The 144,179-nt window shown below is 40.6% G+C and overlaps 2 protein-coding genes across 4 annotated transcripts; one reads left to right on the top strand and one right to left on the bottom strand.

Annotated features, from left to right (window-relative positions):
- Nucleotides 1–5,404: 5,404 nt before the first annotated feature.
- Nucleotides 5,405–16,458, bottom strand: LOC134536723 (zinc finger matrin-type protein 2). Its single transcript, XM_063376603.1, has 5 exons — nt 16,364–16,458; nt 13,674–13,894; nt 10,958–11,031; nt 8,716–8,861; nt 5,405–6,495 (listed from the first exon to the last, which is right to left on the bottom strand). The coding sequence occupies exons 1-5, from the start codon at nt 16,439–16,441 to the stop codon at nt 6,349–6,351; spliced, it is 666 nt and encodes a 221-aa protein (XP_063232673.1). The 5' UTR covers nt 16,442–16,458; the 3' UTR covers nt 5,405–6,348.
- A 5,330-nt stretch (nt 16,459–21,788) lies between these two features.
- LOC134536724 (putative polypeptide N-acetylgalactosaminyltransferase 10) lies at nt 21,789–115,115 on the top strand. 3 transcript variants are annotated; one of them, XR_010075854.1, is made up of 12 exons: nt 21,789–22,631; nt 27,572–27,777; nt 28,552–28,718; nt 29,921–30,109; nt 33,397–33,574; nt 39,695–39,812; nt 61,823–61,933; nt 63,731–63,952; nt 68,878–68,991; nt 77,175–77,318; nt 97,304–104,516; nt 106,731–115,115. XR_010075854.1 is itself a non-coding variant. In XM_063376605.1 (12 exons), the coding sequence occupies exons 2-12, from the start codon at nt 22,518–22,520 to the stop codon at nt 97,472–97,474; spliced, it is 1,734 nt and encodes a 577-aa protein (XP_063232675.1). In that variant the 5' UTR covers nt 21,789–22,078; nt 22,465–22,517; the 3' UTR covers nt 97,475–115,115. The 3 variants fall into 3 exon arrangements, 2 of the variants coding, with proteins under 2 accessions (XP_063232675.1, XP_063232674.1); XM_063376605.1 differs by having other exon boundaries at nt 21,789–22,078; nt 22,465–22,631; nt 97,304–115,115; XM_063376604.1 differs by having other exon boundaries at nt 97,304–115,115.
- The last annotated feature ends 29,064 nt before the right edge of the window (nt 115,116–144,179 follow it).

Here is a 144,179-nt window from a genome sequence, read left to right on the forward strand (position 1 = left end):
CGGGCACAACGGTGAGTTGCTCTTCCGGACGGGAAGAGCAAGGGTGTGCACAGCCTTTGAATATATATACTGTATAGAAGTCGCCAGCCCAGGTTCAAATTTCTAATACGGTTTTGAGGTAGTTGGTTAATTCACCGCCGCAATCGCCACCATCTCTAGGGCATCGACTTGTGGTGGTCCCTAGCGGACAAGTGTCGAACTCTTCAAACACCCCTTCCCCCTCCCGTGGAACGAACTAGAGCTGCAGTGAATGATGGATGAGGGGTGCGGGGAATGACAGCGGGCGACAGCGCTGCGCTCTAACGTGTAAATAACAACTAAGACGATACAGGGCGTTACGGCAGCGCACTGCAGCGGTGAAGTTCCCAAGCTGCTCATCATACGCTTCTGAAAGACGTAGAGTAAATCCTATCCACTCGCGACTTCTATACAGTATATATATTTAAAGGCACAGCGAGGAAAACAAACACTCGACAATAGGATGTTCTACATCAGGCGGATGAAAGACTCCCTGGTTGACGTCGTCCCCCCAACAGCACACCGGAGGACAGCTTCTCGGGGTGTTCCCTGGGTCGTCGTCGGCGGCTGAGAAACGTTAAGCAACTATATTGTGGTAATACTGCACATAAACTGAGTAATTAATCATGCGGGCCAACAACGGCTCTCCCAGGCAACCCGCTTGCCAGGACGAGTCCAGCTCGTGGCTACGTGTCTCTTCTGACGCCTGTCGACTGAATGACGCTTGGGTGGACATCACGTGTGCCGCCCCGACCCAGGAAGGCGCGAGGCGGTCCCCCCCCCCCCTCCCCCCCCTCTCACCCAGGCGTGGCTACTATCATTCTTAGGTACACATGCCTTTAACTATCACACCGCAAGTGCGAGTGCCCCAGTTTATTATATATATATTTTTTTTATTGTTTGTGTGGTTAACGCCTTTCAACCAGAACTATATTATTCGAATCTTTATCATACCGTAGCAATCAAATCTCTAAATGTAAATCAACACCCATGCCTTACCCGGGACTCGAACCCAGAACCCTTCGCACCGTAAGCCGGTGTGCATCCGACTACGCTACGGAGGTCGGCTGCCCCAGTTTAATCTCACTATCCCTTTCTACGTGTCAGTCATGTGCCTATTACGCACTTGTACACGTAAGCATACACCTACCCATGTCTTCTGTTCTTGCTGCATATAACTAGTCATACAATTTATACTCCTAATTAATACTGAGAAAGAACTATTATACATTACTAAAAAATTTTAATTCTTAAAAGTGATAACATTTCTTTTTAAAGTAACATACTTTGCAATTAACTTAAAAAATTAATTAAATTAACTAGGCAATTTTTTTTTACATAAAAAATTTTTTTTTGTTACTTGTGAGGAAAAAAAAATGTTGTTTTAACATATTATGCTATCTCATGTATAATTTCATATTGTCTGTTCATTTAAGATGTTCATTTGAATCACAATTATTTTGATCCTTTACAGTCTGGTACGTTATTGACTATACATCATCACTCCAACATCATATAATATTCATAGCATACGATAAAATAATTTATACATGGTAACACAACAAAAATATTTACAACATTGCTTTTAAGTTCACAAATATACGTAACATTATTCATAAACAAACAGGTTTGTCCTTTTCCTTTTCTTTTCTTAGTTCTTTGCTATAGAAATAGTTTGTTTACATGAGAGAAGATTTTTTTTAATTTCTTGCTTTCTTTTCAGTATGTTTTTTACAGACTACACTTGGCCTTCACCAGTATTTATTTCTCTCTTCTGTTTTGTTCGCCTATTCGTCGACCTCCTGATGACAGCTGAGCTTGCGGCAAGGCGCGAGGTGTTGCCACCTGCCACTTTGATTACATTTCCCTCACATTTTCAGTGTGATTTATTTCGTCAGCGCCCAACTGCAAGGAAAAAAAGAACAAACAGACAGTCGCTACTCTAGCGTGCTGTATCGTTCACATACTATGCTTGTCATGTTTTTGGTCCTTATGGTTGCTGGCCATGAATTCTATGACCAATAGTGTCTTAAAGTAGGGATGTCAAAAAATCTCGTGACACCGGGTTAGACACAGTCTGTTTCAGTTGAAGAGACCCATATCCGATCTTCTGCTTCTTCACATCAACTTCATGACATCAAACAAACAAGTGCGCGTAATAACACAAGTCTCCTAATAAAAAATTACACCTTTACAGGGTATTTCATTATAAAACTGAGAAATGAAATTTCATATAAATATTTCATTTCTCAGTAGTGAGTAGATACAATAAAATATATGAAAAAGGGAAATAATTTAAATTAAATTTAAAAGTTCATTTACATAGTGATGTGTTTACACAAGCAACTAAATGCAGGTAACTTAGCAAATAATTTCTGCACGTTGCTTAGTAGTGGTTTTCAGTGTTCTTGTTGCTTGTAGAGTGCATCTTGCATGCTAAAGCATATGGCGACACACAACTGGGCGGCAGTAAGTACTCGTAGTAAGGTCGACGACATTCATGACAGCTAGTCCAGAAATCATTAGTGTTTCAGCTAAATTATGTCAGCTGTTCTTGTAGCAATATAAGCATACCAAAATAAACAATGATTTTCGGTGTGTTGGTTCTGTCTTGTTGCAATCAATAAGATTCGTTTCCTAACATCCTGATCAGTACATCCAACTCTTGGTTAGACACTGCACATCCCAGCGCGAGTGACATATCACATCAGCTCGTCACAGGACAATGACCGCATTTACACTTCAGTCGTTAACAGCATACAGTCAGTTGTGTTCGTACGCGTCTCCTTGTCGTGACATATTAACTACCTACTTATAATTTTATTTTAAAAGTTATTTTTTTTTTTTTAAACTCTTGAAATAAGTAAATAATAAGTTACAAAAACAGTAACTGTTAACCTAACATTTTACTTGTTACCAAGTACGTACCCATGTTTGGTCTGCATGCACAGGTTCATGTATGTATAGAGCATGTATTTTTCACGAAAATATTTTGAGACTAGCATTTTCAATCTTTCTTGATTGGTGGAGTGTATTTCAGGCACATGAATAATAACTTGTCTTGTAACTGTTTTAACTCAGAAGCCACAAAGATCGGCATGATCTCAATGTAACCAAGCTTCACATACACATAGCTAAAGAGGGAAACAACGGATGTACTTATGTTATAACAATGAACCCCATTATCTTGTTTGTGTTAACTATGCACTAATCCACATGCATTACGTGCATCCTTTTTTAAACACTTTTTTTTTTGCTTATAGCTTTTTTTAATGTATCATCAATGCAAAATATTTTTTGCTGCATCACAATGACTACAAGGGTTGTAAATTTTCAATACCTATAGTATTATAAATAGGCTTGTGGAAATATTTGATTTTTCAAATACAACTATTTGTATTTGAAAATTATAATTCATAATAAAAAAATTATCAAACCACAAAAACCAAATTATTATTCAACCTCGAATACTAATACTTCTCAATAATGAATACATTCATTTTCTAACAAATACTTGACATAGCACACCTCGTGAGTTTGTCATATGCCAACGTTCACTGCTGAGATTCAGTCATTTGTAAGACGTAAATACCCTATTTCGATGTTTATTGAGACTTCATAATCAAACACATGAAAAATAAGCAACATTTTAAACATGCAACAAGTATTCAAATTTTTTTTCGCTACTATCTCGCTAAACATTACAGGAAAACATCGCAAAAACAATTCAAAACACTGTATATTTGTCATTTCAAACATGAAGATAAAATATTTTTTGTATTCTTTACGTGACACACTCCAGAAGTGGGAAATAATATACAAACGTCAACAACCAAGGACTACAACACCACAAAATAAGGACACTCAAATCTATATGGGCGTTAAAAGAAGTAATTGTCATTGTTTCAACAGCGTATAAATTTATAGCCACAATTGCTGTAACACCGTGTGATACAGTTGCAGCTTACTTGCTGTATGTTCTATGATTATACATATGTTGAGACTTAAATATATGTATAAAAAAACACAAATAATGGTTTAAGATTCCACAAGAAATTATCAAAAATTTTGTTTATAACATTTCTAAAGTAAAATACAATTTACCTGGATGTCGTTAAAAACAAAAACTCATTAATAACTAGGATTTAAATATATAAATATTAGCTCATTTAATAACTAATTTGGGAATACAGCATTTTAAAAAGAAATTCACATTTTTCGTCAAATAGATAGCAATGGATTTCACAGTATTTTGCAGTTCGCAAAAAGTTTCTGGATCAATATGTAGATTATCAGGTTGTCGAAAATAAGGTGATTAGAAAAAAATAAACGGTTGTTTGGTTGGTTGGTTGGTTAGGTTAAATCAAGTTGACTGCAAAATTATAAAATAATTGTTTGGTAATTTAAATATTTGAACCAACATTTTCCATATAATTATTGTAGCTGACTTAAGTTAACCATCACTTCACTCTTAATTTTACAGAAGTTATTACATGACGTGAAAAATAATTTTTAGTGGGATTCTAATTCTCGTTCTTACTAGGTATTCAATATTTGTATTCATAAATAATTTGATATTCGTATTCTTATTCGATTCAAAGTGCTCATATGATGCATGAAAATTAAACCACTGTCACTTGCATTTGTAATTGTTTCAGGTTACTACTGTTGTAAACTGTTTTGTTTAGAAACAACAAAAATTTGGCATGATTTGGGCAGAATCCAATAATGTATTAAAATTGTTGATATATTCATAGAAAAATACTTAAATTTCTAATTTACAAAGTAACACAGAAATAGTATTACAGTGGTATTAGGCATATTTCACAAAAATTCATTGCTAATTTTCTGCAATATCATGTAACAACTATTTAGTTTCATCTATTTTAGAAATTATGTAACACTTCCAAGAATTATTAAAAATTTGTCTAAGACTAATTTCATTATTAGCCAAAGGTCTTTATTTTAACCAAGACAAACCATTTGTCTAAACTAACAATGCAGTTCTGTATATTACTTTATGCTTTAACAGCCAAGAATACATTTTTAAAAAAATTTATATATTTTAGTTTAAAGGAAACTTTAAAAACCTTGTAGTAAATAAATTAAGCATGATTTTAATATGTAGTGCATTTCAAACTATCACTTTGAATTAAAAATACTTTAATGATTCAGTGATTAAGGTTAGCACAAAATGATTACCTACCAAACAAACAAGTCTGTCAGCATCAATCATTAGCCAACAAAAATGAGTTAGAGCATTCAATTGTTTTGCTTGTGTAATTAACTACACCATTCTCATGTAGGGTGTGTTGTGCACTGTAATCACAAACAGAATAGTAGTTAGAGGCCCACATTCTGTGTAAACAAATTCATAGCATAAAACTAAATATACACAAACTTTTTATTTTTTTTAAGACGTTCACATTGGCTACAAATTTGGCACAGTCCCATGTTTTAATGTACAGTTACTGCATTAAAATAGCCCCAGTTCAGGAATATGAAAAAAGAAAGCCACTAAAACTTACACAATTCTTAACATTCACATTTGTTCCAGGAACACAATTGTAAGTTTCACAGCTTGAAGTACGTATTTCAGTATCTAAATGAAAAATAAAAATACTGTCCACCAATTTTATGTTATTGCATTAGATATGTAAAGTTTTATCATCTTCGTGATGAGGGGAAGCCTAAAATTCACCGATCCCCAATCAGTCCCGAACATAAGCAAAGTTCACAGCTCATTCATTCGTTCAACTTCGCGGTTGGAATAACAAACATCATTTTGTAAAAATTCATACATTTACAACATTAGAGTATTTTAAAAGTCACTGGCATAATCTAAACAACCTTTAATTTTAATTATGAAAACATACATTCCCAGAAATAAAATAAAGAACAGATTTTTTTATAGGAATTTTAATACCTTACTTAATTATTTAAAACTTACTAATATAACTGACCTAAACAACCTTTTGATTTACAACAGAAAAAAAACCCTGAAAATGCACAAACACTAAATATTTAAGCATCTGTCTTGGGTTCAATGAATAGAAGGTTTCTTCAAAATCATAATACTTTCTTGCTTCATTGCCTTTACAAAGCCAAACAATTTCATGCAAGCATGTTCGTTACAGTAGACTGACCATTATACAATTCAACTCAAAAACACACTATGTATGTCAGGTTTATTTACACACAACAGTTTCTAAACGCAAGGTGTTTCACTAGCTTCAAGTATCTTATAAAAAAACAAACAATTTACCGGGCACACTTTCCTTCTCCTGAAATAAAGTTTTCACTGTCCAATGTTAAAAATGAAAACCAACGCTATTTCTTGGATGATCCGAAACCAGAGAAGCCCATAATGGACGCCAGTTCGGATTCTGCTTTGCCCGTGGTAATGTCACTTTCTTCTTCGAGCTTGCGTTTCCTTTCTTTCCTCTTCTCTTTGCGATACTCCTTCAGCTTCTCCTCCTGAAATGGAGGAAAACAGAGCTGTAACATTTTTTTTTATTTGCTACGTATTACGGAATAAAGACACACGGTGGTAGAGAACTGGACTTGCATTTCGGAGGACCTGTGTTTGAATCCCAGTTCCACCATCCTGATTTTGGTTTTATATGGTTTTCTGAAAAACCTTTAGGCAAATGATGGGATTGTTCCTTACTACACACCCGCCCCTTGAAGTAACGCTGTTCGATTTGTGCAGTTTCGCAAGTGACGATGCCAATAAATTACAGCATGATTTGAAGTAGCGCGCGCAGTCACAGATTAGAAGTAGGGTATTTTTTACATGAAATTTTATTTCTGTGCGTGCATGATGGCAACGGTACTTGTGCAGCATTAAATACAATGCAACAAATAAATAATTAACAATATTTTGCTTCACTCATTGCGTACTTATTCCAGACGATGCCCGAGCGTTCAGCCAACATTTATATTCCGCCATGCCGCATATCAGCAGCAGCTCTGGAGAGAAAAGCCAGAATGAGCTAGTAGCATATCATGGCAGGAACGCATTTAGTAAACAACAGAGTTAGTAATTACATTAACAGGTTAAATAATCTTTCTAATACTATAAAATGTATGTATATGCTTTTTTTAAATATTAAGACTGAAATACATATCTTATATTAAAAAAGTTATATTTTTTAAAGTCAGAAATATTGTTAATGCCTACTTAGGAATGTTACACCCAAATCCTATATGTAAACAAGGCAGTCCATTAAATTTTGAAATTTAATTTTAGGTTTTTTGAACTCACAATGTTATTCAACATTTATGTTTAAAAAAAAATCCTACTTTACACAATCAAACTGGCATATGTATACAAAATCTGACATGAAATTTTAGAGTTACATAAGAAAAAAAATTAAAGTAATTATAACAACTTGGAATTTCATCATTGTACCTGCATATCTTCTAGTTATGAAGAATGTTATAACTAACCCAATATTTTATAGAAAACAACCCTAAAATTTTAAGGTTTTCTATGAGTAACATATTATATAAACAACACTGGTTCGCTCCCAAACATTTTTAAATTTTCATTTGAACTTAAGGTTTCATAAGACATTGAGGTCATTCGAGACAGTAACACGGAACAACACAATCCAGGGATACATGTTGGGAAAGCATGAAAACAGAAATCATGATGGCCGGTCCAGCATTTGTACGCTTGTCAATTAGAATGCAAGCGCATGCCTTACCAACACATCGCCTTGCTCAAGTTTACTCTCAGATTAACATGAGTGCAGTTTGTGTGTATACAGCACTTGTCCTTTCCCTGACTGTCTGTTTTAATTTTTACGTTTACAGTCTTTGAACATTTAAAAAAAAAAAAAACTTACAACTCTTCTGCGGTACGCCTACTGCGGGTTTCATCCTTAGTTTGCGGTGTGCAGTGTAATGGACCTTCACTATCTCCTGTCATTGTTTCAGCACACACTGTTGCCAAATATCAGCCATACAGCACAAAAGTTTTATACACAGCTTTGTAGTGTTTCAGAAAAATTACATTTCTGCATGATCTGAAAAATTTTTGATAAAAAAAAAATTTGAATTATTGTATGCTGCAAAGGAAAACGTTAAACAAGTATTTGGGTAATAATGCATCTTCATAGATAACTTGGTTTTATATGCCTTTTTCAACATTTTTTTTTTTCTATTTATTTAATATTAACATGTTGGCACTGTTCTAGCTTAACTTATGACTTAATGGAATGCCTGAAATAAATATTGACAGACTGCTAGAAAAAGTTTCTCATTTGAAATAATTGGCAATTAGTGTTTTCAGAATGATTACAACTAGGCCTGTGCAAATATCAGTTTTTTTTTTTTTTTTTGTTTTTTGACGTTACAACGTCTAATAAATCGATGAACGCCGGCTGCAAGCACGAAAAAGTGTCCCGTTACACACAAAGTCCCATTACGCTGTGTCCCGTTACGCTCATTGTACGCCGGCGCCGCATCTAACTCTCTTCCACTCGGTTGGAACAACAATCGATTTGACTTTTTCGAGGCACATTAAACTTGAAACACTCCCATTCGTTTCCTACTTTTCCTATCATCGTCCTATCCTTAACAGAATAACACAGATTGGAAGAAGTTAAATAGCAAACATGTATAAAAGTTAAAGTTAAAATAATCTCTTCGTTAAAGTAATAAACATAAAAAGAACGATACCATACATACCTCTTCCCTCAGCTCCTTCATCCTCTGCTCTATGTCGTAATCCTTCTTCTTCTCCTCCAGTTTCTTCTTGTTCATGTCAAACCTCTTCTTCACCTGGTCCAGCGACGACCTCTCCACTCGCATCGACATTCCCAAATTCCGCTGATCTGCGGCACAAACACAAGCCCAAACTGTGACTAAACATGGACCAACAGCGTATCCCTTCACAAACAAATAATTCCAAATACAATCAGGACTGCAATCACTCCAAGTATCACTGAGCAATATTTACACATTACGTGAACATTAAACAAAGAAATTTAGGATTCTATATTTGGATACTTCACGTGACATGCTTCAGGTTCTATAGTAAAAACATTACATACTTCTAAAAAAAATCTTACTTTAAAATTAGCAGTATTTAAGGTATGCCAGTAAATATTTTCTTAGGTTTTATTTTCTTTAAGACGATTAAACTGTAGTTTGCTTCTTTAATATGGTTATACTGTAGTTTGCTATGTGTAAAACAGGCAATGTTTCATTAACCTAAGTTATCTGCCATTGATTTTAGGTAGATTTTAAATAAATACTATTAAGCAGATTTTGAAGAAACACTACATTTTGTAGCCGTTTCCATAATGCGGCTTCGGGAAAATTTTTATACAGTTTATCCTTTCATGATCCATTGACCCCAAAACCGTCAACTTAAAAGTTTTCATATATTGCTATACAATTCCTATAATATGATGAATATCACATCTCTTTGTAAGTATTATAACTTGCAAGAGTATTACCAAAACATTTTTCTAAATAAATATTTTATATGACTAATCATAACTGCAAGGGGTGGTAAAAACAAGGGTTGGAGGGGGGGAAAATGTGTATCTCTCTTTGTAGGCAAACCATCAAATCCGTTCGAATTGTTTGTAAATCTTATAACTTTTTATCCAAAACTTTAGTCTGAAACAATTTTTGATAATACCTGGGGTTGGAGTAAGAAAATAAATAAAACTTTCCTACCATGTACGCTATAGAATCCATTATAATTTTTAAATTACTAAATATTATCTAAAACTTTTGTGAAAATTAATTCTTATGTAACCAACCATTACTGCAAGGGGTGAAATAACAAAAGTTGAAAGTAAAATTCATTACCCTTTTTAATACATAAACTATTAAATTTGTTATAATGTATTGAATGAATCCTAAACTTTATTTAGAACGATGGCTGAAACAATTTTTTATGAAACAAATTATTATCATAAAAACACAGGTTGAAATTAAACAAAATTTAAAACTTCCTTAGTATCAATATGGTTCGAATATATTTCAAACTATCTTAATATTATCTTATACTTTGGTCCAAAGAAATTTTTATATGACCACATTATTAGTGCACAGGATAAAAATAGTGTTTGAAGGTAAAAAAACATTGAATTTAAGAAAGGTGGTCAACAGAAAAATGGTTTTCTTAGGGTACTGAAGCTCCCCCATCACATTTGCATTTCATCTGATGTGCATACAACTGCATATTACATCAATCCAATCCATTAGAGGCTAACAACCATCTCCTAGTTCTTCATTCCATGGCTGCCAACCCGTACTGGAGAAGTAGTGTGACACAGTTGCTCCACAGCCGGTGCGATTATTTTCACTCACATCGTTGCAATGATCACACAGGTTAGTTAAGATCAAAAAAATATACTACTTCATGTCGATCAAACCAATGCCAATAATTACATTTTAAAGTGAAAAATTTTCATGAGGCTTCTAAACAAAATATTGTGGTTCTTCATTTTTTTTTTCCACACCACTAAGAGGCCTAACAACCACACCTGGCCTTGACTGTGACAAAGGCTAAGAATGTTAACTCGTGCAAAAATTACAGAGGAAAGCTGTTGTTGATACCGCTCACATTTTTTTTTCTATGGACACATTCGCCCATTATCAATGCAATTCAAATGGATTTAAAGTCAATAGCACAAGAGCGCAGCGCTCACTTCAGCGAACAGTTGAACACTGGGTAATATCGAGTGGAATCTCCTCAGAAATCGGGCAACTATCTTCGAAAAGTTTCCGCGTTGCAACTGCAGTTGCCAGGTCTTGGCAACTCGTGAGCGACCGATCGCCGGCAACTCAGTTGCCCATGTGAAAGGGCTCTTACATAAAGCACTAATAAGTTCTATAGCTGTTAAATTATTTATAGACATAATGAAACATGTACTTGACTGACACACATGAAGAACAAAGACAGCATACTCACGTTTCTTGCCGTTGATGTGGTCGAGGAAGTTGATGGAGTCCTTGACAACACAGTCGCACACATTGCAGTAATATCTGAAAATTTAAAACAAATCCTTGCCACAGAAATATTTTTAAGGGTAGGACTCTGAAGAACTTGTTCTAAAAAAAAAGTTACTTTATCGTAACTTCCAGTTTTTTGAAGGACCAAGCAAAACTGTGTAAATGCACAGGTATAAAACTAGAAAATTTATAGCACACAAGTATTTTGTTAGCCAGAAGAAAATAAAGACAGCAGATCTACTGATTAAAACTCTGTAACTCGAGATAAACTTCTAAAGCAAATTTCCAGTGCTTTGATTTAAGAGTACGTAAAGCAAATTTTTTTCTATCCATTTAGTCTATTCATTTCGTCATAAACTTAACGCTAGGTTACGAACATTCGTCAAATTAAATACATTAAAATACTACATTTTTTGATTTAAGTTTTGTTAAAATTTTGATCAATTTCTCACTTTTGCGCTATAAATCATTTGTTAATTCGCATTCAGTGTTACATGTTTTATTGATATGCTTTTCAGAGTTATTTTGGTTTTATCGCAATTCACCGTAAAATCTTTTCCCTACGTCTGCATTACTGTCAAGAAAATTTTGAAAAATTGTAAATTATCTGAGTAAATAAACGTTTTTACTATTACCAGTCACCTGTAAAATTGTAATATTTATAAAATAGGCCTCAGGATGTAATTACAATCATTCCATATTTTCCAGCTTGCACGTTAAAAGAATTTCCTTCGGTTTGAATTTTGAAGCCCCCCCCCCAATAAATGTAACATTGCTGAAATTAATGTGCAAAACCTGCAACGAAGCATCAAGGGGTTAGGAAACTAAAATTAAAAGATATAGATCACCAATATTAAAGAGTATAATTGCAGCCATCTTACATTTTGAAAAAAAAAATTTTAATTTAATTTTAATCTTAATATATATGTATATACTAGCTGCAATACCCGGCGTTGCCCGGGCTGAACACAGGGTGTAGTTAGTAATTGTCTTCTTAATTTGAATGTCAAGTGTGAAAATTAATTTATATCACTTTCAGATCCCGACAGACGTTGTTCTGCCAGTTTATAGTTATTTACCTGGTCTGTATGTAATTTAGACTTTATAAAGCAATATAGAAAAAAGCTGAATAATAAGAGATTGCTAATATTGAAAAGATTCCATTATATAGCTAATGCTCGGCCTGCATTACAATGCATCATTCAGTTTTGTTTTGTAAAATGTTTGAAGTAGTTCCACATATACAAATCATCTATCCATCTCTCTATATATATTTATCTCTTTATATCTACATAAATACTTCCCACTATCTCTATATCTTCTATATATAAGTCTCTATATAGTTCTATACATCTATAGGTATATCTCTTTATCTAACCCATTTCATTCTCTATACCTCGCTCTATCTCAACTTATCTCTCCGTCGCTATCTCACTCTCTCTCTCTCTCTCTCTCTCTCTCTCTCTCTCTCTCTCTCTCTCTCTCTCTCTCTCTCTCTCTCTCTCTCTCTCTCTCTCTATATATATATATATATATATATATATCACTCTATCTCTGTCTCTCTTTTATATTTAAATAAATTGTGTCATGCGTGCGCACTTATACAACAAAAACAGACGAAGTGCCGCTATATAAAATGAAATAAACACATTTTTTGACACGATTCGTGCTCCAACTATTGAAAAGTAGTTATACCGTCACAGTAACCTTCATGGGCATGCGCATAACAAATCACCGAAATTTCATCGCAATCGGATGCATCGTATAGGAACGCATACGGCACAAACGAAAATTAAAGATATGACAAACGCATCAAACGATGGTGCGTTTAAAATTCAAGGCAGCTCTATCTATTGGCGAAGATAAGAACAAAACTGTTATTAGCGCCTCTAAGCGGATTGGTCTCACCAAGGAGAAAAATATTAATTTTCCAGACCTTACTATGTGTATGATCGTGTGTCAGACATAGAGAAATGACACTAACTCACTATTTGTATGTCTATGACCTATGATTTTTTTGCTTTTAAAGCGTGTTTTTTTAGTTTTTTCTTAACTCAGAATCGAGATAAAATATCCAATTGTGAATCTAAACCATCCTCGAATCCCCGTGAACTCACACAAAAAATTTCATCAAAATCCAGCCGTCTAGGAGGAGTTCAGTGACATACACATGCACACAAGAAATATATATATAAAGATAAGTTATTGGCATCACAGGGGCCTAGCCAGGGGGGGGGGAGGGGGGGGTTTGGGGTTCAACCCCCCCCCCCCCCCTTAGCACCAAATCTTTATTTAAATTTCTTATTCATCACTCAAACAAATTTCATATTAAAAATTGATAAAATTTTTACCATTACAATATTTAAATTTAAGTACTGAAAACTGCTAAAATAGCACTATTTTACACCTTAAAATCCAAATTTTCCCAGGGGAGGACCCCCAGACCCCCCGCTTTAATACGGGGTGGCCATGCTTCTTAACACCCCCCATACACAAATCCTGGCTACGCCATTGTCTTCTCTGTATATAAACCTTGTTGAAATATGAAGTTTGTAAAGATACTCTAATCTGTTAATTTGTGACCACCAGGAGTATGCAGCTGTATGATTAGTTCCAATAGGTAACACGCTCCGAAAGCTAGGCTGCCACAGCAGGCAAGAGGACGGGGCACGCACCCGCCGGTCTGCGACGACGGGGTGTTCTTGGTGATGACGACGCTCTTGCCCAGCTTGGACTCGAGGTCGACGCGGTAGTCGCGCTGCCGCAGCAGCTCGCGCTTGACGGGCGGGGGCTTCTGCTTGGCCTTCTCCTGGGCCTCCAGCTCCTCCTGGATGCGCTCGGCCGCCAGCCGCTCGTACTCATCGCGGTCCCACTTGCGGCGGTGGTCCTCGGGTTTCTGCCGCCGCGACACCCTTCCTCACTCCCTCGCACCACGACACTCAACTTTCCAGCCCCAATCTTAATGTAACACTTCTGATGCGAAAAGGTACTTGGCCGACAAGATACAAAGAGAGGGTAAATATGTAGTTGAGCGGTATTTGCGAGAAAAAAAATGTTAAAAATCCGAAAAATACCTTTATTGTATGCTCTCCGACTTCCTCTTTTCATTAAAAGCGGCGGAGATGAGACATTCCAAATACTTTAGGAGATATCGAAATTTTTAAATTTCATCACAATACCAGTGCATTCATGTGGCTTGAACCATTGTTTCTTGTTTACGAGTATCTATTTTTTTTATTGGATGATGATGTCACGTATTGTTTGTGATAGGCCAGAATTCAAATGAACCAATACGTGATTATTTAGTTCATTTATTGTTTAAAACTGTGTTTAATTACCGCCTCCAACTTAGGTGAGTTTTTAACGTTTCTAATTTAAAAGTCCTATTTGTTATTTGGATATTGTTGCGCAAGTAATAAGTAACAAAAAAATTTTACGTGAGTTGTTACTGTTCATCCTTTGTCCCGGTTTGTTTGGTCAGGTCAGTTACATTATAAATACTTTAAAACTAAAGAGCCATTGAAATTAATTCATATTATTTTTAAAGTATTTTTAGATTTTTAACATTTTTTTTTTTCGCAAATACCGCTCAACTACATATTTACCAAAGAGAGCACTACGCTATATACATTGCTGGGCTCGTTTTCGTCCTCATCTCATATATATATAGAACAGAGAGAGATAGATGAACGATAGAATAAGTCAGTAAGTCTGTGCACGTGCTCGTTTCAGGAAATCGGATGTAGGTATCCCATACAGTCGGCTGTAAATGCCTAGAATTTTATGTTTTTGCTACCGGCTCGCTCGCGTTCCCTCCTTGTTCAACCTGCAGCGTAGAGAGCGCTGCTCAGACAGTCCGTGCATATTCCACATCAGATAGTGCTACTTGTTATGAATTTCATATTTCGTTCAGAGATTTGGCAAGTTCCTAATGGCGGACTTTGTTTGAATTGCCAAAGAAGTTTCACTTCTATCGAGTGTACCAAGTTACATGCACTCTTTTATTTTATTTATTCGAAGACCCACCTTGTATTAAAACTTTTTTTGGACTCACAAAATAGGGTGCATTCTACATCGAAGGTCTCTTACATTTTTTTAATGATTACTTTCAACAATTCAATTAGCAGTACTGCATAATAGACTATACCGTGTGGGACTGTATTTTACTTAAAGATACCCATGGAATATTGCCTCGAAACAACTTATTTCTAATAATGAAATACTGGTATCGCAAATTACACTCCAGTCTACTTCATGATAGAGTGAAGTTTTTTCTTATAGGAATACTACTTTCCATAATACCGATAATATATTCCTGTGCTTGTACCGTAAGAATGTAAGGGTGGTAATGATGTAAGCGACGCCATGACTGTGACTTGAGCAGACTGGAACAATAGACGGAGCAGAATGGAATGTCGCTGAATGTTGAAAAGATGAAGGAGGTTAGGTTCATGAGGAAGAGGAAGGTAATGAGTTAAGTGTGTATGTGGAAGGGGCAGGAGATAAAGGAGGCCGAAGAGTACAAATAGATGGGGGTGACCATACAAAATAACCTGGGATGGGCAAAACAGGTTCAGCAGGTGGTAGAGGTAGGAGGGCGCTGGGGCTGCTTGGCATGACCCTGCAGGGGGCAGGGAGGAGGGTAAGGAAGAAGGCATACTCCAATTGGTCAGGCCAGTGAAGGAGTATGGGGCTGTGATCTGCGACCCCTACCTAGTGATTGATGTAAGGGAGCTGGAGAAGATGCAGCGTAGAGCAGCGAGGTGGGTGATGGGTATGTGGAGGAGAACGGAAGGGCAAGTGGGGAAATGCATAGTCCGACCGAGATGATTAAGAAGCAAGGGTGGGAGGCATTACAAGGTAGGAGAAGGGTGGAAAGGTTTAGTCAGACTGCATGTATAAGGTGATAAAGGGAGAGGGGGGCTGGGAGCAGCTGGGGACTAGGATATACAAAGGTGGGTACAAAGGGCAGAGATATCATGGGTGGAAGCTCCAGAGGGACTGAAGACAACCGCTTTTCATGGAAGGACAGGAAAGGGGTAACATGGGTTGAATGAAGAAATGATAGGGGTGAAAGATGCAAAGGATCTAAGAATGCTAAAAAGGGTGGCGGGGAGAATGGGTGAAAAGGGAAGACTCCTTGCAAACCGGGTGAACGCCCAATTGCGAGCGTAATAGTCAAGTCAATTCAGTAAATTTGAGGCCCAATTAGATCGGATTTCTTTATAAAGAAACATTTCTCGGGTACGTTGTACACTAGGGTAAATCAGTATTGTCTTGGACAGTATCTGAAAATTTATAACATATAATTACACATTACGATTTTATTTATCAAAATATACTGATATCACGAAATTAAACTTACGTCACGCAACGCCATGATGTAAACAAACTGACACCAAAATGTTTGACAAAGAGCCACCTGCCTAAGCAGGTACTTCATGCAGCCACAAAACTTAATCGTTTAAAAAAAGTTATGGAAAATGGTTGTGAACTCGCCAACACATTATGGTCTAAACGTTATTAATATTACTAGAGCAACATTAAAATAAGAGTATTACACAAAAATAAGCCTCATAACTAGCAAACTGTAACCAATCATATAACATGAAGTTTTAAAATTACTTTCTATAATTTAAAATAACTTTATAGTCTGTAGTTTTGTCCATATCACTGTGACGCCAGCCGATAGTGCGCCTCTTAGTCGCACAGGCCGCGATGCCTCTCCGACGCCTCTCAAAGCCGTGTGCCACGAACATGCCCGCGCGTGCAACATGGTGCAACTAGTGTGAGTGCACCGAACGACCCTCAGCTAGCATCACTACCGGCCACCTCGGTGGAAGCACTCCGCCGGGTGTGGCAATGTGCTTCTGCCGGACTATAGCATTCAAGGGTACATGTTTTCTCTCACAGACATAAACTATGTAATGTTTATTTCATCAAATGTTTTTATTTATTAATGCAATTGTTCAATGTGCGAATAGGTCCTAAACTTGGCCACGTCTGTTTCCCGCGCGCTGCGCTTCTGGCGCGCAATTGGCAGGCCTGCTGTAGCGCCGTACTACACGAGCGAGTCAGTATCCACCAGGAACTCGGAGAGGCTGGTCGTCTTCGCGCAACGTTAAGACACCACCTTCGCGCCAATTCCGCAACCTCATCTAGATCGTGAGTTACAAAACCACTGGCCGTGCATCACTGCGCAGGTCTTAGCAGCAACGTCCGCCATGTACTGTTCTCTCAAAACTCCCCCTCTTTTCATTATAAGCGGGGTCATCGCCGAACAGCCGTACACGCGCGGAGCTCTCTAACCCCAAACAGTCGCGGCCAGGGGATGGGTAGCACCATGTAGAGGTTGATGTGTAATAAAAACCACACTTCACATAGCGGAGTGTATCTTTTGTAGTGTAAGGCATCTTAGGTGGCCTAAACAGCCCAAGGATCACCTCTACGGACACGTCCCTGCCTCCCGCCACTTGGCTGAACCCAAACCCCGAGACCCATTCCGCAAAAACCTGATAGCTTTGATGGGGAGGCAGCCGGACCGGTGTCAACTGTTTAAATTAACCCACAACGAAACCAAAAAAAGTAAACAAGTTAACGCCGTCCCCGTTGCCTGATCTGAATTTTACGTGAATTAGAAATGTTTTGATTAATTTTGGTCTCAAGGGTGGGGTTCCTGGCCTCGTGGCTGCAGGCAGGGACGCGTCGACAAAGGACTCCCCGGGTTGTTATGGCCTCCCAGGACGCCTTATTAATAAAAACACACACGTACTTTAAGCTGGTTTATTCCGTCGCACACTTTACACGTTACACGCTCACGTAACTGGCCGCTTCATCGTCGACCTAAGCTCCATGCACGCCACCCTCTATTGGCGGACTTGTTACGGCCACACGGTAACCCGGTGGCAAGTACGTTGATAGGGGTTGTTCCCGGCGAATTGCGAGTGGGATGCTCTGGCGAATGATAAGTCTGTTCCTACCTACATGAAAGTCTGTGGAACGCAACGTGAAATGCGTGGGCGATTGGTCATACAAAATTACTTAATACAAAACACTACACTACAGTCACTGTGGTTAGTCCCAGGTTCGGACCAGGCCCGGGTGTCCCACACAAGTGGTTATACAAAGGTGGCTACTCCGCGTGGTGGCTGGGGCCACGTTACGCTGGGTACGGGCGCGGTGGAATCCGGCAGGATATCGCACTCGCGACCGTGGCACGTCCCAGTTAATGACTCGTCTTAACACTTAGGTTCGCGTTTGGCGCAGTGCCGCCCCGTGTGGGCGAAGAACTATTTCCCGAGATGGGATTTCACTAGCGTGAGGCGCAGGTGCCACGAGGGGTCACCTAATTGATAACGTATCACACGAAAAGCCCGGTATCGGGCTACACATTATATTAAAGGACCGTGCGAAATCTCGAACGGCCGATTCGGGCCGACCAGGGAGCTGAATTAAACGGTTTGACCATATTTACCTATTGTAGTGACTGGTGAAGTTGGCGCGAAAGTTGAGAGCTCCCCGTGCGTGGGCTGCCGGCCCTGGCGAGTGCTGGATGGCGACTGACTAACCTCCCTGGCCGCTGGGGCCAGGGAGGGGGAAAATTCCGCGGGAAACTGCGGAGCGCGGGAAGATGATTTCGGCCAGTTTTGTGAATGATCCCAGTTTACAAAATGATTATTACATTAACATTAATTATTAGTTATTTTACAAGTATTAGTTTTTGTTTATCTTATCAAATGCATGAACAAATTATTTAGTTACGCAGTGCCACACCCGGCCGGGCGCTTTGCACACGTAGGGGGCCGTGACTGACATCACGCCGTTCGGGGCACTGCACTATGTTGCACGCACGGGCGCGTTCGAGGCGCGGCACTGATCAGGTGTTGAGGACACATAACGGCCTGTGCTCTCAGAGGGAGCACTGACGGCGGCGTCAAAGTGAATAAATAAACAAGGTTCCTGCATCAATATTCCAGTCCTCTTCTTCTTGAATTACATGGCCTACAGCGATACGTTAAACAGCCAATGGGTCAATTTGGGTCAGTGCAATCATCAATTTCATTCCGAGGTAATCAAATATCAGCATGTAAATATCACACCCATGCCTTACCCGGGATTCTAACCCAGGACCCCTCGCACTGTAAGCCAGTGTGCATCCCAATCCACCAATGTATGCCTAAGACCTGAAATGCAACAATAGGTCACACACTAAGGAACTGTCAATGTCAGCCTGAACCACTGCGCAGAAGAATCTCATGAAATTGGCCCCTTACATTTAATCCTGTACTTAGGAGATTCCAATACTTTCTGTAGTTAGCCACGAATTATCTTTACTATAAATATAAAATGCATATATTTATTTTATTAGTTAATTACAAATGTTTGAAAATGTTATTTTTGGTGTAAAGCCACAATAGATGTGTTGCACAAAACATTTTACAATTAGATTGAAAACAGAGAATGAAGTTTGGGCAAAACATGTGCCCTGGCAGAAGTGAAGGATGATTTTCAAAGTTGGGAAAACAATATTTTAATTATCAAAATTTGCCTACTGGTTAATACATTTTGAATTCCAAAAGACATAAATTTCATGTTTGTCAAACCATTATAGCACTTAATAGTTTGACGCCGACCGCCAATGCTCCTCTATGTCGCATAGACCGCTATGCCTCATCACCGTCTCGCAAAAGCGTGTGCACCGAACGCGCCCGGGCGCGCAGCAAAGTGTAGTGCGTGCGACGAGGCGAACGCCATGCAACGAGTGCTGCGCCGGCGGAAGGATCCGGCCGGGTGTGGCATATCCCTCTGCCGCACTACAACAAATTATTTTAATTATATTTTTTCACAGGTTTTTATTTTAATAATTCAGTCCTGTGTCAAAATTATGTCTGACTGTGCGATTTGTCCCGAACCTGGCAGGTTCAGTTTCCCGCGAAATTCACACGTTTCCGCGGGAGGTCTGGCGGGGGAGGGGGGTCGCGCGCGGCGACACCGGCAGTGTCCTTCGAGAGCCCAAACAGGCCGGCAGCCTAAGCGCAACGTGGAACCATCAACCTTTGCTTTCACCGACATGTAGTTTTCAATAGTGTAAGATCTTATCAAACTTTTACGTACAGTTCCGCGGTCGGCCTTAATCTACCATGAGGTATTTAACTTAATTAAATCAGTGCTCCAAGATGAGTGTTCTACGTCATACGTAAGTACTGTGGGAAGTTTACGATAATTTACATCGGCGCTTCACGCCCCAACTTAGCCTACAGGCTACTTAGTTTTGGCCCGCACGGGGCAGCCAGCAGGCGACACGTGCTGTCGAACGTAATAACGACTCAGTCCCTGGGACACATCTAGGTATCACGTAGAGTCGCCGGAGACACGGGCCTACGTGCCACTAGCCCAGTTCATTAAGTGTTATGTAGTAGTGAAACAGTTGTTCGTCAAAGTGTTATCTGTCACGTCAGGGTTTATGTATCACCGTTGTACGGCATTGTGCCGACAAAAGTATTAACGATTCAGTCCCTGGGACACATCTAGGTATCACGTAGAGTCGCCGGAGACACGGGCCTACGTGTCACTAGCCCAGTTTATTAAGTGTTAGGTAATAGTGAAGTGTATGATATCGTTCGTCATATCAGAGTGTATTTTTGTAACTATCGCATCACGTGTACAAGTCCACCCCTCACGCGCATTAAAATCGTGAGCCGCCACTGAGAAAGTGAGCTGTGCGTGTGACTAGTCGCGTCGGGCAAACCGTTACGGCCAGAACGGGCAGCACCATGTATTGGGATGTGCTGTATTAAATTCACCAAATATCTTCCAGAAACTTTGTGTTTCTTCAGGCATCCCGAATGGCCATAACAGCTCGGGGGGCCCTACTGCGTTAACTCCTACCTCTAGCCACAAGGCCGGACCTTCCCTGAGATAACGAACCCGAGCAAAAATCATGTCTAAATATTCAGAGGTAGCGGGGACGGCGTCAAGTCGAAAATGACAATGAACAGATAAGTGCAAAAATGTTATTTTACAATCATATTTATAGTTTTTTTTACACCCCTCGGTGCTCCTTCGGCTCACACAGGCCACTAAATTTCATCTCCTACTCACCAGGACATGTGCAACAGTGCGCATGAATATAATGTACCCCAGTGCAACATAGTGCAGCATAGTGTCATGCCAAGAACTGGTGACAGCAATAGAAAAACGATTGCTGCCCGAGCGACAGTTGACCAAGGTTTTTTATTTTTCCACTTTACATATTGTTTTATGACATTAAATACAATACATTCTGTTATCTTCAACGGGGAGGGGAGACTTCTTGTCATCGTGCGGAAACCCAATTGCAAGTGTATCAATCAGCTGTCTATTGGAATGAAACTTGCGTATCATTCCGCTAGCAGAATTATTCTGACACCATCAAGAGTAGGGCCCCTGGGGCATGTTAATTGAATATATTGCATGAATATATTGAATAATTTCTCTGGAGAAATTTTTCTGACAGACAATAATCGGGTCCCCTAGATTACTCAATCACTTGATGGATTTACAACATTTATGCTAAACAATCTCTGAAGATAAACCTTATTACCAAAATCCAACAATTTTTTTGCAATTATTCTGAATAGATTTTTTTTACTATTTTATATGAAAGCAAGTTGATTTTAATTGTTTATACATGAAATATAATAAAATGCATTTAATAAATAAAATATTAAAAAAAAAATAATGTTAATCTTTGCTGGTAGTCTACCATCTCGCTTGTTATCATGTTATTTTACATCTACAGTTATCAAAGAGTTTTTTTTTGTTGAAAAAATGCTGAATTGAATTACAGCAATCCCCTGAATGTATTTTTTAAGGGTTATTTTACACTTTTATCAGGAGACTGAGAATACCAACTTTTTTATACTTTATTGTGATTGAACTAAGTTATGACGGTCTTTAACGATAGCCAACCGTAAATGTGAATAGACTGACGTTAGTCTAGTGGAAAATGCAATTAGTGCACACACCTGCAAGAAACACGCTCAGGATCGAAGCGGTTATCAAGCATTTTAACCGTGCAATTTGGCTTGGCTTGGAATTGGTAGGTGACGTGTACAAAACGGAACGTGGCTTTTCAGGTTTATGACCTCCCTTTGGTCACCCTTTTGCACACTTGGTTATCTGTAATTTTATCTTCCCCTCTTGCTGTTTATCTTATATTATACATATCGAGAACGTCGCGAGGCGCTTTTGTTAGCGTGTCTTCTAGCGTGACAGTGTAAATATTGGGAATGGCATTGCGGTGTTTGTAGTAGCGGCAGTAGTGAGGAGCAGTTCGTGAGGTTTGCGCAGGTGCGGTGGATTATAGTTGGCCGTGAAGTTTGTTTAGCTGGCGGCTTGCAAGTGATCAGTGTAGCTTTGCAAGTCGACACGTTACAATGCGGCGGAGTATCAAGAGCGTGTTGAAATTCCTGTTGCTCGCTGCAGTGACTGTTCTCACCACGGTCGTGGTTTTCCGGTATGTTCGCCGCGTCGAGACGATGAGCGCGGGGGGAGATCTCGTGGTAGAGGCGCACGGGGCAATGCCTCTCCCTCCGCAACCACCAGGGGGCGCCAGGGAGAAGACTGAGTTCGTCGTAAGGGACGTCGGTAAAGTGAGTAACCTATTACTTCCTCTGTGGCTGTGCTTCCACGCTCATTTGGCGTGGTCGTTGGTTCGAACCCAACATGTAAGAATGAGTCAAATTTATGACCACCACGTCAGCATCCAAGTGGTGTGTAGCCTGTAGTAATATTGATGTCAACATAGCTTTAAGCCTCTATGTAAAACTGGTAAAATGTCAAATAAGCTGTTAGTTTTCTACATTTTCCACTGCAACTAATTTAAACACAACCTTCATCGCAATTTTAGTCTGTTTGCACCAGCTGCACGCTCTTGTTTACATTTAAATCCACTTCTAAAAGTTCCAATGATAGGTATGGTTAATAATTTAAGAGAATGTTGAATTGAACTAAACAGCCAATAAAAGTCTAAAAATGTTTTTCTTTTACTTCCTTACATTTTTATCCTTATGTAAAATAATATTTTGATATTTCAAGTATCGTAGGTAATTTACATTTTCAATGGTTAGGTTAGGTTAGGTTAGCTGCATTTAAAATACTGTAAAAATGCTTGAGTGGTGGGGATCTAATCCAACAAACTTTTTTTTTGCTATAATCAGCAATATGTGTGAAAACCTAACCTCAGAAACATATTTGAATGGAAGGTAAATATTTACTTGGGCGGTATTTCCGAAAAAAAATGTTAAAAATCCGAAAATACCTTTAATTTATGCTCTTCAACTTCCTCTTTTCATTAAAATCGGCGGAGATTAGAAATTCCAAATACTTTAGGAGATATCGAATTTTTAAATTTCTTCATATGTAGTTGAGCAGTATTTGTGAAAAAAAATGTTAAAAATCCGAAAATACCTTTATTATATGCTCTTCAAATTCCTCTTTTCATTAAAAGCGGCGGAGATTAGAAATTCCAAATACTTTAGGAGATATCGAATTTTTAAATTTCAGCACAAAACCAGCGCATTCCTGTGGCGTGCGTGCACCATTGTTTCTTGTTTACGTACGAGTATCTATATTTTTATTGGAAAATGATGTCACGTGATTGTTCGTGATAGGCCAGAATTCAAATGAACTAATACGTGATTATTTAGTTCAATTATTGTTTATAAGGGTGTTTAATTACCGCCTCCAACTTAGGTGAGTTTTTAACGTTTCTAATTTTAAAGTCTTATTTGTTATTTTGATATTGTTGCGCAAATAATAAGTAACAAAAAAATTTACGTGAGTTGTTACTGTACATCCTTTGTTACGGGTTTGTTATGTAAGGTCAGTTACATTATAAATAATTTAAAACTAAAGAATAATTAAAATTAATTCACATTATTTTTAATATCACCTTAGTTTGAAAGTATTCATAATGTAACTGACCTGACCTAATCGACCATTAACTGTTCACCCTCTGTCCGGGTTTGTTTGGTCAGGTCAGTTACATTATAAATACTTTAAAACTAAACAGCCATTAAAATTAATTCACAAAATAATTTTTAATGTCGGCTTAGTTTGAAAGTATTAATAATGTAACTGACCTGACCTATTCAACCATTTTATTAATTATGCATTCACGATTCACGTATTCACGAACACACGGCAAAATAAAAATGGCGCCGCTCGAATGGTTCCACAGGTCTTGTATTGCAAAATTAAAAAATTCGATATCTCCTAAAGTATTTGGAATTTCTTATCTCCGCCGCTTTTAATGAAAAGAGGAAGTTGAAGAGCATTAAATAAAGGTATTTTCGGATTTTTAACATTTATTTCCGCAAATACCGCTCAACTACATATGATGAAATTTAAAAATTCGATATCTCCTAAAGTATTTGGAATTTCTTACCTCCGCCACTATTAATGAAAAGAGGAAGTTGAAGAGCATAAAATAAAGGTATTTTCGGATTTTTAACATTTTTTTTTCGGAAATACCGCCCAAGTAAATATTTACCGAATGGAATAGCCGTGTGAAGCCGGGTCGGGCAGCTAATCTGCATATAAAATGGTAACAATTGTTTTGTGTTTAGTTCTTTTTAAGTTAAAAATTGATATATGTTTTTCAGGAAGCCAGTTTCCCCATTAAATGTTTCGGGGGTAGTTAATTATCGCTCCACGTAGCCTAAGGATCACACAGTGAGCCTGCGGTGTGAGGAAATTCTTTAATCTGATACATTCAGGACCATGGACATGCCGGATTATAAAACATTGATGTAGCTCAACTGGAATGCCAGTGAGGAAACGTAAACTGTGAATGCTAAACAGCTAGAAAACTGGGAACACTGTACTGAAATTAAAACCTACAATAAGGATAGACTCTGTGCGTACTCATCATTTTGTCAGCGCAGTGATGCCACCGGCAGTGGCGGTGCTATACTTTGCGGGGTCCTGGGATATTTACATGTACGGAGGCCCTCCCCAGGAAAATCTGAAAAATTAACTCTTTCAAACAAAATTTTAACCCTGCTTGGTACTTAAATTTCAACTATGACTTGCTAATTTATGTCGATGTAGATATGCTTTCCTGAAAAATTATCTTCGGGGTCAGTTTTATAAATGCTAGCGATTAAATTATGGTGGAATCGCGTAATTATTTGTGGCAAAAAAATAATATTTTTAAGTTTTTCTAATATGAAATCATTAAATTTGCATTGACAAGCACTTATTTACATGCTAATAAAAATCTAATTTTCCTTTTCCCATTAATGTCTGTTGTTTACTGAACACTAGACGAACAAGTAAAATGGAAAATGTTGGGGCAGAGCCCTGGGGCCATCCACGGCCATCGGGCAGCCACTGTCAACAGCCAGCACCCACCCAAAAAAATCTGAACGCCAGCGGCTTGACTAATGCTGGAGCTCAGAATTTCACGAACCATAGAATGCCAGATTGAAGACCTTTTATTGTAACTCTGTGTTTCTGCATTTGTCCTGGGCAGAGACGAACCGTTGTGTTGGAGAGGGTAGGAAATTCTTTGGTTTTTCCACGAGGGAGAGGTTTTGTCCAAACTTCCAACAAATATTCAAATAGGGACAATATGAGAAACTGGTAAGAAATACGCCAGACAAGTGATGTCAGAGAACCTGGCGATGTGGAGTGTACCTACGTCTTTAAGTGCGTGAGACTAATTACAGTAGTGGCATGTAGTGGCGTGGAGTGTAAAATATCTAGAAAACTATGCAGTAAAGTGTCTCGTGCTTCGCCAGTGCTAATTGGCCAAAGTTTCTCATGTTGTCTTGTTACGATATTTGCGTACGGTACTTCAAGAGGGACCAACTAGAATCTAGAAATTATTTTTACAGAATCGGGACTCTGGAGTTTATATACAAATGGCAGTTTTATAGATTTAATATAATATCAAGGTGCCTATAGGTCGTGAAAGTCATAAAAATCAACAAAACTGAATGATTAGTCTCATGAAATAGACAATAGCTGTGCTGAAATTCAAGAAACATAAATTTCCAGCAGCAGTCTTTGCTAAGTGGCATTTTTTGACGCCTCACTTCAGTTTTATAGTTGATCATTGTGTCTAAATAAATCATGTGGAAATTATCTCTGGAAATGTTTTAGTTGTCTAACATGAAAATCTCCATATTCCTGTGAATAAAATAATTTTTTGAGTTTTATGTTTATTTCTGCTTATTATGTTTAAAAATGCCTTGTGTTGTAAAAAAGTTGTAAGTAAATAGTATTAAAAGTTTCTGAAAAAGTCCTTAAATTGGTTCACCAGGTATCCAAAGACATCCTTTATATCTGTGTGTGTGTGTGTGTGTGTGTGTGTGTGTGTGTGTGTGTGTGTGTGTGTGTGTGTGTGTGTGTGTGTGTGTGTGTGTGTGTGTGTGTGTGTGTGTGTGTGTGTGTGTGTGTGTGTGTGTGTGTGTGTGTGTGTGTGTGTGTGTGTGTGTGTGTGTGTGTGTGTGTGTGTGTGTGTGTGTGTGTGTGTGTGTGTGTGTGTGTGTGTGTGTGTGTGTGTGTGTGTGTGTGTGTGTGTGTGTGTGTGTGTGTGTGTGTGTGTGTGTGTGTGTGTGTGTGTGTGTGTGTGTGTGTGTGTGTGTGTGTGTGTGTGTGTGTGTGTGTGTGTGTGTGTGTGTGTGTGTGTGTGTGTGTGTGTGTGTGTGTGTGTGTGTGTGTGTGTGTGTGTGTGTGTGTGTGTGTGTGTGTGTGTATATATATAAAAGCCTTTGTTCCTGAATTACCAATTAATTTTAGAAATTTTTGGTCTCTCCTGAATCTGAAATTTTCTATGTAAAGCATTAAATGCTATTAGTTGGAATGGTGAAAATTTCTATGGCTGTTACTTACTGTACAAGCATTTCATTTTTTTTGTGTTAATTTTGTAGCTAGATGTATGTCATATGCTACACACCTGCTATTTTTAATTAATTCAGTCAGCAAAGTCTTCATAAATAATTACTCTTTTTGTTTGACTATTTCGCCATGGCCACTCTCTAGAAGCTCATGTGGCTGTTGATTTTCACAGGTAGGTAATGTTAAAATTTAACTTCTATAGTCACAATGTGTGTGTAATAAGCCAGACAGAGATAGTGAGGGAAATGGGGTGGGAGGGTTTAACAGATCGAAGGCAGGCTAAGAGGTTGGTGAGGATGTATCAGATTATGTGTGGGGTGGGAGGGCAAAGGGAAGTCGAGGAACATAATAGAGAGAGATGTAAACCTAGAAGAAGAAGGGAGAAATCCAGAACGGTATTTAGAATGAGAAAGGGAAGAACTTGCCAATTACGAGAACAACCGGGGAATGGAATAGCTTGGACGAGGAGTGTGTATTGGCAAGGAATGTGGTGAACTTCAGGAGGGAAGTTAGAGAAAAGTAGGGACGTGTACTTGCCATCGTGATTGTGTCAAACTGCATCATTTAAAAATATTATAAGAAACCTTGAAATCAGCGTTAAAGAAATAAACCCATCCTGGTGAGCGAAGCAGAACCCTCTCCAGGATAGTGGCATGGTGTCAGGTGCGGTGTGTGTGACCGGCAGGCTCCTGCGAAGATCGACTGGCACGACTACGCCGCGATCGAGCGGGACGCGCGCCGCAAGGGCAAGGGCGAGCAGGGCAAGCCGGCGTACCTCACGCCCGACGACACGCCCGAAAAAGAGGCGCTCTACAAGGTCAACGGGTTCAACGCGCTCCTCAGCGACCAGATCTCGCTCAACCGATCCCTGCCGGACATCCGACACAAGGGGCAAGTTGACGGTGATGCTTGTGGCGCCTCCCTGCTTCCCCGACATCCTTCCAGGCATTCCTTGCTGTGAGTCATCACCGATTCCTGTCCTAGTATCCACATCTGTGTCCCGCGTTACCGTCCCTAATGACCTCACGTTCGACGAGACGTTAAGTCTCCAAATACAATGGTGGCTAGCAAAAAGTAAAAATAGTATAGAATAGTGAACAAATAGTACAGAAATTTTGAATTTGGGAAAAATTTCAGGGAAATGTTTGATATACCTAGCTACTTGTGCAGTTTTCCTTGTTAGCGTCTGTCATTTCCTTCTTCCCCTTTCCTCTTGTTATATACGGCCTGTCTAAACAATTTTTCAAAAAAGAAGTATAATTTATACTGTCGTATGTTTCCTTTTTTTTTTTTTAAATTTTACGTATTTAGAATAAGTTGTCAGCAGATATTTTTAGGAAGCCATAGAAAAATATTAATTACATTATATTTTTGTAATGTATTCTTTTTTTTTATTACTATATACCATTTTAAGAGGATTATTTTTATTTTCTTTACCACATATTGTGTTCATTGGATATTGTACATAATAAAATAACATTAAAATGTGTCAAACCCTTGGATCAGTTTCAAAACAATATCTGGCCCTCAAAAAGGTGTGTAGTTGGCCATCTCTGCTGTATAAAAACAAGAAAGTCATTTATATAATAATACATAGTTTACCAGGGGAATGTTATCACGTGGTAAATTCAGTCTGCGATGTGTGTGTGCGTGTGTGTACGGCAGGTGCAAGGCCAAGAAGTACGCGCCGAAGATGCCCTCGGTGAGCGTGATCGTCCCGTTCCACAACGAGCACTGGAGCACTCTGCTGAGGACGGCCGTGAGCGTCATCAACCGCTCGCACAGCTCCTTGCTGCTGGAGGTCATCCTGGTGGACGATGCCAGCACCAAAGGTACCTTCGGCCGGGCCTCTTCATGCCAAGCCAGCGTCTAATCAAACGTTTAAAAAATGTGCAAAGCCATAAAATTGTGAATACTTTTCTCAGCATGACAGTATTACACTTAATAAAAAACACTGGAATGAATTAAAAATAATATTTTAATTCATAATGTTTTTTTCTCATAATAAAACCATTTGAAGCCTGCATTTAACATCAGTCAATAGAAATGATAAAATAAGCACACACAAAATTAATTTGAAGTATTCGCTAAAGCAGACCTGAGCTTCACCACAAACGCGTCGAAGCGAATAGCAAATTTTCTGGCAAGCCAAATTGAATATTAAGAGGAGCTCTGATTTGATTCGCTTAGTAGTCGAATCTTTGCATAGGCCTACCTTCAGCAGACATAAATATTACGTTCAATGTGGCAAGACTTTTTTTACACTGTGTTTCAGTGAACTTTCAGACTTGACAGCTGAATGTTTATTTATTAATTTTTTAGGAATAGCCAACAGACACTGTCCAAAACAGGCTGGCACTTTACAAGTAGAAAGACAAAAACAGAAACAAACACAAACATTAACATTGAGTGGAAATACATACTTTACATACATATAAATACACACATACAATTTATACACACATACAAAGACACAATTTAAAAAATAACAATAATAGAATAAAATAAATGTTTAGTATCCCAGAAACAGCAAGCAACTAACTATGTACATATTATTGTTTAGTAATGGTAGTAAAAATAATGCATAGCAAATGTAAAGCTAATGTATTATATATATTTTTTGGACATAGTTACAGAGATACGTACACTATTGTTATAAATCTTGAAGACAAAGTTTATGAGGCATCAAAAGATGTACAAACAGAATTATTATTATTATTATGATTATAAAACTAACGAAATTCTGATACGTCATTAGTGAGTCTGGTGCTATGTGACTGTGATAGTAATGTTTTTTAGTTATATGGACCAGTATTCAATATCAATCACTAAATTCCTGAACGTGACTCGCAAATAATTCCACACCCGCCGCTAGAATTCACTACCAGGGCAACTACGTTGAATATCGAATCATTTGATTTGCTATATATTGAAACATCTGCAATAAATAAATAAATAAATAAATATCATAACATTTAGGGATCGCAGGTTGCTTGTTGGGCAGTGTGACAGTTTTACGTGTGTTTGTTCACAGAACACTGCAAGAAGCCGCTCGATGAGTACGTGTCGAAGAACCTGCCCAAAGTGAAGGTGATCCACCTGCCGGAGAGATCCGGGTTGATCCGTGCGCGCCTGGCCGGAGCCAAGCAGGCGGTGGGAGAGGTGCTGATATTCCTGGACTCTCACACGGAGGCGAACGTCAATTGGCTTCCTCCCCTCCTGGGTATGGGTTCATGCTGTACTCGCTGCGTATGAGTGACTGAGACATACAAGTCTTAAAGTCTACGTGTAGAACTTTACAATAACAGAAATATTATGTTAAACTTTATTAAAAAATTCTTATTAGTAAAACTCTATAGTCCTGCCCCCCCCCCTCCCCCTCCTTATTCAGTCCCCATTTTCTCCGTAAAATGTTAGTCATTATTTTCCATGTAATAAGTGGCCCAAAAACTTTGTTTTCCGTTCAAAACAATGTTTTTTTTTAAAGTTGTAATTTTTTGTTTGCTAGGTAATTACTGTTTACTTATTTTGTTAACAGAAATACAAAGTTGTCTAATGTGTAACTTCTCTTTCAGACACGTTTGAAACATTTCAACCTTTACCTGTAGCGTCCCCGTGTATCATGTATGGAAATGTAGCCAGTGCTGGTTGGCAATATGATGGTTAGTTGATGCCTGTATATAGTGCACACACATAGTCAAATAACTAAATCAATAGCTTGCTGATTGCATACAGCACACACACACACAGTCTTGTACAGAGTAAACTATATTTGATAGCCCACATGTTTTTGTGGTCAGTGTGTACTACGATGACGATAGTTATCTGCGTAGGTTACTTATCACGTTCGGATCACAGTTTTTTGTTGCCAGTTTATTTAAAAGAGATACCAAATTTATTTTTGTTTCATAATATTTATTTACTAGTAATATGGTGTCCACTAAAAGTGGGATTAAAGGAAAATTTAGAATGTGTGTTTGATGTATAAATTCTCTTTCGGAAGGAAATGTTTTTAAACAACCTTAATTTTTAATTTTATTTTTATGTTTTTATTCAGCCATTTATGCAAGTGAGAATTAATTTTTGGAATAAAAATTTATTAATCTATTGTTATCTAAACAGAGTTTCACTGTAAGTCTAATCTGTATACTCCATATTTACCTGAGTATAATGCAATGATTTTTATCAAAAATGCTGAAACGTAAAGTGAGGGTTGCAGTATAATCACAAACCTCATCTTTGCTGCTGGAAAAATGTTTTGAAACTGCGAGGTGAGTCAACTGTGTCAAGGTCACAGCCGGCCCCAGCGATTCAGACAAAACATGAAGTAACAGCGCTAATAGTCAGCGCTTGGGTCAGTATTAGAAGTGATTGTTGTTTGTTTGGTCGCTTTGTTTTGCATTGTAGGAAAATGAAAATGTTTTTATAAAATGGATACTGTAGAGAGGCGTGGGAGTTCACAATTTAAAATGTCAAAAGGACTGAGACAAAGTTACGATGCTAACTTTAAGATTATAGTAGCAAATCACAAAATTCAAACCAACAACTCTCAAGCTGCTCATAAATATGATTTTACCGAAAACAATGTGCATAATTGGAGGGCAGATTTGCTTCGTCTCAAGAATGCCAATGATTCAAGTAAAACCTGCGTAGTAAATTTCATCAAAGAGAAGAGAGGAGACGGAATTCCAATTTCACGAGACGTAACAAAATTAAAAACCCAAGATGTTGCTCATGAATTTAACATTCCGCAGACTAGCTTCAAGGCAAAAACTGGTTGGTGCGTAAGAATGATGCGCCGTGGCGGTTTTTGTTCACGGTGCAGAACAAAAGTAGCACAAAAACTGCTGAAAGATTTCCAAGGGAAATTGTTTAGATTTCAGCGCTATATGATTGGTTTGCGTAAACAACACGATTATTTGTACAGGCAAATCGGAAACGCTGATGAAATGGCAGTGTATTTCGACATGCTCAGCAACAGTACCATTGAAACGAAAGGTGTTAAGACTGTCACCCTGCGCACGACTGGAAATGAGAAGCTGCTAGCCACTGTGATGTTACCTGTTTTGGCAGACGGCAGGGAACTGCCACCATTCATCATCTTAAAAAGGAAAATGCTTCCCAAAGAAGCATTTCCGCAAGACATAATCATTCGTTGTCAAGAAAAAGTCTAGATGACAAGAAATTTAATGCAGTCATAACTGCATGACTGGTTACAACTGGTGTGGAATCGGTGCCCGGGTACACTTCTGAAGAAGAGGAGGGATATATTGGTCCTTGATGTGTTTCTGGGACATCTGACACCTGAGGTTAAACCTATGATAAATAATTTTAACACATTCTTGGTTGTTTTACCAGCTGAAATGACATGCCAGCTATAAGTTATCGATGAGTCCATAAACAAGCCATTTAAGGACCACCTTTGGCAACAGTATAGCGATTGGCTGGCTATTCTCTGACACCGACTGGGAAAATTATGAAACCATCAGTTCTTCAACTTGCAACATGGATTTCTACAGCCTGGCGAAGGATAATTTCAGAAATCATCGTCCGTAGCTTTAAGAAGTATTGCATTTCAATTGCCATGAATCTTTCTGTATGGAAGACGTCTGCTATTAAAATAAGTTTATATTTTAGTTTTGAACACTTGTCAATTTCGTGCCAGAGACGACTGAATACGGACCTAATGTGAAAAATTGCATTTTGTGATGTATAGGGGTCGGAGGTGTGTCATATGGTCCAAAATGTTTATTACAAATCTGCTCCCCTATTACGACCCTATTCGTGGGGTACCGTGAGGGGTCAGAACAACGGGGTTTTATTGTTGTGTGAAACTAGGGTTACAAGCCGAGGACTGGCAAAGGTCGGTCAGTCAGATAACATCTGTGTCTCATGTTATGTTCCTACCCTCGAGTACCAGTTTTATTTAGTTAAAAATAAATGTGTACTTTATATAATCATAAATGACTTAGAATCTATAAGTATTAACATTATAAACATTTGTCAAAATTATTTTATGTTAAAACAGTTATTTCTTGTGCATGATTATCAATTAATCAACCAATGATGTTGATCTGAGAGTATTACTCAGACTATAGGGTTATGCTGTTCAGTAGTAAAGTGGTTTAAAATTCATGTATCTACTCTTGCATAATAAGCCTTAACCACTTACTTTATGCATAATTGAAAAGTCATGAGTATTTAAGTCATAAGCTTATTCAGTTTAGCTTGTTAGCTTTATAATTTTAATTTAACTAAGATAATATACTATCATTATTCTACATACTCATAGGTCGTAGATATTGAATAAAATTTTCACAAAATTATTCTTTGTATATTGTGAGTTATTCACTCATATCAAATTTCATCTTTCCCTTTACTGAGGCCAGAAATACATATTTACTTCCAAATTTGTTATAAAAAAATATTTACCTGTTTCCTGTTGTAGGGAATGTCAGTTTGCAGTTCTCTCACTTATCAACTGTCACTATTTTGTTTGTCACTATGTAGATCCAATCGCCGAGGATTATCGAACATGCGTGTGCCCGTTCATCGACGTAGTCGCTTACGAAACGTTTGAGTACCGAGCGCAGGACGAAGGAGCCAGGGGAGCATTCGACTGGGAGTTCTTCTACAAGAGACTGCCGCTGCTGCCTTCGGACCTGGAGAATCCCACGGAGCCATTCAAGTAACTTCACTCATTTGTTTCTGCGTTAGTGCATCCTGATCTCGCCGGGGGGGGTTGTGTGTAGAATGCCAGGGCCAATTCTTTTTCCCAACATCCCGGGCCTGTGTTGAGTGTCAAAGTCTTTTATGTCCTCGCGGTCAATGAGATATTAAGTAATTTCATTTAGTGTTTCCTAAATTCTTTTGGGGGGGGGGGGGAGATTTAAATGAGCAACATCTTTTGGAAAGATGTACTGGAGGATGGGAAAGGATTTTGCATCTTGTCTCCTTGTATTAATGTATCATCCCCTCGCATGTACATTATATTAGTGCATGGTTCATACCTTTTTGTGTTATTAAAAATCAAGGAGTTTTCAAGGAGCCCGTTTAGGAAATAAATGCCTTCATATATACATGCATATCAATAGATTTTTTTTTTTCTCATAGTTTACCATACATGAAACAATTATTATTTAAAAAATCTGTTGCTTCACCAATGACAGAAGAAACACAGGCACAAAGAGCACGTGAATATTTAAATACCACTGAAACATACACAAATTGCATATGCGAAACATTGCTTCGCTGCAGTATATTAAACAAAATAATAAAAAATACAAAAAAAAAGAGTTTGTAATTTTTATGCAACTTGAATTATAACATGTTTAGTAAGGATTTTATTTAATAGAATCCACTGAAATTTAAGGATATTAAGGAGGCATACGAAACATTTGGTTTCAGGTCAGTTGCAGAAGTGTGGAGATTGATATTTCAGTTTCCTTCCTCACATTTGAGATTCGATTCTACAGTTTATATTCCGTTTCCCTCTTGATTACGTCCAATTGTAAAGCAGGTGGGAGTGAATGAAAAAAAATGGAAATTTTATTGTAACTTTTAAATGTGACTAAGTAGGAGTAAATCATGGTGTTTGATTGAGGACCCACAATGACTGAAAGCAAAAAAAAATGTATTTTCCCCATCATACACAATATGGTATTTATTGAATGCAGTAAATACTGAATATTAAAGATAAAATGCCGGAGATATAAATCTTCCATGTGATGTTATTATGTTTTAACTCTAATGATATGTAAGTTTGTCAGAAAATATTTATAGTAACCGTAAAAGCTCTGTGGTGACTGAAATTTTGTGTGATTTTTATAAAGGCGTGGAACAAAACATGGTAGAAAGTTTAGGGTATCAAATTTTCCACTATTACTGGACAAAATACGTGAAATTATGGGTGTGACTAAGAAAAATTGCAGTGCATTTGTTACATCAAATGACTTCTGAAATAAAAGAATTTATAGAAGTAATCAGTCCATAGTAAATGTTTGCCAAACTCTCAACTGCCATTAAATTGTTTCTGCATTCTGCACATAATATGCTGTGGAAAATAATTTTCTTAAAGAAATGAGTCAAATCAATGATCATGATCATGTATTTTTCTTGTTCACCTTCCCATTACTTTATCAGCAATCTTCTGTATTTGTGGCATAGGTTTGCAGTGATCTATTTATGTTATGAAATTGTTTGTGAATTGTAATGTGAATTCTTAAGTTTTACTGTTTGACATAATTTATTAGGTATTATCGTATTATTAGATTTTGGCTATGTTAAAAAAAAAAATATTATTATTTGATATTTATGTCACTTTGTTTCAAAGGAGTTTACATCTGAAAGAGAAGAAATACCTATTTTTACAATGTAGAGGTAAAAATGCCTTGTGTTAGGCACAGTTTTGACTGGGACTTACCAAACAGCTTTTTGTTTCGAGGTTAATGCTATAAAGAGATCCACTATGTAGGACAGAACAAAATTTAGAGTCTATTGCATGTGCTTATATGCAAAAGGAGGCTTTGCTATCTTGCAATTTTAAGTTTTAGGACACAGCTTGTAGTACAGCTTCCATATTGCATTTTCTTGCTCAACAGGGCTTAGGGCATAGTTGTTGACTCTTGTTTCTGTCAACTAGTGTAACCAGTGTTGCCAGATTGCAACATTCCAAAAGTCGTACCGAAGACTAGAAATAGTCGTACATTGGAGCAAATAGTCGTACATACTATAATTTTTAAAATAAAACGTTAATGAGTACCAACTTTTATTTTATCCGGCGATTTTTTTGCTATTCATTTTGGTAGTATTTTATTGGCATGACACAATCGTGAAGGAAAAAAATTACATGGAAACAATTACACTAAGGAAAAAAACTACACCAAAATTAACACATGTTAAGTTAAAAAAAAAAAAAAAAAATTTCTTAACAACTCAGTCATCCTTTTCGAAGAGAATATCCACAATATCGTTTTCTGGTGCACTGGATGCATACAAGTTTGCTGATGTCATGCGCGATAACATTTCAGCTGTAGGGCGAAACAATGCACAGGTACCACTTTCCTTCACACACTCGGAAGCAAGCAAAGCTCCGTTCACTGTTTTTGGAAGGAGGCGATTTCGTACTTTGGTTTTCACTAGATTTACCTGTAAAGTAAATACACATGCTATATTTTTCTAACAATATTGCAGTTAACAAAAACTCAAATTTTAAAATAAGAACAGTAGGTAACAAAATAGTTATTTATGATGCATATATTTTCATACCTGACTGAAGACTCTTTCACAGTCTGCATTAGAGTGCGGGAGACTAAGCACATGAAGTGCAAATGTAGCCAATTCTTTGAAATGAGCTTCTTGTGTGTCACAGCTTGGTTTCAGAAGCATATTCCAGAAAATGTCAGGACTGTTTACATCATCAATATCTTCTGGAAGCCTTGCCCTTGAAAATGGAAGCTCCCTCCACTGATCATCAAGACGCTGTAAACTTGCATCATCATCACAAGAAACAATTCTTGGGACTACTTTTACTAGCGGAAGAAGGGAAGGGCAGTTAACCCTGAATACTGGTGAAAGAGCTGCTTTAGGTTGCAGGTAGCTAAGTTTCGACAGAACCGGATCATTCATATTATATCTTTTTCTTATTTCTTGCGCAGCAACCTGAAAAATTATGACAAACATTTATCATTATTTCAGTTACAAAAATTAAAATTAAATAACAATGAGGCTTGCAAGTGATTCAACTCACCGTGAGGAAAGTTCTACACCTGTGAAAGAAATGACAGCGAATATCGGGCTTGGAAGTGATTTCTGGTTTATCAATGTGCTGCAGGACTTTAACTCCTAAATACATCTCAGTGTCTGGAAGATGATACTTCTCCAGGGCAGGATTGACTTCCTCGAGTGGTGTTTTCATGACATAGTCCCTTTTCATGAAACTAAGGAGAATGTCAGTATAGAGATCTCTTAATTGGGTATGTAGTTCTGTAATAACAACATTCTTCGTCTGGAAAAATTCGTTGAATTTTGTGAATTTCGGAAGAACCCATGAAAGGAACATGAAATACAGTTTCAAAAAAGGATCGTGAAGTGCATTGAAGATGTTTTCTGCACTTAAGAGTCTCTGTGACAACCAACAGTCTGTAAAATACAATTTCAAAGCATCCCACTGCTCCAAAATGCGTTGAACAACTGCCACCAAAGACAACCACCTGGTCTGCGAGGGATGAAGCATTTTCAAAGGTTCCATGTCAAGAAATGTTTGAAACTCTTTCAGCTCACTCTGTCGTTTAGCACTGCTCTTCAAGAAATTGTATATTTCACGAGCCATATCTTCACAAGACCGAGGAAGCACTTTACATGCTTCACTAGCACACAGATGTGCCGAATGACAAATGCACTTAACCACCACGATCCCAGGACAAGCTTCTTTGAGACGAGATGATACTGAATTATGTTCACCCATCATCACATTACATCCATCTGCTCCAAATCCGATCACATTTTCCAACGGAATTCCAAACTCTGTGATTGAAGCAACCAAGCCACGAAACAGGTTTTCTGCACTGGCGCACACAACTTTATTTGAAGAGTCAAAAATTTCTCTTAGTTCCCAGAATTTGCTCTCTATCCTTCCAGACTGGAAATCATGGTACCTTACCACTATGCACGACATTTTTATTGTCCCTATGTCTGTTGATTCATCTGTAAGGATGCTGAATTTGGTGTTCTTTAATTTATTCGCCAACTTCTCCTTATGATCGGCAGCTATTACATTATTTACAATACTGCATGTTTTTGTTCGTTTAAGAGTCAATTTCTGTGCAATTTTATGGTCAGAAAAGATATCTTTTATGACAGCTGTGAGATGGTCTGCAACAGAAAAAGCAACATTGTGCTCCGCAATGAATGCCGAAAGTTTTATTTCAGCAGATGCAACTTCTTTGTCTAAATCAACTTTAGGTGCTGCAATAAATCTAGAAATCGATGTTTGTCTAACAGTAGCAGACATTCTAAGTGCTGTATGTTTCCCACCGGTTGCATGCCGCTTTAAGTTACTTATTTCGGTAACAAGTGTTATCCCACAAAATTTACACTTAGCCTTGTATTCGTCTCCATGTACAGGTAACAGCCACTCTTTAAATTCTGTTTCAGACAACCACTCTTTTCTAAATTTTTGAGCCCTGTGTTTACCTGCACTTTGCTGAATACACACCTTTTTTGGTGGCGAACTTAGCCCATCTTCTGCGTCACTCATATTTACCAAACAATGTAAACAACTGTTAAATTCTTAAATTGTTCGTACTGTTCCAAAGATGATAGGTACTTACAGAATATCACACATATTTTAATAATGTATCCAATATGATATTGATTTATGTGCATTCTGTTGTCATTCCTCTCAACTATTATAATGAAGCTATCGATTGTTTCTTGAATTGGATTAACATTCAGATCGATTTCATTACAATTTTCGATTTTGGCTTCTTTAGAACTGCATATATTGTGTTTATGAGACCAAAATATTTAACCATAACATCTTAACCACCAAAATTTCAAAATAGTCGTTCAAATAGGTGTACGACCCTATGTTCAGACGTACATCGTACCGAACTACGAAATAGTCGTACATGTACGACTATAGTCGTACGTCTGGCAACCCTGAGTGTAACAGTGTCACAGTTGCCTATGTAAAGTAAGTTACAGGCTGGAGCCTTTTTGCAAATATCAGGTTGTAATACTGCATAAAAACTTGGGAAAATGTTATTTCGTGATCCCGTAGGCAAAAATTAGGACACCATTGCTCTAAATAGTGACACCTCATCAATAAAAACTTGATTAATACGAAACTCTCATTATTACAAAGTATATTCACACTCCCGAAAAATTACGTAGGTGTTATAGTGCTAAGTAATTTGTTTAATACAAAAGTATGGTTATTATGTAATACAAAGTTGTTTTTGTTCCAAGTGTAAACAATTTTTATGGAGTAAAGTAAAGGATAGTTCATACAAATATTCCCGAATAATTTAAAGAAAAAATGTTAAGTTTCAACTAAAATATGTAATACTCATATCATTGGTTTTATTTAGTATAGGTTAGAAAAAAATATTTATAAATTATATTACCAAAATGATGAGTCATTTGATAGGTAGGCTTTAAAAAGTAATACTGTACAAAATATGTTTTCTGAGCCACAGGTGTAGCCATCCTAAAATTGTATTTTACAATTCCCATTAAAAAAAAGTATATTTGGTGCTGTATAAAATTGTGTACAAGTTATCTTGGAGCATAATTTTTTTGTGAGAAAAATATTTCTAACTTTATATGAGTTTGATTTAGAAAATGATGTAAAAAATTTTGATTTAATTTTGCAATAGTTTGGTAAATATGAACATCGTTGATTGCAAAGTGACAAAATTATAGTCCCTTCAGATTTGTGTCATTGAGGTTCCGCTGTAGGTAGGCTTTCTGCATATTTAATTGTGTTAACTATGTAGGTAACTAATTTGTGTCCAGGAGCATAAACAGAATTTGATTTGCTGGAGGGAGGGGGGGGGGGGGGGTTTAGGGAATGCAAAATTTTACCTGCTGTTTGCTTTCAAATTCTTTCCATTTGTTGGTAAAATTGATAGATTTTTAGGATTTCGTATGATTAGTGGGGAGGACCCTTGTATCCCAATTGCATATGTCCCTGAATGTATGTACTGAATTTACCTCTGTTTTCATGGTAGTGTCGCTTTTAAACTTTCCTTTTTTTTTAGTTGCACAAGTTACCAATTCAGCATTTTGTGCTTTCTAATTGAAGGAGCCCTGTCATGGCAGGTGGACTGTTCGCCATCAGCGCGAAGTTCTTTTGGGAGCTGGGAGGTTACGATGTAGGCCTGGAGATTTGGGGCGGAGAGCAGTACGAACTTTCATTTAAGGTAATTGCTGACTACTTTCGTAATAATTTTTTTTTAAAATACATTTTTGTGTTTAGAGATATTCTTCATAGTGTAAACTGTAGTTGGTTTACTGCATGTACAGTTATCAAGAGAGTTACACAAATAAAAAGATCATTGAATTCAAAAAATACTGATTGTGTAGTTTTACCGGTTGAAAACAGATGCCTATACTGATCATCAAACAGCATACCTGAAGTGATGTACTCATATAAAAATCTTAATTTCAGTTTTTTTTTTTTTATACTAAATCAAAGTATTTGCTGAGAATTTAATATTACAAAAACAATGTAAAAAATAAATAATTACCCCTCACTTCAGTACTTCATATCTTACCTTTATTAGCATTGAATAAAGACTCAAAATGGTGGTTTTTTTTTCTAACTTCTGGGTGATTTATTGTAAGTTTTAGTTCACAATATTGTAGACTCAAGCTTATGTTACATTTGTGATGGATATAGCATGTAAATAGCACAGTTACATAAGCACAGCCCAGAATTACAAGTTCAAAATATTTCAACTGATTTTTTCCCGCAATAACTTCTCTCAAACTTTAAGTTTCAAACATTTGAATTTTGTCACGTATTACCATATTTACCCACATATGAGTAGCACATGTATCAATTTTTATTTGTTTAACAACACGTACTGAGACCCTTATGCAGATTTTTTTTTTTTTTCATTTTAGGTATAAAAAAGATTAACATTTCATTGTGCAGTTGAATATGTGCTTAAATAACTCAGTGTTGGTTTTTAATAAGTGTATTTATCCGCATATGGGTCGCATATGTTATGCTGATTTTTAATTAAAAAAAGTGTAGTGCGATTCTTATGCTAATTTATAATTGCAGTGTGTCCTGAGTATGTGTGTAAATAATGCTCCTGTGTTGGTTTTTATTTTTTAATAAGTATGTTACAAGTAAGAATAAATTGTTTAGTTGAAATATTACAGCAGTGCATGTAAAGCACCATGAACTGCGTTGTCAGGCTACGTCTGCAGCCTGTTGGGCGGCTACCTGGCAGGCATCAGTGAGTGACGTGACTGTCTGCCACCGGGCTGGCGCCTGTCAAGAGGGGAAAATCTAAAAATAAAACAGCCAGAGACTATAAAGAGAAAGGGGGGTGTGAGAGTGTGCGTGTGGCCATGCTGCAAGCAGTTATTCCTCCCTCTCTCATTGTAAATTTCCTTGAACTGGCACCGTACACAATCATCGTGCCAATTGTGACAGGTTTTTCTGACCCAACTGTATTCAAACATTTATTTTTTTTTTAGCCTAAGATTTCCCATGCTTTCTGCTGCAACATTCCATGACAAAACTACTGTAAATGGCGTGCTTATTTTTATTTAAGGGACTGACAAAAAAATTGAGCAGGTGCCATATTTTATGTCTTGGGGCAAGACAGATTAAAAAAAAAATACAGTACAAAAAAACACAAGTAAAAAAAATAGTATTCTTGGGCCATAAAAGATGAAAAGGAAAAATATGAAGAACCATTGCTGTGTTTCTTATGCGGCAATAAGCTGATACACGGGCCATAAAGTCTTAACTTGTATCTACTTGAGACACATATGGTGTGACTCATATTCGAGGGCAATCCTTATGGCGAAAAGGTTAGATTTTTGTGCCCAAAATATAATTGTGACCCATACACAGGGGTGACCCTTTGCAGGTAAATACGGTATTTATTAAAACAGTAGTTCATCTATATCCAAGTATTTAATTTCACTATTTTGTTTTTAATGATGGTAATTTACTACAAAGCATTGCCTTGCAAATAAGTACTTATTAAAATTAATTCCACTCATTTTTGAATTGTACATGCCAAAACAAACGTTAGTTACTCTTTAGCACTAATATTTTGCTGTGCCTGTGCTGTTTTCCTATGTGGGAGCCGCTATGTATTTGTGTACATTCAACTCCCATAACTGTGATGTATGCGCATGATGTTGTGAATGTAGCCCAGCCTTTATCAGTGGCCGATATTTTGCCGATACTGTTTATTCATCAATAAGGCTGTTTTGGCGCATTTAAATGAATGCTAGGCCTGTGTGAAGCTTTGGCTAAGCGAATCAATCAAAGCTCTTTTTAATATTCAATATAACTTCACCAGAATATTTGCTATTTGTTTTGTTTGAAGCTTCATTTGTGATGCAAAGCTTCACGTCTTATGTGAAGCTTTGCATTTGTTGCAAAGCTTTAAAACATTGGAATCCTAAATTTGGCTTATAATTTTTTTTATTTTTATTTTGTGGACTATATGTTTTATTGGATAAAGTTTGTTACTTAAAAAACAAAAACAAAAGAAGGCACTCTTTGCTTTTATGAATGCTCAGTATTAATATTATGTATGGTTATTTTATAATTTTTATTGAATGATTTTGTACATAAGGCCCACTTGGCTAATCACTTAATCAAGTCAAACATTACAAATTTTAACTGATTGTTTTATCTTTACTTGAATCCTGTGTTTTGTAAAATAAGTGTAATCATGGTTGCTACAGGACTAGAAAACCGGTAAAACCGGGAAATGTCAGGGAAATTAAAATGGTCAGGGAATTCCGGGAAATGTCAGGGAAAATTCTACGAATTCTGGAAACTTTAAAGTTGCATATAATTCGAACAAAGCTTTGTTTTGATGCGCTCGTACCGCTACCGAACGACTCCGCTAAAAGGCTGTTTTTTTTTTTACTTGGTCTACGATTGTCCGTTGCAATAGGCTGTTACAACCACCCACTATAACTTCTGGCCAATCCAGGCACTCGTTTGTTCACTAGCGAACCCAGGCCATTTGTTCGTGTTTTGCTCCTTTTTAATTTGCCCACGAGACTTTGTATTACGTTCCGTTCCATGCAGTGAACTACAGAACGGGCATGGCGTTGTTTATCTTTTGAAGGCTATTTTCATGTGGAATAAGGTGAGTACAAAGCCTATTACGTGAATTTAAAGGCATTGTTTCAGGTGAAGTTAGTTTTTGATGCGATCATAAGAAAATAAAGAGCATTTTGATAAAGAGGCAATACCAATTCTCATTTTTAAAACTATAACACGAGACAAGAGTGGTACTACTAGATAGCAAATTCCTAAGTTAGGCGCTACTATAACAGTACACTCTCAAATCGGTTAAACTGTTCAAAACGTTGTGTGACACTATAAGGTGACAACCTAACTTGCTGGCTCAAACTTTATATGACACATTGTAACACCCCTCGTGCCTCAAAATTGAATTATTTTGAATTAATTAAAACGAGCCTTGGAAACTTGCTGGATAAAAAAAATAAGTTAAATAAATTGATTTACCAGAGGCGACACGAGGTGGGGAACAAACAAAATTTAGGAGCTTCCTGTAACAAGCAAGGAGGAAGTTGCTGGATCGTTAAAATTAATAAATAAAAAACTACACGATTAACTTGATCTATAGTTTCCCTGTTTTATTTGCCCTTATGAATTATCTTGTTTCCATTATTTTACATACAAAAGGTTTTAACAAGTTTCAAAGATTAAAAAAAGAACGACGAAAAGGGGGCCGGCCCGCGACTATTTAAAACAATTTACATTCTTAGTTTGAAATATACACATTTGCATTATGAGTTTCACACCCAAAATTGGATGGATCCGATGATTACATTGATAATTAGTTCTATTCGTTCTACATGTTCTTGAGGAAAACACTGGTCGCTGGTGGGTTGGTCATCCGCTTAAGATAGTTCGTAGCTAGGTAAGGGGGAAATGTTGAATTTACATTACCACCCGAGGTCTTCAAACGATCACGTCGGGTAGTGGAAACGTTTCTTCTAATGTGACCCACGGAACAGGAAGGGGAGGGGCCACGAGATGGGAGCAATCAGTCTCTCCCTGTCATCGACCCTGTCTGCAAAAGTCCAAATCAAAACTGATTAGAACTTGTATACAGGCAGTTTATGGGGCAGAAAATGCCCAAAAAAATTTAAGGGAAAAAAAGGGGGGGTCGCGAATTATCACTCACCAAAACAGGGGAGTTGCCCAGCACGCTGCAGTCGTGGAGTCAGCCAGGGTCTGGAGCTCGCGAATTGCGCGGCAGGACGCGGATGATTTCGTCATGATAAAATTTAAAAGAAAAAAAATTTCGAAGGCAAATAATTAAACTATGCAGACAGACTAATCTACTAGGATTGACTTGAGGGATAGCATCCCTTATACAAAGCGACTACATAGTCGTTAGCGGTCGGATGAAGTCTTGCAGAGTCTGCCGATTCGCCGATACTCGATGGAGATCTGTCTGCAGACGCGACGCGAGTTGATCTGTGTCGCGGCAAACCGCGTCTCATAATTAAAAGTAGCCGCCGGCGCTTACAGGTGGAGGGGAGGTCTGGGCCGCCGAAAGATTCCGAACTTGCCCGAATGTGGGCGGAAAAAAAACTCTGGCAGGAGTTTTGAAGTTGGCATCACTGGGCGACAGTAGAGAACTCTGTCGGAGGGGTCTGAGTTGAAAACAATCGACTCGCCCACGGCGTTAATATAACTCAAGGGAAAGCAGGTGCTGCTCTCTGGCGCCCTAGAGGGTAGACTAGTGGAGAAGTTCGCGACTTGGTCGCTAGGTAGCTCTTGCGATCAGTTTTGGCGCACTCGTTTTTTGCGAGGAGACCTTGAGGATGCTCACGGTTGACCAGGGGGTTACGACCGGTCATTGGTCTTACTTGGAACTGAGAAGGGGGGGGGTGAGGTTAAAATGCAACGCTGCTGGGAATCTACGTCCCGTCGTGGCTGCAGAGGAGCGAACATAACACTAACACGTGATGAAAAAGGCCAATCTCAGCTCGTCTCTGAGAACTGGTCGCCTGCAAGCTACAGGCTTGTCTATGCAGTTAGGGTCACGAAGAGAAATGATATTACAGGCTTGAGGCGTGACTGAAGGCGGGGGAAATGGTAAGCTGTCTGCCAGTCAGGGATTAGGCCAGCAAAATATCCGATATGCCGATGGGAAAGGGGCTTCAGAGCACTGAGACAAAGTTTAACTCAGAGGAGTACACCAGACTAACAAAGTAAAATCACACTATAGTAGAGCAAATCAAATTTCCACACAAAAAAATTTAAAATCATAATAAAAATTTAAAATATATTGTGTCGAAATTACTAATTAACGGCACATACTCCCCCGCTTGAATGCGGAGCATATAGGGAAAATAAAAAAAAAACACTTACACTGCTCAGTAAAACTAGTACCAGGTTCGCCTGTATCCTACTACTTACAAAAAAATTATGTTGATCAAATCGAAGGTGTATTATAATTGTCTAAATCACCCTTACGGTGAATTATGTCATGAGGAAAGTTGATCTCAGATGTTGGGAATGGTGTCACGTGACAAATATTCTAAACATGGGCGCTGTGAGGCGGGCCTAAAACACTGGGCCGGAACCGGAACTTGGTCCGTCGGGTGCCAGTTATGAAAGATGGGGATTTGTGTACCCCTGAAAATAATGAAAGTGGGAATGTAAACCCCTGTACAATAGTCTTTCCATAAGAAGCCGAAGGCATTGGGACTCAGCCCTGCACAGTCAGGCGATGGAGAAGACAGTCAAATTTCCTGCTTGCCCGAAGGCGAAACAGAGCCTCAGACCCAGAGTGACACAGGACCTATGGGTGGATTTCCCTTGGTGGAATTTTAAATATTTGGGGATGAAAACCCCAAAAGATCAACGATCCGTAGGAAAGCATGAATTTAAAAAAATATTAAATATTCGATAAATTAAGAAATTTCAGCGAATACCACTCTGATGTTTAATATAATTAACTAATATTTATTATTTAAAAGATTTCTGCAAACAAAACGATAAATTAACGATTCTTCGCACTCTAATTTAAATTATTTAAAGAAATGAAAAATGCAATAAACCAACAAATATAAATCAAAAAGGGATAAATTATAATGGAGCGGTCAGATCTTCCATGACTGCTGATAGGTTTCGCACTGCCTGAGAGGGGGTTTGAACATAGGCCGTCCAAAAATGAGTGGTAGGAATGTAACCCAAAGAACACTCGAAAATGGTCATGAGATTTTTCACTCAGAGGACCTGGTCATGGCTCGTTGGCTCAGAGGACAATAACTTTTGCGCCGCTCGTTGGCTAGCTTGACCTAGCTCCTATTTTAGAAAAACACATAAAAGAAACCAGTTTGCCGTCTGGAAGTCACGTAGCTCTTACTTAAATAAACAATCTCATCGATGACAATGTAAAAGAAATACAACCTTGGGGTAGAATGCAAAAGAAAAAAAAAATTGGCTAGATGTGACAGCTTCAGTGCTCAGACTCTATGTACGTCACTGTACATCACATTTACATACAAGGAAAATAAAGAAATAAACATGTAAAAGTATTAACGCAAAATCAGTACAAAAAACACTACAAACATTGCACCCGCGTGGAAGTGAATAATTTCTATAACACTTTAGGCCCCTTCTGGGAGGGGTTTTCTCAGAGTGGTAAACTGATTGCCTTGCACTAACAACAAGGAAATAATAATCAATAGTGAAATTACCATCAAACGAGACGTTTCCCGAACGACTGTTATGAAAACAAAATTTATTCACATAGTAAATTCAAGGCGATCGACAATTGCAGAAGATAATTACACATGTTCAATTTATAACACACTAATTATCGATACATGATTTATACACGGTCCCATTAGACACACGGGGGGTAAGACCCTTATTACACGACACGATGTCGACTTGAACAAAAGTTTACATGCAGTATATCATATATAAAATTCAACTCTGCCCTATAAATACTTATGACGAACAGGGAACGTAACAAATTAAACCTGATCACCTTGGCTGCCAACGCTGGGATACACCACCAAATGAACAAAGATAAATGACGAAAACATCTTACGAGGCACGGTTGACAACGGGAGAAAAAACCACAGAAAGTACTAATACTAATTGGAATTTACAAGGTGGCGGCCAAAACAATAATTTCGAAACGACAAGAAAGGAGAATTAGAACATTTACGTTACATTTCGGGAGCGGCCACCGCGTCCCTTCCGCAATCACTCAATATGAAGTCAACCGTACCTTAAGGGGGGTGTAGATCGGTCGGTGTCCCAGCGTCGAAACAGGAAGAGTCAGGGGGCGCAAGGCCTTAAATAAACTAAGCTCAGAGGGCGCTAGTGTTGTCAGCTACCACCGAAGAAACGACAGGAGGGGAAAGCGAGGGGAGGGAAGGGGTTAGGGGATGGAGGGAGTGAGAGGGAGGGAAGGCAGTGTGCACGGGCGCCCATGTAGCCCGTTGCAACTCCCCACCCCTAAACTGCTGCTACCCAGAGTCGAAAAAAACTAAACCAAAAGTGGTAGGCCTCTTCTTCGGGATTCCGACGTCTTCAGAGGTCAGGACGAGCGCAGAGACGTTCGGCGACGGCGGCATGCGGCCACTTCAGGGAGATGCGACGCGCGGCCGCAAGCTATTCAGCGGCGGAGATCAGCCGCCCGGGCAGCCGAGCGCAGATAGCTCCAACCATGGAGCGAAAACCAGGATCGCCTCCCGTAGGATGCCACACTGCGAATCGGATGGAGTCTCCAGCACGACGAGCCAGGGTAGCCCTTCAGCATCAGAAGAGCGAGGTGGCGGAGTCAGGATGACGACATTCACGCTCAGATCGACGAGAGCGGCCTCAACCTAGGCTGGTCAGGTCTCGGGAAGCCACCTCAGATGCGAAGGCGACGTCTCCCAGCAACGTGCGTGGCAGGCAGGCAGCAGGGGGGGGGGGGGGGGGGGGGGAGCAAGACGAAGAGGAAGCGACGACCTCGATGACGAACGAGGCAGCGAGCAGATGATCACCGCCGACGAGGCGCCTCCATGCACAGCCCAGGAGAATGGAAAGGGAAGGCACGGCGCGCTCACAGCTGAATGAAAAAAACAAAGCCTCGCCGGCAGCAAACGACACCCACGGCCAATCACGAAAGCACCTATCACTTAACAAACACTAATCACAGAGGAGCAAGGCGACCTGCCAGGCAAAGGGCGTCATGCTCTACTTTACAAATTTTTTTAATTGTGACACATGTGCCTTTTTAAATTTTTGTTTACACTTATTGTCTTGAAGCAAAACAGTATTTGAAGATAGAAAACGCTTAATGACAAAGGGACCGCTGAAAGGTGGCAAAAGCTTGACATTAATCTTATCACTTAAGGAAGGCAAAACAAAAGATCTACACAAAACAGTGTCTCCTGTCTCAAAGTTATGCGGACTTCTGTTTGCGTTGTATCTAGCAATAACAGTTTTACGTGTCTTCGCAAGGTTACAAGTTACGTCATCAAGAACACGTTCCAACTCAGAAACATTCAAAGAACTATCCAGCGGCGGCAGTCCCCACTGGTTGAGTAAGGGGTGGGAAAGTTCCCTCCCCAGGAAGGGGACCGAGGGGGGATGTCCGGAGGCAGAATGGAAGGCGGAGTTCAAACCCACGTTAATAAAGTCCAAATCCTCATCCCACACGGTCTGATCGACACGATAAAAAGACGTCAAAATCCCCTTTAACACCTTATTGACCCTTTCTGACTGGTTGCCCTGCGGGAAATAAGGCGTACTAAATACAGGCTTGATCGCCCACTCAAAGCACATGTCTTTGTACATGGTGGACCTAAAATAAGCCGCATTATCGGAAACTAAAATACAAGGGGGTCCAAAAAGTTTCCAGACCTGTTCCTTCAAAGTTTTGACTATCGTAACTGCTCTCATATTTTTAAGTGGAAGCAGAATCACGTATTTCGAGAAAATATCCAGAACTACTGTCGCGTGACACTCTCTAATCGGGGTGTCCCCTGCTCCAATTGTGGCTGCCTATGGGGGTTGCTAGTGGTGCTATCTATGCCGGGTCAATGGAGATTCCTTGGTGGGGTAGGGGGGAATGGCCGTATGAGTTCAGGGGGGTAGCCCCACCTAGGCAGGCCTTGTAGATGGGCGTCAGAGCCGCCGAGCGATATGGTGGAGGGGCGGTTCTTCTCCAACGTTATCCCTTTAGGGGGAGGGGATGGACTCGGGTTGACCCGGGTGGGGGCCGGGAAGAAGACCTCCGTCTGGCGGGGACCAACGGTCTTCTGTCGGCGGGCTGCTGCTGCTCGGTCCCGAGCCTTCGTGTATACCCACGGGGCGGGGACTGATGAATCTCCCTCCACGGGTATTGGCCGTGGGTTGGAGGGGGGTAAGGCACTGCCGTTCGGTAAAGGCCTCGGAGTCTGCTTAGCCCCCTGCCCTCGATAGAAATACGACATGGGTTGCTGGTTGCTTACCCACAGAGAGTCTGGCGGCTCCGGTGATCGCTGAAGTGGCCGCTCTTCCCTGGGTCGAGGGCAGTCTGGCGAGCTGGTCGGCTGGCAGGCGGTGGGTGTCTTGGTGGGCTCTCCCTCTCCCGAATGAAAAGCTCGGTATGCTCGTAGCACAAACTTTATTCGCTAGCTCTGGGAGTCGCAGCCTCTCCCCTACAGGCTACATATACTGACACTGTATTACTAGCTACGGCCTGTAACTAGGCAGGTCCTGGCTCGAACGATAACACTCACACCTCGGCGAATTCCTCTCCCTATCTGCTCTCGGTCCTCACGTAGACGGGTTCGAGTCCCGGAGTCCTCTTGTAGTGGTGGCACGGTGAGAGAGAGACCTCGGCGGCCGTGGTGCCACTGGGACACCAACTGCCTTCCTGGGCCAAGGGCTGGCCCTTTTATACCCATCCTGAGGGCCTGGGTGTGACGTCGGAGGGCGAGGGATTCCGGGAATTGCCGGCCGCTTCCCGGAATTCCAGGCAGCAGTAGTGCCGTGCGCAAAATGCTGGCCTGGGGGGAGAGGGGTAGGCGGGGTGGCGGTCGGTCGGGGTGGAGGAGGGTGTGGAGGGAAGAGGCTGCGCGCGCACTCGGCCGGCCTGGTGGGAGAGGGGGTAGGCGGGAGGTAGCGGCTGGTCGGGGGGTGTCGGCCAGCTCCGCCGGCGCTCGGCCTGGTTGCTCCGGGCAACCAGAGACGCGGGAGTCGTCGCCCTGGCAACGGGCGACGCGAGCGTGGCCGGGCGGTGACAGCCGTGATGGCCATCTGGCGCGGCCCGCACACGTGTTTAGGAAGGAAGGGGCTGACGGCTTCGAGATTACAGACGTGCGCGGCACGTCGCACGTCAAACCCCCCCCCACCTTGAAAAGGCGGCAGCCACTTTCCACGTGTGCAGGCCGGATCCTCCTGGTGGTCCCTCCTTCCTTCTTGCTGTCGGGTTGATGCCATCCTTCCTGCTTCGTCTTCTTGGAGTTGGGGATAGGGTGAGGCAGAGAGTGGCCCTCAGGTTGGGTTGGTGCTAGTGGATGAGGTGTGACACAATTCCTCCTTCTGGAATGATGATCGGGTGGAGACTTTTTATGTTTAAGTGCTCCAAAAGACAAGGGGGCTCAAGGCTTGGAGCTTGACGTACAATATCCAATACTTATGACTAGATGAGATGCGACCCTACTTAAGCTATGGAACCAGAGCCCTGGCAGCACCATTAATTGTACTTTGAATGTCTTTTTGGTGCTGCAAAAATGTCGTGCCCTACCAAAGTTTGCAATCTTTAATGCTGGGTTGGTTCCGCCCTATTTGTATATACATTTACTTGGTCTACTTGTTCCTTCGTCGTGGTTAGGTTATCCCTAATGCACTTTTGGGTCATTCTCATACTATATACATGTTCCTAGGGGAGGCTGCTAAGTATTGACAAATGAACAGACATGGTACCCTTATTTACATTCACATTTTAGGGGAGCCTCTTGCTTGGCTCTTACGTTATATACATGAAAATATCAATACAATGTCCATAGGTGAGAGTCTTTCAACCGCTTGTTTGCTTGAGGCCTACTCTAGTCAGTTTTCCTGTTCCCGCACACAGGGCTGGCGTGACTCGCTTAACCTAAGTAGGTAGCTTGTCGAAGCTCCTAAGGTGGTGAGGGTCACGGCCTCACCCCTCTTGCAAAATGGCCATTCGCGCACTCTCACTTTGGCATCTGGTCTCGCTTGGGGTGATCTACCCGGTAGCGACCGGGTCGGTCCTCCACGCTGGCTCGGCAGGACCTCCAGGGCTGCCCTCGTCTTGGAGGCGGCGGCTGGGCGCTGGTGGGCCGGCGCCATGCTGGCACGATGGCATGTACTCCAGGGGCTGGATCTGCCTCCTGGTTAGGCAGGCTGCTACTGCGGCTCGCCCTTGGGAGCTGGTCCTGGGGTTGTACTGGCCCCTCTGGGAAGGGTGCTGTGATGTCCTGGCTGCCAGCCGTCCTGGCGGATGGAGTCGACTGCCCCACCGCCTTCCCCTCGGCTGCTGTGCTGGACGGGGTTGGGAGATCCTTAGCCGCCTGGTCGGCCTGGGAAGGGATCTCCGCGGGTTCCAGTGTTTTCGACTGCCCTTGCTGGACCTTGGGTGACGGGCAGGTCGAGTCTGCTGGGTTGCATGGTATTAGGGGGGCCGTATTTGGCCTGTGGGTGGTGACCTCGGGGTGGGGGTCTGGAATGGGGTCATCCAGGAGATCCACCTGGAACTCCTGATATTTGACCTGGCTTTGGTGCTGAACTTGGTTTTTCTGCTCTGCCGGGTATCTGGCCTCGAAACCTCTGAAGACGTCTTGTTCATCGTTGTCGATGTGGGCTACCGGACTTTGGTGTCCGTCCAAAATGATTGCCTTTTTTATTTGTTTTAGGGGTATCTTCCTGAGTTTCCCCTTGCCATCTACCACCCACCCTGTATTGTTATGTAGGCGGTGGAGGGTTGTGGGACCTTCCCACTTGGGTGCGAAGGATGCGCATACCTGTCTGCTTTTGTTGCTTATGGGGTGACTCCGTATCCATACTAGGTCCCCCTCTCTTATTCGAGGTTTTCCTTCTTCCGGCTTCTGGTATTTTTGTCGGATGTATCTTTCTTGGTTCCTATGCGCTTGCTCCTGTCTCTCCTGGGAAGTGCCTTCTGGAGGTTCCCCTGCTGGTGGTTGCTCCGTCCACCTCCATTCCCCGGGGCGCTTGAGATTTTTTCCGAGAAGCAGCTTGCTTGGGGACATTCCAGTGGCTTCGTTTTGCCGCCTTCTTAGTGTAAAGAGGATGGTTGGGAGGTGCTTGTCCCATGTGGAGTGATCATTGTTGATCCGGAGTCGAATTCCCTTCTTTATCTCCTGGTTTCTGCGCTCTGTGGGGTTTGCTTGTGGGTGATAGGTAGGGGTGGTCCATTTCTCCACATCCCATTTCCTGCAGGCCTTTTCCCACATTCTCCCAGTGAATTGGGCCCCGTTATCTGTGAGAACCCTCCTCGGGTATCCCCATCTTGAGAAGACCTCATCTTCCATTACCGCGATAATGTGTTTTGCCTCAGCCTTGGCTAGGGGGAAACCTTCGACCCATCTTGAGAACAGGTCAGTTATCACGAGTATATATTGCTTGCCCCGTTTGGTCCGTGGGTAGGGACCCATTAGGTCCAGGGCTATGGTGTCCCAGGCCACCCTAGGATGCCTAGGGTACATTGGTGCTTTCTGGGGTGGGTGTGCCTTTGCTTGAGTGCAGATAGTGCACTGGTTCACGTGCTCCCTGACCTGCCTCGTGATCCCATGCCACCAATACCGTTCGGCTATAGCGTCTACTGTTCCTTGGATCCCTGGATGCCCTGCCTGGTCGTGATCGTGCATCTGGTATATTAGGGATTCCCGGTATGATGGGGGGACCCATAGTTTCCAGTTTTTGCGTTGTGGGGAGGTGCGAGTCCAGATTGCCCCATCTTTTTCCTGGTAATGTTCCGGGTACTGGGCAAGCAGGTTCCTCACACCCGGGTCATTCTGTTGGCTTCTGAGAAACTGGTCCCTTTCATTTCCGCCCGTGATTGTCTGGAGACGTAGTTCGGTCCCTCCTTTCTGCAGTGGCTTCTGACTTGGGGGAAATATTCTCTCCGACTCCTCTTCTGCTTGGTCTTCCCGGTGAGAGGTGATAGGGAATCTTGACAGTGCGTCCGGGAGCTCATTGTGCTTGCCTGGGCAGTGTTCGACTTCGAAGTCGAATTCCCCTAGTAGTATGGCCCATCTAGCGAGCTTTGCCTTGCTGTCTTTCAGTCGGTGAAGCCATGTGAGGGCCTGATTATCTGTTCGAAGGGGGAAGGGTGCATCTTCCAGGTAATATCTGTATCGCTTGATAGCCCAAACGATAGCCAGGCACTCTAGTTCATTGCTATGATACCTGGTCTCGGCATCATTGAGGGTTGTGGAGGCATACCCTATTATTAGCCTCTGCCCTGCACCTCCCTGCTGATACAGTACAGCCCCGAGTCCCTTGAGGCTGGCATCAGTTTGTAGTATCATTCGTTGGCCTGCTGTGGGTCGGTGCAGAGTGGGTAAATTTACAAACAAACTCTTGGTTGCTTGGAAGGCTTGTTCCCTTTCAGTGGTCCACTCCCACTTTTGTCCCTTTCGGAGGAGCGTGAGTAGGGGGCTTGTGACTTCTGCCATGTTTGGCACGTAGTCCCTCAGCCATCCACAGGTGCCCAGGAAGCTTTTCAATTGCTTCGGGTTCCTTGGGGCCTCTGCTTCTTGGATTGCTCTGATTTTTTCCGGTTGGGGCTGGTTCCCCTCCGAGGTGACGACATGTCCCAGGTAGTTGATCTGTGACATCCCGAATTCACACTTCTCCATTCGACATGTTAAGTTGTGCATCTCTAACCGTTCTAAAACTTGTTTGAGATGTCCCAGGTGTTCTTCCCAGGTCCGGGAAAACACAATGATGTCATCCATGTATGCTACACAAAATGTTGCTACTTCTCCAGCCAGCACTTCAGTTGCCATTAGGCGTTGGAACGTGCAGGGGGCGTTCTTCAGCCCGAATGGCATTACTCGGAACTGCAGACTCTCCCCGTTCGGGGTTGTGAAAGCCGTGTATTTCCGATGTTCAGCTGCGACGGGTATTTGCCAGTACCCTGATCTGAGATCGAGCCTAGAGAAGATGCAGGCATCTCCCAACTCTCTGAGGGTGTGGCCGATATCCACCACTGGGGGCGCGGCGCTGTACGTCAATTTGTTCAGAGGGCGGTAGTCCACGCAGAACCTCAGTTCTCCGTTGTGTTTAGGTGCCAACACAATGCGTGCGTTGTAAGGAGAATTTGCTGGCTCCACAATTCTCTGTTGCTTCATCTCTCTTATTTGTTGGTCGATGATCTTTCTTTTTTCCAAAGATGGCTTCCCTGGTCGTTCATATATGGGTTGCTCGGAGCTCAAATGAATCTCATGGGCTGTGGTCTTAGTCTGACGAAGAGGTCCGTTTTCGGAGAAGACCCCTTGGTGTAGGTTGAGGGTTCGCAGTAGTTGCTCAGCTTGGGGAGGCTCCAGCTGATGCTTCACGTCCCTAATCGGAATTTCTCCTGGGTCTTGGGCTGGATTTTGTCCTAGCCAATGCTCCGTGGTTCTGCCCTTGCTGCCAAAGTGTGCTCTCCTTGTGGTATAGTCTAGGATGCATCTTTGCTCTTGTAGCCAGGGCTGGCCGAGGATGACCCCCTCCTCAATTTGATTGGTTACTATGAAGAGTGTGGGGTGTACTCCTGCCCTCGTTTTTAGGGGCAGCTGGATGTCCCCTTCTACCAGAATCTCTTTAGTTGGGTCTGCCAGCAGTACTTTGGCCGTAGCTGGCTGGACACAGTGTCTTTGCTCTAACGGTACTTGGCAAGAGTGGATGAAATTTGCCGTTGCAGCTGAGTCGAGGAGAGCTATTATCTCTTGGTCCCCTATTGCTACTACGATTCTAGGCATTGGTTGAGTGACATCATCATTCCCCGTACACCGAAGGGTGGAGACCGTTACTGTCCTGTCGGGTTGGCTGGTCCCCTGGTCCTTCCCGCTTGCTCGTTTCCCTGGTGGGGAGTGGGGGCCAATTGCCCTTTCGCCTTCTCTTGCGAGTTAGTGTCGTTTTTCCGGGTTGGACAGTCTTTGTTCAGGTGGAAACCCGGGCAAAACCAACATCGGGGCAGCCTATACTGGGCAGGCTGCTCAGAGGGCCTTGCCAGGCCTGGGCCTTTCTGGGTGGGGCCTGTGCTCATGGGTATTGGCCTGGGATTTCCAATGGTCTGTTTGCTAGGCCTGTCTCTTTCTAGTGCCCTTGCCCTGTCCACCAATTCTTCGATATTTGTAGCTAGGGGGGCTCGTAGGAACGAGCGGATGTTTGGTTGTAAAAGCTCTATGATACACGGGATGCCTGCTTCTGGGGGATGCTCCGGGTGTAGGCGCCTGTATATCTGCATCTTCTTCCGGATAAATATTTCCGCTTCCTCTTGTGGGGCCTGTTCTTTGCTATAGAACTGGCGGTTTAGGTCTGCCATCAGTTCCGTCCCTGCATATTTAGAGGTGAGTCGGGTCCTCAATTCCTCCCAACTTGTTACAAAATCTCCGTACGTGCCCCACCACTGGGCCGCATTTCCTTTCAGTTGGCGGCGGCCATACTGGAGCCAGTGCCGACGGGGGATTCCTACCTCTTCCAACTGGTTTTCACATTGTTCCAGGAAGTCTTTGGGGTTCTCGTGGGACAGTCCGTTAAATTCGGGTAGCATTAGGCTTCCTATTCCATTATTGGGTAACTGGGAGTTGGGCCGCGTGACTAGAGGTCGTTGCGCTCTGCAGTCTAGGCATCTGTATTCTAGCCCCGCAATGTTAATTACTTCCTCCCTCCATCCTAGACACACCATATGGTAGGTTTGCGAGCAATTCTCGCAGGTGACTCGTGTGTTCCCTGTCCCATCGCAAGTGGGTAGTGCACATTTTCTTGCCTGCAATCGGCAGTCCGCACATCTGTACTCCATTCCTTCCCATTCTCGGGCTTCATCTGTCCACCCAAGGCATCTGCCGTGAAATTGCCTGATGCAGGTGTTGCATTCAAGGTAATATTCCCCTTCTCCATTACAGCTGGGTGCAGGGCACTTTTGTAATGCCTCCAAGGTCTGTGGTGGATTTGAACCACGTTCTTGTGGGCCAGGTGCGGCCATGATTGCTTCGAGTATTGTTTTCTGGGCGCCACTGAGTTTTGGTCAGTCTCAGAACTGTCTTTGAAGCTATTTGGTTATCTCAGGGGGCAGCGGTGGGTGTCCGTCTACTGGCGCATCCAAAAGAGGGGCCCCACGTTGGGCGCCACTAATTGTCGCGTGACACTCTCTAATCGGGGTGTCCCCTGCTCCAATTGTGGCTGCCTATGGGGGTTGCTAGTGGTGCTATCTATGCCGGGTCAATGGAGATTCCTTGGTGGGGTAGGGGGGAATGGCCGTATGAGTTCAGGGGGGTAGCCCCACCTAGGCAGGCCTTGTAGATGGGCGTCAGAGCCACCGAGCGATATGGTGGAGGGGCGGTTCTTCTCCAACGTTATCCCTTTAGGGGGAGGGGATGGACTCGGGTTGACCCGGGTGGGGGCCGGGAAGAAGACCTCCGTCTGGCGGGGACCAACGGTCTTCTGTCGGCGGGCTGCTGCTGCTCGGTCCCGAGCCTTCGTGTATACCCACGGGGCGGGGACTGATGAATCTCCCTCCACGGGTATTGGCCGTGGGTTGGAGGGGGGTAAGGCACTGCCGTTCGGTAAAGGCCTCGGAGTCTGCTTAGCCCCCTGCCCTCGATAGAAATACGACATGGGTTGCTGGTTGCTTACCCACAGAGAGTCTGGCGGCTCCGGTGATCGCTGAAGTGGCCGCTCTTCCCTGGGTCGAGGGCAGTCTGGCGAGCTGGTCGGCTGGCAGGCGGTGGGTGTCTTGGTGGGCTCTCCCTCTCCCGAATGAAAAGCTCGGTATGCTCGTAGCACAAACTTTATTCGCTAGCTCTGGGAGTCGCAGCCTCTCCCCTACAGGCTACATATACTGACACTGTATTACTAGCTACGGCCTGTAACTAGGCAGGTCCTGGCTCGAACGATAACACTCACACCTCGGCGAATTCCTCTCCCTATCTGCTCTCGGTCCTCACGTAGACGGGTTCGAGTCCCAGAGTCCTCTTGTAGTGGTGGCACGGTGAGAGAGAGACCTCGGCGGCCGTGGTGCCACTGGGACACCAACTGCCTTCCTGGGCCAAGGGCTGGCCCTTTTATACCCATCCTGAGGGCCTGGGTGTGACGTCGGAGGGCGAGGGATTCCGGGAATTGCCGGCCGCTTCCCGGAATTCCAGGCAGCAGTAGTGCCGTGCGCAAAATGCTGGCCTGGGGGGAGAGGGGTAGGCGGGGTGGCGGCCGGTCGGGGTGGAGGAGGGTGTGGAGGGAAGAGGCTGCGCGCGCACTCGGCCGGCCTGGTGGGAGAGGGGGTAGGCGGGAGGTAGCGGCTGGTCGGGGGGTGTCGGCCAGCTCCGCCGGCGCTCGGCCTGGTTGCTCCGGGCAACCAGAGACGCGGGAGTCGTCGCCCTGGCAACGGGCGACGCGAGCGTGGCCGGGCGGTGACAGCCGTGATGGCCATCTGGCGCGGCCCGCACACGTGTTTAGGAAGGAAGGGGCTGACGGCTTCGAGATTACAGACGTGCGCGGCACGTCGCACGTCACTACGAGCAAACACATATTTCCCTTACGAGATTGCGTAAGGGGACCAAAAATATCAATATGCACTACGTGCCAAGGCGCGACCGGCGCATCAGCCCCGTAAAGTCCTACCTTGGAATTATGGGGGGGCTTAGAGATCTGACAGTCCACACAGGATCTGACAAAATCACGCGCGTCCTTGCGGAGCTCCGGCCAAAAGAAATGTCCCGCAATCCTGCGGTACGTCTTTTCTATGCCCAGATGTCCGCCTACCAGAGAGGCATGGAAGTAGGTTAGAAGCATAGGTCTTAAGCTTAACGGGACCACTACCCTCCGGGATCGACCCGAATCACCTACAAAATACAATAGACCCTGTTCCTCCCTAAATGGCACGGGCTTGGAATCACGCAGATCCTTACGGATTTGAATGCAAAATGCGTCATCGCGTTGCACCTGTTTAATGTTTACAAAGGATTCTGGAAAAACTTTACAGACGGACAAAAATTCAACAGGCTCGGGGGGAGGTTGCAGATCAACCTCAAATTCCTCAGGGTAAAACATACGAGAAAGGGTATCTGCAACCACGTTCTCCGACCCCTTAATGTTATGAATCACAAAACGAAAACGAGAAAGGCGAAGAATCCAGCGACCTAATTTTCCTAGTTGATGAGGGTGATTACATAACCATGACAGCGCCCTATTATCGGTATAAAGGTCGAAAACCTGGGTGTCCAGGTAGCTTTCGAATTTTTCCAGGCCAAAAAGAATAGCCAAAGCTTCCTTTTCATACGTCCCAAGGTGTCGCTCAGACTCCAGCAAGGTTCGACTTGCGAAGGCAATAGGTTGTAGCCTGCCGTTTTCCATGTGCCCTATCACCGCCCCCAGGGCTATAGAAGATGCGTCGACCTGAACTGCGAACCGCCGATTAAAGTCCGGCAAAACCAAGACGGGTGGAGAGGCCATACGTGTCTTGAGCGTAGAGAAGGACTCTTCCTGTGCCTCTCCCCACACAAAGGGGGTGTTTTTCTTGCGCAAACAATTTAAGGGAGCGCAAATGCTGGCAAAATCCGGAATGAACCTCGAAAAATAACCGAGCATTCCCAGGAAACGCTGGACGCCCTTCAAATTTCTGGGACGTGGGAAATTTACAATGGGCTCGATCTTTTCCGGATCCATTACCAGACTACCCTCTGAAATAATATATCCCAAGGATTTAACGAAATGTTTACCTAAAGAAATTTTATTAGGGTTCACTGTTAAGTTAGCAGCTCTGAGCCGAGTAAAAACTTCTCTTAGATGTACTAAATGTTCTTCAAAGGATTCACTGTAAACAATAATATCGTCGATATAATTAAAAACAAATTGAAATTTTAAATCACTGAGAACGTGGTCCAATACACGACTTAAAGCCTGGCTCCCAAAACTGACACCCATAGGAATCCTGTTGAATTGAAAGTGACCAAACGGAGTGGAGAAAGCGGTGTATTTACGACATTGAGGATCCAAGGAAATTTGATTAAAACTATGGTTTAAATCTATCGTAGAAAAAATTCTGACTTTTCCCAGGTGCTGCAAGGCACTCTCCACGGTTGGAAGAGGCCAGACATCGTCAACAATCTTATCATTCAACGGTTTGAAATTATGCACTAGGCGCCAGTCAGTGCCGTTCTTCTTCTGCACAAGGAAGGTGGGGGTACTATACGGGGATTGAGAAGGCGTAATAACTCCTTCCTCCAATAGCCTATGAATGATATCCCGCATCGCTTGCAACTTGGGCGGCGACACTTTATGATAGCGACTGGAAACTGGGATCTCATCTTTAACAAAAAATCGGTAGGGCAGGATGTCACAATTTCCCAATTTATGGGTAAACACGTCCGGAAATGAGCTAACTAAATCACTAATGGCTCTGTCTCGCTCGCATGACGAATCGTGCTCGCGACAAGTCAAGACGATAGGGGCATGCGTTTCATGTTTTAAAAAAATTTTGACATCAGGTGCAAAGGCGAAATGTAATTCATGCCTGTTAATATTCAACACGCAACGAGAATGGCTCAAAAAATCCAGGCCTAAAATAAGATTAGGCACTAGGCCAGGCACAACACCAAAGACCCAGTCCCAAGAAAATCCCTTAATTTTAAAATGTAAGACGACAGACTTGGAAGCTTTCATAGCTTCTCCATTAGCGACGCACAACTCCGTCGTGACGTCATCCATCACACGTCGCGATAAACAGGGAAATTTATCACTCAAAGAATTAAACAGCTTTTCGCTGATCACGGAGCGAGTGGCTCCTGTGTCGACGAGGGCAGACAAAAAATAATCCTGAATCTTAAGGGGAACGTAATGTAGATACTGCGGTCGAAAGGATTTACGATACAATCGACGGAGTCGCCCTTTCTTGCGACCCGTCACTGCTCGTTTCCCGGGCAGTCGGCACGGTAATGACCCATGCGCTGGCACCGAAAACATCTCCGCTCCCTTAAGTCAAGGGACGGACTCGTGCAGTGCGCGGACCGATGCCCAAAGGCGCAACAGTTTGCGCAACGACCCGATGTTTGTTCGGTGAAAGGGAAAGCCTGCCGCCTCGGCAAGTTCAAGGCCGCGTGCGGGCTGTTCAGCTGTCCGCCAATAGCCGCGCCTTGATCCGGCGCATTCAAGGTTACGGACTCGACCTTCACGGGCTGGGTTATCCTAGGCGAGCGGGCTACCGACGGCCAGCGACCGCGGGTCTCCCGGCGCGGCGCGCAAGCCCCGGCAATGGACTCGCTTACACTCGCGTCGTGTATGATGGGGGAACGATCAAGCATGCCGTTCACGCACAACGCTGAATGTCTAACGGCCCCGCCGTGAACACTTACCTCCTCCTCTCGACGTGCTGCTGGGGTCATCGTAGTCACTCTCGATTACCCCACCATCAACTAGGTGTCCCACCAATGTTCAGTAAATCTTCTGCTCGTCGAATCACCAGTTCTCTAACAAATGTACTAACAGGCTGTGCTGTAAAATGTCTCTCTAGTCGAAATATTCAGCATAGCATACCTTTAACTTATATGCTCATACAAGTTCATGATAGCACTTTCATACAAGTACTTCGTAGATTATCTTACGGAATCTTCTTGAATGTCACCGTAGTTTAATCAAAAATATAACTTATCAATCACAAGTCTCTTTCTTGTAACATTTAAACACTTTTGAAGTCTTAATTGACTCAAATATATTAATTCAAATCCACTACGGGCACTTACATATCCACACCAAAATGGTGGCACTAAACGTTCTCCCTGTTTTAAAAAATTTTAATAAAAGTTTATTTAATCAAAAGATTGTTTTTTTTTTTTTGGTTTTTTTTACACGTAGAAAATATTATACTGCTCTGCCCATGGCACACACCTAATGTTTGTTTCTGCATTTAAAGAAATTGATTTCACATAGCATAGAGTAATTGATGAAATAAATTAACTAATATTATGTTTCCTAAAAGGTGAAATAAAATTAATCAAATAAATAAAATATACAATTATGGAATATGCAATATTACAACTACCAAGCTGATACGAAAACACGTGGCTTTTGTGTGCGGTTATGATTTTGCTATTTTTGTTATGATTTTTCTACCTATTTTTTTAAATTACTTTTTTTTTCAACCGTTATTATCCGTGAGTTCTGTTGCGTGACACTTACATCGTGTTTAAAAAAATATGCATAACTGAACATGTTTTTCCCCAGAATCGTTAGTTAACATTGTAAGATTGTAAGAGTATTGCATTTTGTAATGCTGCTATTGTAATTCTCTAAGTAGGCCCGTTATATTGCTAGGTGTGAATTTGTAATAGTTTTTGTATTTGTGTAGTTATATTTTTTTTAAGAATTCATAAACAATAATGTTTTAACCTAACCTGAAAATATTAATATGTACTTTTTAGTTTAGCGATGTCGAAGAAAACTACTTTTAAGGATAATTGGCTCAAGGAGCCACAGTTTCAGCATATCAAACCCTCTGCTAAAAAAATAAATTCTGCGTACTGCACTTTATGCTACAAAAGTATTCAATTCAGCAATATGGGTCGAAGAGCTCTCACCAGCCATGTTGAAGGGAAAAAAAACTCATTCGCAATTCTGCCGTCAAAATAACACCAAAAAAAACTTATTTTACCTCATGTTGAAATTTTTATATTACATTTAATCATATGCAAATTAATATTTATGGTATGTACTTCAAAAGAAAGTCAGGGAATTTTTCTCTTAAATTTCTGGAAAACAGGGAAAAGTCAGGGAATTCTAAGATTCTATTTCTGTAGCAACCATGGTAATACAGCTTCGTCGAGAACAATATTTACAATTTGATTCGGCTTCGCAAATATTTTAAACATTCGATTTGATATTCGCCTCGCATCTAAAAACTAGTATTCATACAGGTCTAATGAATGTTTATTCCAGTTGGTACACCACCACTGTGTTCATACGAGCGTATATGGGAGAGAGAGCTACAGTGCAGTGATGCTGTTGCAGATCTGGCAGTGCGGGGGGCAGATGGTGGACGCCCCTTGCTCCAGGGTGGGCCACATCTACAGGAAGTTCGCCCCGTTCCCCAACCCTGGCAAGGGAGATTTTGTGGGCAGGGTGAGTAACATAACAGCATAACCATCCTGTACATTCTCCTTGGGCTCGTGTCGAAAGCTTGGTCACAGGTAAAGACCTCTGTGAGTCTTTGGTTATCACAAAACAGTTGTATCAAGTAATTTTAGAAATTTATGGTTGTGTTTTGTCTTGTAAATTATAGCTTTTCCAGCCTCACCTTCAGTACTGCCAAGGGTACAGATATTCAGTAATTATTAGTATTATCTAGTAACAGAACTACAGAATTATGAAAACAGAGAAACTGAAGGCTGTCTAAAAATCAGAATTTCGTATGATAAAAATATTGCTCATGTAGCTCTTGTAATATGAAGGTAAATCCTTTTGTAAAGTACTCAACATAAATATGAATCCTATTTATTAATTTAGCTTTTTAATAATTAAAATGTTTGCAAACCTGTGTAATTTTTAAATTACCAGAAGAATGAATTATCTTTTTACTATATAGAAGAGTTGTTAATTATTTTGTAGAGTCTGTTATCTGGTGTAAGCAGTTAAGTTTTGATCTTGTCAGTCCATTTTTCTGAGCTGCAAATTGATTTTATTATATATGTTTTTTCTGCTTGTGTACATAAACATACAAAGAAAAGTATTTTTTATTTTATGTTTTTGCAAAAGGATAATTGTTAGAAACAGTATAAATTATAGCATTGTATAGAAGTAAATATACAGACGCTGCAATCTTCCTCTTGACTTTTTTTTTAAATTCTATAATAGTTCAAAATTCAAGCTAGCCGTAATTGATCTGTTACATAAATGAAAAAAACTTCAAATGAAATAATTGACTTGCTGTTTGAAAAAAATTTCTAAATTCCAAAAAATAAATATACTGTTGATATTTATGATAGAAATAAAGGCTCTCAAAATACTGTTTTTTGTGCTTTTTATTTATCCTTAATGAAAATAAACAAGTCACAAAATGGCTGCCATTGAAAAACATGTACATGATCAAAAAACAATTTTTGTTTGCTCAAACAACTTAGCTCATTACTCGGACATGATATTTACTTAATGTTTGATCCTTAAATCCTGCTTACCAACTTGTACGAATGGCCAAGAGACCACTGTCTTCTCGGCGGGGCTACCACTCAGCCTTACGCTGCCACCTGTTGTTGAATCTACCGACTAAATTTCCAAAAAATGTTATACAGCACGGCACGGACCACAGGTGTGAAATTATTCTCCAACTACATTAAAATATTTAAATTGGCCAAAATTTCTTACATTAGACAATTCATATGTTATCTTAAACCTATTTTTTTTTCATTTATGAAATCCTGGAAATATGTACAGAAGAAAATTAACTATTTTAAATTCATCTGTGGGATGCTGTCACTTTTTTAAGATTATTTTGTTACTTTTCCAACTATTTTTAAGTTTATGACCTATAAGTAGAGACCCGGAAAATTTGCGGGTTCATTTCGTGTTATGCTAAAATTCAAATAATTATACCTTAGTGCTGCTTCTGTCATTGGTTCACTGTAATCTGGAGGACTGAGGGCCAATTAGAGACCCTCACTCATAGAAGTGTCGAATCACAGGCCACCCAGTCGAGACGACTCACAAGTCAGCACCCGATGAACAGTTGGCATTTGCCCGAGTGTGTAGAGGATATTGGAGTCTATCCTGGAGGTCATTGAACCCGCAAATTTTCCGGGTCTCTACCTTTAAGGAGTCCTGCTAATACGATCGGTAATTTCTTGTTAATGTGTATTATTTTGCCGGGCCTCTGAAGTGTGTGTGTGTGTGTGACGGAGGTGTTTTGTGGCGGGGTGTCGCCAGAACTACCGCAGGGTGGCGGAAGTGTGGATGGACGAGTACAAGGAGTACCTGTACATGCGCCGCCCGCACTACCGCAGCATCGACCCCGGGGACCTCACGCAGCAGAGGGCCCTGCGGGAGAAGCTGCAGTGCAAGCCCTTCAAGTGGTTCATGGAGAACGTGGCCTTCGACCTGCCCAAGAAGTACCCCCCGATAGAGCCGCCAGACTTCGCCAGTGGCGAGGTGAGTGCTTCGCACACGTGTAGTACGGCCCGGGAAAAATTATGCGCGATTACTTATTCAAGTGCTCTTTTCATCTAGGTAGTGTGTATCGACATGAGGTCATCAGAGATGGGCACATACAGGGAGGTGCACAAGGAGGAATACAGGGGGATAACTAATCGCAATGATGCTCAGTAACTAGGCCTATGCGAATATTAGTGTTTTAGTTTGAATCGCATACGAATATCAAATTTGAATAGTAAGAATTAGAATCCCTCTAAAAAAAAAAAATTTTCCACTTATATAATACATACATATTGAAAGAAAAATAAAATATGTAGAGTAGTGGCATCTCGGAAACAGATAAATAATACTAAAGTAAAAGTTGGTTAGTTTAAGTCAGCTACAATAACTATAGGTAAAAGTTTGTTGAAATATTTAAATTTTGAAAGGAAAATATAAATAATTATTTTTTTATATTAATCAAAATTGGATCTGAAAAAAATAATATTTTAATAAACAGTGCAAAGCAAATGTGTAAGCCAATTGCAGTATGTATGAAGAAACTTCAAGAGGGTGGATCTAAAATGACTGTACAGTGAACAGTTTTAATCTATAGTTAAATTTGATGTAGGTCTAAAAAAATATATTCAAAACTTTTTTTTTTTAATTTTTCATCATGAAAAAATTAATTATTATTTATATTAACATATACATACTAACATTTGTGTGTGATATTTTTAGAATTGTTTTAACTAATTTGTAGGAACACAGTAGCTGCTTAGAATATTCCTCTCTTTTCCTGTCCAGTGTGTGTGTGCTTGGTAAAAGAGGCAAAGTTTTTTTCCCTTATGAGACCTTTTTTTTGGGCCACGTGTGACAAGATAATTGCCTGAAACATTGTCGTAGGTTGTTAGTCTTTATGAGTCTTTACGGTGAGTATGTGACCAGATGTTTTCCATGAGATCTAAACAAGTTTTTTTCTCTTCACCGCCCCATTCTGACTCACTTCTCAGTAAAATACTTTAGCTGATAACGCGGATGTTAGTAATAGTTGTGAATTACTGTGGTGAATCCGGCTGTACTATATATGTCTTCTCAAAATTTATGTGGCCAGATGTAATAAAAAACAATACACAAATAACTCTAAAACATTACGTAAAACCTGTGTAAATTTTGTCCCTACCCAACAAGAAAATCTTCTGTGATCCCTATATGTTTCCAAACTTTAGAGATATCACTAGGGATGGGCCGGTCGAATCCTCGAATCCCACCGAATCTCTAGTATTCGAAGGATTCGAAATTCGAGGGAAAAGATTCGGGATTCGAGGAAAAATATTGATGTAAATGTAGTACTTTAAAAACTTAAATGCTTACAATTTACTTGGCCTGTTTACGTTTTCCTTGGAACACATCATATTGAGGTACAGTAGAACCTCGTTAATATGTGATGGTCAGGACCGAGATAATCACGGACTTGCGATTAATAGCCCGGAAGTCTTGTCAAGCTTCTCAGACAACGGCGTGCAGCTGGGTTAAGGCCGTTCACGGTAAGGGCCGGCCGTCATCGAATTAGTGTCTCGGCTTAAAAAAATACAGCACTGCCTAGCCATTAGTTCACGGTCATTTACAACAGCCGAAGAGAGAAAGATAAGATCGTGCTGACCTTGCACCCTCCCCCCTCCCCCTCGACCAGCCGAATGCCAGCCAGACACGTCACTCGCCAGGCGCCTGCCGTGCGTTGGCGGGCGGAAACAAAGGGAGACGGGAAGCAGAAGTCAGGACATCCCCCTCAAGATTAAAGAGTGACAAATGTGACAGCTGAAAGGGGGGCGACACAAAGGGTCGGTAGAAACAGCGTTGCAGAGTTTAGCGGCCCGCGATGGCTTGTAGTGTTTGCCGGCCGCCGGCCCGCGTGACGTTAATTTTAAGCGCTGACAATTTTTACTTCTCTTTTTTTTTCTTATCTTTTAAATCGTACCGGATTATCCGATTCCCGAATTAACGCATCACGGATTAACGAGGTTCTACTGTATTGTACTTTTAATTCGTTATTATGTATATTAAAAAAATTATGAAGCATGTACTGATTTGGGAAACTTACTTTATTTCATGAACATGGATGCATTGTCGAAACATTGGCATTAAATAAGGCATAAATCACATTTATTCTCAGAATATGCTAACAAATAAAATAAAGCACATTTAGGATCTAGACTAAATATGAATCTTGTTTTTTTTTTAAATAACTTTACCGAGAAATCTGTTACTTAGTAATACAACAATAATGCCGACTTTCATCACAAGTTACGGTCGCACATGTAGTAATAACAATGAAATAATGAATGACAAAAATTAATACATTATACAATTATTATTTTAATCGAAATTCAATTTTAAATATTCTGATACACGTTCTATTTATGAATTTTTTTAGGACCAAGTTTAACTAATATTAATATAAAAAATTTTAATGGGTAAACTAGAGAAATCACCCCGTCACTTTTAACTTCGAGCATATTAATCACTATGCTTTAGTGAGGCTTAATTTTAAAAGACGCACGACAATATTTCTTATGGCCTAAAACCATTGAAGCCAAGATGGCACCTTTCAGTTTCCATTGCGTTTACCTTCATTTGGGACTTTAAACAAATGTCAAGTTGGTAACTACAAAATATTGTTCCGTCGGATGTTGAATTTGGTTTTCCGATTTCCGTGGATACATGAATCACTGTACTCATAGATAATGCCTGAATGCCTTAAATCCACCAAGTCGGATTCTACAGCAATTGATGAAGTTACCATATTCTTACGTGATCCTACAGTTAATCCAGAAATAAACATTCTCGAATACTGGAAAACTCAGTCTGCGTGTTCACCCAGGCTACATAAACTGTCTAAAAAATAATTGTGTTCACCACCTGCGACAGTGTTCTCTGAACGTTTATTCAGCACTGCAGGAAACACATGCGACCAAAAACGGAATTGTCTTGATCCAGACCGTGTCAAAATCCTTGTTTTTTTAAATAAAAATTTAAAGGGTTAAATAATTCTGCATAATGTTTAATTTTTTCGCCTAACTTATAAATTATTTTATAATTAACCCTTGAGAACTGGATTCGGATTCGAGGTACTGTTTGGGATTCGTATTCGAGATTCGGATTCGAGAAAAATGGGATTCGAACCATCACTAGATATCACATTACCGTATTTGTAACCGAGTGAATATTTGTTTTTTCAAAGTGTTAGTATTCAAAATGGAATCAAATACGAATAATTAACTAATTGTTTAGATATTTGAAAATTCAAATATTCGCTCAGGCCTACCAGTAACAGTATTTTTGAACTGTCAGCGCCAAAATTAAGAATTGTTTAATTAGAAAATTTTAGTGTTAAAAGTGTAAATTTTGTTGGAAAAGTTTTAAAATAAATTTGCTAGCTAGACATAAATAAAAATAAGTTTTTTTTTTACTCTAAGTTTATAAGTTCTAGTGATTAAACTTGTGTTAAGGTAATGAGCGAATTAGTGAGTTACTGCAGTACTTAAATTATCAAAGCTGTTTGCATTTCAGCTTTAGGCTTGATTTTATGAGTTTTGAATCTATCATAAAGTTTAATACTTCATACACACCATTTTCAACCAAGTCTATTCACAACACATACACTGCAGGTCAGGGTATTTGAGGAAGGAATTGACAATAGCCTGTTGTAAGGAACTGTTCCAGCATTTGCCTGGAGTGATTCCACGAAACCGTTGAAAAAAATTAAGATCAGGATCCATGGACTGACATTCCAACCTGAGTCCTCCCAAAAGTGAGTCTAGCATTTTGATGTTGTGCCACCTCGCTCAATGCCCTACTCACTCAAGAGGTGTGTTGACTCTTCTGCCTGTGTCTCGGTACTTCTGTGGTCGAGGATCAGAGTCCTCCGCATAAACTGTAGGCCAGTCTCAGAAGCAGCCATTGAGCAGAATGAAACCATGAGTCTCTTAAAGGGTGTGCCTACAGGTTATGAAAGACATGAAAAGGTAACGAAATGGAAGACCTTGTTATGAAAAGGTCACAAAATAAACAAAATAAACAATAACGGTTCTGGAAGTCAAGAAACTTAAATTTTCAGCAGTCTTTAACAAACATGCATTCATTTTCTCAATGTCTCACTTCAGTTTATTGTCACACATATTGGTGCACCAGTAGATATATTTTTAATTACTTTTAACTTTTGTATAGTTTTGCTGATATATACCACCCAGTCGCATAAAATGGTTGAAAGGAAATTAAATTAAGAGGTCTTGAAGTCTTGACATTATATTCACCGGGTATTAGTAGACACCTTGTTTCCTTTCTGTCGGCACAAATGTGGTGTGTGTGTACCATGGGCCTCTCTGGTAAGTAAATTGGGGGGGGGGGGGGGGGGGGGGGAGAGATGTAAATATATTTGGCGAATAGAAGTAAAAATATCAAAATAGAATGTATTGAATGTAATGATAATAATAGTATCAATGTAATGATAATAATGTAATGTTGAATGAAGAATTGTGTTTTTGTAGAATGTTTTGGGACGAGAGAATTAACACTTGGGAAAATAGCACACAAAATACACTTAATTCTAAGAGACAGATCAAAACATCTCTTAAATGAAAGATTTATTCTGAGAATCGTAGAAACTTGAAAATTAGAAAAATGAAAGGAAAAAAAAGAAAAATGAAAGGAAAAAAATACACCTTGAGTGCTATTCTGCTGAATATCACTCTCACTTCTTATGTATACAACAGTAAACATAGATATTGCAAAAATAATATTATAATAAACTGTCATAAATATTCCACAAGGAATTTTTGGAGGGGACATGTCCCCCCCCCTATCCCCCCCACCCGAGAGGCCCGTGGTGTGTACATTCAAAAGTAGACAATAATCCGTGCTGTGGTGGTGTCCCGTGTGCGCAGATTCGTAGCGTGGCAGCGCCGGAGTTGTGTGTGGACACTGAGCACAAGCCTGCAGACCAGCAGTTCGGGCTGAAGCCGTGTCTGGCGGACAAGAAGGGAGGCTCTGGCGAGCAGGTATGCATGCTGTGTTGTCCATCTCAGGGTGGCCACCGACCCGGGAAAAACCGGGAAACCTGGAAAAAGTCTGGAATTGGAAAGGACCCGGGAAAAATCTGGAAATAATCTTGAATTTTACTAGTCATTAGGGAAAAGTTCGTTTGTGTGCCCCGCTTTTACACGCAGCGTCTGACTTGCAAGAAACTGCGTCGGCTTTAGTTTCGAATTTAATTAATTTTTCAGCTGTTTATTTACTATATCTATGTGTTTTACGACTTAACGGGAAGTCAAAACATTCATTTTACGTATTTGAAGACGTTCGTGTTTTCGTACCTGTACTTGTTCTAAATGACTAACGAAAAAAAAAAAAAATACTTTACCCAGGTCTACCACCATAAACATCGTTTCTAACAGTAATACGCTCCACGAATGCGTGGGTAATACAATGGTAGTACATGAGTTTGAATTCAGCAGTTGGTTGCAATGATCGGTCGTAGGAACCAATGACAAAATTATATGCGTTCTTATATTCTTATTGGCGTATTGCGCAGTTTTTTCGTTTGTGAGGTATGAGGAGGGTTTAGAAGATGGCGATGGTGCGTCGATTGTTTAGCGGAACACGAACGTGAATAATTTTTTGTTTTTAGTTTTTGGAAGCATGAGTATCTTGTAGCAGTGAATGCAGGAGGGAGGTTAGGATCATGTCTACGAGATATTCCTGTCGCTATGAGGTGGAGTTTCCGTGGGCCACCGAGGACCCTAAAGACAAAGGTAGCGCAAAGTGCAAGATCTGTGCGAAAAGTTTTAAGTTAGATACTATGGGCAGAGGTGCCTTTTTAAGCCACGCCAAATCGAAATTTCACCAAAATGCGAAGTCATGCCAAGATAGAAATATGTACGTTACTGCATTTTTTTCCACTCATCCTGGTCAACACCATGAAGCTGTTCCGTCTTGCAGCAAAGGTAAGTTACAGTTACTAGTGTTTTATTAATATTTTTGTTTTGTGTTAAATAAATGCTTGAAGAGTCTATTGAACTCTATAGATTTAATGAGAGTGCCGAGTGTGTGCATTTGCTTACAATTTATTTGAAATACAGCCTATAGTTTCACGTTGTACAGTAAACGCCCGGCACATCGCGCCCCGATTGATCGCGGAATCGAGTATATCGCGAGTCAAATCATGTCCCCCAATCAAAAATGAATAATTTAATAATGAATAAATGGTTGCGAGCAGAATAGGGTCAACTCTAAAATTCGATTCCGGAAGTAGGGGAACTATCATGACACATTCGATGAAGGTAGGTATGAAAGTAAATAAAAATGTGGCAGTGTTGGTAGCCACATGCGATAATTGATTTTGAAAAAAAAAAATAAGCAAAGGTGTGGCAACAGTGTAACATAGAAATGCCGGCAAATGTTTGGTAGCTGAATAACAGCCGGGGCACATTGTAGGGAAAGACAATATGACTATGCAAGGTTAGGTAAGTAGGAAATATATTTAAATGTAAAATGCATCACCCGAAGACATTTTTCAGATGTTGAAAAGAAAGTGAAAGGTTGGTTAGATTAGGTCAGCTACACAAAGAAAAATTAAATTAAAAATTTGCTACGGAAAAAATAGTTGTTTGATTACCCGAAAGTATTTTGTATCATTTTCTGAATGGTACTGAAAAAGAAGTGAAAGGTTGGTTAGGTTAGGTCAGCTACATAAAAAAAATTAGCTAAATGTAAAAACGTTATTTTAATATACGAAAGTATTTTGTATCGTGTTCTAGAAAGTATGGAAAACAAAGTGATAGGTTGGTTGGGTTAAGTCAGCTGCATAAAAATAATGCTTATAAATAATACATAATACCAATAAAAAATAAAATGAAAAATAATTATCAGATAATTGTTATGCTGTGGCGTTCTAGAACATTTGCGATTAGGTCAGCCATGTAAGTGCCGTATGTTTTAGTGTAAGGACATTGAAGGTATATTTTTGCTCGTAAAAATTAAAACTGTGTCGGATAGTACCTGCTATACCAGTATTTGTTTGCTAATTATTCTCGTTCTCTGTGTGTCTTATATGCAGTTTGAATGTTTTTAGACTAAGTTTGCACGTTATATTTCTCGAAACCACGTCTATTGCTACATTTTCTTTGATACAGAAAAAGTTGTATCAGAAAATAGAGTTGAGCGGATGGGTTATACTCTATTTTCCGATACAGTTTTTTTAAGGAAAATATTTTTGTGAACGTGGCAACTTGTTGGAATCGTGAAATATAACAGTTTGTACAAAGCTACAAACTGCGTAAAAGTAACACAGAGGAGAATAATTAGCAAAATAGAAGACTGGTATCGCAAAATAGAGTAGACGAGGTGGGATTAAACTCTAGTATGCGATACTGTAAAATAAGTTTATGCGCAGACATTTATTGCATATTTATTGATTTTATTCCTTCCCCAAGGTAGGGAGCAGACAACAGTGTGCATGTTCCATTGTTTCAGGTATTGCTGCACGACATGAACAAGCGAATCATGTCGATCCTGATCAGAAGTCATCTGTAGATAACTTGGTATCAACTATCGATACCAGCGAGACTCCAAATCGAAATGTTCTTCAAAGGTTCCTTTTGGGGGAACATATTACGAGGGCGGAAATTTTGTGGGCTCTTCACACTATTGTTGGTCACACATCACTTCGTAAAGCAGCTGAAAGTGTATCAGTCATGAAACTCATGTTTCCTGACTGTGCGGTCACTCAAAAAATGGAGTTGCAGCGTTCGAAGATTGGTTATCTAATTAACCATGGCATAGCTCCATATTTTGAAAAAGAATTGAAGGAGCTGGTAAAAAAATCATCTGAAATTGTTATTGGTTTTGATGAAAGCCTAAACAAGGTTGTTCAGCGTGAACAAATGGATATACATGTCCGCTTCTGGGATGAAGAACTCAACATGGTGCAGTCTAGGTATTTCACGTCAGTTTTCCTAAGCTCTACTCGAGCCCAAGATCTATTGAAGGGACTCAAGAATGTTTTAGGACATGAAAATTTGAGAAAAATTATTCAAGTGTCCATGGATGGGCCCTCTGTGAACTGGAAGCTATCTAAGGATCTAGTTACTGAATTGCGTGAAGAAATAGGTCGTGAAGGTTTTGACCTAATCAACATTGGCAGCTGTGGGCTTCATGTTGTACATGGTGGGTTTAAAGAAGGAATAAAAGTGACAGGATGGTGTGTAGTCGGGTTCTTAAGAGCGCTTTATTATCACTTCAAGGATGTTCCTCTGCGGAGAGCAGATTTCTCATCTTGCACAGGTTGCACTGTATTCCCCCTTAAATTTTGCTGTGTGATATGGGTGGAAAATAAGAAAGTTGCTGAAAGAGCTTATGAACTACTGCCACATATGAAGACTTATGTTGAAGCCATCGAAAAGCAAATAAAGGACAAAGTGAAACCTAAAGATTCACACTTCAAACGAAGTTTTCCTGCTCTTAAAGAATCCCAAAATTTCAAGATTATTTGTAGTGCTGTAAAGGATGAGATGATGGGTGCCAAACTGGCCTTTTTCACTGCTGGAGCATCACTTGTAGAACCCTTTCTACGAGAATTTCAGAGTGATGACCCAATGGCACCATTCTTGCATCAAGAACTTCAGGCACTCACAACCACTGTGCTTAAGAGAGTTGTTAGAAAAGAGGTTATCGAAAGTGCTCAATCAATTACAAACATTGACTTGTCGAAAAATGAAAACCTTCTGCTGGCAAATCAGGTGGACATTGGTTTTGCAGCTACAGATGCTCTGAAGAAGGTACGAGGTCAGCTTGCTGAGAAGGTTGTGCTACAATTTAAAAATGACTGTAGATCATTTTATGTTGGCTTCCTTCAAAAGGTTCTGCAGCGTTCTCCACTTGCATATAGTCTTACTAGACAAATCTCCTGTATCAACCCTGAGTTGATACGTAGTAAACCAAACCTTGCTGAGAAAAGAATTAAAGCATGCTTGGAACTTCTAGTTGAAAAGCAACAGATCCCGGGGTCCACCGCTGACAAGATTCTGCAAGAATACCAAGAATTTATCCAGATAGCTTCCGTGGGAGAAGCCATGAAGTCTTATCATCGCCAGAATCAGCGTCTAGATTTGTTCTACGTGCAGGTTATGGTGGAATCTGGCAAATCATTTCCAAGTTTACTACTATTTATCAAGCATTTGCTTATTCTTTCCCATGGAAATGCTGCTTTGGAACGTGGTTTTTCCGTAAATTCGGATTGTCTGGTTGAAAATCAAACTGAGGATAGTCTTATTGCACAAAGAATTGTGTATGATGCTGTCATGAATTCTAAGGGTGTGCAACATGTGCAAATCGCTAAATCGCTTATCCACTATGCAAGGAATTCTTGTGCGCGTTATAAGGAGCATCTGGAGAGTAAAAGAAAGAAGGTAGAGGCTGAAAAAAGTGAAAGGGACAAGAAAAGAGAAGCTCAAAAAAATCTAAGGGAACTGGAGGCAAAAAAGGCGAAAATAATGAATGATGCCTTAAAAGAGGCAGCCCTCATTGATGAAGAAATAAAAAAACTTTAAATGGTTCATGTGTGTGGAAAAGTGAGAATTTTTGTATCAGCGATTTTTATTTAAATAAAATAACACTTTATATCAAGAACACTTCAAAATACTTCAAAATGTTTTTGTAATTTGTTCACTGATTAGTGAGTATTCTTGGTTTTAATAAATTCTTAAAGTGATTATTGTTATAGTGTCCTTGATGTCGGTAAACAACATTAATCAAAACAATTGAAAAACTATTTCAAAATATATTTTTTTGCCACATATATGTCAATTTTTTTAAACCTGGAAAATCTTAAGAAAACCTGGAAAAATCTGGAAAAAGTCTGGAATTTGGTTTTAATAATAGAGTGGCCACCCTGCATCTGCAACAAGCCAGTACGTGACAGGTAGCTCAGTTTTCCTGAATACACATTTCTTTGACATAAGACATGTGCCCTCTATACCACCCACCAAAGATTTTTTGCCTTAAAAATGTATGCTCTATTTGAATAAATACAGAAAAATTCTTTTATGAAGTTACTTAAAAGGCCACTCCAGTGTTTCAGGGGCACTACGCAACCCGCGTTAACCTCATAAGATTCAATGCTATTTTCATTTTGCTTATAACTAATTAACTAATATAGATTTTGAAATGATGCTTGCTTGATATGTAAGACAACGATGCTCTTATCAAAGCCCCTTTCTTCAAAAACGTGCGTAAATTATGGTTTTATACTAATCTTTACTAATATGCATAAGTGTATTGTCTAGGTTTGAACCATAATTTATGCAAATTTTTGAAGAAAGGGGCTTTGATAAGAGCTGCGTTGTCTTACATATCAAGCAAGCATCATTTCGAAATCTATATTAGTTAGTTAGTTATAAGAAAAATGAAAATAGCATTGAATCTTATGAGGTTAACGCGGGTTGCGTAGTGCCCCTGAAATACTGGAGTGGCCTCTTAAGTGACCAAACATTTATACAACCAAAATGGTCTAATGATTTGTGTTTATTATGTTTGTGCATATATTCTAATTTTTTAACACAAATAATAAATAATTCGTGCTCACTTCAACCTCGAATACTAACACATCAAAGTAATGATTATTTGTTCGCTTACAAATACTTGACTCGTACTTATGTTGTTCACTGTTTAGATTAAGTCGTTTTTATGACAAATGCCGGGCGCTGCTACTTTTCACCAGTTTAAAAGTGAAATGAGAGCTTCCATCGGTCATGGAACAAAATCATTAAATCTCTGAGTTTCTGAGTCAGGAACTGCAATAGTCAAAACAAAATAACAATAGTAATCAAGCTAAAAAAAAAAAATTGTGAGCCACTCATGTCTAACAATTGATTTATCTGTTTTGTAATAGATGTGTCAAACTTAAGAGAGACAGTTGGTTAAGTACGCAGTACTGCTGTAGGTAATTCAGGATTTGAAATATGAACTATAATTTTGTCACCACCTTAGTCTTACCATTTCTCATACAAAATTATAGAACCAAAGAGTCCTTTCCACACTTTTGAATCTCTGAGATTACAAAGTTCTGCCTAAAGCAATCTCTACATTAATGTTTTTCCTGCCTTTAGCCTAAGTGTAATCTAATGTAAAAAAAAAACGAAAAGGCAGTCATAGGGACTGTCGACATAAGTGAAAACTTAACACTTTGTTTTTAAATGTGTAAAACGACATCATTTCTACGTCAAATGTACGTAAGAAAAATATTTTGGTATTATGTGTATCAGTATGATGTCAGCGTGATATCATTTATCCTTACATCATTTTTTTAGTCGCAACAGATGTCAATGGTATGTAAAAATTACGTAAAAATTCATTACCTAGCTATGACTTACCAGTGATGTCAGGCCTAGGTCATGTGTATTCTCCACACTGCACAGTATACACAAATTAAACTTTTCACGCGGTCAATTTAACTTCACTTACTGCTACTACAGCATGTCGGTGACGCGAACTCACAAGATTTTACCCATCCAAAAAGAGTCCAACACGCACATGATACAGTCGAGTAAATACAACGTATAAGTGTATACACTAGAGTCCCGTTATAGCGAGGTGTCACGGTTCCGGGTTTGATCCTCGCTATAACCGTGTCCTCGCTATAACCGAATTGGACAAATTTTGGCCCTCAAAAAATAAAAATTAACCGAAAATAGCATAAAAATTGTGTTTAAACCTGTATAATTGGAAAATAAAAGGGAATATTAACGAAATCTTAATTTCTGTGAGCAGATGTGTGAATTCTCTTTAAAACGATACCCCATAAGTACGGATGCGATCACCGATTGTGTCAAAATAACCAGAATACCCTGCCACGCCACGTAAGTATAGCATCTTGGCCCGCGGCCGACACAGCATTGTCCTGCTATCTATTGACGTGGGCTGTCTGCTGGCGGCCATGTTGGTTCGGGATGTTGCTAACAGGTGGTGCTAGTGTAGCGCGACAATTTAATTCCTTACAAAAAAGCAGGAGTGCGGCTGCGGCAACGCACGTCGCACGTACGCCTCAAACGTAATAGTCGCTGGAAAACTATACTTTTTTCATTTAAAGAAACCTGTCAACTTTTTTAGAAAATAAATTTGGGATTAAACTCAAACCATCACCACCCCTTTCCTGGACAGATACCACAACAACTGACCGAAACAAAAGTTACAAGAAAACTGCCCTAGCGATTCGGAAATAAATACGATAGTGCCTACTAGAGGTGTAAAAGTAACGAAAAAATGCGTACCCGTATGTATTCGTTACTATAACAATTAGTACTTGTTACTATCGTTACGTTACTCGTTACTTCTGATACCGCATAACATGCAATGTTATGTTGCAGCAACGAATCCAGTCGTATTGCGTACGCGTACAGTATAATGTCGCGTAAATAATAATAAATAGAATATAAACAATTAACAATATTTGATAGTTAATAGTTTTTGTTAACCAAGAAACAATTAAATCTCTTTTGAACGGCTTTTTAATATTATCTCTTTTAAGATAACAACTAAAAAAACGTGAAAATACGCGATTATAAAAACAAAAACATACATATTTCTAATTTGTAAATAATACTTTCTTACGTTGTTTCTGTTCCAATCTCAAACTTTGTCTACACACGGCACAGATAACTAACGGAAGTTTGATAAAAGAAAGAAAGGATGGGATTCTATTTTTAAAGCCACGCACTTAGGTGGCGACTGCACGGCTGAAGAATGTGACAGGCGTCAACGGCAAGATGTCTAGTGTCGAGCGAGAGGGGTGGAGATAAAGCAGACAAATAACAAAAGCGCGCTTCAAGCGACCACGCCGCAAATTCCTCAAAAATACCTCGTTATAGCAGTGTTCTCGCTATTACCGTTCTCGCTATAACGAGATTCTACTGTATATGCGTATGCATGTACACTGGCCTCTGCGCGTCGCCAGTCTGGCGCAACACGTTACTAGCATGTCGGTGACGCGGACCCATAAGTTTTGCCCCGCTCAACGCGGCTAATAAAGTTTTCACTTCAATAAGAAAGAATCATCCACTGTGTTTAGAACTATTATTTTATTTCGCAGAGTATAAAACATATAGCATGGTATAAAACATGGTATTAATGTGTTACAGTACATGTAACATGTTGCAGTTGATGTGTGTTATCGTGGTATTGTTGCCAGGAGTTTGTGTTGACGTGGCACAAGGATGTGCGGCCCAAAGGGCGCACGATGTGCTGGGACGTGGCAAGTGTCCAGGACAAAGCCCCGGTGACCCTCTTCTCGTGTCACGGCATGCAGGGAAACCAGCTGTGGAGATACAACCCGGTACGTGTGGCTTTCGAGCTCTCTGTTCCAACACTTGCCTGTAATCGTGTACCTGTCCGATGCTCTAACTTTCCTGATGGAGTCACAGTGACACGACAAATCCGATTTGGTGTCGTACACAGGCCCCCATTTACAATTGGGCCGACCAGGCATTTCACCAGAGTGCCAGTTTTTGAGGGGCGGGAGGATTTGAGGTGTGAAAAAAAAATAGGACAAAAAAGTTTGAGGAATGGATAAAATGAGTTTTTTAAGGGGATTGGTGCAGGACAAAAAACAGTCATTCGTCAGAATTTGTTGGAAATGAGCTTAAGTGTTTTATAAATGCTTGTTTATTACTACTGTACGGCCAGCCAGCACGTATATAAGCTAGCGGGTGAGATTTGGCAAGTTAGTGGCGAGAGAGCTTCTGTGAGGGGAGGTTGTCGAATGTTGCAGCTCTGAGGCCTGCCATCTAGCGGGAATCTTTCGAAGGTCTTCCACAATATTGCCTTTCTCTCTTTCTCTCTCTCTCTCTCTCTCTCTCTCTCTCTCTCCAACACGGACACCCAACCAGCTTTTATCTTCGCTTCCCATCTCGCCCTATCCTTCATTCTCGGATCAGGTAGCCGCCCTTCCCCGCGTAGACTTTCATGTTACTCCAGGAAACCAAGACAACCTGTGAAAAATTTGTCCAAAGCTGAATTTTTGTACTGTGGTAGAGTTGACTATGCTTGATAACATACCGAAAGTTTACCGCTGAAGACCTTGTGCGTTATCACCGAAAATTTGCATTTAAGTCCTAGGTGACAGCATCAGTCCATTAAAATACTACCCATTTATACAGTTTTTAATTTTGACTGTCCGTAAACTTACCAAAATAATCTAGAAACAGTAATAATTAATGTTAGAAAAAATTTAAATTTTTAATATTTAAGATATGATATAAAGCGATTAATTCACGACATATATTTATTTTATCTTTGCCACCCAGATAAAAATACGATTTACACCGATTTGAAGAGCCCAATAAGAAAAAATGTCTAAATAAATGTTTTTAATTATACTTTTAGCTTTAAGATAGTATATTTATAAAGAGTCTAGCATAATTAGTTGCCTCATTAAAGCTGCCCGAGCGTTGCAGTGTACTGCGGCAGTACTGATCTTTCACGGCCGGCGGGCTTTGAAACACGCTGCGTACTGCGACACTCAATAAACTTGGTCTTATTTAGGAATTACTTAAAATATATTTAATGCATATGATAGGGTGTATTCATGTTACATCTATTGAGATATACATATTCTTTTTTCTTATATGAATGATTTTTGATACAATAAAATTAACAATAAACAATTTCTGCTTGGAACTTGTAAATAAAAATTCTAGAGGACCTCTAGTTTTATATATGTGTGTTCGTATTTTGTTACAAAAATTTTATTATTAAAAAATATTTTAATACCAAAAAATATAATTATTTTTTATTTCTAATACATTATATTATTTTAGATCAGAACTGTGCAAAATTTTAATGTAGCCTATATTATAAAATATATATATTTAATTATATGAAATTAGTTTACTACATAACAATTGAAGAAAACGATACACCGTAAATGTGCTTATTGAGTTTTGTCACTTTTATAACATAATTCGTATGATAATATTATTTTTTTCCAGAAAATAAATAAAACATAAGTTGTGTTGTAAAATGTATTGATAGAATTACATATTTAGTATTTTTTTTCTAAGTTAATTCATTGGAGTGCTGCGCCTAGCTTACTTCGTTGAATTGCTAGTGGCAAAGAGCGGTGGTGGATGTTTTTTCAAGAGTTTGACCGTATTTTATGACCCCAGCTGTGAGAGGGTGTTCGTCCCAGAAATCTTAACGGTCAAGGAAAATAGCCTTTCTCTGTAGTCACGTACGGGTCTGCTACTCGCGTAATATCGTCAGTTTATCACAACTTTCCGGGAAGTTCTATTGTTATTTATTAATAATTTAGAAATTAAAGAGTCGATCATACTAACATTTTTAACTAAGCAAATCGCATCCTGGAAGATTTTTATCTACGTAAGCAGCAAAAATCACTTGCAGTTAGGAAACTTTTATTCTTTCAGAGTAAAATTCAGTCTGGAATTACCATACATTAAAAACCTTAGTTTTCTGGAGCAAAAAACGTCCCAGCACGAGCGACTAACACTGCTGCACACACACTACGCATCTTGAAATACATCAGTGGTCAGACTATTGTACCAGACACTCAAAATATACACATTTAAACCTTTAAAAAAAAACACACAGACAATATTTATGAAGTGATTTTGACGCTACACTCAACATATTTATGTAACATGTAGTCAAATTTCTATAAAAAATATATTTTTCTTACCTTTTATGATTAAAATTACCAATTTAATAATAGGACGTTTAAACATTGAGGTGTTTATCACAGTTTCCATGTAGGACATTCTTTTATATTACTTTGGTGCCATAATGAGAACCGGCTTAAAAAAGTATTAAAGTTATTAAATTTACGAAACATTTTTGTGGATCATTGTAGAAATTATCATCAAGGACTCAACTGCTCATTATTGGTGTGATCACAAGGTTTCATCAGTAAACTTTTGACGTGTTACTAAGAAATGTTCATTCTACTACTGTACAAAATTTTTGCTTTGGGATAATTTTCCATGTATTAAAAATGTTTGTTTCTTAACAGCGAAATTCGTCCCGACCCGAGCCTACTTCGACAACCTCGCAGTAGTATACACTACGCGGCTCGGATCGCTTTAGTGGTCAGACTAATTGTATGAGACACTTAAAAAATATACCAATTTAAAGATGAATAAATATGCAACAACGTTTACTTTAAGCGATTTCCACGTTGGGCTCTTTAAGTTTATGTAAGATGTATTTATATTTCCTTAAAATTGAATGAAAGTGAATTCGTTAACTTTAATGATTTAAAAGGTATATTTTATAGAAACATGTTAAAACTTTGTGCTTTTTATCACTATCCTCATATAGGGCAATGTTTCTAGATTATTTTGGGTTCCATACTGACGGTCTACTCCATAAAGTGCATTTGCAATATCCATTATTGTGGATCGTTGCATAAAATTGTCATTTTGGACTTAACTGCCCGTTTTTGGTGTGACGCACAAGGTTTGCGGCAGTACTTAAACTTTTGACGTGTTACTAAGAATTTTCATTCTACTACTGTACAAATTTTCGGCTTTGGGATAATTTTCCATGTATTAAAAACCTTTGTTTCTTCACAGCGAAATTCGTCCCGACCCGAGCCTACTTCGGCAACCTCGCAGTAGTATACACTACGCGGCTCGGATCGCTTTAGTGGTCAGACACATTGTACCAGGCTCTCAACAAATAAACTAATTTAAAATTTAAGAATTAAATCATGATCGTAAAATGGCTGCCATGGTGATTTGCGAATTTATGGAGAAATAAAAGCAGTTAAAATCTTATGTAGTTTCCAAGAGACATTATTACATCACCAATCATCTAAAGTAACAGGTTTACAAAATTTCAACATATTCAGTAACTAGTCAGTTTTTTTTCAAATGTGTTAGTATTAACAATCTGGACCATATCTAGTCTGTGAGGTCTGTATTGTTACAGACTATCTGTATTCCGGTATTTGGATTTATGATTCGCTTTCAATGTCTATTAAAATATACCTAATGCTGATTGCAGGAATATTTCTACTCGATTTCAAAGTTATAATTCCTGAACATGTGTAGCAGACACATTTCAATGTAACACTTACTGATTTTCGAGTTGTGTTGAGGTTTCACATGCGTGGCCCCTGCTCTGGTAACAATGAGTCATCACAACCGGTGCCGTCTGTACGAGCGTCTTCACAAGTTATCCTGAAATATGTTCTTAAATATTAATTCAAGTGAATTCTTAAAATCCTACACACCTTATCTTAAGTGTCGTAAATGAATCGTTATATTTTATAAATCCATATAATATAGGAGCCATAATGGCGCGAAGCAATGGACGCGATACGAATAATATTTTTTTTTTTTTACCAACCACTACATCAGTAAATATTTGTGGTTTCCATTCGCTATGAAATTAAGCATGTAACATGCTTCTTCAATTCGGCCACAGTTAAATGGGAGTCTCTGAATCACTGAAAACTTCTCAACAAAATCAACGATGAATCACAGGCATTACAACAAACAGTTGTCACAAGTCAAGTAGGCAATGAGCAGGTGACATTTTTCGAGTTCGTAGAGGATTGTTGAGACTATCCTACAGGTCAATGGCAACGCGCCCTTACGCGCATGGTTAATACCCCGCATGAGTAGAGTGTAAAGGCGTAAGCCTGAGACACATCTAGGTCCTCATCTAACCGCGCACACTTAGATTTAACTCAGGATAGGGTGAAAAATATTTACTAATTTTGCAGTCCTAACAGTCACCAACGAATAGCCAGCATAATAAATAAATAAGCTCACGAATATTGTTCGTGAATGAAGGCGAAGCTGATACTTTGGAAACGTTACCAGCAGATATTAAATAATTTTTAACTATTATTTACGTAGCTTACTTCTTAAAACAGCATTCATGTAAACTGATTTTGTGTGAGACTATGTTGAGTGTTTTCTGCTACACTTAGTTTTCTGAAAAAAGTCTATTGTGGCTTAATAAACTTGTTAACATTGGTGCCTGTCATAAAAAAAAACTCAAACGTAATTATACGGATACATGTTGAGTATAGTTAATGAATGGTTCACGCATTTCTGAAAAAACAAAAAAAAAAAACATGTTTAAAATTTTACACATCTTTTTGTTGTCGCATCACGTCCATCGCGTTGTACATACGCAACTCTGAAAAATAAATATAAATGGTAAAAAAAGCTATAATAAAATAATCTCGTATCTTTCTTTATTCTTTTTTCTAAGCGCTCTAATGGTTTTCGATAGTTTTGTTCTTTTGTGTACGCTGCTTGGTGGAGGTTTCTTCTGCATTTTATTCCTGAATAAATCTCATGCTTACAACAAAAAACATCTAGCTAAATCACTGTGCTAAATAATAACAGAGAATAACCATTCAATTATACGCCGAGCTATACCAAACACGTTCTCTTATCTACTGAAAATGAGTACGTTGACCTTCATATCAGTTTCCCGCGAAATCCCGTCTCCCCTTCGTAAACAGCAGACAGTTGTGGCTGGGTGGGAACGAGCTGCAAAAAGTTTGGAAAACTGTCGCAAGGTGTCACTACTGTCCAGCGCGCTCCATAATTCCTCGTATCCGAGCTTGCACGCTGCTCAAATTTCTACAGCTACATTTTTACTTTAGGTCCGACTGCAATAAGCTAAAGACTAAAATAAAGTCAATCATTCAGCCGACATATATGTAGGCGTTTGAATTACAAATGAAAACGCGAATGTTATTAAATTCGCAAATGAATATCATGTAATTTCGTAGCAGCTTATTTATTAAAATTCAAATTGTAAATACGTTAAATTAATAATGATTACAGATAAAATAATGGCCACAGTCATATCTCCCGTGTCTGAAAATTTATCTGCGAAAGTTTTACCACTTAATTCTTTATAGTTTTTTAATAAAGCTTGAATTTAAAAAATTCCCGAAAATCAGCAATAACTTAATTAAAATAAAAAAATAAAAAAATAAATTTTACACCAGAATGGTTCAAATCTTCTCTAGCAGCTGAATCATTAACAAATATATTGTTTTTTTAATACGATGCTGGTGCACCAATCCCCTTAACGTACGGCAGTGATTTGATCTTCAAAAATACATGTCAAGGGAAATTTTAGTTTATACTAGCTATTGCAGTATGCTTACAAATATAAAGGTTTTTAATCAAGTGATTTAGTAATAGATTTAAAACTCTTTTAACAATATATAGAGACCTGCAAAATTTGCGAATTCATTCGGTGATAGGCTAGAATTCAAACACATATACCTCTTAGATAATTTTGCTATTGGCTTACTGTTCATCTGGACGAATCTCAACCAGTTATAAACCCTCAACCAAAGAAGGATCTAAACACAGACAAACCAGCTGAGACGACTTACAAGTCTGCAGCCAATGAACTTACGTTATTTGTCCGAGTGTACAGGGGTATGTGCAGTCTATCCTGAAGGCCATCGAAACCGCGAATTTTTCAGGTCTCTAACAATATACAGTTTTATTACGGTTGTTATAACAACCATATAGGATTGGAAAAACCATTTATTAAATTTAATAAAGAAAAAGACAACAGCCTACATATTTAAAACAAAAAAGTAGTATGTAGTTGCATAATATGTTGTTTTAAAACTAATAAAAAATAAGGGCAAATTTGTAATTTTATGATACTTGGCGGAAACTGGTAAAGGCAGGGGGGATGTTGACTAAATATTATCAGCCCAGAATGCTAACTACATGAAATCGGGGCCTGGTCGTACATTGTTCCAGCAGGACAGAAGCAATAGTGTTATTTTAATATGGCATCTTTTCCTTTTTCTCCCCACCACTTTAGGGGATCATCACTTCTTTGTATAACAGGCATACTGAAATAGCAATCAGTTTCTGATGACATGATCTGGTTACTTGATTCGCTCTCAGCAAGTTCGTCAAAAACACTCCAGAGAGAAGTAGAACTCTAAGCCAACTCACTGGTACCTGCAGTTGTTACTGAAAGAAAAAGAAACACCACATTCTTACACAATGCTATAGTGGCTTTTGTATAAATAAAATAACTAGGCCTACAAATAAATTAAACAATACCTGGTTGTGCCGTTGCCTGTGTGATTTCTTTTACTTGTTTATCCAGGTGGTTACGTGCCAAAAGTTTTTCTTCCGTTGGAATTACAACAGCCTTAAACCTCGGGTCTACTAACATTGCAGTATAGTATGGCTCTTTTCGATCGTAGCATGGAAATCGTGCTTGGAGAGCCAGAAGTACCTCATTTGCAAACTCCCATCCCTGTTTTGCATTGGTGTTGATGTTGTAACCAGTACAACTGTTTACAGTTATATATTATTATTTTTATTATGATTGTAATATTAATTGTATATTCCATGAGCGAATATTATGTATTTAATTGTTTTGATTGTAAAGAGGACAACCAAGGCATAACAAATATGACACATCTTATTACCATAGACGACACACTTTCAACTTCAGGGTCTTCTAAGAATTATTCCTTGGAAACTTTATTCATTTGGTCTTAGTTCGATTCTTTTACACTCCAACATCCACGTTTTTATTTCACTATGCAGCTTATTCTGTTTGCTGATATCGATAGCTCCTTGGTTGCTAGGGACTGCCAGTAAATAGATATTAGGAGGAAGAAGAGAGACGCCATCGCCATCTTGCGGAAAGAAGACGTTTCTCGGGCTGGGGCGAACCAAAGCCTTGGTTGCCGCCCGAGAAATAGAAGATTTCGCGTCATCCGCGATCGTGTCCTGCTTAGAATTCTCCTCTCTACGAGTTGAGAGAATTGTATCTGGATTAAATAAATCCTAGATAGGGAGTATCGGCGATTACGAGTGCCAACTTCCGCGTCGGTCCCGTTTTCGTCTCGTAGTGGTTCCAAACATCTGAGGGCAGCGCCAGCTGAGATTCGACCACGAAGATTGGTGAGACCAATCCAGAATTAGACCAGACTTTCCAGGACGAGAGGGATGTCGAGTCTTCAGCTGATACCCGGCGACCTCAGCCATCCTGTAGTTCGCTAATTACAGAATTACAGCATCCAGAGTTCCAGTGTAGCAGGAGACCACCTGGAGGTCCTGTGAAGAGAGCCTCAAGCCTCCGACAGCGTATAGCTAGACCCGGCAGTATATTCAACGTGTTCTAGTGACGTCATTTGCATCTAATTTCCGACACTAAGATTTGACACCTTGGTTGTTTCTCAATTAATCTCATTTTAAACGTAACTTCACACCAATATTTAAGAACCATTAAAATCATATGTTTTTCAATTATTATTATTTCTAGAGATGTACGAACCTGCAAATTTTTAAGTCGAGTCGAGTCGAGTCGAATTTTACAATAATTAGTTCGAGTCGATTCGAGTCGAGTTTGTAGATCATAAATTCGAGTCGAGTCGATTCGAGTCTGAATTTTTATTTGAATCTTTAACACTTAAGTCGAGCTTGAATATTTGCACTTTATTGCTAAGAGTCCTTAGATGGTTGTCTTGTTATATCATGGCCCACTTAATCAAATATATTTAAAATACAAGTATTAATACAAATAATTCATTTAGGTTAAATTCTTAACTGATATAATACAATTTAATAATTGAGGTATAGAGCATAGAATAAAAGTATTTTCGGAATTTTTAAATTTTATTTAACAAATATCGCCCAACTGTGACAATTAAAAAATTCGATATCTCCTAAAGTATTTGGAATTTCTTATATCCGCCGGCGTTAATGAAAAGAGGAATTTAAAGAGCATATAATAAAAGTATTTTCAGATTTTTAACATTTTTTTTTTTTTTTCGCAAATACCGCTCAACTACATATTTACCTTATTTTGAACCGAACGAGTTATCTGCGGCCTGTAGCATTCACGAGTCAATAAAAAAAAAATAATATAATTTAGGCTTGTTGGCGCGAAGGTTAGGGTAAGTTTCACACAATCATTAGAACATTTTTGAAAACTTTCACTTATGGGAAGTGTAAGGCCGTGCTACAATTGGCGCAACATTACAATAAACGTTCCCATAACAAATATAATACATTTAAAGATTATTGCTACAACACTAACGCCGTTACGTTGCCGGCCAATCGCAAGCTGGCACTTCCAACCAATACATGCTTTTGTATTTGTATTGAGTAGTTACACTTTATAAAATACTTTATACTTCATAATTAATTTTAACTTGCCACTTAACTTGGATAGCAAACAATTATACAAAACGCAATCTCGCCGAACGTAATAGTGTAAACAAACACGGAAAAAAAATTCATGTTCGCCAACCTATACTTCCTAAAATTAGTGGAGCAAAGTTTTTTAAATGCCATTTCGTGATTGGTGGCGTTCGCAAACATGCGCACAAATATAACGCTACCGTTAATTTATTATTGTAACGTTGCGCCGATTGTAGCATGGATTTACTAAAAAAAAGTAATATTTCTGCCGATATTATGATTATAAAATTTAATTCGTGTTTTGTTTATTAAAAATGTGTTCGTCTTCTTTGCTATGTGGTCACACCTGTTAAGTTGGCAATATGTAAAACTAAAATATAAATAATATGGCCGATTGTCGTCATTGTAAGTACGTGTTTCGGTCTTACGTACGTAATTTTTAGTGTCGGTCGAAGTCACGTAAGGAGATATTAAGAATTTATTGTAATTCAATTTTATTATATTTTATCATCGAGTTTTACCCGAATTTCCTTTCGAGTTTCGCCCCGTCGAGTAAAATAAACTCGAATGCCGAGCCGAGCCAAGCTGATGCTACTCGCTCGACTCGACTCGAATTTTCGAGTCTCGGCCCATCACTAATTATTTCATTTATATGCAAATTTCCACTATTCACGTAACACCACTAAATTTCCTTTTTATAATTACTCTCCATACAGTAACCCAGGGCAGTAACGTGCTAGCTGGACTATCAGTCTGGGCAGACCATCCAGCAGTAGCGGTCCTGGTATTTACTGCAACGAGGGTAGGCGCCAAGAACCCCGTGAGAACACATTAATACTACAGCAAGGAGGTTTATTACAGTGGCTACCACAACTAGGGGCCATAAAGCATAAAGTTTTACTTTCAGTGGCACCCATTGTCGTGGGGCCTGTAGTAGCAAGATTCAACTTTCAGCGGCGATCCAACTTAAGGGCTTCGACGAGGGTCGACACACACTGGACGAGCTACATAAAGCGTTTTTTTGTGTAGTTTGCTGTAGAGTATAATAACAGTACGTCGGAAGCACTACAAGATGGCCGACGAAGGTATGTATTTCCTGAGGCACAAAAAGACCAGCTCTGACAAGGAGGAAACGTCAGTCGAGGTCCAGAAAGAAATGCTAGGCTGTGTTGAAAACGAAAACAAAGAGGATACACCCACACTAAGAATTGAGGCAGTTCAGGAAATTAGCTTTGCTCCCGAACCCGCGCGCATAGAGGAAAGTAACGCTTCCGAACCAGTTGTGCAGGGGGCTAAAGAAAACACGAATAATATTTCCATGGAGGATTTGATGAGAGCCTTGAATGTGGTTACTATACAAATTAATACTGCGTTAGAATCCCAGCGTGTAGAAGTAACCGAACATCTGTCTAACGAAATGGCTAGACAAATTAATACTGCGTTAGAATCCCAGCGTGTAGAAGTAACCAAACATCTGTCTAGCGAAATGACAAGGCAGAGGTCGGAAGCGGCAGAACAGAACAGGTTACAACATCTTGAATTGATAGACAAAGTAGAAGCTAAAATTGGTGACGTAACCAGACAACTAGCGACACAAATTCGCGACACGCAGGAGGAAGTTCATAACATTCGCGAAACGGTAATGAACAGATTTGAGGAAATTGATGCGCAAGTAACCGAGTTATAACAACACGTTATCAACACGGAAACTATGTGCATAGAGGTCGCAAAACGTGCTGCAGAGGAACAGTTCAACCATTACGTTCAGCTTAGCGAAACACAATTCGCGAACGTAAATACCGCGCTACAACGACATGAAGCGAGTAGTGCAGACGACATTCGAACCGTGAACAGAAAATTGATCCAGCTCGAGAACTGCGTGCAGCATTTGTCATTGTCTGGAGCGGCAGCGCATACACAGATAAACGTTGGCACAACAAGCGCGTCTGCGGCGGAAACGATGACGTCAGCGCAGCGAGACCCGTCCGCGTCGTCACACCAGGCTACGCCTACTTACCGTTCACAAGACGTGATTACCAACACTGCAACCGGACAACAAGTAATATTAGTGGATACAGCAGCCTTAAACCACCCTGCTAGGCATTGGTCAGAGGAAATGCCTGTATTTTCCTCAAAATCCACGGAAAATCCACGTAAATTTATAAAATTATTTGAAGAATACGCGGAAAGATTCAATCTTTCGGACACAGAAAAATTGTGATGTTTGAACAACTGCTTGAAAAGTACCGCATATTATTGGTGGGAAGTTCACCAAACTTCCATATCATCATTTGGACAGTTTAAAGCAGCTTTCCTACAACAACACTGGAGCTTAAAAATTCAGGGGAATTTACGCGCTCAGTTACACGGCGAAAAGTATGATCCTAAGAAAAACAAAACACTCGAGGCTCATTTAAGCGACATGTTCGAGCGTACCCGCTATCTAGACGTTGTCATGAGCGACGATGAATTTGTGGCAATGATTCTAGGCCAACTTCCGATGCGCTACCAATTACATCTGACAGGTAGAAGCTTTGACGGCATAGCAGATTTCAGGGAACAGCTACTCGCATATGACAGGCTCGACCGTCAGAATAGAAGTAGCCAGCGAGAGGAAACGGAAAGATCACCGGTAAACAGACAACCACCGCTGTATCAGCCTTGGAATCAGCGGCGTAATGAAAATTATCCGGACAATAACCAACGTAAACAGCCGCACGTGAACAGTCTAATTTGGGGCAAGAATAAGCCGGCCCATAGACGAAACACTTGGTATTCAGGCCGTAACAACAACGATGTTTACCATAGAGGTTCGAAGTCACGCGAGTTTGAACGCTCAAAACACAACCGCTCGTGGCGTAACAGCGAGGAACGCGGAGAATACAGACGTGGAGGAATTATTTATGACTCAACGCCTAGGCGAGAAGGCAGGGGCGAACAGTCTAGAACCCTGCCTACCTCACCGAGACGGCCACCCAGGTCGCCGCGCTATAAGGACGACAGACATTCGCCCAAATATTCTAGTAAGAACTACGACAACTCGAAACATTATTACGAAAATCGAGGAGAGGCGAAGTCATCCGGTAGTCCGCGGAACCGACAGCCACACAAACCAAACTCCCCTAGCAAGTTATCGGTTAACCAACTGAGAAGTGAAGCCGCCGGTAATGAAGCTATTCAATTCTCACAGAATACATTCCAGAATCAACCTTCATCTTCATCACAGTACGCAGGGTATTTTGCGAGACAAGAACCCGTCAATCCTATCACCTACTATGCAAATCCACAAGGCATAGAACCGATACTGGCTAAGTCTACGTCCAGTATCGTGACGTTTAGCGCCGGTAATCGACATAATTAACACTCCATGAGATTATTACTGTGGAACGATCAGAGGCGTTACCGATTACCATATTACCCGACCACGATAAGAACACGAAAGAACCAGAAACGATAAGCGAAGATATGAGGGAACAAATAGAGAAGTTTGTTACAGCTCGTCTACATCTAGCTGCAGAACGTCGAAGTAAGCTACAGAAGCCGAAACGAATAACGAAGTTAAATATAGGAGACCTAGTGCTTAAACGAACTAATCCTATTAGTGACATGTGGAAACAGGTGACGAAGAAGTTGTTTTTATTATACGAAGGACCATTTCAAGTTTGTGAACGAATAAATGAGAACTGTTACACTCTCAAGGAAACTGACAGTGACAAGGTCATCGGAAGATTTAATTTAACACAGCTAAGGCTTTATAAGCAACCTAAGGCTTAGATACGCTGATCTATAACGTATATGTAATAGTTGATGTTTGGTCAAGTCATCAGTGACATTCGACATGAAGTAGATTTATTGTTTGGCTATAATTAATGTTTATCCCAACAGTAAGGGAGTACTATGTTGCATCGCTAAAACAAGCACGCATGCTTGAGGCTAATTTAGTGTCCACTGTGTCGGAGTACCAGTGAGGACATTTCTGTGCGTAGAGCACTTATCGACGATTTCTGTTGTCCACTGAGCATGTAGGCCAGTGCGGACATTTGTCGCGGATATGCGGTTTTCGTCGTCGATGTTTGTCACACCTATAGGTGGTGTGAATTTTTATTAGCCAGTGCGTAAGATTTGAGCCATGCCACATAATTATTTAATTATTGAAATTATTGAAGAATTTGATATCTACTGTATGTATACGTCATGGAAGATTTGAAGATCATGAAGATAACTCGTAAGATCCAGCAGCGTTCGTCGAGAGGCGTCATCTAAGAGAGAAGAGCCAGCTGTTAGTCAGGCGAAACACGTCACTGTCACATACACAATCATTAATACCTGAGATTCTTTTGAGAGATAGTTCACGTTACCGTTCGTCCTTCAACCAACTTACATATCTGAACACAGCTCTGTCACTATTGCACAGACACATACACTACTTCGTTTCATTTCTCCTAGCTTCGACATTCATATTATTTTCTATTCAGGAATTGTTCCTACCATACACGCTAAGCTAAACAAAGAGATAGTATTTCATTACTCTTGTTATGAATATATGAATCTGATGAGATTTCATTTAACTGAATTTGTCATGTGACACATGCTTCTTACAAAAGAAAAAGCTTGCCTAATGAGCTAATTTTGAGAATCATTACACTCAACCATTAGTATTGAGCTTGTAATAAAGACATTTCAATACTATTATAAACAATTTTGCCTAAGCAGAGAACAACCATTTATTTAAAATATTTTTGTCAGACAAACTAAAGAAAGTGAACACTAGTGAGTGCATTTTCGTCGACAACGAGAAAGTGTTCAAGAACACGAGTGTGTATACGTGATAACTACGTAATGTTTTATTTGTGATTCATAACTTCGTGCATTATATGAACTGAAAACATTGTCAGATATTTTGTCAACGATCTACGAATTTGTCAATAACATTTCTACGTACTTGTGTCTATTGTACATGTTTATTCTCAGCTACAATATTTTATTAATCTTTATCTACAAAAGAAAAAAAAACACTAAATCACTTTATTCAGGACTAAATACTGATGATATGTGATATTGTGTATATATAATTTGAGAATTCGATTTGTTTTAAATAATTAATTGATGTTGATTGAAGAGATAACAACATGTTACCTATTAGTTTAAAAGAAGGGATATGTTTAATTTTATTATCTTGAATATTATGTTATTAATTATTACTTTTATGATATGCTGGTGTAACGGCATGAAATTTATCTCACACAGACTCTGATAGACTTTCAACGAAGATAAGTGAGAAATTTATGAATTGTTATTCAAGAAAAACATAGTCATGTTAACTCAATGTATATTTAGAAAGTTTATTTTGATTTTTCTGGAAGAAAAGATCACAACAAACATTGAAGCGGCTCTGTAACCAGTACAACTGTTTACAGTTATATATTATTATTTTTATTATGATTGTAATATTAATTGTATATTCCATGAGCGAATATTATGTATTTAATTGTTTTGATTGTAAAGAGGACAACCAAGGCATAACAAATATGACACATCTTATTACCATAGACGACACACTTTCAACTTCAGGGTCTTCTAAGAATTATTCCTTGGAAACTTTATTCATTTGGTCTTAGTTCGATTCTTTTACACTCCAACATCCACGTTTTTATTTCACTATGCAGCTTATTCTGTTTGCTGATATCGATAGCTCCTTGGTTGCTAGGGACTGCCAGTAAATAGATATTAGGAGGAAGAAGAGAGACACCATCGCCATCTTGCGGAAAGAAGACGTTTCTCGGGCTGGCGCGAACCAAAGCCTTGGTTGCCGCCCGAGAAATAGAAGATTTTGCGTCATCCGCGATCGTGTCCTGCTTAGAATTCTCCTCTCTACGAGTTGAGAGAATTGTATCTGGATTAAATAAATCCTAGATAGGGAGTATCGGCGACTTCGAGTGCCAACTTCCGCGTCGGTCCCGTTTTCGTCTCGTAGTGGTTCCAAACATCTGAGGGCAGCGCCAGCTGAGATTCGACCACGAAGATTGGTGAGACCAATCCAGAATTAGACCAGACTTTCCAGGACGAGAGGGATGTCGAGTCTTCAGCTGATACCCGGTGACCTCAGCCATCCTGTAGTTCGCTAATTACAGAATTACAGCATCCAGAGTTCCAGTGTAGCAGGAGACCACCTGGAGGTCCTGAGAAGAGAGCCTCAAGCCTCCGACAGCGTATAGCTAGACCCGGCAGTATATTCAACGTGTTCTAGTGACGTCATTTGCATCTAATTTCCGACACCTAGATTTGACACCTTGGTTGTTTCTCAATTAATCTCATTTTAAACGTAACTTCACACCAATATTTAAGAACCATTAAAATCATATGTTTTTCAATTATTATTATTTCATTTATATGCAAATTTCCACTATTCACGTAACACCACTAAATTTCCTTTTTATAATTACTCTCCATACAGTAACCCAGGGCAGTGACGTGCTAGCTGGACTATCAGTCTGGGCAGACCATCCAGCAGTAGCGGTCCTGGTATTTACTGCAACGAGGGTAGGCGCCAAGAACCCCGTGAGAACACATCAATACAATAGCAAGGAGGTTTATTACAGTGGCTACCACAACTAGGGGCCATAAAGCATAAAGTTTTACTTTCAGTGGCACCCATTGTCGTGGGGCCTGTAGTAGCAAGATTCAACTTTCAATGTAGGCCTACAGACAATTTTTTAGAGAAAAAATGACCGGAATGACCATTGATGCTGATGGTGAACGTTCACCACAAAGTTGGGTTGTAGCATCATACAATGGTTGCAATATATTAATGTAAGAGTCAATAAGGTTCCATTCACTCAACTGCAGATTGTCCATGTTCAGTGTTGGTAAGTGATGAGAAAGAGGTATCTTGTTGTCAAACAATCTCTTCAGCATTAAAAACTCTGAATTCCATCTTGTCTGACAGTCTTGAATCAAGTTTAGTACCGGCAGATCTAGTTCTTCTTGAATTCGATGCAACTGTTCAGTTGCTCGCGCACTGTGTTTGTATCGTCCAACAATCGAACGTGACTTTTTCAGTACCTCTTTGATCTCACATGTTACTTTAACAGCATCTTGCAATACAAGCTGCAGTGTATGTGCAAAGCACTGCAGCTGCGTAAACTTAAGTTTGCATAGTGAAAGTCCCAACTTAAGGTTTCGTCCATTATCTCTCACAATGTACATGTCCACTTTGTCCCCTGCATTTTCTAAGTCCCATTCATTGAAGCACTCTACTAGTTTCTCACTAATTGCTTCACCAGTGTGTCCACCAGGAAAGCTGTAACACCCTAAACAGTACTTCTTCATGTCGAAATCTTCAATAAAATGACATGTCAGCGACATGAATGCTTCGTTGCTAGCAGATGTCCACAAATCACAAGTGAATGATAAAGAAGCAATTTTGGATAAACTTATTGCATTGGCAATATGTTCAGACATTTTTGCCTTTGTTTTGTTGTACAGTTCAGGTATTACTCTTCTTGAAAAAGTGTTACGAGATGGCACTGAATAAAGTGGTTGAGCTATTTTAAGGACTTTTTGAAATTTATGATTTTCCACTGTACTGTATGGCAACATAGCATCAGCTATCCATTCCCCAATACAGTTTGTCAGTGAAATGGCCCTTTCATGTGTTGAAGGCCATTTGTAAGCTTCGTCTAAGCGAAGTTGCTTCTTTGTTGGTTCTAAAGTTTTTTCCCCAATATTTCTGCCTTTCCGTGTTGCTTCTATCTGTTCAAGTTCTTTTTTCAAATTTGGATGTTGCATCAGATGTCGAAGCAACCCAGATGTGCTACCAAAATTGGTTTTTAAAACCTTTTTGCATTGTTTACACTGTGCAGACACATTATCTGGCATTTTTTGGTAAAAAGACCTGATAGGAGTTTTTAATTTGGTGTGGCGACTTTCCATGATGAAATTCACGTACGTAAACACACACACCTTATGTAAACAACTTCACACTAAAATACTCGCCAACACAGATAATATCACAATGCGTTTAAAACCGGAGTAAAATACATTGAATATCTTGTTCTGTAGAGAAAGGAACCTGAATCTCTGGCGCTCGGCTTTGTGTGTGGAACAGCATCGGTGACAAACTTTACGATATGTAAATATTTAGAAATAACATTTCACCACAGTTTCTCTCAACGCCTATCTTTGCTTTCACCGTCGTTTGTCCTAAACACCAAATTTATGAACGTTCAAATACATTTCGATGTAATATACATCAGTGTCGCCAACGTCTTTCCGCAATATTTCTTATTCGTTAAAACGAACATCACCGAACATGCACGAAGACGCCATATTTACAAGACTTTGAACGTTCACATCACCAAACGTTTTACTCATGGCCGTATGGTACACCTTGGCAAGTGGCACAAAAAAATGTTTACAATGGCAAACGAAGCTGAGAAATTGCCGTGGCCACAAACGCACGTAGTAAAGTAAACTAAATACAGGTTACACAATTCGCTTTACTTTTATTGTTCCGTCTAAACTTGTGTCACGGTTAGCTATAAAATGGAGCGCTAATGCAACATTAATTGCGGGAAATGCTTTGCATTAAACGGGAAAATAATGCATTAAAACTATAGGGAAAATGACGGTGCCAGTGAAAAAAAAATACGTTAATTACGCAAATTCGTATATCTCAGGTACGTAAAAATGAGGTTCTACTGTAATCACAGAAAACTTATGTTCCGTTACGAAGACACCTAAAGATTTTATCAGAAAAATTATCAATATACATTTTCGGGAAATATTACTTTCCCGAATAATTTCGGGAAAAATTCATTCCCGAAATTTCCCGAAAAATCGGGATCCCGCCCAGCTCTACTCTAAACCAGTCCTCACGGCGTGCCATCTCAGTGCTTTTTGTCCTGGCACACAACTTCTTCATTTCTGATTTGTTGTTAAAATTTATTGAACGTTTGTTTTGCTAAATGAAAGCTTTTCAGACTGTTAGGAAACGGCTGTCCCGTAGGACACAAGCGTGAATTATTCCCACAGTTTCTTCACAAACAGAAGTGGAAGGGCATCCTGAACGAGAATCATCTTTGAAGTCTTCTCAGCCCTTCTGAAACCTTTTCAAACACTTGTTGACGGTTGGTTCCTTCAAAACATCTTCTCCATAAACTGGGCTCAAAGGCTTGATTATTTCGTGGCCATTCTTACCCAGTTTCGTGAGAAATTTGATGTTGATTCGCTTCACTTCAACAAGAGAAACCTCCAAGCAGACAGCTTGTGAAAAACAGGCAAGTTAGACCAAGCACGTGACGACCCAAGTGACTCAGAGTGGCCGGGCTCAGACTGAGTGTGGTGGGATGGCCATGAGATGTGGCATCCCTTCTCATCGCCCTCAGGCATATATAGGAATTATTTATACAAACCATCCGGACAAACTTCTTAAAGCTTTTAGAATGTAATGCAATTAAAAAATTATTGATCGTTTTACTAGAGGCTTGCTGCACAACAAGTAAAACCTTTATCTGTTGTATTTTAGCAACCAGCACACAATTAAGATGTGTGTGGGCAAACATGTGCAGCCTTTGCTTTAGGGCACAGCTAACTTGAGAAAAGTGGTAGGTGCAGAAATAAAAATACCTAAACTCTGAAGTTGGCAGGATCACAAACAGCTTACAATATAAAATTAAACTGCTCAGTTAATCATGTGTTTTTTCCTAACAATTCCTTTAATGATTTCTTAACCATTCATCCTGTCTGAGGTCTCACTTTTTTTAAAGCCTGAGTCATGATCACAGGCTTAATGAACACCAGCAGGTAGTACATTGCAATAATAGCGCAGGTTGCTTTCTTTTATATATGCCAAGAACAATATGTACTTTAATTGCGATAAATGTAACTTGTAAACAATTAAACAACGGACACGAAACAAGAAAAAATATTTTCCTAGAACCACAGATACAGAAGTACACTTCTTAGTCAAATGTTTGCTGTTTATTAAACTAAACACAACATAGTGAACTCAAAATATTTAACGAACTATCAATTGTGTATAGTGTGTGTCATCTTAAGTTTGCAGTGTGCATTTAAATGGACATTTACTATCTTTTTTCAATGCACAAATTCTGCCATGTTTCTGCCTTGTTTCTGTGTGCTCTGTTGCCAGATATACACCATAGCACACAAAAGTTTTAGACACAACTTTGTAATATAATGAAATACATTTAAAATTTATTTGAAACATTGTATTTTGTAAAGTAAACTTTGCAATAACAATTTTGTAAATTTGTTTTCCTGTTGTATTTCATTGAAAGCATTAGTTAATAATATTCAATTTTTATTTCTAAGAAGTCGTAATTGAAAGATGCCTCCTTAGTTTCAACTGTATTTTTCAAAAATTATTTTATAATATTTAATATTTAAAAAAAATATATATATTTTTGAGCATAGCACATAATTTTATAGAATGCCTTGTTATTTATAGTGACCAACTGCTACAAGTAGTTTCTCCTGTGAAATAATAATTATTGTTGTTTAACATTAAATTTTCTTTTTACTTTCAAATTGACAACTGTAGTAATACTGTCCATGGACACTATTTATTAGAAGGCAATTCAACATATAGTAAAATTTTAAAAAAAATATTATTATGTATCCATTATAATTAAAAATGGTTTACAAATTGAGATTTTAATGTTAACAAGGTGGGTGGTTACATTTCAGCACGAGTGGTTTGCCATTTACTCTGTACTGCAATCTTAAGTGTGAGATGTATTTTAGCTTTCGGCTGATTACACATTCACGTAGCGTAGTATTGAAGCATCTTACCTTTGGTGACACTGAAGTGTTTTTTAAAACAGCAAATGTTACAGGTGGATGAAAACCAAAACTGTAGTTAGAAAAATAACGTATGCAGACATATTTCAATTTTACTTTACAATTTTTGGCCCCAAATTATAAATGAAATTGGTGTAAGTTCAAATTTAACCTTCGATTTCACATTATTCTGAGTGTTTGGAAGTGATTTCTCAGTATTTTATAAAAAAAAGTGAAGAATTTGCATTTTCTCTCAAAAATGTCTGAATTCACATGAAATTTCACGTTGTCTTATCGCAAATGATGACATAAGGAATGCCGGTGTGTGTTCCAGGATCATCAGTGGCTGGTGCACGGTGGGAACCCCCGCTGCCTGGACTGCGACCCCGGCCGGCAGACGATCTTCGTGACGACGTGTGACCCCACGTCGCAGACACAGAGGTGGAGGTTCGAGCACGTCGACCTGAAGGCCCTCGCCGACTGGGACCACGTGGGCCCCAAGTAGACGCGCTCTCGCTGTCTTCGGGAGCTCTCGGCGACTGTTTCGGTGCTAAGGTGTGTGCTGGTACCAGCCCGCCAGGGTGGAGTCGTATCTGTGCAATCTGCTTGCCCGGTTAAAAACTATGCGCGTGGATTACACAGTGAAGTGATAAACAGATGTTTTTACCTTCCTGGTTGTCAACCGACGTAAAGACGGCAGTAACTTGCCTCTAGAGATGTCCGTTGGCTTGTGGGTATGTTGCTGTCATTTTTGACCTAAGCATCTGGGGCATTACAATTGAGGTTGAAGAGAAATGGCTTGGGTAGAAGTTTTTTTGGCCAGTTTTGCAGCTGCGCCTGATGCCACGCCAACCACCAGCTTTCCTCCATCTCCTTTAGTTTGCATCACTGCAGATGTCGCCCCTCTTTATGAGACGAGAATCGACCCGACAGTGGACAGGGTCTGAAATTTTTTTACTTGAAGAATGCTAAATATGATGATCAGAACTTGCTCTGGAAAATGTTTCTCATGCTGGAACCTGTACTCCAGCGCAAAGGAAAAAGAGTATCGTCTCTTGAGAGGCAGTGCAGGGTGCCGGTCAACTGTGCAATACAGCCGTCTGTGTGTCGAAACCACCATGTGGAAACTACTGCTGTAAGATGGTTCCTAGTTGACTGTGAAATAGTTATCAAGAGTTAATTAATGTTATCTGTAACCTACTTTGTGAAAAAGGTTGACTACAGTTTCTCATGAGAGTTAAATTTAAGCTTATTAACCTGGGCATCTTATAAAAGTCAGAAAATTTGAAAGTGATTAGGGAAATCCATAATTCATATGTCAATGAAATTTTTGTAAGCTTATGGAAAACATTAGCATAAGTTATAATTTTGACCTAAAGTTAAGTGTGAGCTTTAGTTTATGTTTAAAACTGTTCTGGTTGAATGAACCATGCTCATGGATGCCAGTAAGTTATTTTGGATGATAATAGTAATCAGTATTCTATAAAGTAATGAGTGTATTTTATAGATGACTGTAAATGTAAACATCTTAACCATTTTAGTTTAAAACATCTGAAAATATTTTGGTTTGCACATTTGATTAATACAGTAACTCTTTATCGTCAAAATTGACTTCAAATTCTTAGTTTTTTTTTTTTCAGGGTAACACAATAGAGTATGGGAAATTTGAACCTATATTCTGCAGTAAATATGTGAAACTGGTTAGATTGCATTATGTTTGTAGTTTAAGTGCAATATTTAAAGATATTAAGCAGAAAATTTTTTTTTTGTATCGCTTTACAAAATTTCATGCCAATAATTTCTATCTAAGAAAATACTAAACAAATATTCCACTGTATAAGGTTTAAAAAAACAACAGGCATAAGTAACGCAGTTTAGGCGCAGAGCGTGTAGTTTTTCAACCAAACGGTTGCACCCCTCGGCCTAGTATGTGACGATACGGTGGTGGTTCTCAGTGTTGGGAGAAGAAGTACAAAACACCAGCGCAGTAGGAAATACAGCTTTAGTTTATTTGTGTAGAAATTTGTGAAAAAGACAGGAAAAAATTAGAAAATTAACTTCAAAACATAATAATTCACATTATAATTATTTTTTAGTTTATTGTGATCATGATTTTTTAAGTTCCCTAAACATGGTCAGTCACTAAAGCATATTTTTATATCAGTACTACAAAGTCTTTGCTCAAACCCATGGTGCGGTCTTCCGTAATACACATCAGTTTCTGTGTGCAGGTACTGCATTTCGAATGTGAAATAAAGTAGAAGCTACTCCTACCAGTACATTCCACCATTACTCGAACTCTATTTATATAGGATTGCAAGTAGGTGTCACAGGTATCGTAAGGTTCCCATTTCAAAACCTCTTGAATGGTGGTGCTTTCTCCCAAAAGACATCAATAATCTTTTATCCACCTTTTTTTATATATTTATTCTTTCATAGTAGCATTTTTCCAAGTTTTATTTTGTAGGTGTTCATGTGTGTATTATGTATTTCAAACATAGTTACGCACACCTAATTCACATTTTTAGTGCTTCAGTTGTGTACTTTGTTGGGGTTCAGTCATACATGCGACAATCAACATTTTGCAATTCTGTCTGCAAAAAAAAAACCTTAGACATACGCTTGACTTATTTACAGTAATTACATTTATATTATGTTCAGTAAATTGTATTGTGTAAAATTTATTCTTCACTGGGTTTGTGTAGGGTTTTTTATTTTTAATGTAATAGCAGGAAGGTTTGCAATTTTAGTCATTCATAAGGCTGTTTGCATTTAATGTATGTGGAATTTTTTGACTGTCATATCAATAGGCTTGTTTAAATAACATTTTTTAATTTATTTAAAATAAAATAACATATTAGGGTATACTTATGTTATTTATTTATTAGATTTTAAGTGCCTGTCTGACTATTTGTAACACTGGAATATGTGACCTGAATGCACAAAACGTAAAAACAATGCTTATATTAGACACAGAGATAACATACTGTTTCAGCTTGGGCTTTACCCATATCCAAATACTGATTATGAGTAGGGACTCCAGAAAATGGTGAACCGCGAAGTACACGAAATACCGCGAAATTGGGCACTATCTCACAGTTTTCATGAAATCTGCAATTTTTTCACAAAACACGAAACTTAGCGCGAAATCCACGTAATTTCCGTTACCAAGAATGTTTACAATTGGTCGGATACTGTAAATAATCTTACTATCGATTGTATTGATATCGCGTAACGAAATCGATTGTAGTTCCAACATAGCGGCAAACGTGTATATTTACGTTGCCGCTATGTAGCAGCGTTACGAACACAATTTTCGTGTAGTTGGTATTAGTTCTCAAAAATTCTAGCGCACAGAAGCGAACACAATATTTACGCTTACATAATAGTTTCATTCTGGCCGAACACAATATTTTTTCGTGTGCGTGCCACTACGGCATAAATGTTTTTACGGTGCAGCTTGCAGTAGTGTTTTTTTTTATGACGTCTCAGTTACTCGGTATTAATTTCCAAGCATCTAGTTAGTAGTGCTTATTTTTGTGTTAAGCTGCCGAAAATAGTTACGGTTTTCGATCGAGAACGAGAGATGAAGCAGGAAGGATTTTATATATTTGATGTTAAGGATAAGATAATAATGTGTAAGTTTTGCAACATTCGTGTGGACTGGATGCGTCGAGACACATGCCTAAAACACGTTTCTAACGCAACTCATAAAAAAAAATTATAATTTTTGTTTATCTGTATTTTCTGTTGTTTATGGTACCTATATTGACTCTTAAAATAAGATCAATGTTAATATTTTGTTGTGATAAAGTGCTTGACTGTTCCAAGTTTTTCAGCTCAAAATATGTTACATATTTAATGGATTGTACAGTCTCTCCACTTCATTTTCTTCTTAAATCAATGAATTGTAATACTATTGTTTCTGTAATTAATAATTATAATTACTTTTCTTCTTCTTATTCAGACCATACATTATTTTAATTTCCAAACCTAGTAATATTACAACACATTTTTTTTAAAAAAAAACCAACATTTGGTTAGAAACAGATGGAATAGAACAGGCTAGAGGAACACAGGGTTGCTGTAAAGGAGACAAGACCAAGAAGAAAACTAGAAACACTAAAAACTTTTTAGTGTTTGCCAACTGAGTGCATTTTATGTTTAATATTAAAATTTAAAAAATTTGAAGCAAAACAGTTCTCGTTTGCCAATTTCAATTTTAATTTAATGTATCTCACCAACTTTTTACACTGATTTTTAGCACCACTTGCTTATTTTTACACCGATTTTTTGCACCGCTTTTGTCATTTTTTTACACCGAAATGAGCCAGTTTTATTTACCATTTTCTGGGGTCCCTAATTATGAGTACTGACTGCAGTAAAACATTTCATTAGATGCAACTGATAATTGTCTAAACTAATTATATATCAAACAACAACAATAAAATTTAGGTTTTGAAATTTATTTTAAGTAATTGAAGTGATGGGAATACAAAATTACGAAAACACTGTTTGGTTACTTCGTTATTTCAGTATTTATCACTGAATTAGAACTCAAAATGTTTTTGAAGTGAAACTTCTTTGGACGCGATGAGAGTAAAATTTCAAGGCCGAATTTTAATGCAACGTTCTCATGAAACATTACTGATGCGAAAAGGACAGAGAATAGGTACTTGGCCAAAGAGATGTACAAGATTTGAGGTTTGAATTGCCAGAGAAGTGTCACTTCTATCATGTGTACTGAGTTACTTGTGCTTTTTTTTTCTCCCATTTGATTTTAGTTTCCAAAAACTAAATAGTTTATACTGTAGTTAAACATCACTATCACTATAATTTACTTAAATATGATGTAGTTTTGTAGATTAAAAATATATACAAAGAAAAATATATTAGATGATTCAAAACCGTACTATATCCTTCTAAGAAAAATACATGTAGGTAGTTGTATATGAATGCATCTGTATCAACTAAGCTTGTGTGTCTTGGTATCTTGTGATAGCATTTATTATTTTAGAAGTGTAATATTAAGAATCAGTTTCGGTTTGTTTTTATACCTCTATGATTTTTATATGTATTTTGTGTCTTGGGCATTTCTTTTTAAGTTGAATTATATTGTTGATGTTGATATACTTATGATTTATGTTCAATAATGATAGTTAATAATTCTGAATTTGAAATTATTTGGTGCAATGTAAGGGTTTTTTTTTTTTTGTAATGAAAAGTGTGTGCAAAGCTTTGGGAATTCAAAATCAAATAAACACTTATTTTTTCAACTAAAAAAATATATAAAAAGATTAGGAGATTATGTTCAAAAGCAGCAGTTAAAGAATTATTTAATGCATTTGTTCAGGGATGTCACTAACACTTGTAGTATGGGTTGATTGTATTTCATCGAGAAGAGAATAAGACTTGAGATCATGCACAGCCCTATTCGTAAACGACTGAGTATTCATTTTTTTTCGAAGTGTTAATATTCAAGATTGTATCAAATACGAATAATAAAATATTCATTTTGATGTTTGAAAATTCAAATATTGGCACAGGCCTATTTTTCAGCCACAAGTTTCGCAATTTTCTCTCCTCTCTGAAACGTTATATTGTCGCGGGTTGAAATTTTGCAGGGTTGTTGAAATCAAATTTAGGGACTTTACTGACGGGACTCTGGGCTGGCTGCTCTGTTCACTCGTCAGCGCAAGTGGCGTGACCATGTAATTGGGGCACGGGGCCGGCGCGGCGCGCTGCGGGCTTGCAGAATTTTGTTTGTTTGTTTGGCCGCGCGCTGGCGCAGCCACGGGCCGCAGTTACTGGGGCGCGCTGTCGTAACAAGCCGCGCGGTGTGGCCTGCACATTGGGGTAGAGGGGGGGTAGTCTTCCCAGATGTTCTAGTTAGTTGTTTAGTAAATTTGACTTCAATAACGAGCTTTTGTTATGGTAGGCGCGGCAGGGCGCGCGAATTTAAGCGCAAGTGAGTGGTGACTCGGGGCTCACTCAGGCGGAGGCTATGCGTCTCACCTGTGGTCACGAGTTGTTAGTTCGTTCGTGATGTAGGAATTCAAGCTTTCGGGCGGAAGCTATGGTCGACGCCAGAGGCCACGAGTCGTTTAATTTAAGTTAGGTCATAATGTAGTCGTCAAGCTTTCGGGCGGAGGCTATGGCCCTCGTCAGGGGTCACGCGTCATAGTTTTTAAAATGTAATGTTCGTTCGGGATTTCAAGGGCAGGAGAGGCCCCTACGTTATTTTTTTAAAGTAATCGATCAAGAAAGGCTTTTCGGAAAATGTGAGTATGGACTTATCTTTGTTTTAATTTTAAGTATTAATTATGATTTGAGGTATTCGGAAGGACTAGGGAAGTGTTTAGTGAAGTTCTCTCATTCTCTCTCTTGTAAGGTCGTTCAATCGTTAAGGAAGTAAAGAGATTATTGTTTTAAATTGTAATCCCGCTATTTAAATGTTCTTTAAAATGATGTTGAGTATTTGACTTTAAGAATAAAATAATTTTAATTAAGTATTATGTTATTTTGCAAAATCTCCTTAGTTCAGCTCTCACCAGACATCCTGTACGGGATGACGAACCTATGATCCTAGGTACAGTAAAGTATTTTATGAAGTTAAGACTAGTTGATGCCAAGCGAGTTGTTTCTATGTAAAGAGCTACGATTCTCGCCCCCCCCCTCTGAAGGTGGATCGTGACAGAAATGGTGGAGGCGCCGGGTAGGTTCTATTTCTGGAGAGAGAGAGGTAGATTTTTATGTTTATTATTAAGTTAGTTTCAGCTTCTGATAGCAGGTTATTAAGAGTTTACTTGAGGAGAGGATTACGGAATTTTAGTCTATAGTGGAGGAAGTCTTTGAGATTTTTTTTTTGACGTAACAGATGTTTATTTGAGGATACTTGTAAGGATAAAGTTTATAGTGATAAGTTGTTTTAAGTCGTTGAATTTATTGTAGATTTATATCGGGGATTATTACGTGAGGAGAATACGTTATAAGTTAAATGCTTATTAGAGATAATGCAAGTGGTTTAATTTAATTGAAGTTCATTTTAAGATTGTAGGTTAAGAGAATTATAATTTAAAATAAAGTTTTTGTCGTAAATAGGAATTATTTTCAAGTGAAGTTTGTTTTGTTTTCGTGCGCGTAGGAGACGAGACGTACGAATTAAATCAGTCGAGGGAAGGATAAACGTTAGAAAGGAAGTAAAAAGAGAAAACGAGAGTTTATGTAAAAGAGAGTTATAGAATTTATAGTGATGTTTTGTTTTAATTAGAAAAATGTTGAGAGTTGTTACAGAACGACACGTCAGTGGACGTGGCAGAGTGAACACGTGACGGGGAGGTGCTGAGACCTAGCGGAGAACGGAGGAACCGCAAGCGAGGGTTGGCGCACCTGATGGAATTCGGTGACGTCACGGGCTCATACGGAGACGTGGACGGCCGTGACCTTGTTTTGATCAGCTGTACGGTAACTTAGCGATAAGAAAATAGACTATTGGTTAAATAAATTTAAATTTAAGTGTGTTTTAGAAGAAGAGGAACTTTCAGTATGTAAGTAATTTAATTTAAGAAGTGTATGATGTATAGGCTAGAAGTGTTTCGTTGTAAGTTGTTTATGTTTTTGTTAGTTAAATCCTACCTCGGTTTTAAAAATATTTTTTTGGGATTTGTAAACATTATTAAGGAGGTACACTATAAAATCGATAAGCATTGAGAAAAGTGGGAAGGATAGTTTTTGTGTGTAGAGGGAATTTACTCCAAGGGAACAGAGAAAATTAATGTTTTCTTTAGGGCGAGGGACCCTAAGGTGAGGTGTTGTGTCCCTGGGAAGTAGGGATTGTAGAGCAGACCCATAGGAGATGGGCTGGCTACGTGAATTAAGGGTTAGGAGAATCCTGAGAGTTGTGAGTAGTTTGGGGCAGGAGTTCCCCATGGTAGTACCGAAGTGGCTATCCTGTATGGGATAGGGTACCATTTCAATGAAGTTTGTTGGTGGGGTTAGAATCCCTTGCTGTGTAGTGGGCCTATAGCAGATAGGCACTACAGTGAAATTTTTGGTTATTTTGTGAGGAGGTTAAGTAAGATTGGATTCAGTTAGGAAGGAGGGAAATGAGAAACATTGCTGTAGAGAGTTAGTGTACTTGCCTAATGTGAAATTGAATTTTAATAAATTAATTAATGAGAAAGTTTTTTCTGGTCAAATAATAATGGAAGATAATTAATTAATTTTTTTTGAGTAAGGTGTTTTAAGTAATGAAATAAAATAAGGTGAAGTAATTTGAATAATTGGGGAGGAATTTCTTTAAGAGTTTAGATAATTGTTTTTGAATTTATTGAGATATTCAGCCAGTGGAGTTTGAGTGTGAGAGATACAGTGAGATTTTAAGGAAATCGGTTGTTTATTAATTAGGACAAATGAGATTTTATGATTAAGAGTCAGTAAGCATAGTTAAAATTTACGACATGATATTTGTTGACAGTTTACAGTTATTAAGGAGAAAACAGAGTAATCTATTTATTTTTATTTTAATGGTTTGAAGATAAGATTATGAATTTTTTTTGGAAGTTTCTTTGGCATGTTGGAATAATTTTTTTTGATTTTTAGAATTTACAGAGAAAATTTAATTGATTTACATTAGTTTGGAAGTATGGAGGTTTAGTGTTCGATTAGCCCTAACTTGATGGTCGGATCCCAAAAGAATGCCGTAAAACCGATAGCCAATTGAGAGGAATGCGGTAGGCGCTTGTGTAGAGGGGTTGTGGGAAAACTCCTTGGGACTGATGGCAGATCAGGGGCCCTAAATAGTGTGTGATGCTGTAAAACCAGTGCAGGGAAAGCCTGGTATGCTTAAATTTTTGGGCACAGGTTATGTAAACCTGGGGTTCCATGGGATTTAGTCATGTTAGCTGCTGTGAGACATTAAGATTTCCAGGCTCCATAGTAAATTCAATGTAAATTTTTGTTTTCTTAAAATAATAAATTTGTTTTTAATTTTTTTGAGATATTTGATTTGGAACAGTGAATACAGACCCCGAGGAATAAGAGTTGTCATGCTGTGAGAGGAGAAGGTGGTAGGCCTAAAAGGGTACAGGCACCACAGAGGTTATGTGCATTGCATAATTTAAATATAAGGAAACTTGAGAATTTGAAATTTTGTTGTTGGTTTGTACACCCATAAGAAGAGTATAGGCAGAATTTTTATTGTTATGAGATGTCTAATTTAATTGAAAAGAAGAAAGTTTAAAGATGCAAGGTAACATTATTATTGTAATAATTGAAAGAGATTAAGAGGTAGAGAGAAATAGGCAGTTTTTGTTTGTAAGTACTAAAGTTTACATATAGAAATTTAGTAACTAAGAATGAATAATAAGTTAAGTCTAGTGTAAAAGTTTTTTTTAAGTTTGTTAAGTTAAGAGTCACAAGTAAATTTTTTTTTTAGAGAGAATGTCTTTGATAGGAAGTATTAGAAACTTATGGGAATTTTAGGGTAACATAAATAATGTAGGTAATGAATAATAAATAGATGGTAGGTCTTAAGTTAGGATTAACATTTGAAGCAAAATTTAATTAAGAAGAAGGAAAATAAATAGGCCTAATGAAAAGAACAAAAAAGGATTTTATGGTAAAGCATTTTTTTTAAGTAATAAACAATGAATAATAATGTTGTTTCAGGGTAATGTGTACTAATAATACAATTTTTTTTTAGGACTAAAGAACAGGAATTATGTAATTTAAATTAACATGTATTTTTGAAACTGTTACAGATTCCTTAAGATGAGCTGAGCAGCAGTCCAGTTTACAAGATGACAAGAGTTCGAGAGACAAGATACAAGATCACTGAAACAAGAGCCAAGACTGAAGATACAAGAGAAGAGAAAGCTGGCAGCCATGGACTTACAAGTGGAGATTAATAAGGTCATGTAAAGTTTTATTTTTTTATGGAAGACAGTAACTGGAGTTTTTTTGTTATAAACATTATTTACAGAACTTTTTAGGTTATAGTAATGTAATGGAACTAGTGAGTTGTGGTAGCTGTCAAAAAGAACTAATACCTTAAGTTTAATTTTTAAAGTTAATTTTCTTAATTTACAGAGGGATTAGTAGTTTTTTTTAAACCTTATTTAGGTTGGAATTTAAATACAATAGCTTATTATAAATGTGTACGAACAGTTCAAGTTCACAGTACTGATAGGTAGGTCAGATGATCTTATTGATTTTGATGATTTGTTGTTTTGAGTTGATTTTTAAGTGTTGTGAATTAGACAATGAAATAGTTCTGAAAACTTAAATTATTTCAAGCTAAGAAATAGTAAAGTTAATTGTAACTCAAAGGACACCAGAATTTAATTTTTTTTTGAATTAGTAATGTTTGAAAATTTTATACTTTACAAGAAAGGTTATAAACAAACAGATCGGATGGAACAAGGATGCAGTAAATCACAATTTCATTTAGAATTATTGATTAGCTTTTGAGGTTATGAAGTAAAAGTAATTATAGTTTAAAAGTTTGAATAAAAAAAAATGTTTTTTTTTTAATTTGTTTGAAATAGAAAGTTTAAAAGTTAATTAGTCATGATCTAGGTGGGTGATGGGGTGGGAATTGGCCACTCTTTTTCCCTATAACCTCCCTAACATGGCCTTCTATTACATCTAACAAAAAAAAAAGAAGAAAAAGAAGACTTATTAAGTATTAGTTAGAATGTTTTTTTATGAAGATACCTGATGAACTTTTTTTTTATTGTTGGGAAGAATAGTAGCAAGATTAATCAGATGTTTTTACTCAGAAGAAGAAGAAGATAAAGCAGTTTTATGACTCGACAAGCCAGAGATTGGTGTTTCCCCTCTGCGCTTCTATTGACTACGTTGTTTACTCTCATGGGATAGCTGGTTCGGCACCATGGAGAGAGATTGGTGGGCATTGTGGTTGCCCCCAGAAGAAAAGAAGAGTAGAAGAGGTTATGGGTGGGTCATGTGAACTGACCTTCAACCCAGTTACTTCGTGGGGACTATTTGCTGTCTAGAGAAGATCAAGACTCAAGAGTTAGGGAAAATCATTGGAGGTCATGTTTCCCTTCCTTAAGTTTTTCCTATCAAATTATTTGCCTGATTAGATTATGCTAAGGGTGGGATACTTTATGTTAGCAGTTGAATTAATTAATTTTATTTTTTTGTGTGTTTGCATCCTTGCCCATCGATTGCAGTTTAGTAGTTAGTTTTGTATTTGTCAGGCGTGATGGTAATGCCTGTTGATGATGTTTCAGAATTGTAATCTGTTCGTGATGAGGATGGCACAACTCCGAAGCAGATGTGGGGAGAAGTTGTGAGCTGCCCTGGAAGCCAGTCCAGTAGCTGTTGGAGTTGAGTGGTGTTTGCTGATGGCCAGCCCAGGGAGCTACTCTTCTCGACAACACTGACTTCGAGGAGTTGCACCAACCTTCACGAGATAAGAGTTTAATTAATTGAAACACTGTAAGGACACTTAATTTTTTTTGAAGAACGAAAGAAGTATGGTAATAAACGGAAACCGAAAAAAAAAAAATAATAATAATAATTATCAAGAATTTGCACATTGTTTAACGAATACTGAGAAACTAAGAACAGTAATTTAATTTGTAAAGAGAGCTTCACTAACAGAACAATTTTTTTAGAATTGAGAACTCGAGCCTCTGAAGGTTCCTGTGAGAACAAACCAGATAAAAGTTTTACATTTAATTTTATGAATACTTGTTGTTTTAAAATAAATCTTATGCAGAATCTAGATGTATGTTCAGACAGCAAGGAACTAAGAAAATTATTATTTTTGTGAAATGAGGAATTTATAGTTATGGTTTAATGGAAAAAGACAATTTGTAATTTTGAGGTAGCTCGATGGGGCTCGAGCTCTGTGAGGGGAGGGTTATGTCGCGGGTTGAAATTTTGCAGGGTTGTTGAAATCAAATTTAGGGACTTTACTGACGGGACTCTGGGCTGGCTGCTCTGTTCACTCGTCAGCGCAAGTGGCGTGACCATGTAATTGGGGCACGGGGCCGGCGCGGCGCGCTGCGGGCTTGCAGAATTTTGTTTGTTTGTTTGGCCGCGCGCTGGCGCAGCCACGGGCCGCAGTTACTGGGGCGCGCTGTCGTAACAAGCCGCGCGGTGTGGCCTGCACATTGGGGTAGAGGGGGGGTAGTCTTCCCAGATGTTCTAGTTAGTTGTTTAGTAAATTTGACTTCAATAACGAGCTTTTGTTATGGTAGGCGCGGCAGGGCGCGCGAATTTAAGCGCAAGTGAGTGGTGACTCTGGGCTCACTCAGGCGGAGGCTATGCGTCTCACCTGTGGTCACGAGTTGTTAGTTCGTTCGTGATGTAGGAATTCAAGCTTTCGGGCGGAAGCTATGGTCGACGCCAGAGGCCACGAGTCGTTTAATTTAAGTTAGGTCATAATGTAGTCGTCAAGCTTTCGGGCGGAGGCTATGGCCCTCGTCAGGGGTCACGCGTCATAGTTTTTAAAATGTAATGTTCGTTCGGGATTTCAAGGGCAGGAGAGGCCCCTACGTTATTTTTTTAAAGTAATCGATCAAGAAAGGCTTTTCGGAAAATGTGAGTATGGACTTATCTTTGTTTTAATTTTAAGTATTAATTATGATTTGAGGTATTCGGAAGGACTAGGGAAGTGTTTAGTGAAGTTCTCTCATTCTCTCTCTTGTAAGGTCGTTCAATCGTTAAGGAAGTAAAGAGATTATTGTTTTAAATTGTAATCCCGCTATTTAAATGTTCTTTAAAATGATGTTGAGTATTTGACTTTAAGAATAAAATAATTTTAATTAAGTATTATGTTATTTTGCAAAATCTCCTTAGTTCAGCTCTCACCAGACATCCTGTACGGGATGACGAACCTATGATCCTAGGTACAGTAAAGTATTTTATGAAGTTAAGACTAGTTGATGCCAAGCGAGTTGTTTCTATGTAAAGAGCTACGATTCTCGCCCCCCCCCCCCTCTGAAGGTGGATCGTGACAATATTATTTAGAATCAGTGGTCATAACTAGAGGAAAGATAATGTATTGAATAGTGATAAATCTGAAATGATTGCAAATTGGAAGTCAATACACTGCCAAACACCGTAATGGAAGTCAATAACACCTCAGAACACCGAAGTGCAGCAACATTCACTTGGGTTACCTCATTTACGCTATTAAAATAAAGAATTAATCTCATAAATATTTAGTTTGATATATATTTATAAACCTAAAAAGGCATGTACTAAATAAAAAAAATTTAGTTTCCATCTATATATAGTTTTTTAAAAGTAAATAAAAGAAGTCATAGCTGATACTATACAGTCATGGGTAAAGGACCAGAGAGTATGTAAGTGTAATTATTTTGGGTTTTTAATGGTGTTGACTGAATGTTTTTTTTATTGGATGTTTTATTTGCTCTTATCAGTATAGGTATGTAGTATTGTTTTGTGTAAAAATTTGAAGTGTCTTACTAGAAATTTTTGAAGTTATTGATCAATGTAATTGAGCTTTATATGTACTTATTATTCATTTGTTTTCATTTTTAATGATGGTAAAGACATAATCCACTATTTTAAGTGATAAAATTAATAAATTATGTTTGTTATTACACCATAAAATCCTGGTGCTAGTTATAACGCTCGCTTTCTCTTTTGGCAATTTCTGTCATAATGCAGTAGGTACTTTACTAAACAAAAAGATTTTTAAAAAATTCTGCTTCACAACTGAATGTGAGCACTCAACAATATCTTAACTGTACTTTAGTAGTAACCTTATTTTAAGTGTAAGTAAAACAAACATGCAGTTACAGTTCCAAGCCAGCAGACGTGAGACTTACACAGCAGATTTACGCGCTGCGAGAGTGGAGGTGTACAGTCTGTTCATGCGGGCTTTGACTACATGAGCAAAGAAAATCAAAGTGTCTGTTTTTTAAAAGAGTTAATTTATTAAATACTGTGTACTTTTGCACATTTAAATATTTTAGGAGCCAAAGAATAGTTTAATAGTGATTTACTTACAGTATTTAGCAAGCAGACTTTATTAGTATGAGGAACAGTTGTTTTCAATCAAATACTACCCCATTATTAGATAAAAAATTATGGTTAAGGCGCAAATCGGATGATTGAGCTGCGGATAACCAGGTCTACTTCACTTATACTCTGAAATAACAAATATTTGCTTGTATTCAAAGTGTAGGAAAGGTGTTGCATATCATCTTGTGCAGTAATCAAAATAGAGGTTAAGAGTCTTTGTTGTACAATATAAATGTGTGTCTTGTATCTCCCAGTTCAAATATAGGTATTAAGAGACCTGTCTAGACATGGGTGTTTCTTAGTTGGTGAGGCGGTGCTTCTAAAACCTCTAAACGCAAGGCTGTGGACTGGTGCGCAGTCTTCTTGTAGTGCATGGGGCAACTGTGATGTATGAGCGGTAACCATAACGTTATATGGCGGAGAAATGAAGATACAGGTGTAAGGCAAGGCCCTTGGGTGCTTTGAAAATTGTTTACCAGGCATTTTCATGTCTAAAAATGTGTTATGAGAACACACGTCGTACCCTTTTCGCTCTCCTAAAAATACTTATAGGTTAGAACAGTGGCGCAACAACAGGAGGGAGGGGGGGCAAGGGTATTTTGCCCACCCCCCCCCCCCCCCTTCTGAAACCTTGAAGAGGGGGCAAACGGGGGCAAAGAAAGTGCTGTACAAGTCGGATATGTTATTTCCACTAGCTGTGTAATCAATTTTTAGATAATAAAACTGCTTAAATAGCTTCATTTTCGACCTTGAAATACAAATTTTCCCGGGGGAGGACCCCCGGCCCCCCACTTCAACACTTCAATAGGGGGGATCTATGATTCTTTATAAAAAGGTATATTGCCCCCCCTTTGAAAATTTAGTTGTTGTGCCCCTGGGTTAGAAACTAAATGCGGAAACAAAAACTGCCCATCCACGCTCAGCAATTCTTAAGTGTTTTTCGTAAACAGACACCACTCGTGAATCTTGAGCAGTTTTTAAATCAGTTGATTTCTTCTGGAGCTTTGCACATCGTGTGTGTGTGTGTGTGTGTGTGCGTGTGCCCAAGTAAGAGGACCCCTTAATGGGTCTGATATGACTACCAGGTATTTAATAACATGGGGACATTGAATAGCAGAATTTATTGCTTAAATTCAGATGGAGGACAGACAGTCAGTAATGAGGGAAATTTTTGTTGATTGAAAAACAATGGAACCAAGCAATAAGAAGTTTGCAAACTCTGCAAAAACAGCAGAATTTATTGCTTAAATTTAGACTGGTGTACAATTAGTAATATGAAAATTTTTTGATAAGTTTTAAAAAAAAGCAAGCAAACAATAAGAAGTTTGCATTCTTTGCAAAAACTATCCCTGAAAATTGGAAAGCACAAGTGTGTGTGTATTTGAGTGCCATTTCCAAGCATATTCACATAGCTTTTTTTAACATCAGATGATTTAGGCAGTTCTGAGCGATAATCCTCAGCCAATGTTAACCTAATGACTATAAGTCCAGATCTGTCTATATAATATATTTAATTTACGATCTTCAACTTCCTCTTTGTCTTCTATTCATATTAGAGTTGGAAAAATGGTCATCGGTAACCCCAAATAACTGGTTTTTACTTGATTGTAAAATAAATAATTGAAGTCAGGTGATAAGTCCAATTATGTCTCCACATTAAGAATTTCCTACCTACTATGCTGCTTCAATCACAGTTTTTGTTGTGAAGTGAAAATCCTGATTGGATTATCAAAGATGAACTTTCATGCCCTTGAGAAATTTTTTTTTTGTGTGTTTTATACAAATTATGTACTATTACAAAAGTTTACTAAATTAATTATTAAAAAGTTATCTTCTTCCAATACTTTTTATATGTTTTAAATTTTCAGGGAATCATTTTATATATATTATTTTCAATAACCAATTTTCTAAAATATTTTAACTATTATGTATTTTCACCACCAGATATTGGTATCGGAATAGCCCTAAGTTACAAACACATGTATGTTAATTGAAACTGTAGGTATCAAAGTGTTGTTTGTTGACTGGATTGCTAATATTTTATTTTCGAACAGCTGTTAAATGATTATTAATTTCATTTTGAGTGTGTATATGTGTGGGTGACTAAAAAAATAATAATGGCAAGAATTGTAACTAGTACTTCTCCAGTTGAAATGTTTTTTTTTTTACTTATGCTTGATCAGTATGTAGTCTTATGAATGTATTTGACATGGTTTATAGGGGGGGAAAGTTTTTTAATAATACATGTACCATAATTGTTATTGCTCTTGCATTATATGCAGGTTTCCCTTCATACATATCACTGATATAAACTTTAATGGCTTTCAAACCTAAACACTATTTGCAGTGATTGCTTCCTGTGTGTGTCTTTCTATTGCACAAATATTTATGACCACTACATCCATATACATGTTCGAAATTATGTTCTCTTAATAACTGGAATATTAAAGGAAAAGATTGTGATATTGATGTTGTAAAATTTAGAGTACTCTTGTGCCATGTGTAGTAGTATGTTCGCACCAGATACAGTCGCTTATAGGTAAGAGGTACCTAAAGAAAAAAAAAATGCTTATTTGTGTGTGAACCAACCATTTTGTTTTTTGTCTCAGTAAGCCACTGATCTGTTTGTTCATGCTGAAACTAACCTCCCAGAATTGGCTGTAACTTGAAATGAAATTCAACATGGAGATACATACATTGGTATTTGAGGCTAGCGTGTGTCACTCTTATTGTTAATACTAACCATCATATCACTTGGAAGGTGCGGTTAAAAGAGAACTGTATTTTTTTCCAAACCAGTATGTGTGTATATATACCAGTTATCAGAGAAAGGTAAAAGCCTTTTTGTATTGGAGGCATGGTAAATATTTCTTTCAGCATTTTTGCAAGAATAAAAATAGGTTAAGTTCTTTTGGACTGCAACATTCGAGGATGTAATTTTTTTTTTTTTTTAGTGGTAGCATCGACTGTGCTCTTGAACGTTTGAAAAATCGTTGTTGTAGGAGTGACGCACAGTGATCAACACTTAATTTAAGAAGTATTTTCTATCAGTTGTACGCAAGTATTTGCCTTGTGTAAACAGTGGGTAAACCTAGCGTAGCGTTAACACGTAATGTTCTGCAGTAGTGAAGTCACTCTGGTGATGCTGTTTTTAACATGGAGGTATTAGTCTATGGAGTGTGTGTCTGTTCTGAAGTTGAAGTCACTCTGATTAGCAATTGGTTATCAAAACAAACCATAGCTGTAGGATAACCCATGCTAGAAGTATGTTTGAGAGTTTGAAAGGAGCTTGCTGGAAAGGATTTAAAAAAAATAATGAAGCAAGTATTGTTAAACAAACATGTTAAGGAGGTGTCACATGCTACGTGTTTTTTTTTTCCCACCATTACTATTAGTTAAGGGCTATTTCTGTAAATTTTAACATATTTTAAGCGATACTTACCAAGTGTGATGTAACAAGTTTCACAAATGATGACAATTACAAACATTTGTGTGACTTTTTAAACCCATGATGCAACACTTGGTAAATATCTTGAGAATATTTTTACAGAACAACAAATGCAAGTGTTAAATTTACAGAAATAGTCATTAAAAAATGGTAATGACAAGAAAATAAAAAAAATCAACATGGCGTTTGAAACCCCACCTTAACAAAACTTCAGCAAGCAATTAGCATTAAACTTAATTAGAATTTAAAAAGTTCTGCTCTACAGGGAATGTGGGGTGGGGTGGAGTATGGTTCTCATCTTGACTTCAGTTGTTATGGCGAAGATTGTACACGCCCACTCTCCATCTTTTTGCCTCCGTGGTTTTCAAACCACCATTTATAACTGTTGAAAGTAAATCACATCCTTTATGGATTATAATTCTGGAATTGTTATCAAAAAAATGTGTAAACAGGTGTGTTTGAGGTGTGGTTGTAATGTTGTTTATTAATATTTTTGGTAACCTTATGCTTTTCTTTTATGTTGAAATAGTAATTGTGTTTATAGCACTAAATCATTGACTTATTTTTCATTACTGTGTAATGAAATTTTTTTTAGCTTCAATTTTTGCTATGAGAATGTAAATTGTTCAAAATGTTGTTTGTATATGTAATAAAAGTTTGTTACTGAAAAGCTTTTTTTAATTTTAATACAAACAATTTTAGCTACAAAAATTGTTCCCTATGTTTAATTTATTAATTAAATAATTTTTTTTATTTTTATTTATTTATTTATTATCTGTCAGATGTGCAAGAAATATTTAAAACAATTTAGGTATAGTACTGCATACTACAGACTTAATGCATCTCACGCTTTCTAATAATAATTTTCTTTTTTGAAACTGATATGTATATTGAAGTAGGAAGCAGAGGGAAGCTTATCATGTACAGGTATTTGACATAATTTAATCGACTGTTGAACTTGCACTATCACCAAACCAACTTCATGAATGCAATTGGCTGCAACAAACACTCAATTTTCGTTGCAAGCATAGGTTGTACTTTCAGAAAAAATTTTCAGTGTTTTTAAAACACATTTGAAATATTCATTTGTCAGTTTCATTACAAAATTTAAACTAAATAATTGTGTAAATATGTTTATACTCTTAAAACACTTTTGACTTTTCCTATAGAAGTGATGCCTTCTTGCATGCTTTGTGCAGCTTGTGTATTCAGTGGTAGTTGGTGTTTTTCTCAAGAAAAACTAGTTTATGAAATTAATTAAGAAGCTAAAGCGGTGAATAATGTTTCATACCTCACATATAATGGTAGAAAACCAAGTTACTTAACATTTTGCTTTCATTTTGCTGTATCATAATTTTGCTGCATCGTAAGGTAGAAGGAAGGAAATGGAGAAAAAAATCAAGACCAAAAAACAATATCTACAACCAACATGGATTTGGGTGCTGAAGCAGAATTATTTCATTAAAATTATTAAGGGTAGTGACAAACCACAAAAATATGTCAAAAATAAAGGTGTTACCCCCAAATTATTTCAATGATATAATTTTGCTTCAGACATAAAATTTTCAGTAGTTTAGCATTGCTCCTTACAGGATTCGTCTCCTAGACATAGTCTGTTTTGTAGAAAGTGCTATTTTCAAACTACCTGGACCTGAAAAGTTAGAGGGTGTTTTCAGGTTTCCTTAATTCATTCTGGCCTTCTTTAAAGCAAACGTCTGGGGGGGGTTTTGTGTGTGTGTGTGTGTGTACACACACATACACACACACCACCAAGTGCAGGACCTATTTTAATTATCAAGACCCAGATATGATGAGAAAATTTGGAGTTATAGCCAAAGTGACATGTTAAGAGTTAAGGGAAAATAATTAACAAACAAGATGAGGTACTTAATTGTGGACTACTATACCTTATAGTACACGTGTCTTGGTGATTTGCCACCTATCAGATTCACAAGGGCAGGACCTATTTTTTTGTTTTATTACACAGCATAAAACAGCGAGACAAATTCTGAATTTAAGCGAATAATTAACAAGGCAAGGTACCTACTTCATTGTGGATGACTACACTTTAAAGTACGTATGTCTGAATGTTTTGCCACACATCAGCTTTGTGCCAGGACCTAGTTTTTTTCATTACAGAGCATGAAACATGGTGAGAAATTTCTTAATTGCAGCCAAAAAGACATGTTTAAAGGGCCACACTCGAGGCAGCACTGGCTGCACACGGCCTTAGTCTGCTCACTGTCCTCCAACAGTTCTCCTCCCTGACCAGGAAAACTACATGCCTCCATGTGCGACTGGCCGGGTTCCTGGTTATTGGGAGAGTACTGAGCTGCCACATGCGGCCTTGCAGCTTTACACTGCATGCCACACCCAAATTTAATACATCATATGTATCTCGGTCCATTTACAAGCATATAATAGCTCAGATAACACGACACAACGCGCTTGTTTGCTGATGCAACTGGTGGGGAGTATTCTTTTCTCCCCCACCGTACACCTACACGTAATTAACTAGCATTACACGAGAACTACTGCTGTGAGGTGTACACTTCAAGCCATGTGCCAAGTTATCCCACATAACACGCACCACGCCTGTTGAGCCAAGTGATTCTATAAAAGTGTGGGGTGCATCTTGGAAGTACAGTGCACAAAATGAGTTATATGAACTTAGGTTTTTGATCTCGCACACACTAAATGCCCCGTCTGGCAATGTGATGGATCATTGATGAGCCGCGAGCAGTCACATTTCTGCTTCGTTCGTGTAACATGCTGACCAACAAGCAAACCTCAACATCTAATTCAAGTTTCGCCTTGACCGACTCGTTCTCCTCCGGCAAGGAACTGAGTTTCGCCCAGCGAGAAACATGGCTGTGGAACGACTCCCCACAGGAGAAGGAGCTAAACCTATGCTATAAGCCTCACTTACCGCCTCGCACAGCTACACCAGTGTACTGAGCAGAGGTGGCATGTCGAGCCAAGTCTGCAAGGAAGCTGCGACAGCTGCCTCCATAGCCCTGAATTGGTGTCTCTCCCTCACGACCTGCAGGTCCTGCGTGTAGTGGTGGTGAGTGTGGGTGCCTTGCGGGGCCTAGAAGAGATCTGTACCAGCGACTGCACAGGCGAGTTAGAGATCAGCAACCAGGCAACACTCGCGAACGCGCGGTTGCCAAGGTTGCTCTTAATTTAAGAGGTGAGTTCTGTAAAACTGCACTGAGTTTGTGGCCGGCCACGGGGCCGATAAAAAAGGATTAGAAAGACATTATGGCAGTTAGCAAGCGGTGAAACATGGGCGTCGCAACTGGGGGGGACACTTCCCCCCCAATAATAAAAGTCTTCAATTTTGTCCCCTCCAATAATACATATATTTAGTTTCGAAGTTTCTCCTGATGTTTAAATTAATGATGTGTGGATATAGCACCAGCAGATGTGTTAACTGTGTTTTCACAAATGTGTTCACTGGAAATATTTTTTATAAAAAATTAATTATATATTGCAACCAACTATAATTAGAAAATTTAGGAAAGAAAAATGCCTAAAAACCACCTTTTTGCACCTTCAAACTCCAAATTTTCCCGGGGGACGACCCCCGGGCCTCCTGCTTTTTTTCCAGGGGATGGATATTCCTCAACAACTAAATCATTTGAAGCCCCCCCCCCCCCCCCCCCCCAAAAAAAAATATATCCTTGCGACGCCCATGGGTGAAAAAAGGCTTTGAAGACCCCGTGGTTCACACGTGCGTCCGACCCCGAACCGGTGGAGCACCGAATGGTGTGCTTCCGATGACTCAGTGCCGATGAAGGCCGCTTATCTCGCGTGAAGTATGTGGAGCGCTAGAACGACTCGGGCTGAGTATTGAGGTACAATCGCACAGTGAATTATTTTTGATTTATTAAGTAGCACAAATTATGTAATTACAATTAACATCTACTAATTAGAGAAAATTTAATAAAGTTTGGTAACTACATTCGGTGGCTTGATGGACAAGGTTCCTGCAGAGGAACATATAAAGGCGATACATAATAGCCACGCGTATGCTTATCGATATATCGGCCACAGGGCCGTTCCACTCGCTGCACTTTCCTGCACTGCCATTGAGTTCGTGGCACTAACACGCTACCGGGACGAGTGTCGCTGTGGCACAAAGACCTGTGCAACAGAGGAGCCCCGATGATTGGTGTCAATAGATGTTAACTGAGTGCGGTATTCCAAAACAATTGGGTAAGGTAGCGAATAAGCACTACCTTGTTGGGATATAACTCTTAAGTTAACTCGCATACTGTATTTCAGTTTGTGTCCAAACCAAATCCATGTTAAGTGACAAAAAAACATCCGTTTTAATAAACTGTGCCCTGCACGAGGCTAGAAACGGATTTTAATGCATTCTAACGGATGTTTGGCAACCATAGATGCATTGTTATGCCAATTATCGTACAGATAGCAGTACTATCACGTGAAATAAATAGTGTAATTTTAATGTTTTCAAGTACTTTAAAGGTGTGAATATTTGTTTTTACGACCTTTAAAGTACCTATACAAAATGTATTCCACAATAGTTTTGCTGTCATAAAGTTTCATTTGGCGCACTAACATGCTTGGCATGTCCCCCGATGATCATTAAAAGACTTGACGTGACCCAGCAACAGCGTCCAGTGCTGGAGTAGCTTCAGGTGGAGTGTGATTTCCTCAGTGGTCACTGTTGAACAGCTTCCGTAGTTGGCAGTCCGCCGGGCAGATAGGGGCTGCAGCTGGTCCTCTTGTTGGGCAGGGATCCAGGAGGAGGAGGGAGGGAAAGCCACTCCAGGAGGGAAGCCCTAGAGCGTAATCCTCGAAAAGCCGCTATGGGAGAGGAGTTCTAGATAGGGATGCAAACGATCCATCGATGTTTTGAAAACATCGAGGTATCGTTCATGAAACATCGATGTTAGCATCGATGTTTTGAAGAGCGATACATCGCCGATGCATCAACGAAAATATCCAAAAACATTGACATCGTTCATCATTAAAATTGCCCTAGTTTTTTATAATATTTTGGCTATCATTTCATGAATATTTATTGAATATATTAAAAACATTACGATGCGACATTTAATTTTTAAGATATAATTTTTTTAACTGTCTATACTTACTATAAAACAAACATTTTTAAGTAAGTAGGTATCATAAATGTTGTAAATACTGAACTATTTGGTTGATTTCAGTATAATTTTTTTCCAGTACTTTAAGATGTGTAAAATCGTTTGGAAAAAATGAATACCGTTAAAAAATTTGTTTACATAAGAATTTTCTTTAAAATTTTGAAAAATATAGGGAAAAATCAACGAGACTTTATGTACAATTTCACAGCTTGTTGTACATACAAGCTATTGATTGGTACCGATACAGTCTCGCTAGCTCTATCGAGAAAATTAATTTTACATTTTAAACCTGCACATACACTTCATGCTTTTTCCCTATATATATATATATATTTTTTTTTTTCAATTAAAAATAAATTGTGTAAAAAAAATAGTTTTTTTTAAATGATTTTGGAATTCTTAAAATACTGGGGGAAAATGATAAGGATACCAACCAAAATTGTTAAGCATTTACCTACTTTTATTTATACTTAAAAATTTAAGTTTTATAAGTAGGTATCGAAAAAAAAAAACGTTTCTTGAAAACTAAATGTCGTATCGCAATGCTTTTTGGATAAATAGATCTCTCATGATCTGTACTATTTACTATATATTCCAGTGGCGAGGCGTGAGGTTTACATGAGGGGAAGCAATAACTCCGTTCACATCAAAACATGATGTGGTTGAGGGGGGGGGGGGGGGAGGGGGCCCTCCGCCGGGAAAATATGGATTTCAAGGTACAAAATGGTGCTATTTAAGTAGTTTTCTTAACTGAACATTGACTATTCCACAGGTAGAAAAATTGACATTTTTTTTAAATACATTATTTTTGAAAAATAATGATTGACTTACATTATTCTGATAGTAAAATACCTACTCTACATTACTTATATACTAAGTGGGAGTGTAGTATCATTGTACGCCCACAAATCCCCCACGCACTGCCAGCCAACAGCCCGCGGGAGAGATGCGCGCGCCCCGAGAGACGACCGCCGACTGAAACGCGACATCGCCACCTGCCGTGCCAAACTGTACCGGACATAGCCGAAGCAGTCGGCGGAAAAATTCCACCGTCTGCTTCGGCCATGTTCGCTCCAGTTCGGCAAGAAAGCGTTACCTTCGTAGCTTCTACCGCGTATTTTTCCAGCCAATCCCCTCCCTGAACCTTTGTACCATGCCACCCCCCTTCCGAAAGGAAACTACTGCGGCAGCCTTCCTGCTGAAAGCGATCCTACCAGCGCTTCTAAACCTAGCAACGCTTCTAAAACAGCATGTTTTTGTGTCAACGAGTTCTTTTTTTATAGCGCACAACGCACAGTATTGGGTCCCAAGAAGATAGTGTAAAAAATACATACACCTAACTGCACGAGCCAAAGTAAAATACTATTCTGAATAAAATATTTATTTAAAAAATACAATGTCTGGAAACTGCCTGGGCAAGCACTGCTTGTCTTGCTTGCCCTGACGAGACGCCACTGATATATTCATGAAATGATAAATAAAAACACAAAAAAAAACAAGGGTAATTTTATTTTAAGTAAGCCTGTGTCTTAAGGCTGCAGTCTGCCCGGGCACACACACGCTGTGCAGAGCTTCAGGAAAAACAACGTGATTTGAAAACTACTCAAGATATCCGAGTGGGGTCTGTTTACAAAATGCATTTAAGTGTTCGCTGAATTCCGAAAGGTACTTTTGAATTCGGATTAAGTTTTTAAACTGTGTTTTTAGTAGAGTGAAAATGGCTAAAAGGTGTGTTTTCGGAGTAATTTTTAGGCATAAAACAACCGATACAGAATCTTGAAACCACTTAAGGGCAGTGCAGTACACCTTTATCTTCATTTCTCGGCCATATAATGTCACGGTCACCGCTCAGTTCTCTCAGTTATCCTGTGACGACGAGAAGACCGCGCGCCAGTCCAGAGGAGACACTGCGCTAGAAGCACCAGCGAGCGTCGCGCTTATCATCCTGCCTCACTGACACACATAAACCCCGAACAGACGGCCAGCTTTACATACATTTAAATTACGGACATTCCCTTTTAATGTTTACCTTTACTTCTGCTAATGTTGTGAAGTTGTAGTCATTTAAATTTGTCCACAACTCTTTGAAGTTTACTGAGAGCTTGTCAAGTAGTTCATGCGGATTTTTAAGTTTTTGGTAGCAGAATTTGCTTTAAATACATGTTTTTGTTCTGCACGAGACACGACTGTAAATAGGTTGTGGATATTGTGGTCAGGAATCTGTAGTAGGTATGGTTTTTGGTTACATACTATAGTTTAAATCATTTTGGCATGTTTTTCCTGATATTTAAAAACATCGATGTATCGGTTGTCAGAACGATGTTTTTTTGACATCGATGCTTTTTCGTTTGAACATCGATGTTCGTGATATCGATGTTATTAAGAGCAATGTTGCATTCCTAGTTCTAGAGCGCAATTCTCATTAGGCCACTCCAGGGGAAAGAGGGATGCTAGAGTGTAATTTTATGAGCTGCTCCAGCAAGGAATTCCAGGGCATAATCTCGAAGGCTGCTCCGGAAGAAGAATGTGGAGTGGGAAAGGAGTGAAGAGAGCATATTAAACCAAATTCCAAATTTCTGCTTTATTTATCCAGATTCGTCTGGGGTAAGGATCTCTGTCTAGAAATTTTTTTACTTTTTTCCTAGCCTAAGTTAATTCTAAGTGTGTAGGGGAGGATCCAGGTTAGGGGAGGACCTAAGTGTGTCTCAGGCCGAAGCCTATACACTCTACCATGCGGGTTTTTAACCATGCAGGACAAGGGCGCATGCATCGTGTGCTTATTGGGGTTTACTGGACAGCCATGGCTGCAAATGGCGCCATGACTGACGCCCCATTGGTCGCCTAGCTTAAAAGCTAGCTAATGTGACCCAGGTAAAACCTGCATAGACACAGGGAAAACCCTGGGCCGGTTCATGCGGGGATCAAATATCATGCATTAAGCAAGCAGGTAACTACTGGACAAGAGGGAAGAAGGGTCCAGGTAAGAAGAGTTGGAGGGGCTGAAAAATCAACCATGCTGTAGTTGGGTGCTTGCGCCTTCCGGCCCGCATTTAAAAGTTGGGAACTCCTGGGTTATTATTAACCAGGGGCGCATGCGCCCCCAGGGGCGGGCGATTTCACGCGTAAGCCCAGCCACAGCTGCCCAGGCAGCCACAGTTAAAACAGAAGTGGGCAGACGAGCCAGTAAACCGGCTCGAACTGCGGGCGCATGGAGCGAAAGGCAGCCTGACATTGCGCCATCTTCATTTTCCTTCTTCCAGTCAACAGCCAACGACCTTTCAAGCCAGGGTGGGGGTAAGTCGTTCAGGCGAATGAAGTATCTTGCGAGTCGGACCCTCTTGCCCCCCAAATTCCCGGGTCGGTTGAAGGTCGCGCCACCCAGGCTACCACTGGCTCCAACAGGGCCCCAACTTGAAGGCGCCGCCATCTCTTCCTTCAGAGTTCCGATGCTGTTCAGTTCCATTGCGCGCGCAGCAGTCCACAGCTCCGCAAGTTCCAGCCCACAGTTCTTCTACACTTCGCATCCAGGGCACATCGAGCTCCCCTGCGGTGCTTACTGCCATGCGCCGAGCTACATTTAGGCTACCTTTCACCCCGATAGCCGTGATAACGACTCCACAGGCCGGCCATTGGTCCGCAGACTGCTATTGGTTATTCACAGTCACCCCAGTGAGATTACAACTCTCGAGCTGGGATCCTGTGTCCGCCACCCACTGCTAGGCCGCATCCCGTACGCCCACAAATCCCCCACGCGCTGCCAGCCTTTGGTTACCCAACAGCCCGCGAGAGAGATGCGCACACCCCGAGAGACGACTGCAGACTAGAGGTGGGTCGAAAAGTATCAACCTAATATTTTGTAACTGATACACGCCTGTATCAGGTACTGCAAACGAGTACACTTGAAAAGTATCAAGTACTTTAGTATCAGTTTTTGAATTCGCCTGGAACAACACCACGGCCAATGTGCGCGTGCGCAGAACCCGATCGCAGATGACGGTCACTTGGGCGGAGCTTGTGAAAGGGCAGGGAGCGGCACGACGAATAAGGGATAAAGAAGGGAAATAATGTAGGGGAGGAAGTGCAGGGGAAGGCGTTGAAGGAGAGGCGCAGGGCAGAGCGAAATTGTTACGAGTCTTTTTGTTTATTGTCCCACATCAAAGTATACTCAGTGCGCAGTGCGTGCACCGTCTCGTTCAATAATAAAACTAATGAAATTTTAATATTAAAAAGTACATTAATACAAGATATAATATTTATATTTGTGCACCTAACAGCTATGAAAATGCAAATAAATTCTCAGTTGACACTAATAACAGATGTAATCAACATATGGACTTTCTTTTTTCGAAAACAATAAGTAACTAGTGTTTTCATACATTAAAAGATTACGATTTTATCAAAAATTAAAAATAAAAAAAACAGATAGGTACATTAGTGAGCATACTATATCAATAGACATTTGAGTTAGGTACATCAGGCAGATAGCAGTGCCAATATCGATAAAAAAACAAACACTTTGCAAGTTCAGTCACTATTTAACAAATAGTATTGCATTATAACTCAGTTTTTGTTTACACAAATTACACTTCGCAAACTCATTATTTTCCGTGAAAAAATTCCACACAAATGAAGTCTTTTTCTTGCACTTAACCATTCCTTATTTCACTATAAAGATACTAACTACAAAGCATGACAGCCCGCAACAATGTACATGGTAATACACGGCCAGGACGAACTGCAGTGAATGTTGAACTGATTGATACTGGCTGTATCAGGCGGGCATGAGAGTAACAGAGGTAGAGAATTACCGGGCATGATAAATAATGTATCAGATTCTCCTTCCGGTCGCACGGTCCTGGGACCGCTACTGCTAAAACTGATACAGAAGTATCAGATACTTGTAACTAGTACATTACTGTATCTTTTTTTTTTTTACATCCAAACCAATGGCACAAACACATACAAATTCGTACCCGATGTCGAAGGGGTCCGCGCGCCCCAGCGACCCTGCGCTTTTGCGCGCTCACAATCAAACTAAACACAAACTTAAGAACTAATTATACATACATAGCATCAAATACAAAGTTAACTAGGAAAAATACAAAGTATAAAAAACCTAGCATACAGCAAATACAAAAGGTCAGCGAAGGAGTTAAATAACAAACAAACAGCAAGCAAATACAATAAGTCACAAAAGCAAAAGGTAAGTACATGGCAATACAATAGATTATACTGGTTTACACACAACAAACAATGGCAAGTACAAATAACACTAAATGTCGGCCAACAGCAGGCAAGTCCTTAGCATCAGGGGGGCTCAAAGAGCTCGTAGTCTCGGAGCCGGCGGTGGGGGTGAGGCTCTGCCGGGTCATAGTCGGCCAGGGAGCGGATGACCGGGTTCAGGTGGCGGACCGCACGGCGGAAGAAGGCGACCGCCAGAAAGCGGACGACAACGGCAGGCGGATCAACCCCGGCCAGGTTGTAGAGGGTGTCCACCGCAGTCCGGTATGGAGAGCCAGTCAGGTACCGCAGACACCAGTGATAGGTCGTGCGGATCAGCCGGAACGTGAACGCCGGAACGGAGGCCCAGACCACTGTCCCGTAGAGGAGGATGGGCAGGACCAGCGACTGCCAAAAGCGCACGCGCATCACCAGCGGGAGGGAGCTGCGAGGCGATAGCACGGGGCGAACGGCCTGCATGGCGGTGCGAGCGCGGCCAGACATGCGGGAGATGTGCTCCGTCCAGGTGAGCGGGGAATTAAGTTGGACACCAAGATAGCGCACAGAGCTCGACCACGGGATTACCGTGCCCATCAACGTCAGCGGTGCAGGAGGGCGGTGGCGGCGCTTGGTGAAGAAGACCACCATAGTCTTCTGCGGGTTGGAAAGAAGACACCAGGTCTGCAGATAGGCGGCGACAGAGCGGAGGCTGCCCTGTGCGCGAGCTCCCAGCAGAGAGGCATTGGGCCCAGTCAGAAGAAGAGCGGTGTCGTCCGCGTACTGCAGCGTTCGAGTGGCGGGTAAGGCTGGAAGGTCCGCCACGAAGAGGGCAAACAACAAAGGGCTGAGGAGCGCCCCCTGAGGTGTACCGGCATCAGCAGCATAGGGAGCCGAGAGAGCGGCATCCACACGGACACGGAACGTGCGACCAGAAAGGAAGCTATGCAAAACGGCCAAGATGGTCTCCGGGAAGCCAAAGTTGCGGAGTTTGGCGATGAGGAGGGGGTGACTATAGCAGTCAAAGGCCCGAGAAAGATCCAGAAGAACCAAAACAGCATGCTCCTGACGGTTAAACGCTGCCCCGATGTCGTCGACGGCCACGGCGACGGTGTAGAGTGCCAAGTGGCACTTCCAAAACCCAAATTGCGTGGGAGGAAGCAAGTCCAGGCGATCAGCGATGAGACGCACTCGGGACAGCAAGACCTTCTCGGCCACCTTTGACAAGGCCGGCAACAGCGAGATGGGACGGTAGCCGGCGAGCGTTTGGGCAGACTGGCCCCTCCTGGGGATAGGCACCACCACCGCGGACTTCCATGGCATGGGGAAGTGGCCCAGAAGCAGTACCGCATTGACCAGGTGAGTGACGTAAATGACCCCCTTGCGGGACAGAGCACGGAGCAGCGGGGTCTGGATGCCATCGAGGCCAGGTGCAACACTGCATCGGAGACCATCCAGAGCACGGCGGATCTCCCGGGGCGTCGCAAGAAAGAGGCCGTTAAACGGGTCGTCCACCTCGGGGTTGGAGCCAGCAGGCGGGCACGCAGGACGGCCGGGAGCAGCGGCGTGCGGCTGGAAGGCCTGATGAAATGTTTGGGCTAGAGCCTCCGCCTTGGCGACTGGGTCCTTCAGAGTTGCACCATCCACAAGCAGCGGGGGAACAGTGGTGAGGGAAACTCGAAGTTTGCGGAGGAAGGTCCAGACAGTGCCCCGAAAGAAGGAGAGTACCTGGATGCGCGCCAACTGTGTCTGTGCCTGCCAATTAGCCACCACGTGGAGAACCTCAGACTTGAGGGCCCGGTATTCGGAAAGCAGGTGTTCAGTACGGCGCCGCTGCCATCGTCCGCGCGCCCGATTCTGCAGCTTGATAAGATGGCGGATCGCGGGAGGCATCGGGGGGCCAGCACGAGAAGGACGGCAGGTGGGAATGGCGGCTGCCATCGACATGGTGAGGAGGGCAGCAAAGTCGGAAACAGCCGCATCCAAAGCCGCAGGCAAGCGAGGGACAGCAGTCAAGTCCAGGCGAGCATCCAGGAACCGGTGGTACGCAGGCCAGTTGGCGCGGCGAAAGTCCAGGCGCTCCTGAGGACCCCCGAAGTCGGGCTGCAGCTGGAGTACAGCGAACACCGGCAGGTGGTCCGAGTCCAAGACAGAGCGGGCCTCAACACACGACAACTGCGGACCGGAGCACAGGAATAAGTCCAACACGGAAGGGCGCTTCGTCGCCCGAGTCGGATAGTACAAGGGCGAGGGCGGAGCACAAAGAGAGAGGCCTGCATCACAAATAAGCCGGTAAATGCTACGGCCGCGATAGTCGGTGGAGGCGCAGCCCCAGTGGACATGTCGGCAGTTGAAGTCACCAGCGATGATGCAGTGCCGGTCAAGATGGAGCAAAGCGGCGAAAGCACGGAACGGAAATGCCGCGTGTGGAGGCGAGTAGGCTGAGCAGAAGGTGAAGGGCTGCACAACACCGGAGAACTTGACTGCCACGGCCTCCATGTTCTCCAACTGGGGAAGCGCGCGGCGATGATGACGCAAGTCAGTCAGAACGAAGACAGCCACTCCACCCCTAGGCCGGTCCGCACGGTCAGCACGATGGGCGGCGTAGCCTGGGACCTGAAAACGGGCACCCTCAGTAAGCCAGGTCTCCGTCTTTCCGACAACGGCGGGGCGCTGAGAGCGGAGCAGGTCGGCAAAGTCGGCGGCACGCAAGTTCAGAGACTGTGCATTCCAAGTAACTATCGTGGCATTCATGGGCGAGCTGGTTCAGCGGAACGGGTCGCAGCACTGGACGAGGAAGACAGGAGATCAGCAGAGGCGAGCAAGAGGACCTCGAACTTAGCCGATAAAGAAGGCGCACGCAGGAACTGGCGCACGTGTCCAACAAGGCTATGCAGCCACGAGCAGATGTCCAAGTGGCGCACCATGTCGATCAGCTCCCTGAAGACGTCAGCGACGGGGGAATCATAAGCGGCAAAAGTTGGCCGTGTGGAGGGCGCGGAAGAATGACCCACCAGAACATCAGCGAAGGCGGCACCAGCAACATGGCGGCCGCCGTCAAAGGACCTCGCAGGCTGCGGCTGGGCGAGGCGATGAGCATGCTGTTCCTTCTGTGTGTCCAAGGCCGCCATCTTGCGAAGCCGAGTGGGACACTTCGAGTAGTTCGCCGGGTGAGCCTCGTCGCAGTTGCAACAGGTTGCCGGTTCAGACATCGGACGCTCGCAGTACCGGGATTCATGAGCTCCACCACAACGCACACAGCACGGGACCTCATCACAGTTGTGAGTCGTGTGGCCGAACCTCTGTCAGCGGAAGCACTGGACGAGACGCCCGCCCCCACGAAACGGCTCCACAGAGACGCCGATTCCGCAAAGATTGGTAATCTGCAGGGCCTGATGGAGTTGGCCCATGCCCTGGAGCACGACAAGAAAGAGCGGCAGCGGCTCAGGAAATTCCTGCCGGGACTGGAGGCGTACAACAGAAGTATGCGAAATTCCGCGCTCATTCAAGGCCTCGGAGATATCCTCAACACCATCGATCGATGTGGAGATGGCGGAGGATCACCCAGGCATTCCCGTCTTCAGCACATGACCACGTGTGGAACTGCCTGTCCTCGGAGCGCAGATGTTGGCACATCCGAAAGTGATCCTCGTGGTTGGCCATCTGATACGTCGAGGAGTTCTGATAGTGGGTGGCCTTGAAGTTCGCAGTAAACTTGGAGCGCAAAGCCGCCATATCCTTGAGGGCAGTCGGGGGCAAGCCGCCACGAAAAACAATAAGTGGGGGCCGCTTGGGCCGCGCAGAAGCAGAGGCGGCGCGCGGCTCAGCCACTGAAGCCAAAGGAGCAGGAGGGGCCGAAGGGCGAGACGACGGGCCAGCCTCCTGCGACGAGTGCGGATAAGTCCCACGACGAGACAACCGAGGGTGGCGCACATGCGAGCGGGACCCACGCGAGCACGAACGGCTGGAACTGCGGCAGGCACCAGCGGTCGAGGTGGCGGAACCAGCTGACGAAGACGTGGGCGCAGAGACAGGTGGAGCCGATGCAGCAGGCGAGGCGCGGCGAAAAGAGGATTTGGGCCCGTGGCCTGGGCCCGCTTTCCCCCTCTGAATCTTCGGTGGTGGCATGCTCGGCGGACTGGGGGGAGCAACGGAGCAAAGCTGGTCCGCGCCAGACTCAATGACGGGATCGTCAGCCCACGAGAAGGACTGCAGGCTCGGACTCGTGCGACGTTTCCCCAAACGGACACGGCCCTCAATAGTTGCGCCATCAGGCGCGGCGGAAACAACAGCCGCACAGACACCAGAGAGCGGCAGAGACAATGACGCAGCAAACACGGCAGGAGGAGCCGAAGCAGGAGACAATAGAAATGTCAACAGCGCGGAGGGCGGCGTGAGCGTAAAATCCGTGTCGTCACGCAGCGCAGCAGCACGGGACTCAGCCTCCACGAAGCCAGCAGGCAAGCCCGGCTCCGGCAAGTAACTAGGAGCCAGGGGGGGCGCGGCGGCAAAAGACGGCAGAGTCGCAGACAAAGAGTGGGCAGGCGCAGAATCAATGCGCAGCGGCAGCTCAGCAGGCCGGAACAGCGGGCCTAACGTCTGAGAGGGCGCAGAGTCAGCAGGCCCAGGAAGCAGGCACACAGGCGTGGCATGCCCAGAGGAACTTGGCGAGACGGGCCCCGAAGAATCCGAGTCGGAGAGATTGCTGGGAGTGAGTGTCCACAGGTACTCAGACATCGGGAGCAGCGACTCAGTGACTCGCGACGCCGTCAGAGGGGCCGAGCAGGTAGTGGTGGTAGTCGTCGTCGTGGTGAGGGAGGCCAGCATAGTAAGCGCAGACGAGGCCGCGGGCCCACTGTAGGCCGCCGGCGCAACAGAACTGCCAGACAGAGTAAGTACAGGCACCGAGGTGCTGGGCGGCGCAACAGAGGCGGACAACACAGTCGAGGTAGGAGGCTGCGAACTGACAGTAGGCCTCCGAGGGGGCGCGGTGGTGCGCGGCCGCGTGGGAGTCCGCTTCAGACCAGCCGCAACTTTCGGCACAGAAAGAAAAGTCTTCCTAACATTAGAGTCAGCAGAGCGGCCAACAGGCCTGTTGAGTCTGGGAGGACGATCAGCCATAGTGAAACAAGATGAGTGTGACAAAGACAGCAATTACACAAAAAACAAGAGCAGTAACACGATGCAGAAAAAACCAGCAATGAACAGCAAGAATACACAACACACAGCAAGAACAGCAAACAGGTGCAAAACGAAGCAAGCAAAACCAGCAAAAACAGCACAGCAAAAAACCTGAAGCAAACATCAGCAAAAACAACGAATAAAATCACAGCGCAGCAAGGGACAAGCACAAACACGACGAGGAGACAGGCAGCAAAAACAACGAAGCACAAGACAAAAAGAAAGGCGCAGAAGCGAGCCACAAAGTGGCGAACAGCAGCGAAAAACAAAGTCGCGCAGGCGAGCAGCAAGACAACGAAAGCGAGCAGCAAGAGGTTCCGCAGATGGTCGCGAGATGGCAGGCAGCAGGAATGGCGGCGCGCGCGCAAGCAAGCAGCGTGAGCATAGAGTCAGGGCAGCATGAAGTACAGCGAGAAGGCGCTAGATGGCAGCGCGCAAGAAAGCAGACGAGCGCCGAGATCGGCGCATCGTGGCCAGCAACAGAGGTGGAAGCAGTTAGCCGGGTCGTCGCCAGGCGGCAGCACAGTGCGGGGACAGTGCTGCCGCGCGGTGGGAGAAATCGGAACTAGATCAAGGTTTAATGGTAAACGAAGTAGTGTGTAAATCCAGGTGGGGAGAAATTTTGGCACCTATGCGTGCCCCTACCTGCTATACTAACTATTGCCCTGACTACCTCTTGGACGTTTGTGCTCAATTTTTGTTTATTTTTTTTTCTCTCTCTCTATCAGCTAATAATTTACAGACATAAGTTGCCCGATCAGCCAAAGGGACAGCGTGTCCCAGCGGCACTGCGCTTTAACTCGCTTACAGACTAATAACTTAAACATAACACAGCAACACAGAAACATACAATACATCAACTTTTAATGATAGGAAAAGTATTTATTACTAAAAAAAACCTAGCGCACAGCAGAAGGCTTGTGTGCAGCAAACAGTAACAAATACAATATAAATATTAAGCAAATATGGAGTTTAATAACAAAGTAAGCAGCAATTCAAAAATTCATTTTAAGAACAGATTACATGTTACACACAGAAAAACAAAAAAATATATATACATATACAGTGTGGGCCGACAGGAACCGACTATCAGCCAGGTGAACGGCCCCATCATCACGGAGCCTCGTGGAGGACGTAGTCCTTGATCCGCCGGTGAGGGTGGGCAGAAAATGGGTCGTAGTCTGCCAGGGCGCTGATGACCGGGTTCATGTGGCGTCCGGCCCGACGAAAGAAGGAGTCGGCAATCCGCAGCATGATGGAGGCGGGCGTGTCCACACCGGCCATCTCGTACAGGCGGGCGACGGCCGTGCGGTGGGGGCAGCGGACCAGGCGGCGCAGGCACCAGTTGTACGTTGAACGGGTCGGGCGAGAGGTAAAGTCTGGCACGTAAGCCCAGACGGCCACCGCGTACAAGAGGATCGGCAGCACGAGGGTCTGCCAGAGGCAGACCTGCAGTTCCAGCGGCAGCGGGCAGCGGTGTGAGAGGACGGGTAGCAGGGCGCTCATCGCAGTGCGGGCCCTCTGAGACATCAAAGCCACGTGACCGGTCCACAGAAGGGCAGGATCGAGATGAATGCCCAGATACTTGGCCGTGGCAGCCCAAGGAAGAACAGTGCCCATCAGAGACAGTGGGGCGGGCGGCCTCGAGCGGCGCTTGGTGAAGAACATGGCGACCGTTTTCCTGGGGTTAGGCATCATGCCCCATGACTGAAGGTAGCCGCTCAGCGCGCGGAGACTGTTCTGGGCCCTGGCGCCCAAGGACTGAGGATCGCGGCCAGACAACAAGAGGGCGGTGTCATCCGTATACTGTAGCACCCGAGCAGATGGAGGGGTGGGATGATCGGCAATAAACAAGCTGAAAAGCAGAGGGCTGAGCAGAGCACCTTGATAAGTCCCAGCCCCCGCCCCGCGCATAGTGGACAGAGACGAGTCCACCCTGACACGGAAAGTACGATCGGCGAGAAAACTGTCCAGGACAGCCAAGAAGGACTCCGGGATGCCAAAGGAGCGGAGTTTTGAAAGCAGAAACTGGTGGTGGATGCAATCAAAGGCCCTGGACAAGTCCAACGGAACGAGGACCGGGGAAGGGCTGAGTGGCGCTGGCGAAACCCAAACTGAGTCGGCGGCAAGAGCTGAAGCTGGTCAGCCAGAAGTCGCAAACGGCCTAGAAGGATACTCTCCGCCACAATTGACAACATAGGCACCAGCGAGATGGGCCGGTAGGCGGTGAGCGAGCAAGTCGATTGGCCAGGCTTGAGGATTGGCACGACGATGGCCGACTTCCAAGGTGCCGGGAAGTGCCGTAACAGTATCATGGAGTTGAGCAGCTGCGTCACGTACACCACCACCTTCCTGGAGAGGGCGCGGAGGAGCTGCGCTTGAACACAGTCGAGACTGGGAGCTTTTCCGCGGCGAAGGCGGCCTAAGGCACGGTACACCTCACGAGGAGTGGTCAAAAAGCGGCCAGGGCGATCCATCCCGTCCACGGGCGGCGGATCGGGAAGGCGCGGCGGAAGATGGCCCGGAGGCAGATCGTGGTGCCGAAAAGTGCCGTGAAAGACGTCCGCCAGAGCCTCGGCCTTGGCCACGGGATCCTCCAGGACCACACCCCCGTCAACAAGCGGGGGCATGGGGGCGCGAATGTTGCGCAGCCGAAGGAAAGTCAATACCGTGCCCCTCATCAGCGACAGAGACTGAATGCGGGCCAGCTGCACCTGCGAGTTCCAAGCAGCAACCTCACGGCGGGCCTCCGACCAGAGACGACGGAATTCCTCCAGATGAACAGCCAAGCGGGATCGTTGCCAGCGACCACGCGCCCTATTCCGTCGGGTGAGAAGTGCACCAAGGGCCGCAGGCAGCCGAGGGCCACGCCGGGAAGCACGGCAGGTCAGAATAGTGAGCGACGCTGCCATCGTGAGCAGAGAGGTGAAATCTTCCACCGCCACATCCAGAGCAGTCGGAGTGCGTGGGATCACCGACAGGTCGAGATGAGAGTCGAGGCACCGCCAGTACGCACACCAGTCAGCTCTTCGAAAGTCAAGAAGCTCCCGATCGCCACCAAAGTCCCGCTGTAGGCCGAGGACCCCAAACACAGGCAGGTGGTCCGAACTCAAGGCCGGCTTCGCCGAAACATCCAGAATGGGCAGCCCCGTGGTCAAGAAAAAGTCCAACACCGAAGGATGCTGAGCAGCTCGTACGGGAAAGTACGTCGGAGAAAGAGCCGCACAGATGTCCACCCCGGCAGCCAGGGTCCAACGGTAGAGGCCACGACCTCGAAAGTCTGTAGTGGCACAGCTTCAATGCGTGTGGCGGCAGTTGTAGTCGCCAGCCGGTCCAGCTGGAGAAAAGCCGTGAGAGGCAGCACAGGAAAAGCCACGTGCGGAGGGATGTACACCGCGAAGAAGGTAAACGGCTGCTGAACACCTGATATCTTGATGGCGACCGCCTCAACAGCCTGCGCCGGGGGCAGCTCGCGACGATGGTGGCGAAGGTCGGAGCGGATCAGCACGGCAACACCTCCGCGCGGCCCCGCCACACGATTCCCGCGGTGGACGACGTAGCCGGGCAGCTGGAGGCGGTCGGTCGGGGAGAGCCAGATCTCCGTGACACTGACGACAGCAGGATGGTGTACATCAAGATAGGCGACGAACTCGGGCAAATGCGGGAGCAGCGAGCGGGCATTCCATGTGTGAATGGAGTCAGATATGGCCAGAAGAACGGCGCACAGCAGATGAGGCGCAAAGGTCAGCCACTGCAGCAAGAAGAGCATCTAACTGTGCTGACCAGGAAGGCGCGCAGAGCAGCCGCTTGAGGTGACCCAAAAAACGCTGTATCCAGGAGCAGACATCAAGGCCACGAAGGAACTCCAGGACTTCCCGAACAGTGTCACCAATAGACGCCTCGGCCTCCTGCGAAGCGCGACGATCAGCAGACGCAGCAGGAGCACCAGACAGGGCAGCAACAAAGGAAGTGCCAGGAGTGCGCAGACTGCTCGTGAAGGAGGCGGGTGTCGGCACCACCGGGGCTCAGCGAGTGGACTCCGCGCGACGCTTCTCCAAGGTGGACAGCTTCTTGACACGAATGGGGCACTGTGAGTAGTTGGCAGGATGAGCCCCCCCCCCCCCCCCCCCCACAGTTGCAGCAAGTGGCAGAATCGGTGGTAGGTCGAGGACAGTCAGGGGCATTGTGCTCCGCACCACAGCGGACACAGCGGGCAGCCTCGTCGCAATTATGGGTGGTGTGACCGAATCCCTGACAACGGAAGGATTGAACAAGGCGACCGCCGCCGTGGAACGGCTCCACCACTATTCCGATGCCGCAGAGGTTGGTCAGTTGGAGCGCAGCTGGAAGGGACGAGGTGCCCTGCAGCATGACCAGAAACAAAGGCAGCGGTTCCGGAAAGGCCTGACGGGTCTGCAGACGCACCACCGAGACATGCGAGATCCCCTTTTTGGAGAGAGCCTCGGAGATGTCCTCGGTGGGCGTGTCGATGTGTAGACGGCGTATGATGACACGGGCATTTCGGTCCTCGGCACAAGTCCACATGTGGAATCGGACGCCTGTCGCAAGGAGATGTTGCGCCATGCGGAAGTGGTCCTCTCGGTTGGCCATCTGGTAGGTGGACGTGTTACTATAATGCGTGGCCTTGAAATCTGCCATGAACATGGACCGCAGTGCAGCCATGTCTTTGATTGCAGAGGGGGAGAGACCACCCTTGCATACAATCAGAGGCGGTTTGCGGGAGCGGGCCGAAGAGGGCGCCGCAGACAACGGAGGCTGGGCCTGTGAGTGCGGCGCACGCGGAGGCGAGCGCGAGGGCCCAGCAGCAGGAGCAGAAGGACGGCCGTCACCGCGAGAGGCCCGTGACCGGGGCTGGCGCGGCGTTCCGCGAGACTGTGCAGAGGACGGCCGTGCAGGAACTGTATCAGCGCTGGGGTCTCTGGAAGAGGCACCAGAACGGGCAGAAGAGGAATGGGAAACCCCTGAAGATTTGACCAGCTGTTGTTTTGGAAGGGCTCGGTGGGTCCACTCGTCGTTGTTATCACACCAGGCAGCAGCACCAGCACGCTTCCCCAGACGTCCCTCGACGACTTCCATCGGTCCAGCAGGCGGCGCAAGCAGCGCGTTCGTGTATGGGTAGGCCGGCGCAGGTGGCGGCACCATGACAGCAGCCGACGTAGACTGCGAAGAGGATGGTGGCGGGGCCGAAACAGATGGTGCCACCGAAGCAGGAGCAGCAGGAGATGGCGCCGACGAGACCACAGAGGGCAACAGCGACGGCGGAGGCGATGGAAAAGTCGGGGCACCAGAGGGCACCAACACCAAGGGAAGTGAGAGGTCAGGACCTGGCAGACCATGCGACTCGGCCAGGTTTGGCGAAGTATCAGAAAGTGGGGGCGAAGCAGGCAAGGGCTGAGAGATGGGCAAATGCGAGTCAGTCGAGGTCGCATGACTCGCAGAAGGCGCGGCCACGCGGGAAGACACAGCGGTAGCTGACATCCGCGATGAACAAACAGAGTTGTGGTGGTCGTGTTGGTAGTCAAGGTGACTGTGGGCGAAGAAGCCGTCATGAAGAACTCCAAGTCGCCAACAGACATGGCCGTAGAAGGTGTGCCCTCGAACTCCTCCAAAGAGGACGAGGAGCCAGCAAGACCGCGGTCAGGAGAGCCACCAGAGCCCTGGCTCAGCGAGTGACGCGGAGGCGGCACCAGACGAGGTCGAGTAGGACAGCGACCATGTCCAGCATCAGAGGCAGAAGTCGGAACAGCAGGTGCCTCGCGAGAGCGCGAGAGCCCCCGACCACGACGCGCGGTCTGGGAGTGCTGCGAGCTGGGCTGCGAAATCGGCAAATCATCATCCGAGAGCACCGCGAAACGATTGCTTGTGGGCAGCAAAAAAGACGCCTCCGAATCGGGAATCGAAGTAGGCGACAGATCAGCAGGATGTCGGCGGTGAGGGCGATCAGCCATGACGAAACAATGAAAATATACAAAGGACAGCACACAAATAAATCCAAAAACAAAGTGCAGCAAAACAGGCGACAAAACAAGAAAAACACGAAAATCACAACAATGTAAAACAGCAAACAACAGAACACAGCCCACAAAGAGGCGGACAGCAACAAGAACTAAATGCAAAAACGGAAATCGTCACACAAAACAAAGAACAGCAAAAGTGCAAAAATAACACAAATTGTGCAAACAGGCGGCGAACATCAACAAGACATAAACAGAAAAATGCAGCTTTACACACGAAATCGGCAAGAGCAATACCGCAAGCAGTTCTGAAAAACGCCACCAGGTGGCAGACAGCCAATTGAAGAAAACAGAAATGCACCACTTTACACACAAGTGCGCGAAGCGTTAAATCGCGCGCAGTACCAAAGTTCGTTGACAGGTGGCAGACAGCGACAATACATTGGCGCGCGCGGGCCGCCAACGCGGCCAAATCGACAGAGCAGCAAGCGATAGAGCAGAACGTCAAAAAACAGCAGGAAGTGAGAATAGCTGGCCGTGCGCAGACATGCAGCACGACCAAAAAATCAGGGCAGCAAAAGGAAGGCAAAGTAGCGAAAAAACAGCGAGAATGAAGACCAGGAAGCGCCGAACTCAGCGCATGGCGATCAGCGAAGGTACGAGTCAGTGCTGCCGCGCAGTGGAGGAAGACGGAACTTGATCAAGGTTTAATGGTAATCGGCGAGAGTGTGTAAAACAAGTAGAGGTGGGTCGAAAAGTATCAACCTGATACTTTGGTACTGATACGCGACTGTATCAGGAACGGCAAACGAGTACACTTGAAAAGTAACAAGTACTTTAATATCAGTTCAGAATTCGCCTGGAACAACACCACAGCCAATGTACGCAGAACCCGATCGCAGATGACGGTCACTTGGGCGGAGCTTGTGAAAGGGGAGGGAGCAGGAACGACGAATAAGGGATAAAGAAGGGAAATAATGTAGGGGAGGAAGCGCAGGGGAAGGCGTTGAAGGAGAGGCGCAAAGCGAAATTGTTACGAGTCGTTTGGTTATTGTCCCACATCAAAGTACGCTCAGTGCGCAGTGCGTGCAGTCTCTTTCAATAATAAAACTAATGAAATTTTAATATTAAAAAGTACATTAATACAAGATATAATATTTATATTTGTGCACCTAACAGCTATGAAAATGCAAATAAATTCTCAGTTGACACTAATAACAGATGTAATCAACATATGGACTTTTTTTCCGAAAACAATTAGTAACTAGTGTTTTCATACATTAAAAGATAACGATTTTATCAAAAATTAAAAATAAAAAAAAAACAGATACGTACATTAGTGAGCATACTATATCAATGTTCGTTTCAAATGTTTCTTCAGATTAGTCGATGATGATTTATAACTCAGTTTTTGTTTACACTAATTACAATTAGCAAACTCATTATTTTCCGTAAAAAAATTCCACACAAATGAAGTCTTTTTCCTGCACTTATCCATTCTTTATTTCACTATAAAGATACTAACTACAAAGCATGACAGCCCGCAACAATGTACGTGGTAATAAGACGCCCAGGACGAACTGCAGTGAATGTTGAACTGATTGATACTGGTTGTATATGGCAGGTTTGAGAGTAACAGAGGTAGAGAATTACCGGGCGTGACATATAATGTATCAGAGACACCGATACCTTTTTACGCTGGTGATGACGGCACAGAGGATACCTTGTCACTTCCTGGGACCACTTCTGTTCTGATAAGAGAGTATCAGGAGGTTGTAATTAAGTACATTGCTGTATCTGTATCAGGTTGAAACAGATACCGAAAATAGCTGGAACATCCCACCTTTAATATCAAGACAGTGAGGAATTTTGATACCTATGCGTGCACCTGGGATGCTATATTCACTGTAGTGACCCAACAGTAGAGGTGGGTCGAAAAGTATAAACCTGATACTTTGGCACTGATACGCGCCTGTATCAGGAATGGCAAACGAGTACACTTGAAAAGTATCAGAGACTTTAGTATCAGTTCAGAATTCAGCTGGAACAACACCACGGCCAATGAATACAGTACCCGATCGCAGATGACGGTCAATTGGGGTGGATCTTGTGAAAGGGGAGGGAGCAGGAACGACGAATAAGGGATAAAGAAGGGAAAGAATGTAGAGGAGGAAGCGCAGGGGAAGGCGTTGAAGCCTTGAAGGAGAGGCGCAAAGCGATATTGTTACAAGCAGGGCTGCCACTCATGGGTTTTTTCCACCCAGATCTGGGTTTTTCCAATGGTGTTTGGGTTTCTGGGTTTTTAAATAATGAATTCCAACAATTCTAGGTTTTTTATAATTTTAATTATTTTTATACCTAAAACAATAATAAAGGTAGTAGCTACTGTATCTGTTGCAATATCTGTTTGATAAATGCAAACAAGTCTATGTGTTTCACACACAAAAATACATATAAACACAAAACTAGTTTTCAAGAAGCTAAGTCGAATATTAAATTAGACACATTCTTCAAAGAGGCTTGCAGAACACAAAACCAATGCAACAATTAACCTTCAAACCAATCTTGTAGAATCAGACTCTGAATAAAGACTAACGTACATGATGCAGTTTAATAAAAACAATTACCGGTTTAAAGAATGCAGTGATGGTGTTTGTTTTGTCATGTATATATTTGTAGGTTTTTTTATATGTGCTGGTCCAAGAATTACTTATACAGCCATTTTGCTGCAGTGTAATTTTCTTGTATTGGTTGTATTTAACCGTTTTCAGTCTTGTAAGGTAATTAATTGTTTTATATTAAAACCAGTTATGTTTATATTTTTGAATTAGTACGCAAACATTTTCAACGATAGCATTTTAGACGCATCTGGGTTTTTTACCCATGTGTCTGGGTTTTTTTGTAGGTTATCTAGGTTTTTCATGAATATCAGAGTGGCAGCCCTGGTTACAAGTCGTTTTGTTTATTGTCCTACTTCAAAAAACGCTCAGTGCGCAGTGCGTGCACCGTCTCGTTCAATAATAAAACTAATGAAATTTTAATATTAAAAAGTACATTAATACAAGATATAATATTTATATTTGTGCACCTAACAGCTATGAAAATGCAAATAAATTCTCAGTTGACACTAATAACAGATGTAATCAACATATGGACTTTCTTTTTTCGAAAACAATTAGTAACTAGTGTTTTCATACATTAAAAGATTACGATTTTATCAAAAATTAAAAATAAAAAAAACATATTGGTACATTAGTGAGCATACTATATCAATGTTTACGTTTCAAATGTTTCTTCAGATTAGTCGATGATGATTTATAACACAGTTTTTGTTTACACAAATTACAATTAGCAAACTCATTATTTTCCGTGAAAAAATTCCACACAAATGAAGTCTTTTTCGTGCACTTATCCATTCCTTATTTCACTATAAATATACTAACTACAAAGCATGACAGCCCGCAACAATGTTACTTGGTGATACACGGCCAGGACGAACTGCAGTGAATGTTGAACTGATTGATACTGGCTGTATCAGGCGGGCATGAGAGTAACAGAGGTAGAGAATTACCGGGCGTGATAAATAATGTAACAGATTCTCCTTCCGGTCGCACGGTCTGCGTACGCGGAGCTTTGTTGCTTCCTGGGACCGTCTGATACAGAAGTATCAGAGACTTGTACCTAGGTACATTGCTGTATCAGTATCAGGTTGGGACTGATACCGAAAATTGCTGTCCCAACTAGGGATGCAAACGATACATCGATGTTTTGAAAACATCGATGTATCGTTCATGAAACATCGATGTTAGCATCGATGTTTTGAAGAGGGATACATCGCCGATGCATCGACGAAAAAGTCCAAAAACATCGACATCGTTCATCATTAAAATTGCCATAGTTTCTTATAATATTTTGGGTATCATTTCATGAATATTTATTATATATATAAAAAAACATTACGATACGACATTTAGTTTTTAAGATACAATTTTTTTAACTGTCTATACTTACTATAAAAACCTACATTTTTAAGTAGGTAGGTATCATAAATGTTGTAAATACTGAACTATTTGGTTGATTTCAGTATCAATTTTTCCCAGTACTTTAAGATGTGTAAAATCATTTGAAAAAATGAATACCGTTAAAAAAATTTGTTTACATAAGAATTTTCTTTAAAATTTTGAAAAATATAGGGAAAAAGCAGCGAGACTTTATGGACAATTTCATAGCTTGTTATACATACAAGCTATTGATTGGTACTGATACGGTCTCGCTAGCTCTATCGAGAAAATTAATGTTACATTTTAAACCTGCACATACACTTCATGCTTTTTCCCTAATTTTTTTAAATTAAAAATAAATTGTGTAAAAAAATAGTTATTTTTAAATGATTTTGGACTTCTTAAAATACTGGGAAAAAAATATAAGGATACCAAACAAAATGGTTTAGCATTTACCTACTTTTATTTATACTTAAAAATGTAAGTTTTATAAGTATCTAAAACTAAAAAAAAAAGTTTCTTGAAAACTAAATGTCGTATCGCAATGGTTATTTGGATAAATAGATCTCTCATGATCTGTACTATTTACAATATATTCATGAAATGATAACTAAAAACATAAAAAACAAGAGTAATTTTATTTTAAGTAAGCCTGTGTCTTAAGGCTGCAGTCTGCCCGGGCACACACACGGTGCGCAGAGCTTCAGGAAAAACAACGTGATTTCAAAACTACTCAACATATCCGAGTGGGGTCTGTTTACAAAAAGCATTTAAGTGTTCGCTGAATGCTGAAAGGTACTTTTGAATTCGGATTAAGTTTTTAAAATGTGTTTTTAGTAGAGTGAAAATGGCTAAAAGGTGTGTTTTCGGAGTAATTTTTAGGGATAAAACAACCGATACAGAATCTTGAAACCACTTAAGGGCAGTGCAGTACACCTTTATCTTCATTTCTCAGCCTTATAATGTCACGGTCACCGCTCAGTTCTCTCAGTTATCCTGTGACGACGAGAAGACCGCGCGCCAGTCCAGAGGAGACACCGCGCTAGAAGCACCAGCGAGCGTCGCGCTTATCATCCCGCCTCACTGACACACATAAACCCCGAACAGACGGCCAGCTTTACATACATTTAAATTATGGACATGCCCTTTAATGTTTACCTTTAATTCTGCTAATGTTGTGAAGTTGTAGTCATTTAAATTTGTCCACAACTCTTTGAAGTTTACTGAGAGCTGGTCAAGTAGTTCATGCGAATTTTTAAGTTTTTGGTAGCAGAATTTGCTTTTAATACATGTTTTTGTTCTGCACGAGACACGACTGTAAATAGGTTGTGGATATTGTGGTCAGGAATCTGTAGAAGGTATGGTTTTTGGCTACATACTATAGTTATAATCATTTTGGCATGTTTTTCCTGATATTTAAAAAACATCGGTTAAAACATCGATGTATCGGTTGTCAGAACGATGTTTTTTGACATCGATGCTTATTAGTGATGGGTCGTTCGTTAACGATTCGTTCAAAAAGAACGAATCTTTGAGAGAACGAAATCTTGCGATTCGTTCGCGATGTAAAGAACCGGCTCTTTGAGAGCCGGTACCATGAAAGATTCGGTAGAACGAAAATGCGGAGAGAACGAGAGAACCAACCGGCTCTTTGAGAGCCGGTACCTTGAAAGATTCGGAAGAACGAAAACGCGGAGAGAACGAGAGAACGAGATGAGAGAACCGGCCACGCGCCCGGTCTGATTCGTTCGTGAAATGATTCATGACGTCAGGAGTCTGAAGAATTAGTAATCACAGCGTGAGCATGTTCATAAGAGCAAACGATAACTGATCAAATAAAATAGGGTAACATGAAAAGTATCTATACCTGAAAATGTCAACTGTTAAGTAGTGGTTTAAAATTGCGTTTTCACATTCACATACACAAATTTGGGGAAAAAAAAAACATGAATTAAAAATAACAGGGAAAGTAACTACAAATGTTCACACTTACCATTTAGGTGTTAATTAATGTACCTACTTCATTTTTCTCTCTTCATACTGAATCGCAGTAGTAGTATTCAATTTTTGTCTTTTTTTCTCTAAATGTGTTGGTCTACATGTAAACACTATACTCTCTCTAGAGTGTAAATAGCCTGTATATTAATATTTGTAACTTAAAAAGTAATACAATATAAATAATCTTGTTTCATATACGCAACTGTGATTCACTGGCTACGAAAAGCAATGTTCAAGTACTAGCTATAATAGTGCGATTACAAATTAAAGTTAAGAAAGATCACTTTCGTACCTAACATTCTTAGATTTAATGCTCCCGTATTATATAGAATCACTGCATGAAGCATTTGCAGCGATCAACAGTCAATAATTTTATAACAGTCCGTATACAACTAGACGTTTGAAATTTCATTTACCCATGCAGAGTAGATAAAGATAACCACCCACGCGATCCAGCCTCCTCTCGTTATCGGGTCACGCGATAACGAGGGGAGGCTGGAAGCAAACACGTAGCCAATACTCTAAAGGATGAACGAGTTACGTCACCTGATATAAGAGCCAGATCCTATTCACAGAAAAGAACGAAATGACCGAGATGAACGAATCTTTCACGGAACTGATCCGAAAGTACCGGTTCGGTCAAAAGAACCGTTCTGCCCATCACTAATGCTTATTAGTTTGAACATCGATGTTCGTGATATCGATGTTTTTAAGAGCGATGTTGCATCCCTAGTCCCAACCCACCTCTACCCAACAGCCTCTCGAACTTTTGTGCTCAATCGCATACTTCAAAGCACAGTGATCAAGGATTGCTGTAATAGACCCTTTCTTTTGTCAGCTCTAGCTAAGAAATTTAGACCTAGCTTATATACAACTCCTCCATATAATAGTTACTGATACAAGTGGTACACATTATAAAAACAGGTCATCATTTGTTCTCCAGTAACGCGCAATCAAGGACACTTTTTAGTTATTATGCCTAAAAAGCACTGACAAGCATCTTACATTGTACATCAATTATCAAATATATACGCACTGTAATAAATGTTAATAATAATTGGTGCCATCTAGATTTGAGTTGTGGTACCAATCGTCGCCTATACCACAAGGCTTGCGCAGAGAAGCCTGTGGGATACTGCTTTCTGTGGGAGGCGGCCATGTTGGTTTCAGGGAGGAGCTTAGCACTCGTACAAGGGGGCCGAGGCCAAATGCGGGACAAGACAAACTATACGAGTGAATGGTGCCAGTTGAAGTTCAGCCATATGGAAGAAATCAACGAAAACGTAATCTCTGCGCATGCTCGTAATTTGGGCAATAGATTGGCAACGGATATTACATAAAAATCTGTTGCATAAAAATAAGGAACTTCCTTTATCATATCATGCACTAAATATAGTTAGGGCGCAAGTGTAGCATATTCAACAGAAAAACTTTTTTATTTTGAAATATCGGCCTGGATGTCGTAAGAAAAAAAAATTGAGACTTCCATTTGTAACATTTTTATCCCCTTTATTTCCAAAATTCCTAAAACCTGCAATATTTTTAAGCCTTTTCCTCTAACCTCTTAATTTCTGTCTTTAAAGATTAGATTTCCATGTTTATCTTTTAGAGATTTGTTATTATAAATTTCAGAGATTCTATTTAATTATTCATTTATTTTTATTTATTTATTATTAAAATCCACCACTAGATCCCCTTACAAGCATTACACTTGGGGATATGGGCTTAGTCAAATTAATATAAGAATACATATTTACTATATATACATACATTCCTTTTTCAATACTCATAACATATTACAGTCACAAATTAAAATTAAAGAATAAAATTTCCCATATTCTAGATATATCAAAAGGCCTGTGTTTCATAATATATACTTGGGGATATGGGCTTAGTCAAATTAATATAAGTATGCATATTTACAATATATACATAAATGCCTTTTTCAACACTCATTACAAATTACAATCACAGATTAAAATCAATGAATAAAGTTTCCTATATTATAAATATATCAAAAGGCCTGTATTACATAATAATAGCATGTTAAAAATCATTGATATCTGATATTGAATAAAAAAAAAATTTAATTATAAAATTTCTAAGTTATTTCTTAAATTTATTATGATTATTTAGAAGTAATAAGTTTTTAGGCAACTTATTAAAAAGCGTAATACCTTTATGTTGAACTCCCTTTGCATAGAACGTAGTTTTAAAACACTTA

Source organism: Bacillus rossius, chromosome 11, assembly GCF_032445375.1.
Source record: "Bacillus rossius redtenbacheri isolate Brsri chromosome 11, Brsri_v3, whole genome shotgun sequence".
Lineage (NCBI taxonomy): Eukaryota > Metazoa > Arthropoda > Insecta > Phasmatodea > Bacillidae > Bacillus > Bacillus rossius.

Coding starts and splice junctions, on each gene's coding strand:
- LOC134536723 (XM_063376603.1), bottom strand. CDS start 16,441: ATGAAGTACCTGCTTAGGCAGGTGGCTCTTTGTCAAACATTTTGGTGT. Junction 13,895..16,363: donor ACATCATGGCGTTGCGTGAC/GTAAGTTTAATT, acceptor TCGCGGCGGCAG/AAACCCGAGGACCACCGCCG. Junction 8,862..10,957: donor CCACATCAACGGCAAGAAAC/GTGAGTATGCTG, acceptor TTTGTGCCGCAG/ATCAGCGGAATTTGGGAATG.
- LOC134536724 (XM_063376604.1), top strand. CDS start 22,416: ATGCGGCGGAGTATCAAGAGCGTGTTGAAATTCCTGTTGCTCGCTGCA. Junction 22,632..27,571: donor TCGTAAGGGACGTCGGTAAA/GTGAGTAACCTA, acceptor TGTGACCGGCAG/GCTCCTGCGAAGATCGACTG. Junction 33,575..39,694: donor AATCCCACGGAGCCATTCAA/GTAACTTCACTC, acceptor TTCTAATTGAAG/GAGCCCTGTCATGGCAGGTG.